The 141,052-nt window shown below is 46.5% G+C and overlaps 20 protein-coding genes across 20 annotated transcripts; 6 read left to right on the forward strand and 14 right to left on the reverse strand.

The window, feature by feature from the left end:
- Positions 1–26,419: 26,419 nt before the first annotated feature.
- On the reverse strand, positions 26,420–28,150 carry PtA15_4A559 (uncharacterized protein; the record flags this gene model as incomplete). The annotated part of the gene is made up of 9 exons (XM_053168455.1): positions 26,420–26,499; positions 26,570–26,669; positions 26,743–26,822; positions 26,938–27,069; positions 27,167–27,241; positions 27,331–27,389; positions 27,479–27,627; positions 27,726–28,021; positions 28,108–28,150. 9 exons carry the CDS (start codon positions 28,148–28,150, stop codon positions 26,420–26,422), a joined length of 1,014 nt encoding a protein of 337 aa, XP_053019663.1.
- Positions 28,151–34,630: 6,480 nt separating this feature from the next.
- On the forward strand, positions 34,631–35,890 carry PtA15_4A560 (uncharacterized protein; the record flags this gene model as incomplete). The annotated part of the gene is made up of 3 exons (XM_053168457.1): positions 34,631–34,754; positions 35,187–35,466; positions 35,671–35,890. The coding sequence occupies 3 exons, from the start codon at positions 34,631–34,633 to the stop codon at positions 35,888–35,890; spliced, it is 624 nt and encodes a 207-aa protein (XP_053019664.1).
- An 8,870-nt stretch (positions 35,891–44,760) lies between these two features.
- On the reverse strand, positions 44,761–45,807 carry PtA15_4A561 (uncharacterized protein; the record flags this gene model as incomplete). The annotated part of the gene is made up of 4 exons (XM_053168458.1): positions 44,761–44,801; positions 44,890–45,088; positions 45,263–45,598; positions 45,715–45,807. 4 exons carry the CDS (start codon positions 45,805–45,807, stop codon positions 44,761–44,763), a joined length of 669 nt encoding a protein of 222 aa, XP_053019665.1.
- A 500-nt stretch (positions 45,808–46,307) lies between these two features.
- PtA15_4A562 (uncharacterized protein) lies at positions 46,308–47,559 on the reverse strand (the record flags this gene model as incomplete). The annotated part of the gene is made up of 4 exons (XM_053168459.1): positions 46,308–47,088; positions 47,155–47,278; positions 47,368–47,389; positions 47,458–47,559. 4 exons carry the CDS (start codon positions 47,557–47,559, stop codon positions 46,308–46,310), a joined length of 1,029 nt encoding a protein of 342 aa, XP_053019666.1.
- Positions 47,560–48,140: 581 nt separating this feature from the next.
- On the reverse strand, positions 48,141–52,435 carry PtA15_4A563 (uncharacterized protein; the record flags this gene model as incomplete). Its single annotated transcript, XM_053168460.1, has 9 exons — positions 48,141–49,542; positions 49,618–50,027; positions 50,103–50,292; positions 50,370–51,502; positions 51,559–51,679; positions 51,757–51,914; positions 52,001–52,108; positions 52,171–52,274; positions 52,369–52,435. The coding sequence occupies 9 exons, from the start codon at positions 52,433–52,435 to the stop codon at positions 48,141–48,143; spliced, it is 3,693 nt and encodes a 1,230-aa protein (XP_053019667.1).
- Positions 52,436–55,913: 3,478 nt separating this feature from the next.
- On the reverse strand, positions 55,914–57,273 carry PtA15_4A564 (uncharacterized protein; the record flags this gene model as incomplete). The annotated part of the gene is made up of 2 exons (XM_053168461.1): positions 55,914–57,121; positions 57,204–57,273. The coding sequence occupies 2 exons, from the start codon at positions 57,271–57,273 to the stop codon at positions 55,914–55,916; spliced, it is 1,278 nt and encodes a 425-aa protein (XP_053019668.1).
- Positions 57,274–57,722: 449 nt separating this feature from the next.
- PtA15_4A565 (uncharacterized protein) lies at positions 57,723–59,493 on the reverse strand (the record flags this gene model as incomplete). Its single annotated transcript, XM_053168462.1, has 5 exons — positions 57,723–58,118; positions 58,200–58,563; positions 58,648–58,988; positions 59,079–59,319; positions 59,420–59,493. The coding sequence occupies 5 exons, from the start codon at positions 59,491–59,493 to the stop codon at positions 57,723–57,725; spliced, it is 1,416 nt and encodes a 471-aa protein (XP_053019669.1).
- A 235-nt stretch (positions 59,494–59,728) lies between these two features.
- On the forward strand, positions 59,729–62,467 carry PtA15_4A566 (uncharacterized protein; the record flags this gene model as incomplete). Its single annotated transcript, XM_053168463.1, has 10 exons — positions 59,729–60,007; positions 60,076–60,223; positions 60,338–61,068; positions 61,152–61,299; positions 61,385–61,500; positions 61,579–61,634; positions 61,702–61,856; positions 61,961–62,229; positions 62,314–62,358; positions 62,462–62,467. The coding sequence occupies 10 exons, from the start codon at positions 59,729–59,731 to the stop codon at positions 62,465–62,467; spliced, it is 1,953 nt and encodes a 650-aa protein (XP_053019670.1).
- Positions 62,468–71,511: 9,044 nt separating this feature from the next.
- Positions 71,512–72,454, forward strand: PtA15_4A567 (uncharacterized protein; the record flags this gene model as incomplete). Its single annotated transcript, XM_053168464.1, has 3 exons — positions 71,512–71,514; positions 71,665–71,867; positions 72,262–72,454. The coding sequence occupies 3 exons, from the start codon at positions 71,512–71,514 to the stop codon at positions 72,452–72,454; spliced, it is 399 nt and encodes a 132-aa protein (XP_053019671.1).
- Positions 72,455–78,513: 6,059 nt separating this feature from the next.
- Positions 78,514–78,873, reverse strand: PtA15_4A568 (uncharacterized protein; the record flags this gene model as incomplete). The annotated part of the gene is made up of 3 exons (XM_053168465.1): positions 78,514–78,539; positions 78,636–78,691; positions 78,800–78,873. 3 exons carry the CDS (start codon positions 78,871–78,873, stop codon positions 78,514–78,516), a joined length of 156 nt encoding a protein of 51 aa, XP_053019672.1.
- Positions 78,874–78,949: 76 nt separating this feature from the next.
- PtA15_4A569 (uncharacterized protein) lies at positions 78,950–79,282 on the reverse strand (the record flags this gene model as incomplete). Its single annotated transcript, XM_053168466.1, has 1 exon — positions 78,950–79,282. The coding sequence occupies one exon, from the start codon at positions 79,280–79,282 to the stop codon at positions 78,950–78,952; it is 333 nt and encodes a 110-aa protein (XP_053019673.1).
- A 7,835-nt stretch (positions 79,283–87,117) lies between these two features.
- On the reverse strand, positions 87,118–88,425 carry PtA15_4A570 (uncharacterized protein; the record flags this gene model as incomplete). Its single annotated transcript, XM_053168468.1, has 3 exons — positions 87,118–87,384; positions 87,468–87,587; positions 87,682–88,425. The coding sequence occupies 3 exons, from the start codon at positions 88,423–88,425 to the stop codon at positions 87,118–87,120; spliced, it is 1,131 nt and encodes a 376-aa protein (XP_053019674.1).
- Positions 88,426–94,488: 6,063 nt separating this feature from the next.
- PtA15_4A571 (uncharacterized protein) lies at positions 94,489–94,944 on the forward strand (the record flags this gene model as incomplete). The annotated part of the gene is made up of 1 exon (XM_053168469.1): positions 94,489–94,944. The coding sequence occupies one exon, from the start codon at positions 94,489–94,491 to the stop codon at positions 94,942–94,944; it is 456 nt and encodes a 151-aa protein (XP_053019675.1).
- A 7,326-nt stretch (positions 94,945–102,270) lies between these two features.
- On the reverse strand, positions 102,271–102,935 carry PtA15_4A572 (uncharacterized protein; the record flags this gene model as incomplete). Its single annotated transcript, XM_053168470.1, has 4 exons — positions 102,271–102,297; positions 102,368–102,397; positions 102,488–102,646; positions 102,891–102,935. 4 exons carry the CDS (start codon positions 102,933–102,935, stop codon positions 102,271–102,273), a joined length of 261 nt encoding a protein of 86 aa, XP_053019676.1.
- A 385-nt stretch (positions 102,936–103,320) lies between these two features.
- PtA15_4A573 (uncharacterized protein) lies at positions 103,321–104,242 on the forward strand (the record flags this gene model as incomplete). Its single annotated transcript, XM_053168471.1, has 2 exons — positions 103,321–103,570; positions 103,650–104,242. 2 exons carry the CDS (start codon positions 103,321–103,323, stop codon positions 104,240–104,242), a joined length of 843 nt encoding a protein of 280 aa, XP_053019677.1.
- Positions 104,243–105,159: 917 nt separating this feature from the next.
- PtA15_4A574 (uncharacterized protein) lies at positions 105,160–106,663 on the reverse strand (the record flags this gene model as incomplete). Its single annotated transcript, XM_053168472.1, has 3 exons — positions 105,160–105,708; positions 105,782–106,348; positions 106,421–106,663. 3 exons carry the CDS (start codon positions 106,661–106,663, stop codon positions 105,160–105,162), a joined length of 1,359 nt encoding a protein of 452 aa, XP_053019678.1.
- A 2,918-nt stretch (positions 106,664–109,581) lies between these two features.
- Positions 109,582–110,188, reverse strand: PtA15_4A575 (uncharacterized protein; the record flags this gene model as incomplete). Its single annotated transcript, XM_053168473.1, has 2 exons — positions 109,582–110,070; positions 110,147–110,188. The coding sequence occupies 2 exons, from the start codon at positions 110,186–110,188 to the stop codon at positions 109,582–109,584; spliced, it is 531 nt and encodes a 176-aa protein (XP_053019679.1).
- A 1,831-nt stretch (positions 110,189–112,019) lies between these two features.
- Positions 112,020–113,652, reverse strand: PtA15_4A576 (uncharacterized protein; the record flags this gene model as incomplete). The annotated part of the gene is made up of 2 exons (XM_053168474.1): positions 112,020–113,433; positions 113,504–113,652. 2 exons carry the CDS (start codon positions 113,650–113,652, stop codon positions 112,020–112,022), a joined length of 1,563 nt encoding a protein of 520 aa, XP_053019680.1.
- A 1,982-nt stretch (positions 113,653–115,634) lies between these two features.
- PtA15_4A577 (uncharacterized protein) lies at positions 115,635–117,471 on the reverse strand (the record flags this gene model as incomplete). Its single annotated transcript, XM_053168475.1, has 5 exons — positions 115,635–116,619; positions 116,768–116,944; positions 117,017–117,080; positions 117,181–117,285; positions 117,369–117,471. 5 exons carry the CDS (start codon positions 117,469–117,471, stop codon positions 115,635–115,637), a joined length of 1,434 nt encoding a protein of 477 aa, XP_053019681.1.
- A 2,736-nt stretch (positions 117,472–120,207) lies between these two features.
- Positions 120,208–121,511, forward strand: PtA15_4A578 (uncharacterized protein; the record flags this gene model as incomplete). Its single annotated transcript, XM_053168476.1, has 3 exons — positions 120,208–120,865; positions 120,988–121,069; positions 121,187–121,511. The coding sequence occupies 3 exons, from the start codon at positions 120,208–120,210 to the stop codon at positions 121,509–121,511; spliced, it is 1,065 nt and encodes a 354-aa protein (XP_053019682.1).
- Positions 121,512–141,052: the final 19,541 nt, after the last annotated feature.

Below are 141,052 nucleotides of genomic sequence, written 5' to 3' on the forward strand. Positions count from 1 at the left end.
CCAATAGTCCTATGTATCCAAAGTATCCATAGTCCAGTATCCAATCCAAAGAGTCCAGTATCCAAAAGAAGGTCCAATTTTCAATGAGGGGTGAATGTTTAAGAAGATCTAACTCTGCTGAAGGCAATATCCTTGAGACAGACACATATTAGACTAGATTCCATTCTGAAGAATACACTAATTTTCCTGCCTAACTGAGGCAAATGGAAGAATGCAATGATTGATGATGATTGATTGATGGGGTTGATAATTGTAATTTCTGAAGGTTGTGAATGATTTGAAGTTGAATGACTGAATTTCTGAGTATCTGAATATATATTGTAGAGTTCTGTGAAGAGAAGTTGAAGTCCAGAGAAGTTGATAAGTTGTCCAAAGAATATTCTTGCTCAAATTGAGTGGTTTCTGAGCTGCCATGTGTTGGAAGAAATTGATTATAATGGTGAATGAATGACTGTTTGAATTGATGGTTCAATAATTCTTAGAATACATGGTGAAGATGATGAGGAAATTCCAGTATTGAGGTGGTTGGATGTCCAGTAATTGCTATGGGATGGTAAGGAATAATGATGGATGATTAGATTGATTTTTGGAGGAGTGAATTATTGATGGATGAATCCTGGGGAATAAATCCCTCCTCCTCCCAGGAGGAATCATTGATAATGGTCTTTTATTTCAACATTTCTACGAAAAAAAACCTTGAATTTTGTCCAGATGAGGAATGGAACCTGGGTCCATGCGCGTGTGCTGTCGCAAGAGGGGTCCTGATGTCTGAGCAGGGGCTCCGTGCGGGAGGCACGCATGCGGACTGACAAAAAGAAAAGTAGGAAATGGTCGACCTGTATCTTCGGAACGGCTCGATGAAATTTCTTGAAACCGAGTTCATTCGAAAGATACGATTCTCTAGATTAAAATGGTATATACTAATTATTTTTAAGGGTTGAGTATCGATTGTGTAGGGCCGGTTAAAGATCCAAGCGAAATCCGCGGGCGCGCATAGTAGTAACACCGCGTAAATATAAGGCGATATGTTTTCGGGTATAACTTGGATTTCCGTCGATGAAAAGTTCTAATTCCGGGCTCATTAGAAAGGCAAGAAGGAGAGGATGAATAGACAACCGATCAATATTAAAGATTAATTCGGCCGATGGGCAGCCGTGAATGCTGAATGAAAACCGTAAATGAGTCCGTGGAAATACTAGGGGAACTTTGAGCGCGTATAACTTTTGAACCACTCGATAGGATGAGCTGGAACCGAGTTCAAATGAAAGGCAAGATCGGAAAGATCCATTCTGAAACCGGGAATATTAATTTTGTGACCGGCCGAGGGGTTGTTGAAGCCGTTCAGAGTATCAATATGATTTCCCGCGGTTTTCATCGTATAGAAGTTGAAAGAAAATGAATACATGATGAAATAATCTTAAGGTAACGCCAAGGAGCTGTCCGATTGGACTCCTGAAGCTGGCAATTCGACTGAAAAAGGTTATAGGCGAAAAGAACGACGTGAAAGCGATCCAAGAGCAATCCAAGAATTAATTAAACTGGGTCAAACACCAGAGTCAATATTAAAAAAATGAAAGAGAATCTGCGCCAAACGATTCTGAGCAGTGAAGGCGTCCATCGTGACGTCATAATATGAATAAGAAGTGGTATCTATAAGGCCCTGGTCGTCGGCCAACGGGACAATCCCGTTATTGCTCTACCTTATCCACAATGATTTCGTCCAGCGCTACGTCCACGCCTTCATCGCCACAAGAGATCCTTGAACCATCGTTAGAGTACTCGTCCAACACCTCTATTTCCTCATTGCAGCTTGATGAAGAAGCCGTAATTTGTCCCAGCCATGAGTTCCCGTTCTCGATTCGACGAGCGCATTCGTTTGTCAACAACGTCCCCGTATACAATGCTTTTGCAAGAGATAGCTTTAAACCAGAAGAAGTGGATGCTCTTCGCCATTATATCCAGCAAGGACTCCTCGCCTTCGCTCGTGAGGACCTCGACGACCCAGTAGCGGCTCGCAACGCCCGTCTCCGGTTATACAGCCGATTTCACGACGCCTTTACACATGTATGTCGAGTGGATTCTGTATGTATATAACGAAAAGGACTAGAAGAAGGATGATATAATACTAATACTTTAATCCCTGATTTGTTAGATGGATTCTCATTCTATAATTGATGCCATGGTAGCAGAGACTGAGGAAAGGAATGCCCTGGAGTTGTTAAGGGTGAGGGACCAAGTGGAAGAGGAGGAAGATGGTTGGAGGGTAGAAGCAGAAATGGAGAGGATAAGAGCTGAGGGTAAGTTCCATTTTTTATTCTTTATTGAGGATTTTTACTAATGTTATGCTTTAATTTTCTTTTGATGTCTTTTGAATTTTTATTTTTATTTTTATTTATTTTTATTTTTAGATAAGGAGAAGGGAAAAGAGAAGGAGGAAAGTGAAATGGAAGAGGGTGATGTAGTGTTAAAAGAAGAAGAGGTGAGCTTTTGATTTTTATATTTAGTTATTTTATTTGAGAGTGTTTTGAGACTGATTTATATATTTCTGATTTGTTTATAGATTTTATTTTATTTTGTTTTTATGTTATTTGTGTAAGAAGATGAGAAAGAGAAAAGAGAAGAGAAATGAATTGATTATTCCTTATTTATTATTTTTACCTAGAGTGGTATTCCTTGACATGAGCTGCAGCAAACCTTCTCGCTAATTCTGTGCCATCCAATTCTTCCAAGATGTAAGATCCTCCTGGGTTTTGAGCCTTGATTCTGTAAGGGCCATTCCATTTATTTTCAAAGAGCTTGCCAAACTGAGAGTCCAAAGATTTATTATACACTACTGCTAATTGACCTTTCTTTAGTGGCTGCCTTGATGTTTTCTTCTTGTTCCAATAGTCCACAGAGTTCTTCCTGGAATCCATAAGCTGCTGGTGTGCTTGCTGCAAGATGGTATCCCTGTTTTCAAGCTGCTGAGTCCTAGCCAATAAAAGATCCTGAGTTGATTCTACCTCTGACCAATCCACTCCAAAGAAGGTTTCCAATTCTAGGTCAATGGGTAAGATGGGGGGCTGTCCAAGAACTAGCTCATAAGGTGAGTAACCAGTTGATCTCTTGGTGGAAATTCTGTCTGCAAATAAAACTAAAGGTAAATAATTCCTCCACTTCTTGCCTTCTTTTCCACAGAGCTTGACCAAGGTATCCTTAATTGCCTGATGTCCTCTTTCTACCATACCATTTGCTTCAGGATAATAAGGGGTGGTGACTTTGATTTTGATTCCAGATTCCTGAAGGGATTTTTGAAATTGTTGTCCAAATTCAGAGCCTCCATCCACTGTGACTGACCAAGGGGCTCCATATCTGTAGATCCAGTTGTCCAAGAACCACTGAGAGATTTTCTTTGCCTGAATCTTTTCTAGTCCAACTGCCTCTACCCATCCAGAAAGGTCATCTCTTGCAATTACCAGGTACTTCCATTTGCCAGCTTTGATGTGAACTGTATCCAAACTGACTCTTCCAAAGATGGTTGCTGCTCCTGTAGGTTTCTTGGGTTCCATTGGCAATTTTGAACTCCTCTTCTGGCAAGCTTCACAAGACTGAACCCACTTGGTAACACCTCTCTTGAGACCTGGCCACCAAAATCTGAGTTTAATTCTTCTGTAGGTTTCAGCAATACCTCTGTGGCCTAAGGATTCATGAAGGGAATTGAGGATGGATTTCTGAGCTGAAGGAGAGGTGACTACTATCTGGGAGAATGGTTTGTTGATCCTGTGCAAGACTCCATTGGAAAGGAAAAAGTTGGCTGATTTGTGCAAAATTTGCTTGAATTCCAGGCTGCTGCATCCTGGAGGTTTGTTCATGGTTGAAAGGTATTCCTGGAGATGCTTCCAAATTCCTTGCTGCAAGTTACTTACCCCCTCCTCCAACTGAGCTGATGTCCCCAGAAGCAGGCCAAAAGAAGAATGTTTAGTTCCAAATCCAGGGTGAGGTTTGATCCAGGTTTCATCTTCATCAAAGCTAGGACAATCATCTTCATCAGAATCAGGGGGTCTTCTTGAAAGTCCATCAGGTAAGGTGAAAGTTTTTCCAGGAGTGTGAACAAGGTCATAGGAGAATAACTGAATAAATCCAATCCATCTGTTCATAGGGGCATTGGGAAGTGAAGGGTTGTTGATCATTCCAATAAGGCACTGGGCATCCACTCTAAGTTGAAAATGTTGACCCCACAGTTTGGTTTGAAGCTTCTTGAGGATCTTGGCAACACCACAGAGTTCTAATTTGGATTGTGAGTACTTTGATTCCCTGGGTGAAAAGACTACTGACTCATATAACACAGGCCTATCCATTCCATCAGAATCCTGTTGAGTAAGTACAGCACCTGCAGCAATAACACTGGAGTCCACTGAGAGTTTGATTAAGCCAGCATCAGGTCCATAGTCCAATTTCTTCAGGGTGATGTCAGTTCCAACAATCCTCTTGAGGTCTTCAAAGGCATCCTGGCAATCTTCAGTCCAATCCCAAGAGGAGTCTTTTCTGGTGAGTCTTCTGAGTGGAGCAGTGATGGTTGAGTAATTTTTGATGAACATTCTAACATATACACAGATACCTAGGAATCCTCTGACATCTGAAGGAGTGGTGGGAGTTGGCCAGGTTTCAATCTTGTTGAGCTTCTTGATGGATATCCTTCTTCCTTCCTTACAAACCACATGGCCAACCAGATCCAGGGCAGGTACACAGCAAGCAAATTTCTTCCCAGAGATAGTGAGTCCAGCTTCTTCAATCCTGAAAAGTATCCTCTCCAAAGTAATGGCATATTCATACATAAATCTTCTGATCTGGGGGTTTTCCTTTAGAGTTTCTTCATTGTAGTCAGAGGTTGGTCCTTTTATACCTCCATCATCCACAAAGATACCCATATGCTGAGGTAATTCATCCTGGAGTATCCACATCATTTGGGCCTGATATACTGCAACTGAATTGGTGGCTCCTTGGGGTAATCTGGTAAGTTGAAATCTTCCAAGGGGTGTTTCAAAGGTGGTTAAAGGTCTGGATTCTGGAGCTAATTCTCTTTCATCATATCCTCCCATGATATCACCTAGTCCATAGCAAGCCCTTCCAGTGAATGATTCAATGAGTTCCTCTGTCTTTGGTGGTAGTCCAGCGTCCTTAATGGTGACTTTGTTGAGTTTCTGAAGGTCATGTACAATTCTGAGCTTACCATCCTGCTTCTTTACACAAAATATAGGGCTGGAATAACTGGAAAAGGATTGTTCATAGAGGCCAGTGCTGAGTCTTTCCCTTACCAATTCTATAACCTGGTCTTTGATGGGTGCAGGGATTGGAATTGGTTTCTGTTGCCAAGGTTCATGGGGAATGACTGGAATGATATAAGGTTGTCCATAGGTGTGTTTAAGAAGGCCTCTTTCTGTTTCTACAAAAGCCAAAGCACCTTGTCTAATCACAATTACCCATACTAGTAGGAGATATTCTTGAGGAGAGAGCCATCCAGGAGGTCCAAAGTTGATGAGGTCCAGCCTTTCTTGGGTAATCTTGGAGGTAGGAATGAATGGTGGGGGAAAAGGGTTCAAAGGAGTGAGGTAAGGATCCCTGGAGAGTGGTGGCCTTGATAAGGGAGGGTTGAGAGATAATGGCATTGGTTGGTTTACTGGTTTTATTTTTTTTAGAGTTGATTTATACTTTGCTGAATGAGTGACTACAGTTTGTTGCTTTTGGTTATTTTCCAGGGTTGCAGTTGTAAGAGAGGGGAACTGAAAACCTGGTCTTAATCTAAAAAATTTACCAGTCCAGAATTGGAAGGTATGCTGGTTTCCCACTTCTGATTACTGGGGAGTATGATTGGAACCAAAAAAGTCTGACCAGCTGAATCCATGATTGAAAGTGCTTCTCCTCTGGCTCCATTGTAGTTGATGTTAGCTGAGACATCCATCAAGAAAGGCTTTCCAATAATCATCTGAACTGGTCCTTTGGCTACCCAGAAATGAACTGTCCTGACTACTTTCCCAATGGTTACCTCCACATCTTCAGCAATTCCAGGTATATCAGTAAGGTGACCTCCAATTCCTTTGAGCTTCATAGATTTAGCAGTGAGTACTAATCCAAGTTTATGTGCAAGAGTTTCAGGAATAATGTTGACCATAGAGCCAGTATCCAAGAGTGCTTGATGTTTCTCTCCTCCAATAGTGATGGTGATGTACCCAAGAGGACAGGAATAGTGAGTAGTGGGTGACTCCTGTGCTGGTTCTTCTTCATCCTCCATGTCTGTGAAGTTTGCTGATTTGACACCATCTAATGGGACTCTTCTGTTGGTGATCTTCTTCCTGATACAGTCAGTAACTCCTGGTGATATAGCAAAGATTTCTCCAAAGGCCAACTCCATCTTTCCTGCAGTCAACATCCTACTAGCCACTTCTTCTTCAATTCCTGGGTATTCCTTGGCCAAGGTCTTTTCCAAATAGGTCTTCTTAACTGGTTTGTCCTTAGGTGCAGTGGTTGAATCCTTGTCCTTATCCTGGAATCTGACTTGAGAGGAGCCTTTAGAAGCAGGGGATTTGGAAGCACTAAGAGTGGGGGGCTGGGCCATGTGAAGTAATTCCTCTGTATCCATGTCCATTAGGTCCTGTTTCTCCTTCCTGATCCTTTTGTCTGACTTGGCTGTTTCCTCCTCATCCTGATCCTTAGAATTGTTTCTGGTCCTCTTTCCAAGGTCTGCTTCATAACTATGGGCTTGATAATAGGCTGGGTCCTCCTCTAATTGGCCAAAAGAAGATGTGAGCTTAGTTTTAGAGTACTCTTCCACTGGGGTTCTGATTGGCCTGCTTGGAATCCATGGAATAACTGATTTGTCTGGAAGTTTGTAATCTCTTCCATCCTTGATAACAGCACCACTAGACATGTCCTGGGAAAGTTGAGAGCAGCTGTTGGTTCCATGGAATAACTGATTTGTCTGGAAGTTTGTAATCTCTTCCATCCTTGATAACAGCACCACTAGACATGTCCTGGGAAAGTTGAGAGCAGCTGTTGGTTCCATGGGTTTCCTGGTGACAATAATAACATTTGAATGGCCAGGTCCTAGCAGGTTTGTCCATGTGGGGAGGTAGTCCTTTGCCAGCAGTGAGAGATGCAAGTTGTTTGGTAAGGAGTTCCACTTGTTTGTCCAGAGAAGTAGAAGCAGTAGGGGCAGCTCCCTGAGTAGCAGGTGTGGGTTTGGAGGTCCTAGGTGAGTTGTCCAAAGTGAATTTCTCTTCTGCCCTCCATTCAGTCCTTCTGTTGACCACTGATCTTGAGTAAACTTCCTGGTGAATGTAGGTAAGAAGAGTTTCAGTGTCTGGCAAGATATCACCTCCATCCTTTGAGGCTAGCATTTGATTGTCCTTCATCAAGCTCCTAGTAACCCTTTGATCCAGATCCTTGTGAAGAGTTTCCAAAAGAAGGTGTCTAAATTCCTCCAGGCTGGTACTGTACCCCATTCTTACCAAGTAGTGAGTGATGGTTTCAAACTTGTTTCTGAATGTGTTGAAGGTTTCCAAGGTGCTGATTCCTCCATCCTGAGCTGATTTGTAGACTAGTTTCCTGAGATCCTCCCTGGTATATCTGACCAATGGCTGAGAGGTTCCAAATCTGGTGAGTAACTGTTTCTTCAGGGTTTCCCAATCCAAGTTTTCATGGTCTGACATGTCTTCCACTTCATCCTTAAGGTCCAACCCTTTGATAAAAGCAATGATTTGTCCAGCCATTTCCTTAGAGTTAGCACCATCATCTCTTCCAGCACTTTCATACCTTCTAATGAATTTCTCCACAGGCATGTTGGTTCCATCAAAGAAGAGCTCCTTGTCCATGGGTTTGATCTTTACTCCTCTGCTGACAGGATCCTGATACCTAGGCATAGCTGGTTCCTTATTTAAAAAGTGAGTGTTGGACCTGGTGGAGTGTGTTGAGTCGTCCCTTTGGCTCTGGAACCTGGGAAAGCGGGGTGGAGGTGCCTCTAAATCTTCTGAATCTTCTGAAGGCTGATTGGTATCTCTATATCCTATGTATCTAGGAATACCAGAAGTCTGAGGTCCAAATGGAGGTCTGTAAGAACTGGAGTTGACTTGTGGAGCAGAAGAAACCTGAGGATCTGGAGCATTGGAAGAAGCCTGTGGACCTGGACCAGTAGAAGAAGGTTGGTAACTTGGACCAGTAGGAGGAACCTGAGTCTGACCAGCATTGGAAGTGGTGGAGTCCTGAACTGCAGCATTACTGGATGGATCCACTGGAGGGTAAAGACTGGGAGCAACATTGGTGTTGGGGGATCCTTGGGCAGACATGATTGAAACAGGTAAGTTGAATCTAAACCTGAAGAGTGTTGAAGGTTGATAATGGAGATGCTGATAGTGTTATTGTTGTTTGAAGTTGATTCTAAAAGCAGGAGGTTGATTTATAAAGAAAGGAGTATGAGGATGTGTAGGTAAAAGTAGTATGTAGCTGATGGTAAGAGTGTTACTAGAGCTGAAGATATCTGAAGTATAGAAAGGCCACTGTTGGGACACCACTTGTGGAACTACTCAAGGGGGAGAATAGAGCTTGGAAGGGAAATGGATAGCAACACTAGTACTAATGTAAGCTATGCAAGGGTGCTGATGAGGCTGCCTTCCTGACTAATGCTGAGGGGATGAGAGTAACACTAAGAAAAAGAAGAAAAAGGTGTGGCTGATTTCTGCTTGATCTTAGGAGCTAGTACTATGAGCTTTAACTACTGACTACTGAGGGTAAGAGAGTTGGAGGAGTGATGAGAGAGGGGAATGCAATGGCAAGGTTTAATGGCAAGGGGTTGATGAGAATGGGCACTTATAATTTCTGTATCTAAAATTATCTATAACTTCTGCATAAGGTACAAGTGAGGGGGGAAAGACAGTTCTTATATGAAGGAAGGATGAGCACAGACAATAAGGAGTTCTGGCTATGAGAATGAAGGTTGTACAAATGAGGAAGAGTGATGTGAACATAGTAACAGTATGTAATGATGAGCAATGCTGAAAGGGGAATGCTGGTTATGGGAATAAAAGAATGTACTAATGGGGAAGAGTGATGAGAACATAGTAACTACTTGTAATGATGAGCACTACTGAAAGAGGTAAGCACAGATCCAATGATGTAATGTGTACAATAGGCATAGTACATAATGAGAAATGTATGTAAAGGGTTTAGTATGTGAGAATAAATATGTAAAAGGAATTTACTGTAATGATTCAAGTAGGTTACTAATGAAATGAGTATTGTAACTAATGAAGAATGTAGGTTGTCTGTAAGTCTTATATCCTTATATAACTACTGAACCATTGAAGATAAGGGGGTACTATGTATGAGTGACTATAGGTGAAATTTGGCGTAGAATCTGAATATGCAATAATAATGAAGTATTTGTGAAGGGTTATGGGTGAAATGGGAAATGTAATGATGAATGTATGTAAAGAAAAGCAATAAAACACTACTTATGGTTTGGAATGGAGCACCACACCAATCCAATAGAGCGGTCCGAGAGGAAGGGGGAGAGAGCTACTCAATACATAGTATTGGTGGCAGAACCCTCTCTCTTCCTCTCCAACCGATCTAGTTTTATTGGTCGGAGAGGAAGGGGAGAATTCTTCTCAGACTGATAATATCAGTCTAGGAGGATAGATGGACCAACATGTTGGGTTGGTCCAAGGTGAGAGATGGACCAATAAATATGTTGCATTGGTCCGAGATGAGAGAGAGACCGATACCCATGTTGCATTGGCCAAGGAGAGAGGCCCCGGTGTCTTGGTTGGAGGGGGCTCAGCAGAAGGAAAACACATATGAGAAACAGGGTCCAACCTGTTTCTGGAAATTGATTGTTTTGAACGAAAAACAAGTTTTAGTTTCCCCCAAAAACAGGTGCTGTGGTTGGTCTTAGGGCCTGTACCATAGCGGCTCAAAAAGCTGTTTTTCAGCCGGAAAACGACTTTCCTCACGGAAAACAGTTTCCCCTTGAAAACATGTACCACAGCACCTGTTTTGCTGCGGGCGTCTGGTCTTGCAAAGCAAGCCTCCAATAGCCCTTGGCAGGAGGGACTTGCGCGCTATCACCCCCTTTTGCAGAGCCTAGAATTTGAGTTTGGCTGGGTGTTTTTTCCAAACCATCACAGTTCCTTGCCCTCAAGACCTTATACCTTAAAAATTTGCTTGGCATAAAGCCTTGCTTCTTGCGCGTCATCCCACACAATCTGAGGTATGTTACATCACTTCTTCAAGTTTAAATAAATTATCAAAGTCAACCAAACCTTGAAGGTTACTGAAGTTGAGTAACAGAGAAGATCCGTGCTCACATACAGCTATTGTGTAAACGGTTGCGGTTTTCCGCCTTTTTTTTTGTTTTTTTTTTTCGCGCGCGAACTTTTTTTTGGCCCCCAATCCCTTTTTCCCCCCCGGCGCACAGACGCAGGCATCCCCCGGTCACCCACTGCCTTTGACCCTCCTGCCACGTCACATCCTCATCCGTAATTACCTACCGCCAGTGCCATGGAACACGAAGGTTTTTCATTTCATTTCATCTTTTCTTATTTTTATCCATGATAATGCCTGTTTGCTGATATTGTTCATTTGTTTAGATTATTCCAGTCAACTCAATCGCATGCAAACACTTGATGAAGTCAGTGCATGGTTGGACAAGTCTATGGCATCAACAGGTACTGCACCCGCACCAAGCTTGCAAGATGATGCTAATAGCAAGGATGGCGACGACGATAAAGGCGATGACAATGAAGAGGCCGAAGAGGAGTTCAAGGTCAACTTAGAGTACAAATTGTACGTTCTCAAACCCAAGCCGACCATGTGCAATACCCGTAACGCAAATAGACGCAAGGCAAATACGGTCGAACCCGAGGACAAGTACTCTAAACTGGTTTCAAAACCAGGTCAGCTTTTCTTCTATTGGAAGCCTTCGCACCCCAGTCTTGTCACTTTCAAACAAGCAGCAATTGCCGTGCTTTGTGCCAAGGAACCGGACGTTGTTGTTGGACACACAGAAGAACAAGAGCAAGAAGGCGAGCTCTCCTGGTATGCCATAATTCAACATGGCGGACAATTCGTTGAAAAGAACAAGACCGACTTGGATAACTCAGAAATTTTTGTGGATTTCCTTGAGATGGCTGATTGTAAGGGGGGAGCTAAAATCTATGTTGTGCAGAATGATCCTAAGCTTGTCGCGGAAGTGGGTACTACCCTTTTCTTTGATTTTGAACCTCCTGATTTGGCTGATTGTTTCTATCATATCAAAGGAACAAGGCATTGAGACTCTTATCTGACAGAAACAGAGGAAGTAATGAGGCATTGACCGAACCACAGCCCACCGCGGGCGCTAAGAAGAACTCCGAAATATTGAATAACATGTGGACCATCCAAGCGACTCACATGCCTTGCGAACAACTGACTGGATCCTTGGAGCTTCCAGTCATGATTGATCCCCAAAATACAAATCGTTTCATTGCACTCAGCCCCAATTGAATTGCCCTGTGGGCAAGAGCCATGATGAGTGTCAAGCAGTTCATCAGAAATGTGAACGTTGTTTAATCTGATGCCCTCTCCTCTCAGGCTCAAAATCCAGAGATCACCGAGCACAAACCACCCTCATCTCCGGCGTTTACGTTTCAAACAAAAGAGGAATTCAAAGCTTCTTCAGGTGCCTGCCACATATCAGACGGTGCTAGCCGCGGGTCAGACGACAGGGGACGCGAATCTAGTCCCGTTAATCGCCATCAAAATCATTGTCACCGGGAAGGTTCGCCGCCATCATCAAGAGGCCCCAGACACCAAAGAACCCCTCCGAACGTCTCGCCTCTGACAGCTGCTTATGCGGGAATGGGGATTGGTGGTTATATCCCACCACCAATGGTTTGGCCAAACTCGCCTTGGGCATGGCCGGGTGCCTCACCACAGACATTTCAACCGTACCCTGCCATGCCCCACATTGAGATGAACAGCTCGGTTCCCCCGGTTCCTCAACGTAACTTTTTGGCTCAAGCGAATGGTTCAAACCCGGCCCCTGCTTCCTTGCCGCCGGCCTCCGACGTAACTGTGGACATTGCCGACTACTTGACATTCTGTCACATCAATGTGAACTGCGAAAATGTCCAAAAAGCTCTAGCCGAATACGGGATCACCCACTATGCCAAGTTCGAAAACTTTGAGGCAAAGGAGTTTGAAGAACTCGGTGTGAAAAGAAGTCATGCTGTGAGCAGCATTAAGAAGTACGAACGTAGTCTCAAAAAGCGCCATTGATCTCTATCATTGAAGAAAGTCTGCTATCAATACATATCTAAACAACAATGAATAGTCTCTCTCACGAAATAGTCTGCTATCAATAACTTATCTTGTCTTGCTCAATCAAAATAACCTGGTTTTCTCTCTCATGAAGTCTGCTATTGATCTCTAAAATCTTGCTCAATCAAAAATGTCGAGTTTGCTCACTCAAAAATGGTGTGTTTGCTATAGCTTCCGCAATGAATGATCTCTTGAATTGTTTTCCAAACTCCGATTGAGATTGTTTTCCATACTCCAAGTGCAGTGAAATGAAATTACTAGTGAAACTGTCTCTATTGGAGATTTATGGGTGAGAAAATGTTGCTTTGCTTGATTGAAGGAGAAAGAAATCACAAAGGTTACAAGAAGAAGTGATAATTCATAGAATCTGATCACTATACAAGGTAACCCGAGCCAATGAAAAGCTTAAGGGTCAAAAAATCTGTGAAAACAAAACTAACAAAATTATCTAAAACATCGTAGTCCTCCTCACCACCCGTGAGTAAATCTTCGTTCCGTCTTAAGGTCAATTCGTAGACTGAGAAACCCTTCTCAATTGGGTTTAAGTCTGGTGAGTATGCCGGAAGATGTTGCAAGAGACACCCTCGTTCCTCAACAAGCTCTGCGATACGTCCGTTGTGATGGATTTGCGCGTTGTCCATGACAAGTACGCTCCGCGGTGCTGGAAAGGGGTTCATAGATGGAAGCTGCAAATGCTGGCATTAGAAACTGATGCAACACAAGGTAAATAAAAAGACACAACAGCTTACCAAGATGTGCTCAAGGAAAAACTCAAAATCAGACCGATTCACCGATTCCTCCTGGACCACGTGCGCAACTAACCCAGTCAAACTGATTGCTGGGATGACGTTATACTTGTGGGTGCTCCTCTTGCGCGGAACTTGGGTTGTTCTTTGACCTACAGGAGCCCAGCCTCTTGTTCTTGAAACCACCTCAAGTGAGACCCCTGATTCATCTGAAAAAGACCCGACGTCATTACACAGACAATGTGTTGGTGATACCAAAAAAAGAAATACATGCCTGTGAATACAAGATAGGACATCGGTATACAACTGATTTGAGAGGTTTAGTAAGCCCTTGCTTCTGGATCTTGGCGCGGGTTGAAAGTCCGGATTGTCTTTTTGGACATGTTCAAACGCTCATGGAGCGTTTTTGCAATTGTTTTCAAACAGACAATGACGCCGTTCTCTTCAAGTAACGCCTGCTGGATTTCGTCCAGATAAACTGTTGGCTTTTCAGCGACCATTTCGGAGATAAAAGTTAAATCCTCTTCTTTCAATTCAAAAGGTCGGCCTTGGGTTTCATAGGTAGAAGGATCGCAAACAACAGCCCTTGTCCTTTCGTACAAATTGGTCCATTGGCGCAGGGAATCTTTGCTGACTGATGCGGCTAATGACGAGCTGATCTCGGATAAGTTCTTTCCATTGTTTGCCGCTCTGACAACTGCGTACTTGAAGTCGGCTGAGTACTTGCGATAACCCATATCTGTAGAAACATGAAAATGTCAATATCAATTGGCTGAAGGATGTTTTGTGATTAATCAAGAGATACACTCACCAGAGAACAACTTGAGACCGTTAACTTCAATCGGTCCAACAATAAGCAGTTGGGATCGGGTGGGGTCAGCGGTTGGTGAGCTGAAATGTGTATGTATGTATGTCTGGGCACGGCAGGCTCGGGGGATGCATGCGTCTGTGCGCCGGGGGGGAAAAAAGGGATCGGGGGCAAAAAAAAAGTTCGCGCGCGAAAAAAAAAACAAAAAAAAGGCGGAAAACCGCAACCGTTTACACAATAGCTGTACTTATAAATATACTTTGGTTTCAACTTACAGTCAAGCCTCTGAGCCCTTGATCGCCGGCACAGGCCTGCAATCAAGACCGCATAGCCCTCTGGATGACCGGTAAAGACCGGTCATTGAGAGGGATATATACAATGCCCTGGATGACCAGTACAGACCGGTCATTGAATGGATATGTAGAACCTCTTGATGACCGGTCTGTGCCGGTCATCAAGGGGACTCGACACTCTCAATGGCCAGTACAGATCAGCCATTGAGAGTATACAACCCTCTCAATGACCGGTCTGTGCCGGTCATTGAGGGGACTTGACACACCCAATGACCGGGATTGACCGGTCATCAAAAGGACTTGACCCTCTCGATGACTGGTACTGTGCCGTTCATTGAGAGGGCTTTATCCTCTCAATGACCGGAACATACTGGTCATTGAGAGGGTCGAGTCCCCTTGATGACCGGTTGATTCCGGTCATCCTCAAGCTAGCTGCGTGTGAAACACACTATGTATTAAACAGAGAGTCCGTGCTCTCATTCTGTGATTAATTTCTGCAATTCTGGGTTGCAGACTCGGTAACAGGCTTGAGGTTTTTTTGTCTTGTTTAATTTTTCAGGACATACTGGTATCAGTACATAAAGGGAAAAAAATATAGGTCTCAGCCGTAGCATGTTGGGCAGACCTGGAGCAAAAAAAAAACAAAAAAAGGTTGTGGTATGAGAGATGTACAAAGGGGAAAGTAAAAAGAGGGGTGAAAATCCCATTCCCCGTGCGCCAGGATGGGGAGGTATGGTATAAGTCCCTCCTGCCAAGGGCTTTCGGAGGCTCGCTTCGCAAGTCCCACGCCCGCAGCATCGAGGGACTTTGTTAAGTTTGTTCTGTGGTACACGTTTCCAAGGGGAAACTGTTTTCCGTGAGGAAAGTCGTTTTCTGGCCAAAAAACAGCTTTTTGAGCCGCTATTCTACAGGCCCGTGTTTACAAGTTTTGTTTTCCTTAAAGCAAGGTCAAACTTACTGTTTCATGCACAAGTTCTCTTACACCACGGGGCGCATTCCTGGAAATGCGCTGCATCCTGCGGACGTTTCTGACTGAGAAATGTCCAGAGGATGTCCGTGGAGCATCCAGCGGACGCAAGGGGCAATGAGCATCACTCGGACGCTTCCGGAAGCGTCCAAGTGATGCTTTGTCCTTCAAACCATCGGGCGGACATCAAAAATTGCCGCCGTCCATTGGATACTCTCAAATTGAGAGTGTCCAATGGACATCTTGACAGTCCAAACACACTCAATCAGGTCATCTCTTGATGACCGGTCTGTGCCGGTCATTGAGGGAATCAGGTCTCGCCGGTCATTCAGAGGACTCAGGTCTCCTCTTGATGACCGGTCTGTGCCGGTCATCGAGGGGAATCAGGTCTCCTCTTGATGACCGGTCTCTACCGGTCATCGAGAGGGTCTCGCCGGTCATCAAGTGATGGACATGAGACAAAGCTGTCAACCGTCTCCGTTGAGAGTGTCTGGTGGACACCAAAACTGTCGTCCATCGGACACTCTGGCTATAGTGTCCGATGGATGTTTGGAAACAAGTCTCCAGTGTTCTTTGGTGGGTGTGTGGGCCACTTTAGCACTGTTGGCATGTCGTAGCTGGTAGCGACTGCCTTGTCGCTTCCATACCCCACCCACTCCTGCGTTTGATTCCGGGTCGGCTCCCCCACGCCCCTGCCCTCTGGTTGTTCGTTCGCACCCGACCCTTGGGCCACCCGCAGGCAAACACCCGCGATACAGTCAGGTCAGCCCAGGCTGGGCTATTATTTTGACCAAAAGGGCATGGTGGCTGACATCCCGCTGATGTTTGCTCACCATCCAGCGGATGCATGCAAGAGAAACGTCCGCCATCGCGCAATGCAAGTGGCATCCAGCGGACGTTTCCTGCCGCGCCAGAGCTGGACATCTGCGGACATGTCCCAATGCATGTCCGATCAACGTCCGCGACGGCCCGTGGTGTATCTTCGCGGCCATTGAGGTGTTGTGCTGGTAGCTTGCAAGAATGGATGATTCTATTACAAAGTATAGAATCTAGGCTAAATATTATGTACAATAGGTCTGTGACAGTTGTCGCAGTTGAGTTCTATCTTCATGTCACAACATCCCCCCCCTCAACAAGAAACTGGCAGTAGCTAACAAGTAGTGAGAAGAACTAAAAAATAAAGAAACAAAAAATTAACCAGAGAGAGAGCCTTGCACCGCATTTGCGCATCTTCCATACGCTAGTCTGCCGAGCGCCTTTGTCAATACATCCGCAATCTGATCTTTCCCGGGTATCCATTCAACGCAGGTCTTGTTCTCAAAGATTGCTTGATTTGTCACGTAGAAGTCGCGCTCAATGTGGTGGGTCCTTTTGTTTGACGCGTCCTCACATCCAATTTTGACCGCAGATTGATTATCGCAGAGAATCTTGACTTTGAAGTTAGCTCCAATGATGTCGAAAAGAAGATTTCGGATCCACAGTGCGTGTTGCGTTGCGTGTCCTAGCGCCATATACTCAGCTTGACATGTCGAGCTGGCCACCGTTGTTAAACGTCGAGAAACCCACATGATTGGCGCCCCATAAAGTTTCATGATAACGCCGTAAGATGATCTGGAATTGGGTCCTCCCCAGTTGGCGTCGACGTAGCATTCTACAGGAAGTTTATCTGTGCCACAAGGTTTGATGTGCAGCGCCGTTTCACGCGAGGAGGCCAGATAGCCTAGCAGATGTTTGAGGCCCTTCCAGTGAAGATTTGACGGTTTTGCTGAGAAGCGCGCCAAGTAGTTGACGCTGTAAGCAATGTCGGGTCTGGTTCCAACCGCCACATAGCTGAGACTGCCAATGGTGGAAAGGTAAACAGTCTTGTTAATTCCCTCATTTTCATCGTCTGTGTTGGCGGAGTATCCTTCTGGTAGCGGGTTGGTGTGTACCGTAGTTCCGTCCCAGTGATCTTCTAGGATTTTAGTGATCAGATTTGGTTGCGTCAGTTCAAAACCTTCCGGAGTCCTCTTGATTTTCACGCCAACCATGCTTGTCAAACCCTCTTCCCATTTGATCTCAAGTGTCCCCTTAAGTTGTTTCTCGAGTTGTTTGAGCACAGCGTCGGATGATCCAGTTACAATTCCATCATCAACATGAACCCATATGATAGACCGGTCTTGTTTGTTGGTGAGAGTGTACACACTAGAATCGTAGTAGCTAGACACGTAACCTAGATCCGCCAGAGTTTTACTGAGGTGTTTCCACCAACATCTTGCCGCTTGTTTCGTTCCGTACAGCGCACGTTGTAGGAGACAGGCTTCTCCTAGGTTGGTACCGAGTCCTTCTGGCGCTTGAACCCAAACCTCTTCGTTGATAGGTGCATGGAGGTACGCCGCGACGAAATCAAAATTGTAAATCGGCCATTGGTTCTTTGCCGCTAATGTCAGTAGCACACACATTGATGTGAAAGTGGCGGTGGGCGCAAATGTGTGGGCGAAGTCCGTCCCTTCTTTTTGGTTGAATCCTTTTGCAACGTAGCGTGCCTTGTACCGTGTTGTGCCGTCACCATTCACTTTTCTGGCAAACACCCAACGCGCTCCGAGTTTGCGGCGGTTGTTCAGCAGTTTTTTAACTAACCAGACTGATTTGCGACGGAGGTTTTCTAGTTCTGTGTCTACTGCTTTCTTCCAGTGTAAGGCATCCCGGGACTTCATCGCCGCTTTGAACGTCGAAGGTACAGATTCGCTATGGTCGGCACATTCTTGTTCACAATGATCAACGGCGGCTTCTTGTTCTGCAACTTTCATTTCCTCCTTGAAGTCATTAAGTTTCAGGGTGCTCAATTCCTTGAGTGCAGTCTCCTTCTTCTCATCTGGATGAATCCGCGTCTTGGGTTCCTTGAGATCTCCTTGCGTGGTCGACGTCGGAAGAGCATTGCGTCCAAAATCGGCCCAAGCTGATGAAACAAGCTTCTTGGTTGCAGGTAGCCAGAAAGTCCAGCCTTTGGATTCCGGCAGGTGTCCAACAACTAGACCTTCAACGGCACGATCATCCACCTTTTTTCGCTTTTCCGGGGCAACTAGGACATATGCTTGTGATCCAAAAACCCGGGTCCTGTCAAGCTGTGGTTTGTCGCCAAAAAAGCATTCGTAAGGTGTCTTTTCCTTGGTGACACGGTTAGGTATTCTGTTCAGAGTCCATGCCGACCACATGAACGCGTAGCCCCAGAAATCCCGACCCAGTTCGCTGTCGTAGAGCACGCTTCGGCCCATATCAGAGACGGTTCTGTTGTATCTCTCGGCTGCTCCGTTCTGGAAGTGGTGATAGGGTAGCGATTGTTCTGCGATAATCCCTTTGTCACTAAGGTACTTGCCAAAAACTTTTGAATCAAATTCTTCCCCGTTGTCTGATCTGAGGATTTTCAACTTTGAACCGGTTTGAGTTTCCCAACGAGTGATGGTTTCCATCAAAACAGCCGCCGCTTCAGCCTTTGTCTTGAGAATCTTTACTTCACTATAAGAGGTGAAAATGTCTCGTATGGTAAGCGCATACTTGCCTCCAGACATGGTGGCTGTGTCAAAAGGTCCCATTAAGTCAACACATACCACTGATAATTTGTCCAAAACTCTGTTCGTGGGTCCCAGCGCCGAGGATCTGGTCGCTTTGCAAATGGAACAAACTGGACATTTTATTGAGCCACTCGGCATGGTTGTGGGCAGACCATACCCAAGCTGGAGCTTCACAAGATGCCGTATTTTTCTTAGACTGGCGTGTCCAAAAAGTCGGTGCCAGAACAGAAGAGTCTTTTCATCTGCTGTCAAGTCTTCACTCAACCAGGTGAATTGGCTGTGCTCCACCAACTCAGGAGATTTGAAAAGGCTTGTTGCATTCATTTCAAGATTGACAGAAGGAAAACAACTAGTATTGGGAAAGTCAGGGTGGTCTGGGTGAGAAGGAGGAATACGCTTCGGACGGGCAAGTGGCCATGTGTTTTTGGTCGAGTCGAAATCGCTGTGTAGAAGAATGTGTCCGTTGCTAGCAATCAAGTCAATGGAGTCAAAATTCCCATTTATCTTGAAAACGCAACCTGCTTGTTTGAACGCGGCAATGGAAAGTAATGTTGAGCGGGATTGCTCACAATAATAGACCTTCTTAACAGCGATTATTGTTCCTTTCATCCCGGCAAATTTCAAAGTACCCGTACCTGTGATGTAGTCACAAGCGGTGTCAGTGGCAACTTTGACGGCTATTGGATGTTCTAGGGGCTTGAAATCAAATAGAGCGTACCTGTCGCCTGTGACATTATCGGATGTGCCGGAGTCCCAGATGACTTCCTGGCCGTCACGATGAATGCTCATTTCGCGGAGGTCAAAACAATGAGCGGATGGTTCAGCCGAGAGGTTCTCACTGTCAATGACATATTCAACTTCATCCTCTTCTTCAGCAAAAAGACTCGGATTGATTTGCCGTGTTTCCACCTGTTTGGGCGTGGTTGCTCCGGCTGATTTGGGCTGGGAGTGAGGATGGCGATATGGAGTTGACGGAGTTCCAGGAGTTTTTTGGTCCGGTTGGTGAGGCCTGATGTACGGGGTCCGGTCGAAGTTGTATGTCACAGAGCAGGGAGGAAAATTGGGAGGGAGCTGAGTCCGGTGTGGTGGCCCCTCTCGTGGCCAGCTATTCAGGAGCATCACCGCCGCCAGCAACATCAAGACCAAGACTCCACTCGCTTCTCACTCCTCAAGACTCATCAAGATCCTCAAGACCTTCAAGAATTCACCCTCTTTCCATCATCTTCCCACTTTCCACCTTCCCACTTTCCACCTTCCCACTTTCCACCTTCCCACTTTCAACTGGCTCCCTTCTCAAGATCTTCCCCTTTTCCCTTCCTTTTCCCTCTCCTCATCTTCCACCCCCTTCTCTTCCATACTCCTTCCCCTCTTTCACTTCCCCTGTCCCCTGCCATCTAACTCTTTCATTTTTCTTGGTCCTAACACAGCATGTGCTGTGGGTTTATTTCCTTGTTTTGTTTCTGGTTTCTGTCTCTTTCTGTTTGTTTTTGCCTCTCTTGAGTGTTTTCTGTCTCCTCTTTTCTTTCTTCCTTTCTTCTCTCTGGCTCTCTTCTTTCTGCTTCATCTCACTGTGCTTTTCTTGTTTCTTTGTGTTATGTTCTCTTTTCCTGCTTCTCTTGTTTGTTGTGAGTGTGTGCGCGTGTAGCGCGCGGAGGATGTGATGAAATGTATGTGACATGTCACCCGGAGTCCAAGTTCAGCTCGAACTTGGATGATGGGTGGCCATGGCATTCTGATCCCCAGAATACGGACCATCACTGAGCTTATAGATCCTATCTTCAGAGTTTCAACTTACGGGCTCCGCCCGCCGATCATCCTTCATCAGAGTTTTCCGGATCTTTTTCCTTCCTCTTCCTTAAGATCACATCTCCCTTCCCCTCAAACAAAACAACCGCCGCCGAGGATCCAAACCCCCGGCGAACTTCTCAAAACCACCCAAAACCCAATAGCTATCCCTGATCCCCCCCATTTTCAGCGCTCATCACCACGGACCACCCAGCCACGAGGGCAGCCTAAACAGCACCCATCCCCTCACACGACTGCCTCCGCTTGTACGGACAGGAGTCCCTCACCGGGGGGCAGTACTGCGGTTTACTGTATTGTTCTTTCGGCTTCTGGGGCACTCAGACGACATATGTCCTATTTGCTGACATATGTAGCACCGTGGCGGCTTGTTGATGGCCATAGCTGTCACTTCATCATGCTCTTGAGCTCCAGAGATGGCATCCGGAGAGGGTCCTGAAACGCTAGACATTGTGCGGCTAGCTAGGGTCATGTTCATCGACGAGGATTCCGCCCGTCCGGATGGTCCCGCTAGGTTGGCTTCAGCTCTGGCTGCGTCCCAGTATCGCAAAACTTCTATGGGGGCCGGGGCAGTCAAGTCATGGGTTTCCATGAAAAGATCAATCTTGCGATCAACAGAAGATCGGAGGGAATCCCGTAGGTTGCCCTGTAGGATGAGGCTGCGTATTGTATCCCAGGTTAAATCGATTCCTTGTTCCATGAAGGTTCTTGCACATTGATCAAAATCGGCAAGGACTTCCGCAGCGCTGGTGTAGTCCGAGAGAGAGATAGCCTTCAGTTTTTCCCACGCTTGAAGTTGTCGTGCGCGATTGACAATTCTAAACTTGGAGATTAGGTGAGCGTAGACATCCGCAGAGCTGGCGAGATTGAGAATATCAAACGATAAATCCGGGTGGACGGAAGATTGGATGATACCGAGGGCGATACGCTCATGGTAAGGAATGGTGATCTCGTGTTCTCCTGGGGTGTAGAAGTACGCGTTACGGAAACGCTTGGAGGCACAAGCGCTGAGAGCTTGTTCCCATCTTTGGATGTTTGATCCGTCCGGCTTCAAGATATCATCGGCAGCAAATTCTTTGATGGCGGCCGATATGATAGTGGAGATTTTGGAGTCCTCGTCCAAATCCCACCGTGCTTGTGTTCGGACTTCGTCCGCCTGACGCCTTAGCCGTTCATCCTCACGCCTGGCTTCGTCAGATTCGCGTTGGAGTCGCATTTCGGCTACCAGACTTGCAATGTCACCTTGGTCATGAGGGGTGTCCCGACCCGTCGTAGGAGCTGCCGCTGTTGATTGGCTAGTCGAGGCGGTGGCTAGATGTGGCGCAGGCTCGGTACACCTCCAGTTCGTGGCGGATGATCCAATTGTTCTGTTGGTGATCCTAGGTTGGGAAGTTGTCTCTTCTGGAAAGTCGTCCGAGATCTCAGCTTCCTTGCCTTTGCCAACATTGAAGTACGCCGAGGTTCTGGCACCAAGATTGTTGTTGGAGGGGCCGGTACCGTGACTGTTGTCGGAGGAAACTCGACCAATACGGCGTTGAAAAAAATCGGTCGATGGGATTTGAGGGCCAAGAACAGACTTGAGGGTTGGGTTGGCCGGAGTGACTCTCGTTGATTGGAGTCCAGGGATCGGACCAAGTCTGTTAGCGGATCGGGGGGTTGGGAAGCGTCCAGATGGTGGTTTGTTGTCGGACATGGTTTGTAGAATGGAAAGGGGAAAAGAAAGAAATACGTGGGGAAGAGTTGGGAAAAAAAAAGTTGGAGAAAGTTCAGAGTTTGTGGATGACTGGTCGATCCGAGTGTTTGATGGACAAAACTGACTCCTGCCGTCTTTTCAGTCAATATCGCAAGATTTTGAGTTTTGTCAAACCTAGTTCTGGCTGTGTGGTTATGGGTAATTAATCCAACCTAAACGCCTGCAGAGCGTTGGCCACACAGTACAGTCCTAAGAAATTCTAGCTCTAGTCTCGCTCAGACTCTTAAGCGGTTATTACGGAGTAGATTGACGTCGAAGAGGAGGTCGGATCGGAAAGACTGGAGATTGATTCGGAGAATAGGAGAATGTGGAGGTTGTTGATTGATATGAAAACGATGAAGAGAAAAAAAAGGAAAAATTGCTCGCCGGCGGACTACTGTTTCTCGTCCCAAAAGGACTACTGCTCGTCCAGAAGGGACTACTGGTGATGTACTCGTCGTTGTGCCGGTTACGTGTGATGATAAAAACAAAACGAGCTACTCTAGCGAGATAGGCTCATAACCTGTTGTGCTGGTAGCTCGCAAGAATGGATGATTCTATTACAAAGTATAGAATCTAGGCTAAATACTATGTACAATAGGTCTGTGACAGTTGTCGCAGTTGAGTTCTATCTTCATGTCACAACATGAGGTACACCACGGGTGAAGATTCAAAGTTTTCATCCAGAAAATCTACTGGATGGTACAAAAACCCAAAAACCAATTGGAATCATTCCGGTATGGTCGAAGGACCAAAAACCAATCCGAATGCTTCCAGTATGGTCAGAGGACCGGAACTATTCCAATTGCAATTTGGGTTAAACCCAAACCCAAAAAAAGCGTCCAAAATGGAACAAAGTCAAAATTGATTTGACTTCATTCCAGGAAACAGACCATTCCGGTTTTTTTCCTGGATTTTCCCCGGAATATTTTCAAATATGGCTGACCATGCCTCACAGAAGCATTTTCATATACATAAAACAACACCAACATCCCACAGTGTGTCTAGGGCAGTTGGCAAGGAGCTTGGGTGGGGTTGATCAGCAAGATGTTGCATGTTCAACCCCCCCTTTTGTCTACCTAACTTGCCCAAACCTTGTTTTGAGCCTTCCAAAACCTGCAACGGCCTGTAACAATTCCAAATTGCACACAAAAGCAACTTGAAAGTGCGTTGGAAATCCAAAATGATTACGGATTGCCTTGCAGTAGGGTTCCTGGAATTTTCCAGTGGAAACGCTGACCGTCTGGCGACGGTCCCCCCTTGCAGCCAAAATGATATTGGTTGGCAATTGAAATCATTTCGTTGGGCTTTGCCCGTGGTGTACAGCAATGTCAGAAAAGCTTGCGGCCAGCTTTTGGACCGCTGATTTCAGCCTCAAAGCCTGTATGGCTCCTGTACATCAGGAATGCCATCAGAAAAAAAAAACAGTTTCTTTGTTTTCCACTTTGGGGCCTTGAGGGCCCCACCATTGGATTCCTGGAGCGATTTTACTGCAATCCGGCCCTTCGCCGCCCCTTGCCTGGCCCGGCACCCATGTCAAGTGAAACCAGCTGCCCGAACGAGTTTTGTCTGCCTGTACAGTGAAGCTGTACAGGCCTGTGGCTGAAATGCAGAAGTCATTTCAGCCACAAAATTAGGCAAGCTTTTCTGACATTGCTGTATTCACACACGCAAGTGCCACACTTTGCGGAAGTGCGGGAGCTACATACACCACGGATGAAGATTTAAAGTTTCCATCCAGAAAATTTACTGGATGGCATGAAAACCCAAAAATCAATCAGATTCATTCTGGTATGGTCAAAGGACCAAAAAATGATTGGCATGCTTCCGGTATGGTCAATGGACTGGAATCATTCCAATTGCAATTTGGGTTAAACCCAAACCCAAAAAAAACCTTCCAAATTGGAACAAAGTCAAAATTGATTTGACTTCATTCCAGGAAACAGACCATTCTGGTTTTTTTCCTGGATTTTCCCTGGAATATTTTCAAATGTGGCTGACCACGCCTCACAGAAGGAGGCTGATATACATAAAACAATGCACACATCTCACAGTGCATCTAGTGCAGTTGGCAAGGAGCTTCAGTGGCATTGATCAGCAAGATGTTGCATGTTCAAACCCCTATTTTGTCTACCTAACTTGCCCAAATCTTATTTTGAGCCTTCCAAAGCCTGGGACGGCCGTAACCATTCCAAATTGCAAGCAAAAGCAATTCGGACAAGCATTGGGAATCCAAAATTCTTTTGGATTGCCTTCCAGTAGGGTGCCTGGAATTTTCCAGTGGAAACGCCGACCGTCTGGCAACGGTTTCCCCTTGCAGGCAGTTGGGCCAAACTCATTTTGGGTGCTGATTGAAATCATTCCGAAAAGCTTCACCTGTGGTGTATTTGTACAAAAAAAGTTTCCACCATGTTTTTTTTGTGTTTTTGTTGTTGAGATAAAAGGTTGAAATTTCTGTTTGAGCTCCTTGCCTCTCACAAAGTTAAAAATTGGGGCACAAACCTTTGTCCACCAACTGTAGCGCTGCCTTCAGTTGCACCTCTTGATTGGCCAAGAACTGGGCCCAAGACCATCATGACTATGTATCTCAAGCCACACAATGTAAGCATAAACTGCCCTGGGAATTTACAATGCGCCAGTCCTATATAAGCAATAATTGATTTATGCTTACTTCGCCAAGAAGCATACCTTGATGTAAGCATAGGATTTGTGTCCACCATCCTTATGCTTACATGGCGGGGTCACTGTATGTACTCAAACTCCAAGCCTCTCTTGCTTGCACACTATGTATCAAGACACAAATTGTGCCAGGACCCTGGAAACCCCCTATAGAAGTGGGTAACCAAAAATCTAAGATTTGGCTGAAATTCATACATTTTAACAAGGCATTCATACCGGTTTCATGCATAGCCTCAGGGCTCTGCCCAATAATCCATACAAATTTGGTGCCTACCCTTTTTTTTTGGCCCAGAAACCCCACAGCGGGCCTTTTTGCGCAGCCAGATTGCTGTCCTTTTCACTGCATAGCATCCTATAGGCAGCTGTAGCATTTTAAGCCAAAAAAAATGAAAAACAAATTGATTAAAAACCACAAAAGATCAATTGTGACTGTTTTAATTGTGAGCTCGTCTTCATTCCAAGAGGGGTGACCACAAGCTTTCTTCAAGTACTCAAGCACACTTCAATGACCAAAGACCACATCCATGCTTTTTTTATTCACAACATACCACATTCCCTCATCTTCTTCATCTTCAGGGATTATTGGAGGAGAGCTAAACTGCCAAAAGCTTAAGTCATTTTGTGTTCCGCAAGGTATCTGTGAATCTGATAGAGAGATTGAGAAGAATTTTTCAAACAGATCTGGAACAATAGTATTGACCAACATTTTTCCAAAGATGAATTAAACTTAGATGAGCTCTGATTTGCACTGATGAGCCCGGACATGTTTCTACCTTTTTGAGAATTAGCTTGAATTTCTGGGTATTCAAGAATCTAGATTAAACAGGATTAAGCCGGCTACTAGTTGTGGGCTCTCAAACCCCCTAGAACCCCTCCTCCTTGCCGGCGGGCAGTCGGAAAAAACAAATTGTCGGCTGGCCTTGGCTCGCTGCCGAGGGGGGGGGGGTTTGCCAGGGGGCTTTTCTGCTCAACCCTGAACTTTCATACAATCTTTGTTACCAACCCCCCAACCCCATGAGAAAAAAAGTACATTTTCCGTGCGTACCCTCATGCCAAAAAAAGGCCATTCATACATATTTGGTGAGTACCCTTTTTGGTTTTGGCCAAAAAATTCATACATTTTGGTTACCCACCTCTATAGGGGGTTTCCAGGAAACAAAGCTGTTCGATGCCAAGAACCAAGTCAAGCTTCTGGGAAGGTCGTCCGCTAAGAAATGGAGACCGCGCGGTACGTATACACCGGTCAAGGGAACAGTTCCCCTGATACACTCGACCGGCAAAGGCAGCTCGATCTCGCCGTGCATTTCGGGCTTCCGGCCCCTGAGATCGAAGTGAAATGGATAGATATGCAACATTCTCGTATTTTCATTTCTGGTTGCTATGTCGATCTCATTCATACATAAACATACTAAAACAAAGCCGGAAAGATGATGGAGTGCAACAAAACGACGAAATCTACACAAGTATAAATAATCAAAAGGGGTTGACAAATGCGATAGTTTCTTGTGACTCAAGCGCTTTGCGGATTCTTTGCACCTGTTCGAGCTGATTCGTAGTTATTAACGAACCAATTTACAGATTCTTCTAGGGCTAGGTGGGTATCACAGGCGTTAGATATACGAAAGACACAATGATGGAAGAGATGGAAGAGAGCGCTTACCGTATTCAAAAGGTGTGAACTTGAAATCAGGCAGCAACTGTCTCAGTTTCGAATTGCTCGCTGTTTTCTTATATTGCCCGTCTGGTTTGGTTTTATCAAACTAAAGGATTTTGGGTTTGGGGATTAGTTAGCTGGATATGTGCACGGGAGATAATGATGATGTTGTGATGAACCGAATAATCTCCTTCAAATCCTACTGCTTTCACAATGGCATCCGCAACCTGTTTGATTGAAACTTCGTCTTCTTCTCCCACTAGTGAAAAAGAGGCAAGAAAAACAGCAGCAAATTAGCATTAGATGTTCCTCTCCTCTTGTGTATTTCATCTTCGAGCGTTTAGATCTGAGGCTATGGTGAAATAATTACTGACCGGAAAGGATGATCGGCGCAATCTCGTTATATTCCCAAAGCTGCCAAACGAATAATTTAGCCAAATCATACGAATAAACAAATTGTCGCAACGGCTTTCCACTCCCGGCCACAATAAAAGGGGTTTTGTTTTCTGTGAGCCTCCCAGTAAAAGATTGTGATTGGTGAATGGGGAGGGCAAATGAAATGTAAGTGTGCACATTCATCAAGCAAGAAAAAGGTTTTCTGACTTTTTGCTAAAAAGCATTTATGCACCAATCCTGGAATGACGTGAGAGTTCTCCAAGTCGTAATTATCATGTGGACCTGAATAAAGTGGAAAGAGACGAGCAGCCCAGATAAGTTTTTCGACTGTAGAAACTAGAATGAATGTAAACTACCGAGTCGCAACTCACCAAATATGTTCGTAGGGATCGCGCTGGTAAAGTTGCAGCCAAACTCGGAATGGTAAGCACTGTCAATCAGAAGAAGAGCACAAAAGAGTTGGCTGAGGGTCCTGCTATTTAGAATTACGGTAATCCCCCGGAAGAGAATCCTACAGACTGGTTCTGGACATCGACCATCCGTTTGGCGTGCGCATATCCGAAATTGCTCGAGTGGGGTGGTCCCTCATGTACCATTTTCTCATTGATCGGATAAGCCACTTTATCGGGGAAAACACATGTTGACAAACATGAAATAACTTTCTGACACTACATCGCATACCGAATCCCACGCATCAACTTTTTGAGAATCATTACTATACTATGATGAAGTTTGGAGTAAATGTTTTAGCGGGATGATCACTAACGTTGTGTACTTTGGCAGCCCATAAGACGTTATCGTTAATCTTCATATTGTCACGTAAAAAGGTAGCATTATGTTTCATGTTGGCGAATAAACCGCCGACGAGAGCCGCCAGATGTATGACGTGGGTCGGCTTGTATTTTTCGAAAACTGCGAGTGCCTGACGAAGGTCTCTTAGATCGCCATCTTTCGAGCCGGACAGGAAAATCCATTTCTCGTCTTTCGTCCTCCGTCCAAACCGCGACCCTATGGGTTCTGTATCGATGACTTGCTTCAGAGCTGAGCCAACTAAACCACTACCTGTGGCCAAACGATTCCAAACCGAAAGAATGACGGTCAGGAAGAACAGTTAAGAATTGGGCTGCATCATCAGTCTGAGCTCTTACCACCCGTGACCAGTATGACCGCTGGAGATGCAGATGACGTCATGACCGAAGGAGAAGCTCTGGTTGGTTTGCTGGAGTCGGCCGATAATCACTTCAAACATTGTTGGATTTCCCGCGCGGAATATCCGGTAGCGGTCACGTGATATCCGGTAAATACCCGGAATATCTGGTCGGATTCTCGGATTGGGCTCCCCACTCTGACGCCCATCGGGCCCTTTTTTTTTTAAGTGAATTTTGGCCTATGGCATTGCATACTATGAGTAACATCTTTGTGAAAGTGACGAGACACAAACAATCTTCAAACACAACTACGTGAGACCGCTAGCGAGACGAAAAAATTAGGGTTGAGAGATTGAAAACAAGATTTAAGAGACACAAGACATAAAAGAAAAGGAAAAAGAAAAGTCACAAAGATTTAAGAATTCCAGTGATCAGAGAATTGATTAGTTTCAAGCAGGAATTGGGCCACTGCGTCTTCCGCTTTCCGATTCTTGAGGACTAAGTCGAACCGGTCAGCTTTGAAGTGAAGTTTTGATCTTCGTAGTCGTCGCCGCAATTCCGTCCAATGCTTTCTTGTGTGTTGACAAAAGTTCATGAAGTGAAGGACCGTCTCCCTAGCCCCGCAATTGGGACATAGAGGATCAAAAATTCTGTTAATACAAAATAAAAATCCTTTCAGCGCGCTATGACCTGATGCAAGTTGATTTATCAACGAGCTAAAAGCAATAGGTAATTTTGAAGGGATGGCTTTTGTTGGAGAGGGGACTGCCAACGTCAGTCACTGGACCTTCTTAAAATTGCTTCCAACACTAAGGGATGGCAAGGAGGGGGACTCCAGCGCTTCCTTAGCCAAATGATCCGCTAATTCATTGCCCACAATGTCTCTGTGGCCCGGGCACCAAACAAATGATATTTTCAATCCTTCAGGGAGCTCAGATAGAGCATGATCAATTTGCATAAACAGTGTTAGGGTGTGCGGTAGCCAAGAGTACAAACTTAACCTAGTACATTGTTGTAAGGTGTTGGTGTCTTGAAGCCACAAAAAGTTTCTTGGCCAGCCCAAGAGCCGCCAAGACCCCCCCTGTCCCACTCTCATGGTTTGAGACAATTGCCTTACTCCCTAGTGAGTACGTGCTAAAGCTATTGGCCTCAATGCAGACCGCCGCTCCCGCCCCTCCTTTCTCTGGGTGAAACGACCCATCACTGAAAACCAACAATGTCCCCGGATCCAAAGCAAGAGACAAAACTAAAGACTTAACAGAGGATATTGCCTTGTCTTTTGACAACCCAAGATTCAAGTATTCCAGCCCCCTTGATGGGGTTCTCCCAAACTCGAAAGAGAGAAAGATGGTCTCTGGATCCTTGGCCATCGCCTGATCCACCAAGTCCGCCGCCAAGCCATTTCGCGCCAAATCAGCAAATCTAGCAGTGGAATCGGCCCGCTTGATAGGATGAACGTTTGGACCGTGTTGTTAGCTTTGACTGTGATCAATTTCCTATAAAAGAAGAAGCTAGTCCTTATAGCCTCCTGTTGGAAACCTGGAGCTGTGGATCTCAATTGGATGAAAGTGTTCAACGTTGAGCAAAAAGTCCCCAACGTGAGTATGGCCGCCATTCTGTCCACTTTGGTAGCCAGGGCAGCTACCTTCCCTCTGTTCAGACCCGTGGCCCACAGCGCCGCTCCATAGGTCAACCTGGGAAAAGAACAGTTTTTATCAGCCTCACACGGTCCACCTCCCTGGAACCCCATCTAGTATTTCCAAAAATCCTTAGCTGATTCATTGTTCTGTGAGCTTTCTCCTCTAAAGCCTTAAAATTCCTGTTGAAGAGCATCTTCCTGTCCAGCCACACTCCAAGCCATTTGACTTCGGACATTGATGGTAGTCTTTGAGCACCAAAAAAAAACACCCCCTTGGGTGGTTTACCTTTGGTCAACCACAAGAACTGTGCCTTGGCCTGGTCAAAGATTGCTCTGTGGGTTTCACCCCATTGGAGAGAGCAAAGACCATCCTTGGCAAGCCTCTCCATAGTTGCTGCCGCTATCTGCACCGCTACCAAATGCACGAAATTGTCAACATAGCCAATTGACACTGTGTCCAGGGAAGTGGAAAAACATTGATTTAGCAAAGAATTATTGTATAATATGTAGAGTATCACTGATAAAGGGGAACCCTGTGGTAAGCCAATCTGGATAGGGAACGCCTCCAACGTGAAGTCATCAAGTCTTATGGTGGTCTACCTGTCTTTCAAAAAGTCTGCAATGATCAGTACCAGGTATGCGTAGGGCATTTCATTTGGAAAAGATAATGGACGAGCCTCTTTGGGTGCACCAAGGGATAGGCGGACTTCACGTCCAGAAAAAGCCCAGCCACCACTTTACCCTCTTGCCACTTGGATTTAACCCAGTGCTTGATTGCAAACAGAGCGTCCTCTGTCCCCAAGCCTTTCCTACCGCCAAAATGCCCTTCCACCAGGACTCCCGACTCCTCCGCCCATGCAGTGATCCGCCTGGCCACGATTGGCTCAAATAGCTTCCCCATGGTGCTGAGCAGAGCAATCAGTCAATACGCCAAGGGATTGGTGTGATCAGGCTTGCCATGCTTCCTGATGATAGCTGTTACAGCAACCTTCCAGATTGTTGGAAATTTGCTCTTCATTAGTATATTGTTATACAGGCTTGTTAGGTTTCCAGCAATGTAGTCGGAGAGAGACTTAAGAAGTTCATTAGCAATGCCGTCTATGCCCAGCGGCTTCTTTGGTCTGATTCACTGGATTGCCGAATGGATTTCTGCAACCGTCACCGGAGGGTAGCTGAAAAAACAATCCAAGAGATTAAAATGAGCGTCTTCCAAGTCAATAGGTACATTAGCGACTGAAGTCCCTCTGAAGAGAAGCTCAGCTTGTTTGTCCTTATTGTGGACAATAGAACCACCCGGGCCGCGGAGTGTTAGCACCTCTCCTCCTGCTGAATTGGTAGTGGAGCGCAGGACTCGGTACAAGTCGCCTTCCAAGGGATCCTGTAGCAACCTTCTCAAACTTCGCTGTTTGAGTGTTACAACCAAAGAGAGAAAATAATCATTCCATTGCCAATAACATTCACAAGTTTCAGGAGACCTAGCTAGTAGCATCCACCGCCTGGCTTGATTACGAGTACAAACCACCAGGTCAAGAGTCTTGCTGCACCACCAAGGCTTTGCCTTGGCTTGATCCAACCAAACCTTGCATCCAAGTTTCTCCTGAACAATCTTGAGGGATGCAGTCAGCTGTTTGGCCTGGGAATCCGCATCCAAGAGTGAATCATCTGAGGGAGGCAGGAACTCAGCTAATAATGGTTCCAATTGCCTTTCTTCTACCTTAGACCAGTCAGGGAGCTGCCAACAGTACCCGGGCTTTGGCCGCTCTAGGGATAACCAAATGTGGATTGCCTGATAACGGAGTGTGCTTTGGCACACTCCTAATAAGGGAGTGTGCTTTGGCACACTCCTAATAAGGGAGTGTGCTTTGGCACACTCCTAATAAGGGAGTGTGCTTTGGCACACTCCTAATAAGGGAGTGTGCTTTGGCACACTCCTAATAAGGGAGTGTGCTTTGGCACACTCCTAATAAGGGAGTGTGCTTTGGCACACTCCTAATAAGGGAGTGTGCTTTGGCACACTCCTAATAAGGGAGTGTGCTTTGGCACACTCCTAATAAGGGAGTGTGCTTTGGCACACTCCTAATAAGGGAGTGTGCTTTGGCACACTCCTAATAAGGGAGTGTGCTTTGGCACACTCCTAATAAGGGAGTGTGCTTTGGCACACTCCTAACAACGTAGTGTGCTTTGGCACACTCCTAATAAGGGAGTGTGCTTTGGCACACTCCTAATAACGGAGTGTGCTTTGGCACACTCCTAATAATGGAGTGTGCTTTGGCACACTCCTAATAACGGAGTGTGCTTTGGCACACTCCTAATAATGGAGTGTGCTTTGGCACACTCCTAATAACAGAGTGTGCTTTGGCACACTCCTAATAACAGAGTGTGCTTTGGCACACTCCTAATAACAGAGTGTGCTTTGGCACACTCCTAATAACAGAGTGTGCTTTGGCACACTCCTAATAACAGAGTGTGCTTTGGCACACTCCTAATAACAGAGTGTGCTTTGGCACACTCCTAATAACAGAGTGTGCTTTGGCACACTCCTAATAACAGAGTGTGCTTTGGCACACTCCTAATAACAGAGTGTGCTTTGGCACACTCCTAATAACAGAGTGTGCTTTGGCACACTCCTAATAACAGAGTGTGCTTTGGCACACTCCTAATAACAGAGTGTGCTTTGGCACACTCCTAATAACAGAGTGTGCTTTGGCACACTCCTAATAACAGAGTGTGCTTTGGCACACTCCTAATAACAGAGTGTGCTTTGGCACACTCCTAATAACAGAGTGTGCTTTGGCACACTCCTAATAACAGAGTGTGCTTTGGCACACTCCTAATAACAGAGTGTGCTTTGGCACACTCCTAATAACAGAGTGTGCTTTGGCACACTCCTAATAACAGAGTGTGCTTTGGCACACTCCTAATAACAGAGTGTGCTTTGGCACACTCCTAATAACAGAGTGTGCTTTGGCACACTCCTAATAACAGAGTGTGCTTTGGCACACTCCTAATAACGGAGTGTGCTTTGGCACACTCCTAGGTGCTTCAGGATATACCCGAGATTGCCTGCCATCAAAGAAAGTGGAGGCCGGGCATATCCACGTATCCTGGAGCTCAGTTGGGACTCCTTGGAGACGTTGAAAGGAGAAGTCGCAGATTGCAATCACATAGACCGGAGTCAGCTTAAAGTCCCACGTGGACTGAGCTCGCTCCCATTGATTCTTCTTGATATTGACTCCAAGATTGTTTTTGACATTTTCTTGAAAAAGGTTGGGAGGAACTTGACTGCCAGACCAGCCTTGTTTGTCAACAATCAGTCTTGACAAATGGTAGACCAGTCAATTGAGAAAATGCGGTTCTGGCGCAACTTGCATCTCCACATTCACCAATTTGTTGTTGTCTGTGACACAGAGAATGTTGTACCGTAGTAGTTGAATTCTGGCAAAAAAACCAACAGATTTGGTTGGCTCATACCCCACGTTTTGAACAGCGGAGGAGATAGGGCGTTTTGGAGTATTTTTGTTTGATGTGAAACGTGACAAGGATGGTGTGGGAGGCTGGGAGTATATAGGGTTGACTTGTGTTACCTGGTGCAGCCAAAGGTCTGGTAATATTGACCTCAGGAGAAAGATAAGAGCATCTCTGTGTGAGGGTTTTTTTTTGAAAAATTCAGAAGAACATGTATTAGTTTTTTTAAATAAATATTCAAAAAAAAAACATGCTCAGCTTACGGATCACCAAATAGCCGCTTAAAGGCTGCATCCGTAGTAACACACATAAAATTGTCAGTGTTCATGGCCTTGGGGTGTGTGGTGCGGCTGGGTTGCTCGCGGATGGTTGTGCTTGAGCTTGTTCATACATAGACCCAGCTAAGCTAAACGTGATCCGAACTTAGCACAAGTCCCTTGCCTGCCGGGGGGCGCAGCGCGAAGCGCCTCGCACAAAGTGCGACCTCCCGTCAGGGAGGGACTTGCATGGAATCCCTGATTCCTGGCGTGAGAGCCCCGCGTACAGCTCTTAGTTTTTGCAGGTGTCCAACTTTGTGCCCCCAAAAACCCCACTTCCCAAAAGAAATGATTCCCGCCCCGGATATCAAAGAAAGGCCTGCTTCCCCTCTTTAATTTGGCGGCAGTCACAGGCTGATAGCACTTGGTTCATGGCCTGGAGAGCAGTTTGAAAAGGGCCTCTTTTTGAGACGCATTCCTGCTGATGTAAGCAAGAATGCAGTATTCAACCGCCTTTCAATAGATTGAAACAGATTTTGATACAAAGCCACATGTATTTACAAAAAAACATTCTCTCAATATGGTCCGCTTTTCTCGGTGTTTGAAAACTTCAAACGCAAGGATCAAGCCTTATATTGGCAGCTACAAGGCCTAAATTGCATCAGAAGAAGCACACTCCCAAGCACTTCTTAAGTCCTGAGGGGCAGCCTCAGCGGGCTGACGGTTGAGTTACAAAAACGGAAAAAGTGAAAAAAAGCCTGATACAGGCTGATATTCCTGGGGCTCTCAGGCCAGATACAGGTTTTTGCAGCTAAGCCTCTCTGTGAGACAGAGACCCTGCGGGGCTGCCTCACTGCAGCCAGCATGATTGGCTGGGATGAAGTCATCCCAGTTTAACTGGGATGCACTCAACCAATTTAAAATGGGTTGATCTTGACCAATGAAATATAAACCCAAGGGGGGTACCTTGGATTTATATTTCATCAGTTGGGATCAACCAAGTTTAAATTGGTTGAGTTCATCCCAGTTTAACTGGGATAACCTTAACCCAGCTAATTATGCTGGCAGTGCTGGGAGGCTTTGTTAAGCTCGAACGTGATCCCCTTGTTTCAGGGGCCGGGGGACCGGGGACCCGGAGCGCCCACACCTATGTAGTACCAAGATGACTTTGGACCGCCCAGCTGATGCAAACCTCGACCAGCTCGCACCAGCAAGTCAAGTCATCAAACCAAACAACCAAGATGGCCACCCTCCTCCAGGCACTCCCAGCTCGAACCCTCCCAACCGTTGAAGATGACAGACCCGAAGTTGAGCAGCAACCGCCCTGAAGCGCTCATCAACCCGACAATTCAAATCCCACCGTATGGCGCCCGAATAGGCTAGAAACCTTGGCTACCTGACCAGTTGAGCTCCGATCTATCTGGGTTGCTTCCTGAACAACTCAGTCAAAAGTTTGCTAATCATCCTGATTCTTTTCTATGAACAAATTATCCACAAAAAACACATATTCGTTTCAGTGATGGGGGTGTCTATCCCGTGTACCACATCGCCCAGCATCCCTTGGAAATGGGACGGAAGAAAAATGTGGGTCAGCCTCGTCGTCTCTCACAATCAAGCTGATGAACTAACGAGTCATCACCAGACCTCAATTGGGAATACACCAGCGTTGACTGTCGATGGGGAAGGAAAGATTGATTATACATAGATTGCTAAGCTAGATCATCTGGACGACAGACATGTTCAAGCACAATTAAACGAACTAGCCCCACTTGCCCATCGAGTCGATCCGGATGACTCCGCTTGGGAGATGGAGCGAGGCTCGGCCAAGCAGGTTCAGGCAACCACCGACCGCACTCGGATGGCACTCGAGAAGCAAAACAACATTCGCATCAAGGCTGCCCAGCCAAAACATGTATCCGAGACCAGCAGGAACCTCAGCTTTGTCAGATACACCTCCAACGGCGAGGAGGGCAAGCAAAGAATCATCAAGATGGTCGAGTGCGTCAAGGACCCTCTTGAACCTCCGTGCTTCAATCATCAGAAGATCCCCCGTGGCCCCCCTAGTCCACCTGCACCCAAGCATGGTTGTAGCCATTGGGATGTACACTGCGCGTCAAATGCTCGGGGTCGATTGGGTAAGTGATCTATCATCAGACTGGACCAATCTTCCATCGATGATGAGCTGACGATGTGTTCTCACAGAACGACGCGTTCATCTAATAACTCGGGCTACGCCGAGGCGCAGCTGATCGCCCCGATGACCTTACTGATCGAGTTCCTATCAACGGCAGGCTTCGAAAACCGCTTCGCGTACAATAAGTATGCCAACCGGAAGTTCCACAGTGCGAGCGTATTTGCGCGAAACCAGGCTTTGAAGCGGGGCCACGAGGAGGCTGGTCATGAAATCCATGAAATCATTTGAGTCATTCCTGCCGGGGTTCTTTCACATGTTGCCATTTTGGGAGGTATGCGGGTCATTCATGACTATCACACAAGAACCCCCGGAGTCACGCACAAATATTACTGTTGTGAACATGGGGGCTGGAGGCGTATCTTTGCCCTTGGCTTGTTTGTAGATGCTCTTGACCTTGTTGCCCATCGAGCCATGTTGGCCTCAGTTCAAGTCTGGACCCGCGCTGCTGCGGACGCCGCCCATCATCTTTGAGGACTGGTTTTTGCCCGATTGGTTGTTGTTCTTGTTCACTGAACCCGCCAAAGAAAACAGTCAGGAGGAAAACGGGATGAGCCCGCCGCTTGAGCGACTGGAGGACTTACAATTATGGGCAGTAGCAGTTATGCCATGGCAGATGGGCTCAAGCAAAAGGTACCTCGCCATCATCCATGCCTATGTTCTACAGTGCTCTGAATCGGCGGGTGCTAAGGGTTTTTCAATCTAGCTGCAATGTCATAGAGATATTCCGGGGATACATCATGTGCGGATTGATCAGCCATTAGCGGCCTGGGTTACCTTGCAATTATCGGCAGGGTAGTAGCTTTGAGAGGGATGGGAGGCTTGCGATGGTTCGGGATGAGATTGATTGGTAGTGATTGTCGGCCCTCCGAGTCATCGTCCTGGCATTTTCTTACCAAACAATTGGTGGGATGACAATCAAGATTACGCCCCCGAGCTCTAACTTAACAAAGTCCCTCCTCTGCGGGGCTGGTGCTAGCTTAACAAAGCCACTCGAACAGAGGTCCGGGGGACCCGCGCGGAGCGCTCTCCGTGGGAGAGGCTTACTCGCTATCCCTCAATTTTGGCAGGAGCAGAAGGGATATTCAGTGCAAAAAATAAAAATACAGCCCTATAAATTGTAATAAAAAAAATAAAAGAAAACTGAATAGACAGTCTTGTAGCCTTGATAAATGCGCAAATTTTGACACCTGTTCCAGCCTCTCAATCCAAAGACTGCACTCCCTAGTGGCAAAAGTGCCCAGGAATCTGGTCAAGGCAGCAAAACAAAATTCCAAACCATGTCTTAAGTTTGGAAGATCCATGTGTGGATCCGCATTTGGCCAGAGGGAAGCACAGTGGTGATCTTAGCTTATGTACATACAATGTGTCAATTTACATACAACCTAGAAAGCATGCAGATTTTTTGGTCCACAGGATCTACAAGGAATACAGCCTTGTGAATCCTTGTGCAGATCCATTTCTTGAGAAGTCATTTTTCAAAAATTTATGAAAAATACATTGATGGTGATACAAAAATTCTGAGGAGACAGAATTGTAGAGGAGATGTCAAAGGGTCAGAAAGCTGTGGCTCAGACCTTTGGAGGTGCTGAGGGCGGAGCTATTAAAAAGTTAAAAAACCTTACAGCCATTTGGTACTTTCTGCTCCCCTATGAAGTTGGGGATAATATGCAAGTCCCTCCCTGCGGGAGGGGCCGCTTCGCGGCCAGCCACAGCGAGCCTCCCACCAGGGGGACTTGTGTTAAGTTAGGGGCTGGTGGGGAGCAGAGTGAACCCGACCGCAGGGAGGGACTTATTAGGACTAAAGTGGGGGTCGTGGCGCGTAGAGAATCTCGGAAAAGTGTGGTTCAGCTTACACAGGCCGTAGCTTACTCGTTTTGCAAGCTACACATGAGTTCCCAGGCATTGATAGATGCTCCGGCATCCCGGCTATCTTTCTGTCGACTCAGAATTTTAGCAGATCTGTTCAAACAAAAAAGAAGCAATGAAGAAGCCAGACAAAACTGGCCGTGCTCGGACCCCTGCGCTCAAGCACCGTGTGAGATGTGGGTGTTTCTGGCTTGCCTTGACTTGCTTCAAAAATCTACCAAAAATTGTCCAGTTGGTTGGGTGAGGGGAGGGCCAGCTCTAAAAATTGGCGCCATTGACGAGCTTCTAGATTCCGGTAGCTGGAATGGCCAGCATTGAAACTACACATAGTGCATCAAGCCCATCTGGACACATGCAAATTATTGGGGGTGAAAGGCCCAAGAGCGCTGGGAACTCACCCAAAGCCCGCTTGGCCCAACCCACAGCGCGCGTGGCACACCCGCAAGCCCCGCTTGGCACATCGCCAAGTTGGCGGGGTTTGGCACAAAGCCCCGCTGGGCCGAGGCCAAGCAAGGTGCCACGCCCGCCAACACTCCACTATTCCATGGTGAAGGGGCCATTGCACCCCTTCCTCACTGTCATATCTTTTCAAATCGCTGTGATAGGAGTATTCATTGCTAGCTTAGTCACATATATTTTTCTTGTTATTATTTAGATACATTTGGTATTTTTTGTCAGTTTTTAATACATAATAATAGTAGTAAAATGAGGGGAGCTATTTTAAGAAGGGGCGGCTAAGATGGGACCAGTGATTTCCTGGTATTCAGCGCATGCGCGGTAAAGCCACCAACAATGAGAAAAAAAATGGGTTGACTTTTCTGGGGTAATTGCTTTGTCAATTGCATTCTTGATCTTGGTAATTAGAGCCAATTGATTTGGTGTTTCCTTCAATTGGATGTAGGATTTGATCAAGTGAAAGCTGTACTTGATTGGATTGAGAAATGGCGAGTATTTTGGAAGAAATTCAATCTGAATGGATTTTGAGGTGCTGAGTGATTGTCAGGCCTTGTCAAAGTGTTTTCTTCAATAGATTGGGGCATTATCAATGATTAAAATTGAATTGGGTGCAAGCCTGGCACCAATGCTACCAAGGAAAAGGCAGAACTGATCCACACCTACCCCCTTAGCCTTGGTGTTGTCCGCGTTGAGGAGTTTGTGATAGATGAAACCCTCCTCCAACAGGGCACCTGCTTCGCCTTGGGTACAAGACTCAAGACAGCAGGTTGGCCTTGATTCAACACAAAAGTCAGCCAGAAAACAAAAAAGAAAGGAAGAGGAAACACCTACCGGAGGGAGAATATCCATGAGATTGGCCCGAGTGAAGATCAAATCCAGCCTCATTGACGTACACAACCTTCCGCCCAAGATCAAGCAAACGGCAATTCACAAAATTTGCCCGTTGCTGAGTAAGGTAGGTCTGATTCCACAACGCCGGTATGTTGGTAGCCTGTTTCCATGATATGTCCATATCATGGATCAGGTTGCTGATTACCTCAGTCAATATTTTGACATCAAACTTGTCCTTGAGGAACTTGGCAAGCTCTGGAAGTGTAGTTGATGATTGCTGATCAAGCTGCATGAGGATCTCGGTCTTCACCTTGTTGGTGAATTTGCTCGGTCGCTTGGCATGAGTCTTGACAAGGTTGGGATCCTTGGCTTTGATCTGTTGTATCCGCCGCCATGAGACGTTGAATGTATTGATTGCATCCATAATCTTCATACCCTTTCTGTTGAAGTTCTAATGTATGTTTCTTGGACCTCTGGTTTGACTATCACATTTGGCTTGCAATCTTTGTGGGTAAGTCAATTGTTTTTGTATGTTTGTTTTTCATCAATCTTTGACTTCACCCGTTTTATTGCTCCCTGTTGTGCCATCTTTTTGTTCAAACCTTGAAGCTCCTGAACAAGTTCCTTCGAGCGTTCCTGGTTTGCCTTGAGCTCCAGTTCTTTGGAGCTCATCACAGCAGAGGTGGACATCTACAAAAAAAGTGGTCAACAAGAAGAAGAAAAAACCTCATGTATTAGAAAAATGGAATCATCATATTAAGAAGTGAAGCTGCACTCACCGTGAATCTTGTTGCTCTTCTTGTTTTGTTGTTGAATGGGTGTGGTGGGTCTTTGAGGTGTAGTTGCCGGCACGGCTGCTGGTGATCTTATCGGCCCAGAGCTTGGGGCCGGCCAAGCAAGACTTGGGCATGTGCCAAGATCTGCCTCCCTCCCAACCTCCCCAACCAAGCCCCCTGGGCACCCCCCAAACCCCCGGTGGCACTCGGCCAAGCGGGACTGGGGCATGTGCCCAGACGCGCTTGAAGCACTATATGGTGTTGCAAGCCCGTCTTGGCACTCACCAAAGTTTGGCCAAAAAAAGGCCAAGCGTGCGTGGCCAACCCTAAAGCCCGCTTGGCCAATCCTCAAGCCCGCCTGGCACACTCCCAAACCCCGCTTGGCATATTGCAAAGTGGGCAGGGTTTGGCACAAAGCCCCACTGGGCCAATTTCAAGAAAGGGTGCCACACACGCCAAACGCTGCCATCAAGGAGAAAAGTTTCCCTCCTCAATGGTTGGTCTACAAACCAGTCATTGAGAAGGGAAGACTCCCTTCTTGATGATCAATACAAGTATTGACCACTTTGAAGGGAGTCTTTCCTCCCCGATGACCAGCCTACAGACCGGCCATCAAGAAGGAAAAGCTCCCTTGTTGATGTCCGATGTGTGATGTCAAGAAGGGAGAACGTTTCCCCTCCTCAAGGGTACGTTGTTCTTGCCTTTTGAGGCAGAGACAAGGGCCGGTGTCTGATGACCAGAGCTTGATCTTGGCTGTGTGCCAAACTCTGCCCAATCAACCCCGCTGGGCACATATCCAACCCCTGGAAGCACTTGGCCAAGTGGGAGTTGGGTATGTGCCCAGACGCGCTTGCAACACCATACAGGCTGCAAAATTCAAAGAATGCATTTCTGCCACTTTTTGGTGGGTGGCCTACACGCCACAACCCCCACAATAGGCCTAAGTCCCTCCCTTTGCCACAAGCCAAACTTGAGCTACCACCTGTGAGCCTGAGTCTCTATAGTGACAGCAGGACACAAGAAAGAAGAGGGGAATATTTGGATTTCTTTGGATAAATAAAATACAAATATGAGAGAGAAAGAGAGAAAGAGAAAGAAACTGAGCAGATTCAAGATTAAGCAGATTTTCAAGGTTATTCTGGTGGGAATGCACGTCCACTGGCAATGCTACCTCTTCAGAAGAGTGCTGCCAAGCTGAGCTAGAGAGTGCTACAGCCTCCTCTCACCAAAGAAACGTGGAGGGCTTCTGGATTAGACAAGTTTAATCCAGCCACAATTTTTTAGCTTCCTTCTGGATATTCAAGGTTCTTTAAAGGGAAACCTATGTGGTTTGTTTCTTGCAAAAACCACAGAAAAAGAATGATGTTAAGCAGGGGCAGCCCTGTGATCAAGGATAAGGCAAAGGCTAGCAGAAGAAGAGCAGATCAAGCAGACACAGAGTTGTACCTCTGAGATAAACAAGGTTCAGTGAAAGAGGTTACTTACTGTCAATATCCTAGGTGCCTGTGACGGTAGGTATACTGGGAGCGTGGTAATCTCTTTGGTGGTGATCCTGGGGTTATCTGGGGTGTGATTCTGGTGTGTTGAAGTCTGTGTATCCTCCTCAGGCAAGGGGAATCCTGAATACGAAAATTTTCACAGTTTTCTTATGTAATTTACATATGTAGATGTGGTTTGGCGCGCCTGGTAGCGCTGACACATCACAACTGCGCATGCGCGCTATAACTCAAGAACTCAGCGAAGGAGTAGAGCCACAAAGAATTGGTAAGTTGTAACTAGGATTAGAATTGCATGAGGAAACAGAATATGAAGTCAAAACAAGGATATCTCTTAATATGAAAAAGATATGAAGTAATTCATATGTAAAAAGTAGAAAAAGGCAGACTTTAGGTCAGCTGAGTTGACTCTAAGGCTGACATTACAGCTATATATATATGACACAGAAAATGAGTTTGAAAACCAAAGGGTTCATGGTTGAGATATACTTCCAGGACTGATTCAAAGAATCCAATCAATATTCCACCATTACAATCCTCTCATACACCAGTTGAACGTGCTGCATCTGAAATAACTCCAAATAGATCAATAAGGCTCACTGATAATGCTAAAAATGTGGATCAAAGGCTTTACAACCTCCCAACAGGTGACAAAATTGCTGCAACATGGGTTGAAGGTAAGTTTATCATCATTTTATTGAACTTTCCAGCGATTACTCATTCTTTTTTGAAATTTTTAATTAATTTCAAGTCAATGATCCTTTAACAACAAAGACAAGGGATGTCATCATCAAATACCATGATGAAAATCTATCAAGGATTTCTGAATTAGTTCAAAAATATGACCCTCTCCATTATGTACTGTTACATTCAAATGGGAACTTAGATAGAGACCTGCACTCAAGGAAGAAATGCCACTCGCCACCGCCATGAATTATTATGCATATTGTTTGGCTTGTCATCATGAAAACTACTCTCTATTAGATTGGCCTGGCCGTCTTTTTCAAAAATACTGTGTGGATCAATATATCAAAATTGAAACGGAAAGTTTTCTTAATATTATATTGAATCAAAAAGACTTTTGCGTAGAGAAATTCTATGGTGTTGTGGATGCTTATCAAAATGGTGTGCAGATGGGTCATGAAACAAGTACATGTGGATGCTCCCTCTTTAACCTTTTTACAATAAATAATTTAATGATTCCCCTTCTTATCTAGAGATGGCCTCTTGCACCCGGGTACCCACCGCGGGTGCGGGTACCCGCCTGAAATTTTGTAAATTGTCAACACCCGCACCCGCACCCGGCACCAGGCACCCGCAGGCGTGTGCTCAGCGGGTATACTGGGTACCTGCTAGCGGGTACTGGGTGCAGGGGTGGGTACCCGCTCTGATACGTGAGAAATCCCTCCCGGTCAGCAGTACATACACTCGCTGACCGGGAGGGATTCCCACAGTCAGCAAGCTCATTGATGACCAGGAGGGAGTCCTCCCAGTGATTGATTATATCAATGACCATTGATTATATCAATGACCGGGAGGGAGTCCTCCCAGCCATCAATTATATGGATGACCAGGAGGGAGTCCTCCCACCCATCAAGTAGATCAATGACTGGGAAGGAATCCTCCCGGTAATCAATATACTCGCTGACCCGGGGATTCCTCCCGGAGTCCCGGACCTCTAGTCAAAGAGGTGCACATACCTTTTCAACCAGAGGAATCCCTCTAACTGAGGAGGAATGTATGCCTCTTTGACTGGAGGGATCCCTCTGGCCAAGGAGGTTGTACACCACTTTGACAGGGTGGATCCCTCCGGTTGAGGAGGATGTACACACCTTTGACCGGGATCCCTTGAGTGTACACCTCCTCAGCCAGAGGGAACCCTCTGGTCACAGAGGTATATAAACCTCTCTGACCAAGGATCCCAGTCAAAGGGGTGTACGTACCTCCTTGACCGGAGGGATCCCTGCGGTCAAAGAGGTGCACAAGCTTTTTGACCGGAGGGACTCCTCTGGTTGAGGAGGTGTACACAACTCTGGGAAGAGGGATCGCTCCGCTTAAGGTGGTATGTACACCTCCCACCTCTTCAAACAAAGAGATCCCTCCGATCTATCTGGCCCACCAAGATGGGTGGGTACCCAGATGGGTACCCGTTTTTTTCCTGCCCAAAAACTGAACACCCGCATGAGGGTGCTGAGCGGGTTTTCTGGGTACCTGCTGGCAGGTGCCGGGTACCCAAGTGTCATCTCTATTCTTATCTGATGTCCTCAAACTACACAAGCTATGATTCTCTAGAGGATGATCCCCAAAACCTATAGTTGCAAGAGTACATCAATGGGTTGAACATTTCAGGTTTCTGTTGAGAGTGTAGTTTGCAATAATGGATACTTTTTGATAGAAGAGAGAAAAGTAGACTAAATAATCTATGTACAAAACCTGTGACAGGTGTGCAGTCTAGATTTCCCACCTCATATTCTGCAATTGAAATGTGGAGTGCCAATAATAATTCTCAGGAACCTTAAGTGGACAATGGGCCTTTGTAATTGAACCAGGTTGATTGTGGAAAACTTGGGTCCAAATGTGATTTACACAAGAGTCATATCAGCTAACAGACTTAATGATTTGGTGGCCATCCCTCACATTCCTTTCATATCTGATCCAGATGAGTCTGGACTGCCTTTTCAAGGTCATACACAAACAATTTCCTGTCAATCTGGCCTTCTCCCTCACAATCAATAAATCTCAAGGTCAGCCAATCGGCAATGTTGGTCTTGTACTTCATGAACCTGTGTTTAGTCATGGTCAGCTCTATGTTGCATTGTGAAGAAGCAAGTCAAGCCAAGCTACAAATTCAGTGATTCCACAGCCTGAAAGTGGCCAGCCTTCCTATGAAACTTCACAAATTGTTTAAAAGGAGGTTCTCTCACATTTTCAGAGTTTTTGATTCTCTCTCATCACCATTTTTCCAAAGATTTACTTTTTCAGTAACAAAATTTGTGTCTTTTCCCCCCAAAAAAATTGCCCTTATTTCACCCAGTTTTCACTTGAAATGTTGTTTTTCCACCCATTTTTCAGTTAAAAGTTGTTTTCTCTTTTGACTGAATGAATGCATAGTCACCCTGAAATTGCATCATCAAATGTTTGAAAATTTTATATCATTTCCTTTAATCTGTCCCATTCCCCTTTGGGCCTTTCACATCCTGTGACTTTCACACCCCCTGTAACCCCAAATTTGTGGGCTATGCCCTTGTAAAATCATAAACACTTTTGTGCAGGGGAGCTTGCAAGTGCAATTATGTAATTCCACCAAAAATAAAAATACAACTTGATGATTTATGCATGCATAAACCAACTTGGAACACCATCAAGATCATTTTCCTGAAAAACCACCTCAGTCTTAGCTGCTTTATTTACCTCCACAGACTCTTAAAGGCATATGATGCCACATAAACTCTATTACAATTCAACTAGTTGCTTGTTCTGAGAAGAAAAACGAAGGAAATGGCAAATCAATGTCAATTCTAACACAGAATCACGGATTCCATCTTGACCATAATGGAAGAAAAAGTATCTTGGCCAGTTTTGGGATCAAGTCTTTAAAAACACATTCCCAAATTGATTCAAGCTTCATGATTGATATTTGAACAAACCCGAATTACTGAGTGGTATTGATCTATCAATCCTTGCTTCCTAGGACAATGAATGTTGTAACATTTTCTGCCCAGATAATCACCAGATATTCAGAATAAATAAGTAAAGTAGTCAGTCGCGGATGACAATCAGAGAAAATGATAAGAACACGTACCTTGGCCAGCGTCTTGAATATTAAAATCCAAGACCTCAAGTTCAGGGAAGTACTCGACGCAGGAGGGGGAGCAGATAGCCAAGGACGAGCGGGAAGGGTCGTTGGCGACGAGAGTCGCAGCCTCTGCGGTCGAAGATGTGGGCACCGTTCGGGCGTGCGGGTAATGGAGAGCGATGTACTTTTGACATTGACCCAGAGCCTATTCAACATAGAGAGCGGTTAAAATCTGTCCTGACAGGATTGCGGGGAACGCTACCTCTTTCAGCTGTCCATTCTGCGCAAGAATCTCTCTGGATCCAGACGAGCACATGAAAGTCTTTTTCTTTTCTGTCGGAAATCTTGAACATGGGAAAAAACAACGGGAGAGGATTACCTGAGCGTGGCTATAGATTGTTCGGATCGGAGGATGGGATTCCGGAGACGGTGATGGGGAGGATTTGGCTGGTGTGGATGGTTTGCGGGCGATGAGACAGTGTTCGACCTTGAGCCTAATCCGTTGGTCGAGCGTTCGAGTATATCGAATCACTTGGGGCTCCGATAGGACCTCTCGCGTCTCCACGACCGGACCGAAGTAAGAATTCTCGATCGGAACGACCGCCCAGGATGCGCGAGTTCGGCTGGGGCTTGGAATAAGCGCATGAACGGCATCGTGGATTGTGGCGTACGGCACGAGAGAGTACTCCGGCCCGCTAAATCGTTTCCGCGTGACCTGGTGTTCATGTTTTGCACGTCCATGGATGCGTGGACCAAATAATCAATTCACCAAGCCTGGACTGAGCTGAGCGAGAGTGGCGCGTGTTGAGCAGAACGAGCATCCAGACAAACCTCGTGAGAATACGTTCCAATCGGACCCAGGTAGGCTACGCTAGCTCCCGATTGCGAGGTTGCCGTTGATCGGGGCAGGGTTACGACAGTCATTTCGGAAGAACTTGGACACGAAGTTGACGAAGGAACCCCGGCGGGACTAAACCTTTTTGGAGATCCCGCGCAAGATTATGCACCCGGCTTGCTCATTGAGTCCCGAGGTGAAACCAGCGAGGTTTCCGACGGGTAAGATGCCGTCCATCAACTCCGTGGTCAATCATTCATTGCGGGCCATATACAATTCCCCCCCGTCAACGAGGACAAATGAACGGCAGGATGGTGTATTAGTGCATGAACATGCCCAAGGCTGGAACCCCCCTCAAGCCTGTTGTGACGGTAAATGATTCTGCAAAAACTTAAGAACTCGTTCTACGCACTTCCACTTTGCGAATTTATATTCTGTCTGAAAGACAGCTAAGCCAATTAGGTATGTATGTACACATAACAGGGATAATACAGAGGGGTAGCAGAAATGGGGACATTCATTGAGATCAAGAATCAAGTTGGTTAAGACGAAGGGAAATAAAGCGCGGGTACTAAAAAAAGGGCAGAAATCAAGACGATCGCTTGATCTGCAGTCCTGAGGCCCCATGACCATTGGCACCGCTCCAAGTTCGTTCATCCTTCCTCCGTTTGCGGGCCTCATCTTCCGCAATGATTGATTCCAGGGCGCTCATTTTGCTCGGATTCGGCTTGCTTGTGGCCGATGAGTTTGAGGGCTTCTCGGTCGCTTTACTCGGCTGTGACTTGAGGGGATTAGTGGAAGGTCGTTTGAGTGGGTTGGGTTTTTTGAGCGGATTGGTTGATGGACCTTTCAGTGGATTTGTGGGTAATTTGCTCGTTGAGGCCGGCAGATTGGTTGTGCTTGTCGGTGTTGTCGAACTCGTTAGAGAAGAGGCTGCAGGTGTCGAGATACCGAAGCTGAGCTTGAGAGGTCCGTCGGCCTCTTCACGCTTCAAGACTCGTTCTTGGTCAGGGATCGTAGAAGGCTTAGACTCGTCTGTCTCGGCGGATGTCCCCATGCGCTCGGCTTGCTCCTGATTCGCCTTTTGGATCTGCTCCGCAATCAGCTTTCGCATCCGTTGTTCATCATCAAGCTGGGATCGTTCTTTGGCTTGATGAGCGGCTTGTCGAGATAGGGCTTGCGGCGAGTTGTCAATCCAGGCCATGTGTAAACCTTTCTCCGTCTCATCAACATGCAGCACTCCTTCCCTGCCCATCTGTTTGACAAACTCGGTCAAGGTCACCCATTGAGTAGCGTTCATGTGCAGATGATTCTTGTCCGCAATATACTCTTGATAGACCATATTCGCTAGTACTCGCTTTGTCCCCCATCTAGAAGCGGGGAGCAAGGATTAGTGTCTGTGTATGAAAGAAATAAAAACGAGGACAACAACATACCTTCTACTTAACAGAGCCAAAAAGTCTTTCTTGAAATTGTCACTATAATCGTTGATATATTTCCCAGCGTTTTCGCCCACGACCAGCATTTGACGAACATGTCCTTCACTCATAGTGTGACATTCTGTCGTTGTAAACCAAGAAAAGTTAAAGGAGAGTATCAGTTATCGCCTGACTAAGAAAAGAAGAGCAGGGTTTTGGGAAATGCTCAACTGAATCCGTTCTCATCTCTACACTGCCAACCAAAGAAAATATGAGCAAGAGTATCAAGACACGAGGAGACCATCTGCAGATGATACTAACTTGTTTTTCGCAAACTTGGCAGTACCAGCGTAATCGTTGTAAGCCTTTCGACTTCATAGCATTGGCTATGGCCTTGGGGGTTCCTTTTTCAGCTTTCGGCATGGTGGTTCGATGGGTCTTTAGTTGTCGGTTCGTTCGTTTAAGTTTCAATCTGGAACTTGAATTAAGAACTTCACTGGGCCCCGGCTGATACCCGATGTCGGGTGTCAAATCTATGTACCGCCCCGGTCGAAGGCGGATCCCCGACACAATTTCTCATAGAAATTTCATATTGCATATTTAAATACATGGTCCAAAATAATCCATGTACATGATGTTATTTTGGAAGGGATGACAATATGTATAAAAGATTTTGAAGCTGGAACAAATCTGCTTGAAATCTTGGGATTCCAATGGTACCAAGGGGCAGTGGCTTAGTTCCCTGTTAGACTTACAACATCTGGATTTTCTGTTCTTTTGGTATTCAGAATGATTCTAATTTGCCAGCTTATCTTGAGCTGCTAGCCTCGTTCACCGAAGTCCGTCATCGACAAGAACATCTGACCTCACCGGTTCTGCCCAGTAAAAAGAGAGGAAATTACGTTTATTCTTTTCTTGACAAAAGGAGTGGGGTACATTTCTACAAAACTTAGGACTGATATTTATGTATGTATATATATTTTTTTATCAGGTTCAATGAGAGATCAACAGCCTTTATAAATAGCAAGATGAGAAGATTCGACGATTGTTTGTTCTCCAGTCTCCAACTGAACCATCCAATCGGAGGCATCTCTACTGATGGTAGTAGCCCGATTAGTGCGATAGATTCCTTGTAAGATGACGACTGGATCACCAGGCGCACGGGGCGGAACGGGCTCGAGATATTCGACCGAGATCGGCGGGATCCGATTATTAGAACTCAAGGATTGGACGTTGTAGGTGTTTCTGAGCGTACCGGCGGGTCCAATCACCACAACATGTTCGTCATCGTTTCGAGATCCGTTGAACGGCTGGCCTTCTCGTGGACGAATGATCACGACTTCGATTCCAGGAACGGGCCAGTTCTCGGGCAAGCCCATGTGTGAGATCCCCATGAGTGCTGATGGATTTTGATTGACCAGCCCCCCTCCTGGCGTTGCGGCAGTGTAAGGTGTGGCGGCATTGGTGCCATGATTATAAGGCCCGGCCGGACTGGGTGCAGCAAAGTTCGGATTCGAGGAATATGGAGTAGGAACAGAGCCATATGCCGCTGGAGTGGGTGCAGAACCGTAAGCCGCTGGCGTAGGAGCGGAGCCGTATGCCGCAGGAGTAGGCGCTGAGTACGCCGCTGGGGTTGGTGCATTCCCATATCCTACAGGTGTGGGGGCGGCGCCGTATGCTGCAGGAGTTGGGGCCGCGCCATATGGCGTTATGCCTCCCGGGGTTGGTGCGTTGGGGGTAGGTGCTACATTCCCACCTCGCCCGCCATAAGCTGTAGGCGTTGGGGCAGCAGCAAAGGGAGTCACTCCCGTGGGATTTCCCCAACTGGACATCGAGCCTTCATCACGTCTCACAGATTGGTCGCCTCTGGTGAGATTGGATGGAGCGCCAGGAGTAGGAGCGGACCTATCGAGGTTTGGAGTGGGTGCTTGAGCTGGTGTACGCGCCCCCCAAGGATCATGAGGCGTGCCAACATCAGTTCGCTGAGCTGGAGTTGGGGCAGAACTGTTGTACGATTGGTCGGCTGCGTCCCACGTGTTAGTCGCTCCATAGCCGGACGCGACCACCGTCTTTGAGCCTGGATCCCACGCTCCTGAGGTGCTGTATGCTGGAGTCCGACCCCCATCCGAGTATGGGTTCGAAGTTCGGCTCCCATCGCTTGCGTAGGATGTGCGAGAGCCATCTGCGTAGGGATTCGAAGTTCGACTTCCATTGGCCCCCCAAGCTGGAGTCGCACCCCCGATACCACCGTGAACAGATTGGCCACCATATCGAACGGAATTGCTGCCCGTAGGTCCGTAAGAGGACCTGTTGCCGCCGCCTGATGAGCCGAATCCGCCAGGTCGGCTGGAGCTGCTGAAGTTTTCCCGAGCCAAATCTGCCAACGGGTGGACTTTACCATCGCGACTGCAGCACACGGATTGTCAAATCTGATCAATCAACAGCTAGATTAGGGGAGATGATTGTTTGGTATGAACTCACCCTTTCGCGCCAAGTTTCGTCTTTTCGATGGTGAGGGTTTTGTTGTTGGTGTGCAATTCTACTCTGGCGAGCAATCCGTTGATGTCCTTGATAATCCCTTGAAGACCCTTATTAGGACCTTTGATAATGTAGCATAACTTGCCAATATCTTCATCCCTCTTAAAACGTTGGCCTAAGCCGGCTGCGACCATTGCCCCCCCAACCGGAGGTCGGTTAGCCATTTCGGGATTCATTTTGGTCAAGTCCAATGCGCTTGTATCCTTCTTGGATCCTTTGGGGGCCACTGACACCAAGTTGCGAGCGTTTGTCACAAACACTCCACCGGTCTCGGGAGTGTCGTGACTGTGGAGAAAGGCGTACATCGATCGATAGATGTGCAGAACTCGACCTTGCCGCCCGTCCGTTCGTCCCTGAGAAAGAAACGAAAAAAAGGTTATTCGGGTTATTCAAGATTGAGAAAAATGACATTTGAGTGATTTACTCACCCCGACAGATTTCTCTTTCATTTGATCATTCACCGCAATCTCATACCCATCAGCGTCCGTGGCGATTGCATACTTGGAGTCCTTCTTGGCACTAATTTGATTTGGCTTGACACTACGAACATTACCGTTCTGGTCGATGACTTTGAAGGTGTTGCGCTCGATTTTAAAGATAGTTCCAGTTGTCTGCGGACTGCACAGAAATATGACTTTATCAGTACAATAGACCAGATAACTTAAAGAAACGAGTCTAAAAGTAAGTAGACGAACTCTAATTGGACCAAGTCATACAATTCGAATTGGCCAAACGTGTTGGCGCTGCTACCAACTTCAGCAGCCACGCGTAGATCTCTTGTGAATGCCTCCACCTCTTTACAACTCAGGTCACTTAGGAAGGTGACGATATCCTCCCGGACACGAATCACCAAACCAGTTTCATCGGTATTTTGACCAGCCATCACTTTAACGTGGTCCCCTGGTTTGAAGCTTTTGCGGAGTGAACTAGCCGGTATCTCGATCTCGGCGCCCTTCAGCTCAGGATGAGCTAGTGGATCAGGAGTGATTTTGACATTTTCCTTCTCGATCGAACCGACCGTTCCTTGAATACCTTTTTGATCACCTTCGAAAATCTCGATTTGGTCGCCGGGTTGTAAGACAGTCGTGGCGGCCTTCTTGGTCAGTTCGGCAATTTGAGCATAATTCAAACTTCGACTAGAATCAGTCTCGGAAGGATCACCAAGGAACTTGGCAATCTCGTCAATCCTAGGATTAACATCCACCACTTCCAATGCAGAGATCTTCAAATCTTTCTCGATGTATCCATCCTTGAATATATCGCCGTGAAAAGTGTATCCACCCTGGAATCGATTGGATTTAACGACATCACTATGCTTGTAAGCTTTTTTCACCTCTTCGGGATTAAATAGTTTTTGCGGTGGCCGAAAAGCGATCCCGCCGCTGGTCGTGCTACCTTTTTTTCGTTTCTTGCCATCCGAGCCAACTTTCCATTCATCTTCTTTAGGATTCAAGTCAATTCGAGGAACGAACTTCAGCCCAACTTCGTCGCCATTTTCGAGAACTTCGGTTACTTGGGCCAAGTCTCCACCATATTTTCCTCGTTTGATTCTCACCCATCCGCCTGGAACGACCGGTGTCTCACGCTTCTTGGTACGCAAGAGGTCGGGCATTTCGTCGACGGGGACCATGCGGAATTCGGTCTTGTAAACGCCTACAAAGCCTTGAATGGCCTCCCGAACGTCAAGTTCAAGACGAGCTTCGACATAGATATAACCTTTCAAAGAATCACGATAGAATGCAGATATGATTCTTAATTCTTGCGGGGTTTTGTAATGAACTTCACACTTTCGAAACAAAGCCGCCACGATTTCTTTTTCGCGTCCAGGCTAACGATTGTCGAAAGTCAGCGGCTTGCTAGTTGAATGAAATCTGAGTAGCTGACCTTGCATTTGACTGCCCATATGCTTGGATCTTGGTCACATGGCATCAACAAGTTTTTAGGGATGTGCTCGCCCAAGTCACGCGCTGCCGCTCGCGACTGCCGCCCATATCTTTCTCGGAAACTGTAATTTTAAGGAGGTGAAAAGGTTTAACGATCTTTTTTTATTTTTGCTTGCTCAGGCGAAGCATAAGAGCTAACTCTTGTGCAATTTGGCCGAGATCAGCATCCTCCCTGACCTGTCGAGTCATATCTAGTCCTCGGTGCCCAGCATCTATGTCATCTCCCGTGATATCTCGCAATAGATTTCTTCTGGAAGATCGATCAGACTCGGGAATTTCGTTTCGATCAATAAAATCCTATCATATTGGAGCGAGAAAACGAAATGTAGCAATGATCTGTCAATGGACGGTCTGGTCTGATTGGGAAGAGCTGCTTCACTCACATCCTCCGGTCCGCCCAGGCCGTCTTCTTCTTCTTCTTCCTCCTCCTCTTCATCGTCGACATCAGCCAGATCATCGATATATTTGTTTCGCGCTCTTTTTCGCCGTTTCTATCGGAAGTGCAGGTAAGCATTGCAGGACATTTAAGTAGTTGGTACTTGCGTTTTCGTACCCGGGGCTTGCCTCTACCATCTTCTTCCTGTGTTGAGACGTTTATCACATCAGTGTGGTTCCGTCCATCCTCATCGGAAAGTTTTAAAAACACAAAATTCTTGCCTAACCTCGTCTTCCTCTTCTTCCTCCTCGTCCTCTTCGTCTTCCTCTTCTTCCTCTTCTTCCTCTTCTTCTTCAAGGTCTGCTACCTTCGAACGTGCTTTATTGGGATCGGGCCCGCTAGTTCCGAATATGGCTTCTTCATCGTCTTGGAGGGTCGACATAATAGCTAGTGTAACGGGGGTGTGTTACGAAATGGTTGATCGAATCTAGAGATGTAAAGAATATGTACCAAGGTGGTGGTGGCTGTGGAATCGAGGGCGACGCCGCGCCAGGGGCGCCCAGCGCACATCGCATTCAGGCCGACAAGACCCGCGCCAAGTCGGGTATATCGGTCCCATCTCTTCCCGATGTGCACCGCGGCATCACTCAAACTTGACTATGTCCCCTCCTGGCCGCCAAGCACCCACTCCAAAGGGGAAGACTTATGGAACAGTGGAATTTTTTTCCCTCCCAGGTTTTTTAGATTTTGCAGAGAAACATTTAGGCCCCGTTTGCTAGCAATAGGACGGTTCACGTAGACAGCCTAGGCCCTTTTTATCAAATTTTAATGGTAAATTTGATAAAAAAAATCACAAGTCAGATTTAGTATTTCCAGGATAATCTGAACTTATTGCAAAAATTCCAAAATTTTAATTAAAAATGTGATACAAATGGCCACCCACAAAGTCCCCATGAACCCCCCTATATAGCATAATAATGTGAATTTTGCATGACATCCTGGGTGACCACCAAATTGCAATCAATTCCACCAAAAATTATTCAGGTCTAACAATAATTTTTATTCCAACATTTGCCACATATTACTGACAAACAGGGCCTTAATCTTCTAATAACTACAGTCTCAGAGAATCTGGCCTATCATTAAATTAGTAGGGGGTTTCAAAGTAGACCCGCACGTGCATGCAGGTCACTTTGCATAACCCAGTTTTGCGGGGAGACAGCAAGTTGACGTTCAACATTTGAGTTGAACACTAGCTTGCCTTGCCTTGCAACTGGCATGCGCGGGTCTACTTTGAATCCCGTGAGTATATACAAATTGCTGTGTATAAATCACTTGATGAGAGGACAGACCGGCCACCAGGTTGTGTATGCTCACTCAATGACTGGTGCAGGCGGTGACTGGCAGACCACACACCCCAGTGGCAGTGACATGTGGTGCCACAACAAGGTTTCACAGAGGCAGCAGGAAAGAGCAAAGGTCTTCCAGGACCCCAGTACTGGCAAGGGAAAAAAGGGATTTGTGCAAAAAGTTTTCCAGGTTGACCAATCCTGGGTGCAAGATCAGGAGATTCTTGCATTTGGGGGTGTTCAAACTAGAGCCCCCAGGTTGGTCTTTTTGGAAGTGATTTTTTTCCCTGTAAATTGGACCTGATAAAGGTTTAATTTCCTCATGCATTTCTGTTGAACATGAACTGCCAATTGAGGAATAAATTGCTAAAGCTCAGACTTGATTTTTAGGCTCTCACTGCCAACATAATTGGCTGGGTTGAAATTATCCCAGTTTAGCTGGGACACATACAGCCAATTTGAACTTGGTTGATCTCAACTGATGAAATATAAATCCAAGGTACCCCCCTTGGAATCATATTCCATGGGTTGAAATCAACCCATTTTAAATTGGTTGATTGCATCCCAGTTAAACTGGGATAAAGTCAACCCGGCCAATTATGCTGGCAGTGTCTGTGCTTGAGAGTGAGAAGCCTCCACAAAATATTCAACAAAATCAAAAAGATACCCTCAGGTTGCATGGTGAAATTAAATTGACATGCTGAGATTGAGAAAGATCCTTTTGTTTTGTCTCTGCAGTGTGGCATGGATGTTTGAACCAATATGATTGAACTTATTTGCATAGATTATATCAAGAGTATCATAAAGAGAGAGTAGAACTGAGAGGAGACATCAATAGATGAATGAAGGTCTTTGTAAGCTTCTAAAGCCATCTAGATGATGAAACAAAAAAATTAACCATTTAACTCAAGAGGTAAAGGAATTGGGGAAACTATTTGCAGGGGCAAAGCTGCCTTGGCCTCTAGTATTTGAACAAAATCTGGATAGATGTGTTAGATTAATCCTCCAATAGATTTTCTATAAGAAGAGGCCAGGGTAATCCAGCTATATAGTGTTCAAAGGCTAGTCAATCTCCACTCATCAAAGCAAATAAATCAAGATTTGAACACTGCAAGAAAAATTTATGCAACTGCTGTCAGTTGGCATGCAAGATGCACCAGGATAATGGCTGTTTGATCAAACTCCACCTAAGTACATCAAATTGATTCTTTGCACAGTGAATTTGCATTTAAGCTTTGTTGAAGTAACATATGGCAAAGGGTCAGCTAAACACCACCTGCTCCCTTTGAGTTTGCGCATGTCAACTGATGGCAGTTGCACAACTTTTTCTTGTAGTACTGAAAGCTTCTGATTCCTCTTATTATTTCTCCTCTCTTTATCTACACTCTTGTATTTTGATTCATTAGTACAACCTTTTTTCCAGATTCCTATTTACAAGAGAGCTACCTCTGACAATATATATAAAATTTTTCCAACAGAAAAATAAAAGCATGGTCACAAAGGATGCTGTGACAGTAGGTGAAGTGGTAAAGTTTTGGCTGTGAGAGGAATAATGAGACCATGCAGAGAGTATTTGAAGGAAGGACTTCCTGGAATTTGAACAGCATTGGTTGGCTCTTTTTTTGTGCCAATTGATCAAGAGAAAAATGGTCTGGGAACAATACCCCTGTTTGTCCACTGAGAGAGGGGGAGCACTGCAGGTTTGTTTTTCAGTAGGGCTTTTTGGTTTGTATAAGGGTACAGCTTTATGCACTCCAAAGACTTACTACATGCACTTCAAAAAAGGAGTGAACAGTTTTCTCAGTCTCTTGGCCTCAAGATAAGAGCCAAATAGGAACATTTTGCAGATGGATGAATCAATAGCAACACTGCCACCATTCCAATACTTGGAATGGCATTGGACCAAAATCCGGACCGGTATTTTGGATTAATACTGCCTGGCCAGGTTGGTACAACCAAAGGTTTTGATCCCTGGTGAATTGGCTGCCTTGGTTGGATATGTATGTTTTTTTGGGTGCTGATGGATTGGGATTTTGTTCCCATCTGCATAAATACAGGGGGGTATTCCATGATCCCCCTTTTATTGTTTTACAGTTAGGTTGCCCAAGGAGAGAATAATTTCTCCTGAGTCCTTGGGGATCAGATTGTACCAGTCCCTCAATCTGATCCACATTTCCAGTTCAGAAGGTATCAGTCTGACCAGACTGGCAAGCTGGTCTGTTCCACAATCCTGAGAAAGCTGTGGATCAAAAATAAGCCAGTCCACAGTATTGCTGGTAAAATCCCAGTATTGGAACAGTTGCAGTGTTGCTGATAGCTGAAAAATTCGAAATCACCAACCACAATAATTTGAAGCTTTGAACAATTGGCCATAGCTGCTTGATTTTTTTTCTCATTCAAAGCAAGTAGGAGAAGAGGTGGATGTGAAATAAACAAAGTATACCAGTGGAAAGCTGATTTATGAAGGTGGCTGTGTTGGTAATTATACAGGTTGATAAAAACTTTAGTTCTTGGCAGTCATACAACACTATTTAAGTCATGTTGCCCCCCCCCCCCCTATAAGATTCTAACTCAAATAGCTATGTGTTCAATTTCAAAGGATGATATAACACCCATTAAATGGCGACTTGCTGTATCCCAAGATTGTTTCAAGTCCGGGAGGAAAGATTTCAAGCAAGGCTCGGGAGAATCATGTTCAATTGGGTCCAGAAGGGGAATCAGAACCGAATCTAGAACGGCTAGGGTGGATTCGATGTCCTTTGGAAGGTCTTGGACCGAAGAATGAATGTGTTGATGGACAAAACGCAATTCTCGAGGTGCGCAACTTAGAAAGCGCAAGAGGACGGACAATCGCTGGAGACCGTCGATGAATTGAGGGCTTTGTTGTAGCCGCTCGATTATCTCAGAGTTCAGCTCTAGTGTTGTTGTACCCCACGTTGATATCACTTTCTTCAAGATCTCTTGCGAGGTTTTGTTGACCAAGATTCTTGCTAATTTCACAAGCGATATGGCTGACTTGGCCACTTTGACTGTCAATTCTCTTCCGGCGACTATCACGCTGCTCTCGTCGGGATCAGACTCCGGTGTCGATTGGATCGTGCGGCTGGTTCGGGAAGTGACCAACAGGAGATGATCAAGTGTCTCGGATGCTTCTATCCAAGCTTGGTCGATGACAGCCCAGTCGGGTGTTCGGCACCATGTGATCGTTCGCGCGATGAGCTTGTTGGAACGAGATATAGTTTCCTCGATTCTCTTCCTCAGATCGGATTCCTCCTCCAAAACCGGAAGATTTTCGCCATTGCTATTTGCGATAGCGCACCATCGGATGAAGCCTGTAAGTCGATCGGGGAATAACTGGGCATAGATATAGTGTCCTAGCAGCCGCTGGATTTTCTTTCGTAGATAAGAGCATCGAAAGACCTTCAAATTCTGTAGGCCATGATCATGTTTTTCGTCTGGTAGAGGTGATTCAAGAGTGAGGGAGACGACAGCCGATACAGTACTCTCTAAAGTTTTATCGAGATTTGATAAGATCTCCAGAGTTGGATTGGTGACTGGTGTTGGGTTCTTCGTGGGATCGATTAGGTCGAGTGAGTTTAGAAGCAAGGTGAGCTGGTCTTGGATTGAAGGGAGGAGGATCGAATGCAGCTTCTTCCAGATTTTAACTTTTGCGCCCATGTCCTCGATGGTCAGACTTGGATCTCTCTCCGCTGGCGTGAGATGGCCGGGCTCCAAGCTGTGTTTGTCGGTCAAACCCTGCAAAACACGGGCAACGGAGGCTGTATACATCGACGGACCCACCGATCAGTTGTGTATTTGAGTTGGTCCGGATGATGCTGTGGAATCGGGTGGTGGACTGACCAATCTCCTCTTCCCATTGAGCTCGTTGGTCGGTTTCCCTGTCGCCCGGCGTCTGCTCCGTCAGGTCCATCGTGGTTTGCGCGATGTTCTTGTCCTGGGCGGCCGCGTGCTAACTCAACGAAGTCGGCGCGACGCGTCTCCGCAGCACGCAAGTTCGATCATAAACCTCCTATCTCGGCACAGCTCCACGGGACCTTGCCTGGGTTTGGGTCCATTTCGGCCCGACCGGTGGACATGCAGGCGGACACCACAGGGCCCTGCGAATTGAGGGACTGTCATCGGTTTACGGAGACGGCCCGGTGGCTATGTAGACAATCTTGGGAGAACCAATGACACCTAGAAAAACTGAGAGGACTATGTCGGTAGCAGCCTGGGGTCCCGTAGATCAAACATCTTCTGTTTCATGTCCTGTATAGAGAAATACATGATCCCAGCGCTTGTTGGACAGTTGAAATTTGCTAAAAGAGCGCTACAAACATCAAAACCCCTAGAGAAAAGAGAGGAATGTAATTTAATGAATCAACAATCAGATTCAGATAAGAAGAAGGTATCCACAGTGTCTACACAGATCTGGTCCTCATTGACCACAGTTTCCCAAATCCAAGAATTGCAACGATCATGGCTACTGCAGCTGGGTTCAGGGGAGAAGATGTCGCGGAAAGCGCGGAGCCTGGCCGACGACTCGTAGCTCAAGAAGCCGTCGACCATGCTCACTTTCTCTTCCATCTCGCGTCTCTCTACTTCGATTTGATACCTCAGCTTGACCGCCTCTTCCGTATCTTGTCCTACTATAGCAGACAGCTTTTCCACAAGGGAGTCCAAAGTGTACCTCAGAGTCGGTAGATGAACTCTTAAATCTTGTTTGGGGAATGCGTGAAAATTCAGCTTTGAGAAATCCGGCAGTCGTTTGGCCTCCTATGAGGGCGGAGTCGAGCAAGAGCCGACAATCAGTTCTTGATCACGAAACTGATTGTAACTAAGAAAAGGCGACTGAACTGGCCAAGTAGTGGAATCGGGAGTTCCACGAATCTTGAAAATGCTCCCGGCCAGGCCAATGTCCCCGATGGAGCCGTCGAAAAGAGTTTTACGAACGACCGGGCAGATGAGATTGGCCTGTTGGGGAAGAGCAGCGCCCGATGGATCGCTGAGGTCGCCGCTAGAGTACCAGTCCATCGCTGTCCCTGTGCCCAAGCCTGTGTTATCTGGGGTTGAGGGGGCGGAGTCTAGCGGAACAAACTCGTCCTCTGAGCGTTCCATCGGCCTGTAAAACTCGGCAATCAGCGCGCCAAACGCCCAGATATCGAGCGCCAATGGCGAATACGAACGGCTTCCAAATAGCAGCTCCGGTGCTCTATAGGGCCTGCATTTGAGTAAACCAACCAAGAAAAGAAGGAAAATGTATCGTCAATCAATTTAAACTAGGGGCGGAGAAGGGCCTATTCACATGGTTCCGAGCTCGAATTCCAGCGAGTCGGATTCAGGGGCAGGATGGCCGGGCCAGACGGTTCCGAAGTCGATGAGCACGGCATGGCCCTGGTTAGTCAAGGCGATGTTTGACGGGTTGATGTCCCGATGAGCAAGCGATTGGTTGTGCAGAAAACTCAGCCCGGCGCCCACGTCGCGGACCACTCGTCGGGTAAGAACATCGAAGCCCGCGTAGGTCGACGGATGGAAGTGTTTTTTCTGTGCATTCAGAAGTTCGTACAAGCTGAGTGGGTAAAGCGGCAAAAACAGACAGTAATTGACGTGCTCAGGTGGTTCCCTGTATGCTAGTAGAGGTGCAACCTTTTTTTTTTTTTTGAACCAAAATTACTTGTTTTAGTAGGCATTTCCATGTAAACCATATCTCAAGTCTTGCTATTCAAACCAGCTCACGTTTGGGTGGTCTAGCCGGGATAAGGTTTTGATTTCCGTCAGAGTATCGTGAGGCGGGCGATTTAAATGAGGGGAGACAATTTTAATTGCAATCCAGTTAGCGTTGTCCTGATCGGGTTTTCTTGTAGGTGATGCTGGAACGAAGTTCGCCAGACGCCCGCATAGCTCGGAGTGTTGATGGGGGTCGAGTTGAGCTTTGTAAATTGAGGTCCAATGAGAGCTGGATCGATCGATGAACTTGCTATTCCGGTTGGATTTCCACGCGTGGACAGATGCGTTAGTCTCTTGTGTTCGTTTCCTTTGGGATTTTTTCGCGAGAAGTGAGTTTGGAGATGCTCAACGATTTCAACGGAACCCAAGTTGATGGGTCTGGTAGCTGCTGTCTGGTGGTTCCAGCGGATGATGAAGTGGTCATCGTGCTCCGACACGGCTTCGCAGGCCGGCGCGCTCTTGGGTTTGTCAAGCGGTTGGCTTGTGACAGGGCTGTCGGTTCCCGGGACAGGGGTGTGACAGCCCAACTGAGCTCTCCTCGGTTTGCAGAACTGGTCACAAAAACCTCACAACCAGCAACCACCACATAAATACATACAACATAAATTCAGCCAGCCGCTCGTAACGTGGAGGACAACTGCAAATATCGTCAGCTGAAAATGGACGGAATCTTGGCGGGATACGGATCGGACGAGGAAGTCACTGATCACAACACGACCACCACTACTACTACTGAACGCAAAGAAAGCCAGACGATGGATGAAAGTACGGTAGCACCAGGCTCGGAGCCTGACGATGAGATCGATAATATCAATGGCGACGTTTTTGGAATCAACGAATCACTCTCAAACAAGCCCAAGCCAGAACAAGCCGGCGAGCCATCAAATCCGCTCGATAAACAAATCATCACAACAGTCCCTCACGTCATCCCAGCCATTGTGAGCCTAGCCCGATCGTGTGATGACGTTTATTGATGGTGAAGCTGACCCCAAGTTTTTGCCTACAGGACCAATCATCCTCTACTTCCCTCATTCTCAGAACATCAGACACCGAAATGAATGTGAACGTCAAGTACTCAGATATGATCTTACCAAAACAAGGCCCCAAAAATCCGTTCACAAGCCGGAAGTTAGAAAAAATGAATACCCTAAATGGTAAGTCAACCCTGGAAAACTCAAATCATTCATTTGACCGGAGACGCGTTGTTTTTCTGACTATTCTTGTCGTTTTCGTTCAACAAAAAAAATAATCCCAAACCGAAAGTACAGGTCACATCGAAGAAGAATATATCAATGATGTCGACTTCAATCGACAACAACGAACGTTCCACGTGCTCAAGTATGCCAAGAACCCGTCAATAATTGCGTCGACCTCAGAAAATCCAGAACTCAATTTTGTAGGGGATGTACATGCGGCATTCAAGAACGGGGGGATGCTTGCCTCGGAGATGAAGTTGACAAAGGCGATGAAGAAGACGGTGAAGCGGAAACGGGAGGACAAAGGCGAGCTAGGGGTGTTTGACGAGGAGCAGGAGGAGGAGGAGGAGGAGGGAGAGGGAGAGGGGGAGCAGGGCCCACCGAAGCCACCGACCAAGTCGCGCGAATACAAAGGCCCGTGGGCGGGCTGGCACGACGAACATCTCGAACCTGTTGGGCCAGACGAAGAGGAGTACGAGGCTGCAAAGCGGGCCAGCACCTCGTCATCTGTCGTCAAGAAGCAGGCCACCGAAAAAGGCCAAGCCAAACGCGAAGTCGCTTACGGCGAAGAAAAATCCACCCTCCATGCCAAGAGCTTACATGATTACCAGGGGCGGACTTACATGCACGTGCCCACCGACCTCGACGTCGATCTGCTTTCGACCGATCCTCCCAGTGAATGCTTTCTCCCTAAACGTTGCATTCACACCTGGATGGGCCATACCAAGGCCGTCTCGGCCATCCGGCTCTTTCCAGAGAGTGGCCATTTGTTGCTGAGCGCGAGTATGGACTCTCGGGTCAAAGTAAGTTCTCCTCCTCCTTCAACCGTTTCTTACCAAGCTGACAATCCAAATCCATTTCTTTCCCTCTCGCCGTTCTTATACAGCTTTGGGATGTTTACCATGATGGAAAATGCCTGAGGACGTTCATGGGCCATTCTAAGGCTGTAAGAGATGTCACATTCTCAAACGATGGAAAACAGTTCCTTTCTGCCGGATACGACCGTCAAATTAAGTTATGGAACACTGAAACTGGTTCGAGCTGTTTTTTTTTGTTTCGCCGTCCATTCCTTTGTTCTTTTGAGCTGACCCGTCTTTTTTCACTGTGGGATTGGCGTAGGTCATTGTGTACAAGCATTCTCCAACGGCAAGATTCCTTACTGCGTTAAGTTGCATCCTGATAACGATAAGCAGCACATATTTCTAGCTGGAATGTCGGACAAAAAGATTGTCCAGGTAAGCAAATGAATAATAGTTCACAGAGAGTTGTTTTACAGAGTGATATGGACTGTTGGCCGGTTGCCTTATTTTCAGTACGATATGCGTTCAGGCGAGATAACGCAAGAGTATGACCAACACTTAGGACCAGTGTGAGTCATCTCCTTTTTTCTCCCTCCATCGACATGGCCAGGAACTGACCTTGGCGGTGCTCCACAGGAATACGATCACCTTTGTCGATGAAAATCGGAGGTTTGTGACTACATCTGACGACAAAACTATCCGGGCTTGGGACTTCGATATCCCCGTCGTGATCAAATACATCGCCGAACCTGCTATGCACAGTATGCCTGCTGTCACTCTTCATCCAAACAGTAAGTCGATGTTTTCACCAAAATCCACCCCCTAAAAGTTGATTGTTTTCGGGAATGCAATGTGACGAAATAAACCTTGATTTGTTTTTTTGTTGGCGAAAAAGATAAGTGGTTAGCGATGCAATCATTAGACAACCAAGTGTTGATCTATTCGGCGGATTCGTTCAAGCAGAATCGTAAGAAACGTTTTGCGGGCCACACGATTGCTGGTTATGCATGTGAAGTGGGCTTTTCGCCCGACGGGAAGTTCTTGAGCTCAGGCGATGGGTCTGGAAGTATGGTTTTCTGGGATTGGAAGTCTTGTCGGATCCTCAAACGCTTGAAATGTCACGATCAAGTGATCATCAGTCATTCTTGGCTGCCTCATGAAACCGTCTGTTTTTTCTTCCTTTCTGGCTCTCTTGACATCCATTTGTGGGTCTGAAACTGACCCGCCGAACGTTTTTTCTGTTCTTAGTCAAAGTTGGTCACTGCTAGTTGGGACGGTTTGATCAAACTTTGGGTAAGCAGACCATGATCCCTTCGCGGGACGCCCCAAAAAACATCCCTTTTTTCACGCGCAGACCGGAACTGACTGGATCTTCTTCGATCTGGCTGGAACTTAGGATTGAGGACGCTTTTCTGTGGTTGCTCAAACACATCTTGTCTCATACATTCCCATATTCAATGTGATTGATTGTAGTCGACCAAAAGAAAGCAGTGCTGAGAAATCATAGCGGAACATCATCAATGTCATAGAGTATTGCTTGTAATGTTAATGAGGTATTGGTTGCTGAATTGGTTGCTGAAGTCAGCAGGCAGACGGTGTAGGAGAGCCCAAACGGGGATTTCCTGCCCTGGTCGTGGGCACATGCCCTGTATTTATTGGTTTAAATAGCAACGGCCTCACAAAATTACTGCTTGAAAAATTGAAAAGATTACACAGTTGATTGCTAGATACATAGATTTGAAGGAAACTCAACCAAGCACCATGGCAACAGGTTGGAGTGATCACTGTTGGATCAAAATCAATGTGAAACCACATCAATTTTTGGATTATAGCAAAAGAAAGACAAGTTCTGTTAGGTGAACAAATGGTGCGGAGAAGTCATACAACATCTCTGAAAAGACCACATGATCAGTGATTTCCTTCCGTTCCGGGAATACAAAGTCAGTCAATCACAATCAACAATAAGCATCATGAAATTGCAAATGATGGACAAGAAGCCGGAAATATTTGGGGTCAAATAACCTGTAAGATCCAATTGTCAGTCACATATTTCTAACGCACATGCCAATTTTTTTTACAGATTCAAGCTGAAATTTCATTTGCAAGATGATGGAAAAAGCTCTTTGAGTTTTCCCATTTTTCAGACACTGGTGTGCTGTAACTGATGAAATATTGATGTATCAGTTCAACAACTGACATTCAACCAAAATATTCTATGCTTCATTCAACTAGTGCTGGCAAAATATTCTAGCCTTCATTCAAGTAGTGCTGGATCCTTTTCCAATCTTCTTTTCAATATACTCATAATTTGCAAAGAAGATTATCTTATTGATTATCTCAGCTGGAACATTCTTATATTCTTTGTTGGCTGATGATCTTTTTTCCAAACCTCTTCCAGTTTGTTCTGCCCAATATTTGAGCAGATGACAGGCCATTGACCACAACCCACGTGGATTTTCCAAGTATCTATCATAGAAAACATTGCTCTTGTACTTCAATAAATTATGTAAATCCTGTATGAACTCTTCTTTCTCAATGATTTCCTGATCTTCTTGGTCAATCTTCCTCCAGAAGTCCGCTAGAAAACGTAAAACACTTTCAATGAATTCTTCTGTTATTTCAACTTGTTCATCTTCCTTTCTAAATAACAAAACATACATTATGGACAAGACAGTCACTGTTTTGTTGAGTTTTTCTATAAATTCAATTATTACTGATATCTCAGTTGATCTGATGTGCTGATTAGCTGATCTCATACTTAATGTTAGTGATTTTTGAATTTCTTGGTTGAAAATGAGACATCTATCAAGACCAATTCTTTCATTTGAGATTCTCAGTATGATTTCAGAAATCAAATGTATTCTCTGGTCATATATAAGTCCATGTGGGTAAGAAATTTTTTTGTTGTATCTGGAATATCTGACAAAAATAGGAAATGGTTTATCTCTTGGAATGAAAAAAGGTCTAGCATTTTGTTTTGACTTTTGGCTTAATGTTTTATAATACTTCACTTGAAAGAGAAAATTCATGAGATTTTCAATTTGAGTTTGCCCAGAGTCTTTCTCCTCTTTGCCTCTTATTCCCTCTTGTGGGTCTACCTGCAGAAAGTTCCAGTCTTCAAAACTCAACATCATGTATTTTTCCTTGTTTATTACTAGTGCACCAATATTATTATTGCTTCCATTTGAATTCGCTTCCAAGTTTCCTCTTGGTTCTTTTCCCTTTGTTTGCAATCCAGCGGCATTTTGATGGTAATCTACTGCTGGACTCAGTATATTCTCATGATGCAAGACGTTCTGATTTTTTGATATGGGCTTCTGTCTTTTACTACTACAAGAAATGCACATCACCGTTGATTTGGGGTTTGCATCCAGACTGTCACTATCCCTCTTACAGGTACTAGATGGATGAATGATGGGCAGTGTCGAATCCGGCGTGAAAATTACGGGATCTGGGTCGACTTCCATTTTATGTAATCGATAGCCCACCCTGAAAGAACGCAAGGGTTCGGCTGGTGGTAAGGGAGAGAAAAGTACTGCTGAATCTTCGGGTGGTGGCTGGTTCAAATCGAGTCGACCAAAAGTCATTTCTTCTTCAGGGGGACTTGATTGGGCAAATAAAGCTTTTTCAGTGAGGTGAAAGAATGAGCTGAAGAGAAACTTAATGAACCCCCTCATCATCTTTTTGGTAGAATTGATCGGGTAGTGTTTCCGATTCTTAGACAATTTTGCGGTGTTTGTTGAAATGAATTGTGACTCATAGATGAAATGCACACCGCTGAGTGTTAGGGAAAGAAAAGATGCAAATTGCCAAAATCATCCTGCAAAGTCGGCTCGCTATCACCTGTGTCAACACATAACAAGAATACCTTATCATTTCTTTTCTGTTACTTCGAGTCAATGTTTTGACTGCGGTCAATTTTAATGGTACTGGCTCGTGTTATTTCCACTCTGCAGAGTGGAAATAACAAAATGTTACCATTGTCAGAGGGATTTGAAACATCTGGCGGGGATACTCAAGTCTCAGCCTACAACTGGGCTTGCAGCGTGTGAGCCCAGTCTAATGCTCTAACTTAACTGTGGCTGGCCGCGAAGCGGCCCCTCCCGCAGGGAGGGACTTTGCGCGTAATTATGGTATTCAAAATTGCATAAGATTTTTTTACATAAAATCATAAACTGCAATTTTGGCTGGGAGATGTCATTTTAAGTTTTATGCACGCTGGCATCTCCCAGCCAAAATGGGCTTTATGATTTTATGTAAACAGTGGCATATGCAATTTTGAATACCACTAGAGGCCAAAGCGGCTACGCCGCTGCAGGGTCTAAGCAGGTTTTGTTGAACTTAAAGTAGTTCTTTTGGTTCTTTCTCATTTTCCCGCCTTTAGTGTAGTTGTGCCGCAGTTGTTCCAAAACCTAGTTGATCTTATAAAACTCCGTTCTTATCATGTATTGGTTCTTTTCTCAATCAACTCATTTAGTTTCATCAAACAACTCTTCGCTAACTCTCATCACAACTGATCAGGTTCGTTACTCATTAAGGTTATCTTATCATGTATCCTTCCATCTTAACCAACTCTTATCTTGTTGTTCAGGTTAGTGATCGTTCGCGGTACTAAGTCGTACACTCGTGTAGTTACTTATATCACTACACCTTAAAGGTGTGCAAAAGCAATCAACTCATTTAGTTTCATCAAACAACTCTTCGCTAACTCTCATCACAACTGATCAGGTTAGTGATCGTTTGCGGTACTAAGTCGTACACTCGTGTAGTTACTTATATCACTACACCTTAAAGGTTAGTGATCGTTCGCGGTACTAAGTCGTACACTCGTGTAGTTACTTATATCACTACACCTTAAAGCTCCGAGTTCATTAGGTTTAAGCTCCCTGGTCGCTGCATGCCCCTTTCTTGCTGAATGGCCTCACCTCCACCAGATAACCAATCCAACTCATCATAATATTTTAAATCTCTTGATTTCAGGCAGGTTCATCAATCCTGGAGTTTGCTGCTTACAAAGTTAGGACTCCATAATTGATTATTCTTTCCAGTTCTTTTGGAGAATCGGGCATCCCATCCCCACTTGGAGTGTTTTTATTCCAAAAAAAAAAAAAAAAAGGAAGAAGAATAAAAAAGATAGCAGCTCTGTGATCCGTCAGGCGCAGGGAAAGTATGATGAAATGAGGCCACCTCAAGAAGAAATAATTTTAAACATCTTCATTGGATTCTTTCCAGTTCAAGGTTGGAGATACGTTGATCATGCTCTTCAAATCTGGATCATTCATAATGGTTTGAGGCTACATGTTTAACCAACTGATTTTTTTAGTCCCAAACATGTTAACATTCATTCAAAATTGTGGCTCCTGTTCAGCAATGTTCTTTTTTCTAAGGTGTGGCGAAGCATATAGTCAAGACAGACAACCAATTGCTCATCATACATTAAAAACATTGTGATCACCCGCGGCCAGAGGCAAGAAGTCCACACTCCAAACAGCCTCACAAAGAATTTCGCGAAGAGCGAAGAGCTAGTTAAACTGGGCTCACAATGGTGTAGTTGATGGTGGGACAGTAGGGCTTGGAGCAAGAGGGATGTAGAATCATTGGTTGGCAGGGCGAGCGGGTTGGATGGATCATGGAGGTCTGGGCGGGGGGCTGCAGAGCCAGTCGGTGATCTATCTGAGTGTGCTTGCAAGGGTCGTGGTCAATTGAGTTGAGTTGAAGGTGTGAGGGGCAAGCCAGAGTGGGCACAGGTCAGCGAGCCGAGCCGGGTCTGGGTCCGGCACAAGCACAAGCCATTCGGTCTCCTTGTCTCCAGCCTGGCGTTCTTGTTGTTCTTGAGCAAGCGGCGTTTTTGGACGTGATAGGAGGATCAGCCGCCAATGGCAATGAGGAGACAGAGGCATTGGGAGACAAGGATGGTGATCCTCTTCTGCCAACCGTTGTCTCCGGTTTTTGTTCTCCTCCGCCTACAATTCAAGCCGCCGGGATGGAGGTTGTTAGGCTATAGGAGGAAGGAAGAGCAGAGAAGAAAGTCAGACAGCCCGGGACCAGGATCCTCCAGTGCCGCCCAAACTTGAACAGCCAGCCCAGCTAGGGAATCATGACTTGATCAAGCTTGCGCACAAGAACGCCCGCGTATAGTTGCGTCTCTCCCATCCCCCCTTCATCTTGCATGCTGTAATTGCTGACAGGCGGGGCTGCAGCATGGCCTCCCGCAGCCTTGCAATGAGGTCCAATTCCTCTGAAGGTGATCACTTTGTTATAACGCTTGATAGCCGAGAGGGAAGAGGTTGAGGGATGTAAAGGCTCAGTCAAGCCTTTCACTGAGTACTACTATTCTCAGTGTAGTCCGTATACGAGACCGATATGTCTCGGAGAGAACCTAAATTCTAGGACCAACAATTATATTGCAAATGCTAGCTCAGTAGAAAGAGTCAGTCGTGGTTCTCTACTCTATGTACAATTGGGAATGGTGAAAGATAGAAATGAAAGGTGATGGAGCTTACCTAGCTCAGTAGAAAGAGTCAGTCGTGGTTCTCTACTGAGCTAGGAGGGGCGGGGAGTCGCGGACTAAGTGTGCGGCTCTGAGGTCGTCCTGTGATAGCGTTGTGACACCCGCGTGGAGCGCGGTGCTTACAGTCCTCCCTCCTATAATGTGCGAGAAGGTACAGGAGGGGTGGGGCTAGGGTGCCACAAAGCGGGGGGAGCGTCGAGGCAAATCTTGCGGAGTCGAATGGACGGATGGTGGCTGTGGGGAGGGCTGGGGGGGTGGATCATCTTCAGGAAGAGGCGGGTCTGGTTCTTCAGCTGCGTCCCCAATTGGAAGGACACGTGGTTTGAGCTTGGATACGTGAAAGGTTGGGTGACGTCGGTCGCTTTCTGGTAGGGCAAGTTCGACGCTCTGGCCATTGTTGAACACCTTCAGAACGCGGTAAGGACCCTCAAAGCGCTCTTTGAGTTTGTCCACGCCGCCCTGATGACGGCCGCGCCAATCGGCCGAGTCCAGGAACACCCAAGAACCGGGGAGAATCTGAGGCCGGTCCCGGCGGCGTCGATTATGCTGAATTGCTTGTCTGACCCGGGCAGTCCATAGTCCGTCCTTAGCGTCCGCCCACGCTCCTTCTTGGGTCTTGAGCCACTTGTCGAGTGCGGGGCGGAATCTATTGGCCCGTCGGAGGAGGGGAAGAGTCGGGGTCAGCGGCCAAAGAATAACTCGAACGGGCTGTAGCCCGTGGACACATTGACCGCCGAGTTGATGGCAAATTCCACCGCAGGCAGTGATTCTAGCCATTTGCTTTGCCGTTTAGCGGTGAACGTACAAAGAATCTGGCCAACAGTCTTGTTGGTGCGTTCACTCCGCCCGTCTGCTTGTGGGTGGAAAGCCGAGGTCATGTGAAACTGTATATGTAGTTTGTCCATGAGGGCTTTCCAGAACCGGGAAGTCCATGTCTTGTCACGGTTGCTGATGATTGTCCGTGGCGCTCCAAAAATAGCAACCCAGCCGCTGAAGAACCAAGTCGCCGTTTTCTCCGCCGTGTCTGTCTGCAGGACCGGAATTATGCGCGTGTATCCTGACAGCCGGCAGGTGCACGTCAGGATCATGTCAAAATGGGATGATTGGCGCAAGGGTCCTACGAAATCAATGGCTATTTCAGACAGCGGCGTCGATGGGAAGGCGGGAGTCTGCATCTTGCCGGTTGGCGCAGTGGTTGGCGCCTTAGTGCGTTGGCAGACGTCACAGCCCTTGACGAAGTTGAGTGTGTCTTTGGAAATTCCGGGCCAGAAGAAATCGCGCCGCAGCTCGACAACGGTCTTGAGGTACCCAAGGTGTCCGAGGCGCAGGTGGGCTTCTTTTATAAGGTTCATTCGCAAGGGAGTGTCGGCCGGGATGACGAGGCGGTGGTCGATGAAAAGCAGCCCATTGAGCTCGGTGTAGTCTTCGCGAAGGGGGAGGGCCTCCTTCAGTGCCTTGCAGAAACCGTCCGATTCATAGCCAAGCCGAACGCGGTCTTGAATTGCTGGGGAGAGAGAAGATCCGAGTTCTGTGAGTGCTGCTACGCAAGCGATATCGCCGGCGTCAATTTGTAACTCCTCGGTGTCCTTCCTTGACAGAGCATCCACAACCAAATTTTCCTCTCCACGGATGTACTCGAAGCGAAGATCGAAGTCGGCTAGAAGCTCTGTCCAGCGTGCTTGTCGGCGGCTAAGGTTTTGTTGTTTCAAGAAATGGATGAGCGAGTGGTGGTCCGTCAACACATTGACTTTCATCCCGAGGAGCAGCATTTTCCATTTCTGGAGGGCATGCACCACGGCCAAGAGCTCCTGTTCATGCACCGGGTAGTTGCGTTCCGCAGCTGTCATCTGATGGGACTCGTACGCAATTGGTGATGCGCCCTTCCACTCCTTGCCTTGGAAGAGCGCGGCGCCGAGGCCAGTCCCGCTGGCGTCAGTGAACAGCCATAACAGATCGTCGGACTCGTAATCCACGTTTTTCAAGCACAGGAGCGAGGTCATGATCCGTTTGATGTTGTTGAAGGCCTCGTCTTCTGCTTTTCCCCAGTTGAACTCTTTGGGATCGCGTTTACTGCTGGTAAGGGGGGTCAGCGTGCCTACATATTGTTGTAGCCCCCAGATGAACTTTTTCATCCATTGTACTGTTCCAAGGAATTTCTTGACCCCTTTTGAGGACCGTGGTGTTGGCCAGTCCTGCACAGCTGTGATTTTACTGTCGTCCGGTTGAATGCCGTCAGCCGAAATCCAATGTCCCAAGAACTTAATCTTGTGTTGAAAAAGTTTGGTCTTTTTGGGACTGCAATATAACTTTGCAGCTTGGATCCGATCCAAGACCCGGCGGACGTGCTGTTTGTGCTCGTCGAAAGAGTTCGAGAATATGACGATGTTGTCCAAGTAGACGACGCAGATGTCACCGATGAGTTCCCCAAGCGCCTCCTCAAGCCGGGCCTGGTGTGTAGCCGGTGCATTGGTGAGACCCATTGGCATGACGCGCCACTCGTACAGTCCCCACGGAGTCTTCACCGCAGTCAACGGTATGTCAGCCTCGCGCATCCGAGTCTGGAAGAAAGCGTTGGTTTGATCGAGGATCGAAAACACCTTACCAGTTGCTACCAGGCGGACCAGTTCATCTACGTTTGGGAGGGGCGACCGGTCTTTGACTGTCAGGTTATTAAGTTTCCTGTAGTCACAGACCCAACGGGGAAGAGCTTCCGGGTCCTTCTTTGGGATGATAAGACTGGGAGACGCGTATTGACTAGTAGATCTGCGAAGGCGTCCTGCTGCGACGTGTTGGTCGAGAAGTTTCTGCCAGGCAGCGAGGTACTTTTGAGGGTATGAGTACTGCTTTTCGTTTATGGAGGCGTTTGGGTTGGTGAGGATAATTCGATGGCGGACTCTAGAGCTTTCGTCCTGCATGATATCAGGGAAGGGTCCGTCGGGGAAGAAGGTGTGCGTCTCGCTGTCTTCGGGGACTGCAGGGATATCGGTGGGGAATAGATCTCGGAATTCATTCAACATCATCTGTTCCGCACGTTCCCGCGATTCACTCGAGTCTGATATCCCAGCTACGTGGGTCGTTCTCGTGTCTAGTGCTCGGTAGTCGTGGATTGTGATTGCTGGCGAGCGACAAGAGATGCATCGGTCAGGGAAGGAGAACGATACTTGGGCCTGTTGGAGAAAAGGAGTCCCAAGGATCGCGTCGAGGCCACCGTTGATTGGTCCAAGGTGGAAAGGAGTGTCGTGAATCTTGGCTCCCGAGGTGGGGTTGACAATTGTCGCATGTGTGTAAAATTGTAGCAACAGAGGTGTGGGCGACTTGTTGTCCATTGCAAGACCGATTTTTATAGGTCTCATCAGTTGAAGTCGCTCGAGGCCCGCGGATACGACCGTTTGAGGCGAGATGAGGTTTAATTTGGATCCTGTGTCCAACATAGCCTTGATCAGGGAGTTGCCCAGTCGAATTTGAAAGATCAAGCGATCCGGGCGCGAGGAAATTGAGGGTTTCATGGTGGAAACCAGAGGAGAAATGAGTTCGGAAGAAGAGTTCGTCGGGAGTTCTGCGTAGCACGTTGTTGGTACGAGAAAAAAAAAGTGTAAAGGCTCAGTCAAGCCTTTCACTGAGTACTACTATTCTCAGTGTAGTCCGTATACGAGACCGATATGTCTCGGAGAGAACCTAAATTCTAGGACCAACAATTATATTGCAAATGCTAGCTCAGTAGAAAGAGTCAGTCGTGGTTCTCTACTCTATGTACAATTGGGAATGGTGAAAGATAGAAATGAAAGGTGATGGAGCTTACCTAGCTCAGTAGAAAGAGTCAGTCGTGGTTCTCTACTGAGCTAGGAGGGGCGGGGAGTCGCGGACTAAGTGTGCGGCTCTGAGGTCGTCCTGTGATAGCGTTGTGACACCCGCGTGGAGCGCGGTGCTCACAAGGGATGGTATGTAGTAGTGTTTGACCAGGGGCACATTTGGGAGCTTGAAGCCCCTCTAAATCCCAAACCCACACAGCCCATCCTCTTACACATGACCACAACCTCACTACCCTTGGAAAACATCATTGATTGAAACTTTTTTTCTCCACTCTTCAGGGCTTCTCTCATGAGCAACGGCCCGGTTCACGTATCCATTCCAAAGGCCCACTTTTTTCAACCCACTGCAGTGCCTGGTGTCTCCATAAATCCAGTCCGCCGGCAAAATCTGAAACGGATATCAAGCTGCACAGCCTGCCGTCGGTATTGCTCTCCCTGGCGCGAGCCCCTCCGGCAATGGATGTTTCTTCTTCAGATCAATCGTGAGTGCCTTATGTGACAAAGACCTCCTCCAAAAAAAGACCCTTCAGATTACAGAATCTGAATCACCATGTACTGAAACTATTTCCGTCCTTGAATATATCCAGGGGCGCTTCAAACAACAAGTAAAACTCTCCAAAACTAACGGAAAGCGCGGACAAAGGCGGAAAATGGCACACATGTCCTCGGTTTAATGCCTCAGTCATCCCGCCAGCCTCTGGAGCCCAACCAGTACGACATTCGCCTCATAGTAAAAGCGGGATTGTATGGTAAAATCAAGATTAGAAACGTCTCCTCAGTCACGCTCCGTACATTTCACCTCCCGGACTAGGCCATTTGAATCGATAATGAAGAGTAGAGCAGAAACACGACATGCAGTATAATACTGATACGGAGGGAAGAGGCAATCCTGAAGATCAAGGCTGAACTCGCCTCAGCAGCCGCCAGCGGGGCCACGCTGCCGTTTGCCAAGTTCCTCGAGTTTGACCTTGCCAAGATGGCGGCGGGAAGAGGCCCTGGCCAATTGTTGAGTAAGGCGGTGCAGGGCGTCGTCAGGCTCGCAAGTGGCAGGGTTCGCCGGGGCGCCTAGGGTGTGGATGTGGCAACAGGGTGCCTCGTCCTACTGAGGCGTGGAGATTGTAGTGAAGGAAGGCTGGAGGGCGGACAGCCATGGCTGCGGATTGGAAATAGTGGGACAGTGGGCGGTGGCATGGAGTGATGGCTAGAGGGGTGTTACAACTGGTGCGGGGTATCGTTGAGGCTGAATGCGGGTATATATAGAGCAGAAAGAAGAGGGGAGAAACCCTAGGGGTATCGGTTTTGTCCTAACCCCTCCCTGGAGCGCCCTAATCACTTGATTAGGCCCTCCTTGCAAAACAAAACCAACCGGCCCCTATTTGCTTGTTGCTGCGGCATGGCTGGAGGGTTGTCCATAGGACTTCTGAAGTCTTTGGGGACATTTCAACAGACTGCGGGTGTATTTAGTGTATGTAGGGGCCTCTGAAAAAAAATTGTAATAGAAGTACGCCAAAACTTAGATCTAAGTTTCCACAATTGTGTGGATTTAGGAAACTTGGATAAATGTCGAAATTTTGGCTGGGCAAGAAATCACAAATGGCTGGAGGGAAAATATTAAGCCTCAGCCAGCCTCCCCCTCAGGTCCTGTGGACCTGCCCCAGAGCCCAAAGATACTTCTGGACCTCAGCTTTCATTTGGCACCAGTCTCATCTCCTCAATCCAAACCATTTGCACTGCACTAATCTTTTAAAAATAAAAACATGAAGAAATGTAAACTAAGGATGCGCAACCATCATGCCTGGTGGATCCTGGATCTGCAAAACCGCAGATCCTACACATCTAGTGTTACATTTTGTTGCAGATAGGAAATTCAATTGTGCATATTATCAGAAAATCCAAAAATGGATCTTCAGAGCAATGTAATATCCTTCAAAACGGATTCCTTCAATCAGTTTTGCCGCTTTTTGCTCAAACTTTTGGGTGAGGGTGCGCATCAGCACTCCCAATGAAACTGTCTATTCAGTTTTTTGTACATATTTTGCTGATTTTTAAATAATTATTTAGTGATTTTGGGGTTGAATATCCTTCCTTTCCCTGCCAGACTTCAGACTTTAGGTGTAAGCCTCTCCTGCGGAGAGCCCTCCAGGCGGGGTCACCTGGACCCTCCTTTTGAGAGGCTTAGTTAAGCTAGGGCATGCTTGTACTGAAGACAGCAGCATTGAGCAATAATCCAAGCAGACAATGTGTGCCAGGCGGATCTGCATGTTGCGGCACCTTGTCCACTTGTGGGACAGGAGCAGGAACCAAGTCTGTGCCACATGTATTATTGAGGAATCAATCTCAACTTCCCATTAGCTATGTGGGGGCTCATGGTGAGCTTTCTGGGAATTCAAAGGCCCATGGGCTATTTAGTGGCCCAGGGTGATACTTCTAGACCACCAAAAGCCCATGTTGATATTTTGGGCCCATCAAAAGCCCCAGCAGCTCACAGGGCAGGGGAAAACTCCTTTAATACTGACCCAATGTGCATTTGGGGCAGGCCCATCTCAGGCCTGCTCAAGCCTGCTCCAGGCCCACCAGGCCCATGAAAAAAAACCATCCCAAAACATTGTCCAATGATATTTGCTCAGTTTGGGACATTTTATTTTTTTTGCTCAGCATGCTCAGTTTGTTCCCCTGAGTGAAATTTTGGTTTTATTTTTTTCATGTTGACTTTTTTTTTGGGCAAAATTGTTTGTAGTGGGACAAGGGTGCAGGAGTGTCCAGGTGCTCACTCCAAACCAGCATGGAGTGCAGGGATGTGCACTCCAAAAACGACCTGGTTTTGCAGTGAACCACATCCCACTCCAAAAATATTGGAGTGGTCAGACTCAGAGGTTCATGCCTTTTTTGCTGTGCACATAGGAAATTATTGGTGTGCCTAAAGCCTGACCCTATTGAAAAAGGATGGTAAATAAGAAGACTCACAAAATTTGCTTTTATTGAGGAACAGCATGAACAGGATTCCCAGAAATTGGAGTCAATTTGGACCACAAAATCAATTTTTGAAGAATGGATTATTCACCAATCTTCAACCAACCACAAATCAATAAATGACACAAGGCCATGGCTCCCTATTCCCTACCTACACAATCAAATTTGTATGGATTCAAACAACCAGGCCCCCTATTGAAGTTAGCCCATACACAAATTTTTCAAGGAATCCCTTTCACCTAGAAACCCCACCCAAAGGCTAAAAAAACAGTAGATACATACATTTTTGTAATTTCACCTATTCTTGTCTCTTAGTCTTACTTCTGCATCAATCCCCTTCCTTCTATACCATTTCTCTTTGATCATTTTTGCTCCCTGTTGGATCTACTCTCAAATTGCCTGAATATCCACCATTTATAGTCTGATCATGTTAAAAATTACAAAGTCTGCTCACCAGTACCTGGTTCCATTGGGAAACTGTCTATGCAAACACATCCAAGCCCTTGTCCCCACAGCGGTTGGGGGGAACTCATTTGGCCTGGGAGAGATGCATAGAATTGAGATCTCTTGCATAGAGAGAGGATTCCAAATAAGCATGAAATTTGGCCTGAGAGATTCTGCAAGCTTTGGTGGCGGAAAATGTCAGCTCTACCAGAAGATCACAGTTTTCAACTAGTTTCTTTTTTGGTCTTCATGAGGCAAAGCTTGTATTATTCTGAATCAAACTTTGTATTCAGAATTTGGGGAATCCATCCCCCTCATAACTAAAAAAAATACAAAATTTGAGATGCTTGGACACTTACTGGCAAAGCAAGGATGTCAATGATGTACCTCTTTGGAGACTCCCGGCTCAAAACCCAGTCTTGAGGGTGGGCAAGTGTCACATACTGTAACCTAACAGAGAGGTTAGGTTACAACAGAGGGTACCCAACACTCTCTAGCAGGATGATAACACATTTATGCTGAGATGCATTGTAGAGACTGTAAAATGAAGATGTGTCTGGTGAGAGTTGAACTCACAACCACAGATATCCTGAGACACATACTGGAGTGTTGCCTTTACCAAGTAGGACTACGGGCAATTAGGTGACGCTCCTGCGCGGAACATCAGCTAACCCAAGCCCCTTTGTGTTAGGTGACGCTGTGTCCCATAGTGTCACCTCTTTGCCTGTAGTGTAGGCTACAGATGCTTGTGGCTGCCATCTGGGCAGTTGGTTGGTAGTAGTCATGGGTCAATCCAACATCCCGCCATACTGTGGTGATACATCATGGTAGCAGACTAACAGACAACTCAACATACATAGCTATCCACTGCTTTCCCCTGTTGTCTCACAATGAGTGTGCCCTTAATATTTCTTTATCTCAAAATTTTGGCCAATATTCCAAAGCTCTCAAGTGGCTGAGCACCAATAATTCATGAATCTCCCATTTTGAATGGGAGATGATTTGCATTGGGTTCAGACTCACTCCAAAAAAACCGGCTCAACTCAAACTGTGCACAGGTTAAACACACAATACTGTGATATAACCCATTTTCTGGCTCAATCTTAAGCCCACTCTGTGTAGTCACTGTGCAATGTGCATTTTAGTGAAACTGAAATATTCAAATATGAATGGACAGAATTGGATCACTACAAAATGAAAAAGAGCCAAAATTGCTTCAATTTCAAATTTCAATTTCATATTCCAATAGCTTGCACAAGCCATTGGGAGGTTAGGAAAATAAGAAAAATGAAGTCTAATAGTTAATTGATTTTTTCTGCTGAGGAATTTGCTCTATTTTTTACTTGCCCCAGTTATGTTCAGATTCAGTTTTTCATTCTTATTCCTTCAAATAACTCAATTTGTGATGTGATTTCAAGATATTGGAAGAATATGTAAATTGAAATAAAAACTAACTGAATTTCTGGCTCACTTTATTCCCATCCTCCTAGTAATATCATCATAATTTGAAAAGAATATTATCCTGTTGACTATCTCAACTATGACCCTGTGATAATTGCTTGCTCTTTTAAATTTCAAAGATCTTCCAGTTTTTTCTAACCAAATTTTGAGAACACTCCAGGAAATTGCAGCCAAACCAGCTGGATCATTAATACCTGAAGAATGTGGGGAAAAAGCTTTGAATTTCAAGAAATCATGCAATTGGATGGAAAATTTCTTTTTGGTTATTAGTTCTGGATCTTGTTCAATCTTTCTCCAGAAATCTCCAAGGAAATCTGAGATACTTTCAATCATCTTTTTTTTCTCAACAACTATCCCTTCCTTATTTTCTGTGAATACTGAAGAATAGATTAAGGCAAACACTGGCACACACTTGTTCACTTTTTCTATATAATCCATTATTCGTGATATTGTAACCAATTTCTTTCTTCTTTGAGGTAGCCTATGTTGATTCCAGATTTCAGACTCCAGATTGGGTTCCAATGTTTTTTTCATCTCATCTTCAAATACTGGACATCTACTAAGACCAATCTTTTCATTTGCAATTTTATAAACAACTTCTAAAATGAATTTGCTTCTCTGACGGGAATTTGGTCCTGGTGGAAAAGCAAGGTCCGGGTCATGCTGTACAAACCCCTGAAGAAATGATCCATGCTTTTTTCTGGGAAGACAAAATATTTCTATGGTCTTTCCAGATTTTTGGTCCCATGTTTCATCATATTTCAATTTGTAGAAAAAATCAAAGAGCTTTTTGGCTGGAGTTTTCTCAGATGACTTCAGGTTGCCAGTAGTTTTTTCTGGTGGGTCTTGCTTGACAGCCACATAATCCCAGTTGCGAACATCCAACATTTCAATAATTCCTGGATCAATATCCAGTGCGTGTATGTTGTGTGTCTTTGTATTAAATGTTTTATGTGATCCAGAAGGAGCTTGATGGTAATTTTCAAAAATCTGAAGGGGCACAACTTGATTCTTGGACAGGGTCTTTTGGCTACTCATTTTTGAACTGGACTTCTCCTCTGCAACTTTTTTCCGATCGGGGGATCTTGCTAACCTCTTTGGAAATTCCATTGGGCCTTTCCACTTGCATAACCAGTCATTATCTGTAGGCTCCGCATCCAAGTTATTAATTTTGCGCTTGTGGGAGCTAGCTGAATGACTTGTGGGGAATGAATCCTGTGTGGCTATCATGGGGAATGGTTCTGATTGTTTCTGCGGCAGGCTCCAATCTGCCTCGGTGAGATGCAAGGGTCCTGTTGGTGGCAGCAATTCCAGAGTTAAATGTTCCTCGGGTGGTGGCTCGTTCAAATCAATTCCAAGCATCAGTGTTGTTTTACCTTGAGTTAAGCTTGGGGTAAGTGAGACTCGGTTGATCAAAAAGAACATGGCGGACAAAAAGCACCTCATGTTGTCCTATATATAAAGCGTTGAATGTACTATGCTAGATGAAGATTCCTGTGCAATTTTGATGTACTTGGCAAAAAGACAGTGTGCCTCAAGTGAAATGCTGGTATCGAGTTCAACAATTCAAATCATGCTCACCTCGGTGTGCAAAGAACGCCGGAACCCACCAACAACCCTGAAAATAAGAGCCTCGGGACTGCGGTTAATCACAGCTTGGATGGTCAAGTTGCGACAAGTCTTCAGTTACGTTGTACTCCTTGACGCAGCACGCCTCATGATTGTGTTCTGAAGCGACAAGCCTCAAGACTGTATCCGGCCGGACTTAACAAAGTATCCTGTCCGGGTCCATCTGGACTGTTGCCAAGATGCTTTCTCAAAAATGCACGATCACAAATTACTTATTTGTTTGATCTCACCAATTGGCAAATCCTACGCACAGCAAGGAGTTTTTCTGTTACGCGTAGTTTGTCATGTGGAATGAGATGGAGTGTTTGGTGATTGGCTGAGTAGAAAAAAGGACATCAGAAAACCCAATCTAGACAGGAAACGATAATCTGGGAAAAAAGCTGGATAACAAGACAAGAAGATCATTTAGTGGCAGGAACAAATATGAAGGGGACACAGCCAGAAGTTCAGAAATCTCTCTGGCATCACCTGGTCTGATACCAGGTTGTTTTTATCGCAAGATAATTAGCATGAAGTACTAGAATTACAACCACCAAAATTAGTAAATGCAATTATAAGAAAAATATTAAAGCAGCATCATCGTTGTGGTCACCTATTTTGATCAATTTTTTTCTGCTTGTTATGTTATTCATCGCAGTTGAAATTCCTCCCTGTGATGCGTAAAGGAGGACAAAGGTGAGCAGTTTTTCATGGGTGAGTTTGCCCAAGCGACCATTGATCTCTGCCAGTTGAGTGCGCTGCCATACCATCTCTGCCTTCTCCCTGTCCACCGAGCTGCCTGTCGAGCTTCCCGGCGAGGTCCCTGCCGGGTCGGAGCGGGCAAATAGACGCCGAGTCGGCCGAGCCTGCCGCATTCTGAGATCACCAGTAGTATACCGCCTGCCGCACGCTCTCCACAAGCCCCGCGTACTTGGCCGGCTCGTCGTCCACCGCCTGATAGCGTGTTGCGTTGATGATGGTGTGCGCGACCGGTCGGTTCTGCATGTTGGTCTTGAGGCGCCAGACTCCGCTGCCCAGAAATTGCTTTGTTGCCTCTTCACTTTCTCCTTCCTGAAGATAACTATAAACAGCGATAGACAAGGAAATGGAGATGGTGGTCGCAGAGAGGGTTGAAGGAGAGCAAGAGCTCTTTCTGGGCCGATAGGGGCTTGTTGAGCTTCATGTAGTCCTGGAAAATCAGTTGAAGATAGGCGAGCGAGATCGGCCGGCCAGGCCCAGAGAACGCCTTGTTGTTGAACCTGGCAAGCAGTGAATCATGGAGCTCATTGATGAGGATCCAGTCGCTGAAGTGACAGTCGGATGTTGTTGATGAACATTGCTGGAACCCATCGGAGGGCGGCCATCTGGTGTCACCAAACTCGTCGTAGGGCGTCACGCCGCCACCGGGGGTCATCGCGTCGTCTGCATGCCAGTCGACCAGGTTTGAGAGTGGTAGTTCCACCCAGAAGGGTGGGAAACTTCCCACTTCTCTGAAGGGAGAATACCTCCTTGGGTTAAAGGCGAGCAGGAGGGCGGCCGCTTAGTTATGGGGACAGGAATGTCCTGTCGAACAAGACGGCTGGTCAGTTAATTTCCCCGCAAACAACAGGAGAAATATGAGAAGATAACTTACCAAGCAACTTGAGCGCGGGCGTAACAGGCTTGTTGGAGGAAGACAAGTCTTCTGTGGGAGAGCGAGAGTGATGCTATTGCTTGGCATTCATTTTGGCGAGTTTGGGGTGGCTCACGGTCGGGCAGAGAGGGGCAAATGCGCAACCCGCATCATAAGAGCAGGACCAATGGGGATGCACTCAGCTTAGTGACGATGCTGATTTCTACTTTTTTCACGTTGATCACTGATAAACCCTGTGCCACCCGGGCCCCAGGGTTTGCCTAAGCCTGGATCCAAAGTTCAAGACTTACGAACTCCAACAATTTGAGGTCCAAGTGATACATTTTGGCGGCACAAGCGATCAGCGGCGCTTAACTTGACACAAGCGGAGAGTTGATCTCGAGTGACTGATCGTAAAAATCGCCCACCGACTACCTTTCAATTGGCCGCACTCATCGCTGTTCTGTTGGGCACTGTCGAGTGAGAACCTCCTCCTCTGAAATCCGAGTTGATCTTCGTTCCCTGGGATAGGTTGGCGGGGTGGGTGGTGAGGGAGAAAGAGGGCGGGTAATGACGGTGCAGAAGCCGACAAACATGCTGAGGAGGGCAAATTTGAGCCGGCTATGTACTTCAGATGATGACCTTCTTGGCCGACTTGTGCGGGTTTAGGTCGCGCATGAAGGTCTCAATCAGCTTGGCTTGGATTGATTCTTTCTTGGCCATCTGTCCCTTGACATCCTCGACTGCCCCACGCCGTCGTCCAAGAGCTTGGAGAGCCCGGTTGTGGAGTGACGGCGAGCTGACGTCTAAAATAATCCAATGATTGGATGATTTCCTGTTGAGATCCCCAGAAGTGATCTAGAGCCCAAAAGGATAATTTGCCCTGCAAAAATCTAGACTTTTTGGGTCTAAACCAACATCTGTGGTGGTTACAGACTTCATGGATCTTCCATTAAATCAAGAGGCTTGGAAAAATGGAGGACTTCCCTTCGATTTACACGGCCGTGTAAAGTCAGATTTGGCACTTGTAAAGCCAGATTTTTACACCCTGGTTTTACACGCACTTTTCAGCGGCTAGATCAAACCAGAACATCCCTCTTGATGGCCAGTACACAACCCACCCGATAGCTGGTCTGTACCGGCCGTCCAGAGTACACAACCCTCTCGATGCCCGGTACAGACCGATCGTCGAGGGGACTCAACCCTCTCGATGCCCGGTATAGACCGGCCATCGAGAGTACGCAACACCCTAGATGCCCGGTCGAGACCGGCCATCGAGAGTACACAACCCTCTCGATGGCCGGTATAGACCGGTCATCGCGAGGACATAGCCCACTCGATGACCGGCCTGTACCTCGAGAGGACACATCCCTCTCGATGGCCGGTACAGACCGGCCATTGAGAGAGAGGGCACCACCCTCTGGCAGATCTGTGCCGGTCATCGAGAGGACACAACCTTCTCGATGGCCGGTACAGACCGGTCATCGAGGGGGTACATCTGTACCGGCCATCGAGAGGCTTGAGTCCTCTCGATGACCGGCGTTGTGTCCTCTTGATGTCCTACCCACCGGTCATCGAGAGGCATGTGTCCTCTCGATGACTGGTAGAAGGGACACATCTGTACCGGGCATCGAGAGGACACTGTACCCTCTCAATGACCGGTCCGTACCGGGCATCGAGAGGGGTCTGTACTCTCGATGACCGGTCTGTACCGGCCATCGAGAGGGATGTGTCCTCTCGAGGGACAGGCCGGTCATCGAGTGATCGATGAGGCCATCGAGAGGGTTGTGTACTCTCGATGACCGGTCTCGACCGGGCATCTAGAGGGTTGCGTACTCTCGATGGCCGGTCTATACCGGGCATCGAGAGGGTTGAATCCTCTCGATGGCCGGTCTATACCGGGTATCTAGAGGGTTGTAAATCTGGCAGGTATTCTGGCATCTCAAGCCTGCGGAAAAGCTTCTAAAGCTAAAAATTACAAGGTGAGTCAGATCTGGCTTTACAAGTGCCAGATCTGACTTTACACGGCCGTGTGAATCAAAGGGAAGTCCTCCAATGACTCCCAAATTTTGGCTGATCACTTCAAAAATTTGGTTAATGTCCTGCAGACTGTATTTTGACTGCCTCATGATGTCTCACAGAGCCCTCTTTTGGGTTGAACAGTTTTTGGGAGTGGCTCACCAAATTATGGTGGCTGTTTGGGAGTTGTTGAGCTTATTTCTCCCCTTTTTTATTTATTAGGGGGTATCAGATATAAGAAATCCACAATTAGAAACCAGTTAATTAGCCAAAAATAAAATTCTTCACCAGTGGATCCCAAAATGGGGTAGGTGAAGGACCAGCATCTGATAAAATGAAGGGTTTTTTCAAACCATTCAATCACATAATGGTGGATTTGGTCATATTTGATACCCCCTCACTGCAAAAAAAACTGTGTCAAATGTGAGCAGTTGACATGCGGCAACTCTGAGGAAGCTTGTGGTGTTACACCAGCCTTACTCAAGGTTTGACTCAACCCAAGCTTCAATGCACAGTCACTGTGCACCTTGCACAGTGACTGTGCCAACAAAGGCACTTCTGCATTCATGTGGAGTTACAATGGCAGCTTGGCTTGAGTATCCTGCATGCCAACTGCAAGCAGTTGACCAAGTTATTTTTGCAGTACCTATTAGTATTACTGAACAGTTGACGTACATGGCACATGGGAGTTAGACCTACGTCCATGATACATGTATCCATCAGGCGGCAGAGCCGCGGCACTGCTTGGAGGGGGAGGTGGCGCAGCCTCCACCCGCCCTCTCCCTTCTGGGATGGCCCATTGTCACAGCCTCACGTATAGGGAACTGTATCGGAGGGTTTCACCCTTCTCCGCCAAACTAGTCCCCTTTGGGCTAGGGAGACACAACTTCCTTGCCGCACCGCTGGGTCCCCTCAAGAACCAAGCGTGGCGGCCGACTTGTGGGTGGCCCGGGAAGTCTATAAAAGCAGCAGCCCCGGGAGGCTGAGGACGCTTTCCCCAGCAACATCTAGTTTTGCAATCCAGCCTCCTTCTGCTTTGAACTTCCTGGGCCTTGAGTTTCTTCAGGTCCACCCGCCCACCCCTGCGGAATAGCCCTTTCCGTAGGAGGTTCTGTACGGACCCCCCTTCTTCCCTGTGCATTCCTCTGCTCTGTTTCTGCTTGGGGGGCTCTTTGATCCCCACTTGGTCTGATGGGGTCTTTTGGAACCATCTTTGGATGGTGCCACACCCAAAGACACCCCCGGCCCCGGGTGGTAGCCCCCCCCCCCCCAGCCCACACAGCGCCTAGACCAAGCCCCCTGCTGAAGGTGGGGCGTGCGGTCTAGGCTAGGGGACGCAACACTGACTAAGCCCTGGGCTAGCAGCAGTGCACTCCCCAAATCTGTTCAGATTTAGAGCAGCATGAGAATGGACCCAGGGTTTGCAAGTAACCCAGCCAAAACACACTTATAATGTAGGGGTCTAGTTCATCAATTGGAGTACGTACCTCTCAATTACCAAAAATCCCGTCCATAGAAGGGAGTATGCTTCACCCAATGGTCAGTGTGTACTCAGGGTGTAAATGTGCTGGGTAAAAAACAGTGCCCAAACCCAACCAAGCTTAACAAAGCCTCCCAGTGAGGCAGCTCTGCAGGTTCTCTGTCTCACAGAGAGGCTTACCTGCAAAAACCTGTATCTGGCCTGAGAGCCCCAGGAATATCAGCCTGTATCAGGCTTTTTTTTCACTTTTTACTTTTTTTTAAATCAACCATCAGCCCGCTGAGACTGCCCCTCTGGACTTAAGAAGTGCTCAGGAGTGCGCTTCTTCTGATGCAATTTAGGCCTTGTAGCTGCCGATATAAGGCCTGATCCTTGCATTTGAAGTTTTCGAACACCAAGAAAAGCGGACCATATTGAGAGAGAATTCTTTTGTAAATACATGTGGCTTTGTATCAAAAGCTGTTTCAATCTATTGAAATTCAGTCAAATACTGCATTCCTCCTTACATCAGCAGGAATTTGTCTCAAAAAGAGGCCTTTTTCAAACTGCTCTCCAGGCCATGTACCAAGTGCTATCATCCTGTGACTGCCGCCAAATTGAAGAGGAGAAGCAGGCCTTTCTTTGGTATCCGGGGCGGGAATCAATTCTTTTGGGAAGTTGGGTTTTTGGGGGCACAAATTTGGCCACCTGCAAAAACTAAGAGCTGTAGGCGGGGCTCTCACGCCAGGAATCAGGGATTCCATGCAAGTCCCTCCCTGATGGGAGGTCGCACTTCGGGCGAGGTGCTCCGCGCCGCGCCCCCCGGCAGGCGAGGGACTTGTGTTAAGTTCAAAACCCAACCCAACCTTTAATTTGGGTCAAGTTGGGTTGGGAAAGATTGGGGAATATGCTGCCTGAACCCAACCCAATGCTGTTGGTTTGACTGTGGGGGAGACAACCCAAGTAGAAAAGAGGCTTCCCAAACCCAATCCAGAAATTTTACAGGTTGGGTTGTGTTGGGTTTGGGACATGTGAATTTCTTTCAAAATGTTCCCAAACCCAACCCACAACTCGACAGGTCTTGGTTTGGTTTTGGGTTTGCCCAACCTGTTTACACCCTGGGTGTGTACTGCTCTTGCTGATTGTTCATTGGGACTTGGGAGTGTGATATGACAAAAATAAAACAATTGGTAACACTGTTGCCCGCCTGGAGGGGCCCAGTGCAGTGCTGGGTGCCTGTTTTTGGCCAAACATGTGCGCAAACCGGCGGTGCAACTGGTACCCGGGTCAAAAAGCCAAATTCTCTACCTCAGAAGAAGTCAAACAAAAGTTAAAACTGGCAGACAGATAAATTCATGGTAACACTTCTCCTGCAGTTATTAGTGAGTTGAGCATGATGATAGCCTTAGTTTTGGTTGAAATTGAACTGAAATAAGATCTTTTGATCAATAAAATTATGGTATGGCAGTCTTGGGAGAGTGCGCCAGATTCCCTCCTAGTGTTTGAGAAAATATGGGAAGAATAAGACTAAAAATGACAATATCACTTCACTCAATTTATCAATTGTTATCCAAGTTTATATTCCCATACTCCTGGTAATATCATTATAATTTGAAAAGAATATTATCCTGTTTACTATCTCAACTATGACCTTGTGGTAATTCTTGGCTGATTTAAATTTCAAAGATCTTCCAGTTTTTTGCAACCAAATTAAAAGAATACTCCAGGAGTTGGAAGACAATTCACGTGGATCATCAAGATCAGAAGATAAGGGAGAAGCTTTGAATTTGACAAATTGTTGTAATTTTTTTGCAAATTGCTTTTTTTCATCTAGTTCTGTTTCTTGTCCAATCTCTCTCCAGAAATCTCCCAAAAAAATTGAGATACTTTCAATTATATTTATTTTCTCAATTCCTATGCCTTCTTTGTGTTCTGTAAATATTGAAACAAATATTAAACCAAAAACAGTCACACACTTGTTGACTTTTTCTATATATTCAATTATTCTGGAGATTGAAACAAAATGACTGGATCTTTGAGGAAGCCTATGTTGATTTGAGATTTCAGATTCCAGATTAAGTTCCAGTATGTTTTTTATCTCATTTTCAAAGGCCAGACAGCTACTAAGACCAATCTTTTCATTTGCAATTCTGTATACCATTTCTAAAATGAACTTGCTTCTCTGGCCGAAATTTGTTTCTGGTGGGAAAGTAAGGTCCTGCTTACATCGTGAAAATCCCTTCAGAAAAGATTGATGTTTTGCCTTGGGAAGAAAAAATCTTTCCATGGCTTGTTTACATTTTTGATCCCATCTTTTGCCATATTTTATTTCATAGAAAAATTCAAAGAGCTTTGTGGCTGATTGTTTTCCAGATGACACAAGGTTTCCAGTGGTCTTTCCTGGCGGGTCTTCCTTAACAATCAAATAATCCCAGTTGGAGAGATCCAACATTTTGATAATTCCTGGATAAATTTCAAGTGCATGTATGTTTTTTGCCTGTGTATCAAATTTTTTATGTGATCCAGAAGGATCTTGGTGGTAATTTTCCACACTACTTTCCAAGATATCAGGAGGTGCAACTTGATTTTTGGACAGGCTCTTTGACCTAATCACATTTGAACTGGAATTCCCCTTTGAAGTTTTTTTCCAAGTGTTTGGAATGCCACTAGCCAACCTTTTTGGTCCTTTCCATCCGCATAAGCAATTAATATTCATAGGCTTCACGTCCACATCGTCAATTTTGCGCTTGCAGGAGCTAGCTGAATGACTGATGGGTAATGAACCCTGTGTGAAAATCACCGGCAATGGTTTTATTTTTTTCTGTTCTAGGTTGTAATCTGCTTTGATAAGATGCAGGGGTTCTGTTGAGGGAAAAAAATACTGATTTGAATAATCCTTGGGTGGAGACATGTTCAAATCAATTCCAAATATTGGTTTTCTTTCATCATGAGTCAGGCTTGGGTTAAGTGCAACTGGGTGGATCAAAAATAAAATGGCATAAAAAAAGCACCCCATGCTAGAGATGTCTGTGTGTTTGCCAGGTGTTTAACAATACTTGCCAAAAAGGAAGTCTACCACTAATGAAAGATTTTTTTCAATCTCAATAATTAAAATTATTTTATAACTTGGTGGGAAAAAACACTGGAAACTACAGCCTCCAGACTCTGCTGTGGATTGATCAATTTGTGACAAGTTTTCATTGATTTAATTGTTGATGCAACATGCCTCATGAGTGTGTCTGAACAGACTTCAAGAAACTTGATTGAAATCCTTGTTGAAACCTGGTCTCATCACCAAGCCTTGGTTGACCAGAGCAGGTCATCTGCATTAAATTCCCTGTTTGATTCTAGGGGGAGGGGGGAGGGCAATGCAACAAGTGTTTACCATTCTGGCCAGTGAGGCCAGTGAGAGTGGTTTAGTTAAGCTGCTGTCTGACAAGACAAACCAAAGATAAAATGGTTGTGTAAAATAATAGTATCACAGCCCCTGATGTTGATTGCTTGATGCTGCATGAAAATAACCAATCTCAATCACTATCACAATTTTCTTGTTTGACTTCACTTTTTGTTCAATCATGTGCACAGGCTCAGCGCAGAGTTTTTAGGTGTTGCTGTTGTTTCTGTGGACTGGTGATTGGTATTCAACGGAGTTTACTATATGCATGTAGTCATTTCACTTTGCATAAATAGTCTCACATTGTCCGCAGTCTGTTTGAGTTGTAACCCTAGTTGCTTGTTTATACACCACTACATAGATCATTGTAATGGTTTCACATCTGGATTCATTTCATCATGTTTGCTGACATCCCTCAACATCAATTTTAGGTCCATTTTCATCTTCTCACTCATGTTTTCTTATTCTCATCTTGCCTGCCCATCTTTGTTAGGTTTGTCCTCTATGTGTCCGTAGTTACCACATATGTAGGTTGTGTCTAATATTTCACTTCATCCTCCCAGGTTGGTCCTCTGAGTGTCCGTAGTCACTGCGCAACAGCTTGTGTATAATGCTTCACTTCATCATCCAAGACTACTCAGACTTATAATTGGCTGAATAGAAAAAATGTCACCAGGAAATAATCAACTGGGAAATAAAAGCTAGATAAGAAGACAAGAAGATTGCTTAGCGAAGGAACAAATATGGAGGGAAACAGGGAGGGGGCTATTCATCAGGACTGATTTCAGTGACCGAACTACCGCCAAAATCCTGGCTTGTATCTGAATCATTCTGTCGGACTTCCAAGACTTTCCACCAACAGTCTGCATTAGCCTCAGTCTTCCATACATTCATGATTTCGTTGGCAATTAACTCGAAATTATGGGTTGCTAGACAGAGGATCGTAGGTCCAGCACCCGAAAGACAAATCCCTAATAATCCTGGATATTTCTCCGGCGTCAACTCTTGTGTCAATCGCGGTAATGCGGGGATCTGATGTTCACCAATTCAAAGAAAATTAGAAAGTTAATGTTTTGCAGATTTTCAGCGAGTGGGGCAAATCTGATTATCTTAACTAATGTTTTCCGGTATGGTTGGTGGATTTTGTCTTGCATGGCCTGGTAGATAAGCTTTGCATCTGGGGGTGATCGGCCAAGTGCAGTCGTCAAAACGGCCAATCTTTGAAAGTTGAAGACCTGTATATTTGGCGTGCGCAATTGTCAGGTTCATCATCTGTCCCGCTAGGAAATGTGGAGTGGAGAAGATGAATACACGATGATCCGAACGTACGATGTCTTTGCGGGAGTAAGATTCCTTGAGAACGTCTCGGGCCTTACTGGTCGAGACTTCGAATTCTGGCACGACCATCAGACACTTGATCTCTTTTGCCCAGTTCAGTCGAATATAATGCCCGATTCCTTCGGGTGCTCTGGGGGGAGAGCGGCCCCAATCTTCGCCGGCGTCAGGAGGGTATTCAGGGAGTACCTCCGAAAGAGGTATTGATGCCGCCTCAAGATCGGCGGGGGACAACTCGGAGAGATACGAGGCGACGAAGCCGCCGAGCAGAGCCGCGGCGACGTTATCCGGATGACGCTCGACCATGAGCGCATAATCTAATTTACGACCGGTGGGCAGGTTCAGATCGCCAAGTGCGTTGGCCAGTTCGACTCCAGCGACGACAGCTGCACCGGAGGAGCCCAAGCCACGCCCAAAGGGGATCTCATTATTGATCTTTATCGTCAGTCCGAACGGGAAGGTCGAAATCGAATGTGAACGAAGTACGTAAAGGGCCACCCGAGTGATCAGGTTGTGGTATGGGTCAGTTGGCGCGTCGCTGGCTCCAAAACCTCCTTCGTAGACGAGCTTAGGGACCCGTAGCGTTTGGTCAGTCGAGTGAGGGTCCAAAGAAACTTCGAGAGTCAAGTATAACGACAAAGCAAGTCCGAGGACGTCGAAGCCAGGGCCAATGTTAGCCGAGGTGCAGGGTACCTTGATGAGCCAAGATCGTTTCGATTGAATAGCCTCCGATGACATTCTTGGCGTTCTTCTCGACTTGGAGCACTTCAACCCGTAACCAGATTGCCGGACACCTCTTTTGTGCTAGGCCCTGGGGGGTCCCAAATTTTGAGGCTCGTTTACCGAGCTCCCCGGGGGTTAGGAAGGGGTCGGGGGGAGGGGATGAATGGGCTGGACCCCGTACCCGTCGGGGATGCGGATATTGTTCCCCCGCGGATGTACTCAGGGGGTTCAAAAGGACCCCGGAAGGGGTCTTTCAAGCCGCCTCATGTAGGCTCCAGCCAAACTTTAAAAAAAGATACGTGTACACAAGGAGTTATTGAATTTATCTCTCCTGCCATCACCACTTTTGCTTTTTAAACACCTGTACAGCATTGATATGGGCTTAAAGGTGTCACTACACATGTTTTTGTTGACACATTGAGCCAGGGTAGCTGTAGGCAGGGGCTGTAACGTTTGGATACGTACATCAGGCAGCTTGAAACCCGCCTTCCGGGGTCCTGTTCAGGTTTAAAGTAGACCCGCGCATGCAACTTGCAAGGCAAGGTAAGCCGGTGTTCAACTCAAATGTTGAACATCAACTTGCAGTTCCCCTGCAAAATTGGGTTATGCAAAGTGACCTGCATGCACACGCGGGTCTACTTTGAAACCCCTACTTAACCAGAAACTATGGGTATACCCGCGGGTACTTGGTCTATCCAGCGTATTTCTGGAACTGTGCGACTTTTACTCAGCAGATTACCAAGCGCCATCCAACGCACCATTTAGAACCTAGAATTCCAGCCTACTGTTCCCCGGTTGGAAACAGGTAGGGTTCCCTATGCCCGTTGGCTGAGGACTGAGGGGTTAGCGGACATAAGCCACAGATAGTTCAACCCCAGTCCTTGCCGTTGTCAATTTTGGTTGCGGCAACACTGCAAAAAAAACTTGGTCGACTGCTTGCAGTTGACATGCAGGATACTCAAGCCAAGCTACCATTGTAACTCCACCTGAATGTGCAAGTGCCTTTGTTGGGACAGTCACTGTGCAAGGTGCACAGTGACTGTGCATTGAAGCTTTGGTTGAGTCAAACCTTGGGTAAGGCTGGTGTAACACCATAAGCTTCCTCAGAGTTACTGCATGTCAACTGCTCACAGCTGACACAGTTTTTTTTTGCAGTGCAAGGGCAGGTCTATTTATACCTTGCATGGGTATGTGCTGTGGCTTAGCTGTGTGTTCAATATGTGCATGTTTCATGACATCCATGTAGCTGTCTTCTCATTAACTTTCCTGCAATTACATATCAGGAGCCGGGATTATAAACACAATTTGCTTATGTATGTCAGTCAACAACAATGTATTATTTGTGAGTGGATATCTTCTTAGGAAAGCTGAAGTGGGGAAAGTGTAATCAGTCTAATTCTTTTCCCCTTTAAATGATTGTTTCAGAAGAGCAGGCATCTTAAATTCAAACTTTTAGCTCCAAATCTGTGAGCCTGAGTCTCTTATGTGACAACAGGACACAAGGAATTTGGGGTGAATTCTTATGATATTTCAAGATAAGAAATCTAACAAGAATAAGAGAGAGAGAAATGAAGATCTGTGAGATGATATTCTGATTTTTAATGATAACTGGTGGGTACTAACTTCTACTAGCTATGCAGCAACCTTAAGGGTTGGCAGACAAGCTGTGCTAGAGATGCGACAGCCTCTTCTCACAATGAAACATGGAAGGACTCTGAATTAGACAAGTCTAATCAGCCACAATTTTTTAGACTATGTCAATGATATTCAAGGTTCTTTGAAAGGAAGCCTATGGGGTTTTTTTCTTACAAAAACCACAGAAAAAGAAGGATATAAAATCAGGGGGATCCTTGGGATAAAAGGTCTAGATATATGGTGTTGCAAGCCCGTCTGGGAACTCATCACAAGTTTGGCCAAAAAAAGGCCAAGTGCGTGTGGCCAACCCAAAAGCCCGCTTGGCCAATCTTCAAGCCCGCCTGGAACACTCCCAACCCCCGCTTGGCACATTTCAAAGTGTGTGGGGTTTGGCACACAGCCCCGCTGGGCCGATTTCAAGCAAGGGTGTCATGCATGCCAAAAGCTGTGCAGGCCATCAAGGAGAGAAGTTTCCCTCCTCAATGTTTGGTCTACAAACCAGTCATTGAGAAGGGAAGACTCCATTCTTGATTATTGATACAAGTCCACCCACAAAGAAGGAAGTCTTTCCTCCCCAATGACCAGCCTATAGACCAGCCATTGAGAAGGAAAAGCTCCCTTGTCGATGTCTGATGTGCAATATTGAGAGAATGTCTCCCCTCCTTGAGGGCACATTTTTCTTGCCTTCTGAGGCAGATACAGCTAATCCATACAAGCTTGCGGAAATACATTGTTTTTTTTGTTTTTTTGCGCGCGCCCAATTTTTTTTTCACTCCCAAAAAACTTTTCCCCGCCCCCGTACTGAGTGAGCAGCCCCCGGCTGAATAGCCCAGTGCCGATTGGAAATCAGTAATCTTCTCTCAACGGCGGTTTTGGACACGTGGCAACTGCACTGATCACTGAGGGTACGCAATTTTTCATCTTCTCATTTTCAAGAAGACATTTTTCTTTGTCAATCAAGCTAATCAATCCATTTTTTCTTTTTAGGTATCACAAGGCACAGATGGGTTTTGTTAAATACTCTGCCGAGATAAAATATGCTGCAGTCCAATCCTCGCTTGATGGCAAGACACTGGACAATATCAACGCAGCATTAGCAGCCACGATCAGCCCCGACTCCCTTCACCGCTGGACCAAACTGTATGAGAGGACGCGGGCAGTTGTTTGTGATCCTGCAACCTACCGCAGCAGAGGTTGGCCATTTGACTTGAATGACGAGGACCTGCAGTTTATCCGCGATATGGTGTTTGATAAGCCAACTGTTTATATTGACGAGATTCAGAAGGCGTTGCTCGAAAACCATGGTATAAATTTTTGCTTGCAAACTATTTCCAACACCCTCCACCACCGGTTACACATGTCAAAAAAAAGTATTCAAAAAGTTAATCCAAAACAGGATTTGCAAGAACGGGCTTGCTATATTGCTCGTGTTGGCTGTATACCTGCGTCAAACCTAGTTTTTACGGGTAAGCCTGAATCATATTATATCTGCTTGTTCTTGGCCTGCCTGACATTCTCAATTCAGACGAGTCGGGTGTTTCTCTTGAGGTTGTTGCAAGAACAAGAGGATGGGCACCAATCGGAGAGCGAACTCAAAGGGTCCCGCGCGAGCGAAGTACACACTCATATAATGTCATTCCCGCAATATCTTCGACAGGCTTGGTGGCTCACATGGTCCAGGAAGAATCGGTGGACCAATTCAACTTTGAATACTTCTTGGAAAATGTTCTGGTGAGTTTTGTCTCCACTTGTAAGCATAGCAGATAAGGTTAGTGACACCTCAACCTGGCAGATACCGGCGATGAATCCATTTCCAGGCCCAAGGAGTGTGCTTGTCATGGACAATGCACAAATCCATCATAACGGGAGAATTTCCAAGATCGTCAAGCAGAAGGGGTGTCTCATTCTCTATCTACCAGCGTATTCGCCTGACATCAACCCAATCAAGAAAGGTTTCAGCGTCTTCAAGTCTACTCTCAAGAAAAACGAAGATTTACTTACGGGGGGAGAAGATGATTACAACATCATTGATGGTTTTGTGCAGCTTGTATTTAAAACTGAGTTGATTTGCAAGCTCTTTCGTGGTTCAGGCTATTGTGTTTATTAAAATGTCCCTTTTCTTATCACTATCCTTTCCTCCTTTTGTCTACATTTCTTAGCGGCAATTAAAAATGAGTTGTAAAGAATAGTGCTTCAATTTCATTCTTTTCCTGGCAGGCAAAAACCAATCCGATTATGAGAGATACTCAAGGAAAGAATTGCATAGAGGCAATATTTCATTTATTTCAACAAGTCGGACTTAGCAGATAAGTATTTGGAGATAGCCAAAAACACAATTTTTACGAGGCAGACGAGGCTACTTAGCAGATAAATATTCAGAGATACCAGAAAACACCATTTTTAACAAGGCAGACAAGACCTTTAGATAGCAAAAAATATCATTTTCACGAGCTGGCAGACAAGACTTTTTAGATAGCAGAAAATTTTGTTTTTACCAGCCGGATAGAGCACAGATGTTTGGAGTGTCATGTTGGGAAAAAACCAATCAGGATGTTAGGGAAAAACATCCAAGAAAGCAAGAATCAGTCAACTTGTTATAGAGGCCGTAAATCATTCAACTTCCTCGGCGCTTGATTAGATGTTGCTGAAACGTTTTGACGCTAGTAGCAAGGCACCTTGCGTGCCCCTTTTTCATCCCAGAATCGACGAGCTCGTCTGCAGAGAAGTTCTTGAAGGTGGTGTAGTGGGTAATACTGAGTTTGTCAAGAGCCTTAGAGACAGCCTCGCACTGCGGATCCACGTGGCAAAACTGAAGGTATTCTTCCAAAGTGGCACTGTCATCAGATGGGCATGGGGATGATTGTGGCGCTGGGGAGGATCGTGGAGGAGCTGGCAGATTGTTTGACGAAGGAGCAGGAAAATTGGCCAATTGTGCACCGGCCGGGGGATTAGGATGCATGGGAATGTGATGGTAAATCGGGTAAGACGATGCACCATAGGCCCATGGTGGGGGTGGTGCCCAGTTCATCAGAGTGGCAGCATAGGGAACGGCAGGCATTGAGTGGGTGTTTCCCATTAGCAAGGGGGTGGACGATCCAGTCAGAGGTGTATGCGGAGGAATATGTCAATTTGGGGCTGAAGCGTCTGATCGGATGGGTGATACACTAATGCGTCCTTCTGGTGAATAAGACCTCTCATCGGCCGAGTCTTCCCGGCTAGAAGACCTTGCATTGGTCAAGTTCACTTGACTAGAAGATCTTGCTGGTTTTGCTGGAATCAATCCCTTTGACTGAGAATGGTACTCCTCTTTCGTCATAAATGCAAAAGCTGGCGACGGCGGAGGTTTCACAAAAGATACTTCTTTGTTTGTAATCTGCAAACAATAGCAATTTCAGAAACAAACTAATTAAGCATGAGCAATCTGTCACTCACCATACTTCGAGCCCAAAGACCCAGCCGGTCATTTGTCAGAGGAATAAAACGATTTGGATCCAAGGGATCAACCATTGCTGGAAGCTCGTCTGATCCAGTCAATTGTTTGCATGGCATGTGGGTTGCCCTTAGCGTCAGTATGTTGTCCATGATTTGGCCAGCAACTGCGCCTCCAGCCAACGGCTCCGGATCATCTGATTTGTCAACAGCTCCTTGAGTCTCCTTCAAGGCTTGCAACGCTTGTTTTTTCTAGATTTTTTGACCAAGAAGCAGCGATCAGCTGTTTTTCTGACATCAGAAACATAAAGAGACACACCTGAGCAGCAATTTTTGGATCGCGTTGGACCATTTTGACAATGATCTTCCAACCTTTGCAAGGAACGGCAGCTTCCTCCAGGAACCGAGAAAAGATCTTCGTGCCGTCCAGGATTGTTTTATTTTTCTCAAGAAAGATCCCGCCATGTGGAATTATCGCATACCAAGTGATTTTGCCTTTGTCCTCTTTCTCTTGGGCAAGCACCCCCACCTCTTTCTCATCCAACAACCCAATCAAATCAATCGCTAGTTTTTTGAAAGCACTAAGGTTAGAATTAGCCACATCCCAGTCAATAGTGATTTTTGTTTTACTGTTGGCAGAAGACCATTTGTTAAATTTATCCTCTTCTATCACGTTGGCCTTTCGCTTGTTCCAACGGTGAAACCAATACAAGACAGATATTGGTATCAAGCTGTATCTTATTTTGATACTGCCCGATATTCTGTATTGGTATCGTATTGCTAGGCCGATGCAATACTATACATAATCTGGCTTGTGTATTGGGTGCCCGATCTGATACACAGATTTTTCCGGGTGTACCGGGCGGACCAATAAAATCCAGCCAACGTATCCATACAAATCGGGGTGTATTTGGTATCACCTTACTATTACTACATAGATACATGTCGTGATTACCAACCAACCCATGTAAACGGCAACCAGCGCCGCCACTCTTCCCTTCATCACCCGGAAAAATGGCAAGAACGTCTGCATCACCTCATCACACCCCATCTCGACCAGCCTCCCGTCACTCTACTCGAATCATAACCCCCATCCGTTCCAATTCAAACTATGTTCGGTCCAACGTCAAATCCCGCAAATCAATCTTGGTACCGCCTACTCCTACCCAAAATGCCAGTCGAGATTGCAATATTCAGATTGACAGTCAAGATCCCGATATTCAGATCGACCCGGCTGGCCAAAGTCAAACTCAGAGCACCCAGTCCCGACAATCTCAACTACAACCCAGCAAAAAGACTTCAACCAAACAAAAGCAGAAACCACCAACCAAGCGGAAGCGAAGCAAGAAAACTGTCAACAGCAATGAAGAATCGGACTCAGACGAATCTGGTGATAATCCGATTGATCACGTTCAGGACTCAGATGCCGAGAATTCAAAAGCTCAATATCAAGAAATCGACTCAATTTGATGACATACTCGACTACTACAAGGCCCCGTTCCATGCAAAGGACAACGATCAGGTACGTTTCTATGTTTAACTCACATGTAATCACATTGAAATCCTTGATCTCATATGTTCATTTTTTTCTAGGGCGAAAAGCTCATGTTCAAATGTCGTTGGTGTGCAAAAGTCTTCAAGAAGAGCGCTGGGACAAAATCTAACCTTATCAAAAATTGTGATGGAAACATTGACTGAATACCTTGCTCTTCACGGTTGGAAGCTATTGAAAAAGGGGCAAAGTTGCCATTAACCGCAAAAGATGCTGAGAGAGGAAGCATAAAATCTTATCTCAAGAAAACTACGTTCAATGCTCGAGTTTTCAACCAGCTACTTGTGATGTGGCTGATTCGATCTGCGCTGCCTTGGAATTGGATTGAAGACTTTCTTCTATCGATTGCGTTTAATTACGCCCGACACAGGGTCCACATCTATTCTCGAGTTTGGGCTGCAACCGAGGCACATAGACTCTATTTAAATCTTCAAAGCAAAGTAGTATCAACATTACAAGTAACTTTTCTCCTTGTTTTTCTGCTAATCTATGTTCCGACCTTTTGAGAAACCCTACTAATCTCAACACAAACAACCCCAGAGACTCAGTTCAAAATTCTCGTTAATCCATGATGTATGGACTACTAAAGGCAATCATCACGCCTTTTTGGGAATCTTGGTTGCTTATATCACCGAAGAGTGGAACTTTACAATTTCCCACCTCGGTCTCAAGTACATTGCGTCAAATCACAAAGGGAAGCTTTTGGCGATACCATTCGCTAATATTCTAACCAAGTTTCATCTTGAAGATAAGATAAGTCACATCTTTTATGTCTTTCATTTCATAAGCTGAACTAACGTAGAATCGGTTTTTTTGTGGTATTACATATTAGCCCAAACGACTGACTCCGGTTCAAATAACTTTACTATGGCCCGCGCGGTCGATCGACTCATCATCAAGAAGACTGGCGTCAATCCCAATCTATCCAAAAGCCATATACGATGCATATGCCACAAAATTGCCCTCATCCTTAATGAGGGGCTCAAGGCCATTCAACTTTCAACTAGAGGTTTAGTTCAACAGGACGATGATACTGATACCCTTGGATTCACCCCTGGTCTTACTCCGATCATTGAAGAGTCCGAAGAGATCGAACCAAGGGACGATTTCGTTCCTGAGGATGTTATATTGGAGGAGGACAACAAACAAGAAGTTCACTCAGACACCAAAAAGATTGGAGACAGTAGCGAGGACGAAGATCTTCCAGAAGAGCCCAAAAACAGCAAGAACAAGGTTGATGTGATCTTAAAAAAGGTCACAATTTTTCTTATTTCTGCTAACGTACAGTGAAGCCTTTAATGAGCAAGCTATTGACCAGTTTTACTATCTTCAGGTTGATTTTGTTATTCAGCGAATTACATGCTTGGAAGCCAAACGATCCGAATACAACACATGGTGCAAGAGGCTTGACTATAATGGACCTAGCTTGATTGCAGGGTATGGAATTCGGTGGAACATCAAGTTCCAAAGCCGCGACTGTGGCTACCAAGCTCGCAAGATTATTCGTAAACTCCTTGAGAATGAACGGGACCGACAAGAGCGCGAAGGAGGAAAGAATTACTACAACAAGATGGAGATTTCTCAAGAGGAGTGGGATATTGTTAAAAAGCTGAACAATATGCTTGGTGTAAGTCTACATCTCTCCTTCCCAGGCATAATTCTTCCTCATCAGATGATTCTGTCTAGGAATTTTATTTCTTGACCAAGAAGATGGAAGGGGATCACTCCTCAGCCTGCTTAATGATTTCTGAATATCGGTACATCAAGGCCTACATCAAAGAGAAAATGAAAACAATCGCGCCAAACGAGAACGAGTTCCGAAAAATGCTTCAAGCGATGTCAGCCAAAACCGAAAAATACCTTAACAAGGCGCTCGCATGTGATTCAATCCTTATTGCGACTGCACTGAATCCCAGTTTCCGCCTTTCAATCTTCAAGATGTCGTTTCGAACCCATTACACATACACTCTTGACTTATTGAACGAACTCTTTCGAAATCGGAAAGCTCAATTTGATGCCACTGCAGGTACAAAGGAACCAACCCCACCTGAACAAAATTTCAACCAAGAAAACAAACGTGCTGTAGCCGAAGCCGACTACTTCCCTGATGCGGTCGACAGTGCCCCTTTGGATGAGAAGCTGACTGTTTACTTGGAGGGTAAGTATAAGTTACCCACTTCTGAAGCAGGCGAGTGCTTGAAATGGTGGAAGGTGAATTTTATTTCAATCTCCGCTTCAAATTTATATTGTGAATGGTTTCTGATGATTATTCCACTCTAGGACCACTGCCGCGAGTTCCCAATATTGGCCCTCTTGGCCCGGGACTACCTTTCTTGCTCGGCAACCTCTGCAAGTGTTGAGAGGTGTTTCTCGGCTGCAGCTGATACATGTGGCGGCGATCGAGGCAGTCTGGCAGCCAAAACAATCGAGCAATGTGTGAGCTCACACCAATGGTTGGTCCAGGGAGTCAAGCCGGATGGTTCATTTGAGACGGCTCAAAATATCATTACCCAGGCCACCACGGAGAAGGCTCACAAGGAAAGAAAAATAGCCTCGGCGCACTAACTCAACCTTTCTTTATGTTTTACTGGTACTCTTTCCATTTTATTGTCATAACAGCTCAAACTTACAATGCACTTGTTGTAAGACGCAAGAATATACATCAGAAGTAGTAGCCAAGAGTGGCTAGGGATAAGATGAGTGCCTGAGAGTGGTTGAAAGTGTTATGATAGGTTTTATAAAATGTTTTAAAAAAATCCCACTGATACAGTATCAATACTGTATCAGTATTCCAACAAATCCACAAAAGATTGATACAAGGTATCAGATCTTCGATACGATATGTTTTTATTGTCTCAAATGAGTAAATACGATACAGCTTTCTGAGTACTGCTGTATCAATTTTCAAATACAATACGCGGTATCGACCGATACAGGTATTGTATTGGATTTTTTCACCGTTGCTTGTTCAATCCACGAGTAGATGTTGGTTTTGGTTTTTTAGCTGGGGTATAAAGCCGATATTCTAATGATATCTTTGCTTTTTTGTTGTTGGATTCAGAGTCCGCGTTGGATCTGGAGTCTGAGTTGGAATTGGATTCTTTGTTGCCGTTATGATTTGAAGTCCTCCTCGTGGAATTCTTGCCTGGGCTGCTCAAAGGCAGAGTCTTGCTAGGATCAAAGTCTTCAATATTGCTCATGGTTGGAGTTGACTGACTTTACTCTTCCCTCCCAAAAGAAAAAACATGGGTTCAAAAAAGGGAAAAAGAAAAACAGCATTGAAGAACAAAAATCATAGCCAAAAATATGTACCCTCAGTAACCAGTGCAGTCGCCACGTTTCCAAAACTGCCGTTGAGAGAAGATTGCCGATTTCCAATCGGCGCTGGGCGATTCAGCTGGGGGCTGCTCACTCAGTACGGGGGCGGGGAAAAGTTTTTCGGGAGTGAAAAAAAATTTGGGCGCGCGCAAAAAAACAAAAAAAACAATGTATTTCTGCAAGCTTGTATGGATTAGCTGTACAAGGATGGGGTCTGATGACTGTGCAGTCTGCATGCCAAGTCACAGATCCCATTGACCCAGATCTTGATCTCAGCCAAGTGGGACTTGGCTGTGTGGCAAGCTCTTCCCCCTTCACAACCTGCCCAATCAAGCCCTCTGGGCACATACCCAACCCCTGGAGGCACTTGGTCAAGAGGGAGTTGGGTATGTGCCCAGACGCGCTTGCAAGACCATATTATGGCCTGTGATCAAAAGAGAATAGCAAAAGTAAACAGGGAGGGAAAAAAGTCAAGAGACAGAGAGGTTTAACTCTGATACACTTAAGGGTCAGTGAAAAAGGGTACTAACTATCAATATCCTTTGTGCCTGTGACAAAATGTACGCTGGGAGTATAGTGGCCTTTGGTTGGTGATCCTGGGTTATCTGGGTGTGGTTCTGGTTGTATGGAGTCTTTGTATCCTCTAGCTGAATGGGGAATCCTGAATTTTAAAATTTTTACAGCTTGATTAATTAATTAGATATGTACAAGTGGTTGGAGTGCCTGGTAGCGCTTACACATCACTGCTGCGCATGCGCAACACAACTCAAGAAATCTATGAAGGAGTAGAGCTATTTCAAAGATGACACTAGGGTTGAAATTACATGAGAAAACAGAATCTGAAGCCAAAAAAAAGTTAAACCTTAAGGCAAAAAATTACAGGTTAATTGAAATATAAGAAAGTAGAAAAGGCAGACTTTAGGCCAGCCACACCAGCTCTAAGGCTGAAAACTCCCCCCTTGCCATCAGTTATTCTGTCCTTTTCTCAGAAAATTTAAGTGAGTGTTCAAATCTGTTGATGATTATTTACCAATATAATATGTATGTTTATAGCACTGATCAACCATGCCATGTTTTTTTTTGTGATGTCATCTTTTTTGACTCTGTCCAGCCATTTTTTGAGATTTATCCTCTCAGCAAGTGATTTCACAGGATTCTCTTTCATCAAGCCACAACCTACTTGATTGCCTCCCCATTTTTTTTCCTTCTGTATTTATGAGCAACTCTTAGGATCTACTTTCCACACCTGCCCTTGGCTCAAGCACTCCTGGCCTGCAAGTAGTTTTTTTCTGCTATCAAACCAGATTCCAAATGTGTTATTTCATATTGTAATTATTCATATGATTCATTTGCCTTTCAACTGAAAGGGGTCCCCAATCTTTCTTAGGTTTAGGGGACAGGGAACCAAGACGCTGGGATTATCTTTCCCCACACCACTGGCCTGTAAGTTATTTTTCTTTTCAAAAGATTTTTGTGGATTTCTGAATATGCACTTCATTCTGATATGCCTCAGTATGCCTCTCTTTCTTTTGAACAAAAAAAAACTCCTGAAACCGTTTTTTAGGCTTGGGGATGGGCAACCAAGACCCAGGGATTATACTCCCCCCCCCCTTGGCTCAAGCACCCTGAGCCCGTGAGTTCTTTTTTATGCTCTCAGATAAGAATTAGAATTTGTAGTACGTGGCTGACATCATTATTCCTTCTTTTGTTTCAATCAAATCCCCAACCTTTTTCAGGCTGGGGGGATGGGCAACCAAGACCCTGGATTAGAGATGATCACTTTGAACCCGCTGCAGTGAGCCGCTATCTGCTGTTGGATACCCGCACTGCCAGCATATTTGGCTGGGTTGAAGGCATCCCAGTTTAACTGGGATAACCTCAACCCAGCCAATTATGCTGGCAGTGCCGCCAATGTCAGCAGGTATCCACCAGCGGATGTGGATGTCTAGCAGATACCCGGGTATCTAAAGGGTTATACGCTCATCCTAGGGCCTATGTGGTCCGCAGCTGTGCAAAAAACAATCTTTGAACTGTTTGCCTGCCTGCCCTTAGCCCTCCACCACCTCCGTCACTCACCTCTGACACTGAGTCCTGCAACCCAATTGCGGTAGTCCGTGCAGCAGCCTCTTCTGTGGTTAATTTATCCCGGATACTTTTACCACATTGGTTCTTTGGACCCAATGTCTGCATTGAGTCTTGGGATGCAATTGTGGTAGTCCCCGCAGCAGCCTCCTCTGTGGTTACATATATAGTAATGAATTCTATATTTTATGTCTTAAGTGGGTTTTGAGGGGCGGGTATCTGCTTTTGGATGGGGATGTCTGGAAATGACTAGAAAATGTCATGGGTATCCAAACAATTGCAGGTAGCCGGATACAAATTGACCATCTCTAAGTGCTTAATTTCTTCCAATGATGATTCCAACATGGTTGGATGGTGGATGAAGAAAACACAGCTGGAGGGGATATTGAGGCTGGCAGTGTGGAAACAATGGCAATTGTTGAAAGGCCTGAGGCTGCCAGAAAGTGTGGAAAAATATTGTGTGCATTGTGAGGCTGTTGGACAGTGCAGGAAAAGATTGAATTTGTTGAAAGGCCTGAGGCTGCCTGAGGATTTTGTGGATGTCACAACATTTGGCCTGGTATGCTTGGGAATGAGCCTGATTATAATGGTGCACTTGGTGCGGGTTGCATTTAACCTTGTGTTGAGCTACCCCAGCTGAGCCTCCTGAGGACAGCAGAGCCAGTTTGATGAGCAGACAAGGTTTGCAGATTAAGGATAATATCATTGTACAGGAGTCTAGATGAAAAAAAAAAAAAAAAAAAAAAAAAACATAGAAAAATAGAAAAGGAAAAGAAAAGAAACTACATACCTGAGGACAGCAGACATAGTGTGGTGAGCAGACAGGGTTTGTGGAACAATGTGTTGTGGGGGACGCAAGATGAAAGGAACTAAGTTCATGTTTGACAAACCTGTAACACTTTGTGAGTGAGAAATAAAGAGTTCTGATTCACTGAGGATGAAACTCCAGCACCAATCTAGTGTAGACTAAATTGAAGATTGGCTGTGTTTGGTTGAAGCATACAATGGACTATATGTAAGCATATGTGTAGCTCAACAGGATCAATGGTGGGCCACTACGCTAAACTATCCATAGCGCGCGCTATCCGCTAGGTTAGTGTTTTGTAGTTCCTGACACAGTGCCGTTAGCGTTAGCGCCCGCTACAGGCCGCTACGCTACACTAACAAGCACTAACAGCGCTATCAGCATTTTTAGCAGTTGAATAGCGCTGCTAGCCCTGATAGCAGCAATAGAGGCCCTGTAGTTTCAAGGGGTGCCTGTTAGCAGTAGCGGGCAATCACTGTCCACCAACAGAAAAACCCGTCATTTGTAGTTTGGATCTGCTACACTGCGCTGAACTACGGACTAAATGTAGCGTAGCAGCCCAACGTTGACAGGATGAGGTGAGCTTCCTTCCACTCAGGTATACTACATAAAGGCTGTGAGATGTATGTGACATGAGAAGGAAATGTGAAAAGCATAGAAAAACAAGAAACACCTGAGTGAAACTCAACACCTTGAGTCTGAGCCGGTGCAAGCATTTGCGGTGGAGGACCAGGCAAGGATTGGCTGGGAAACTTTAAAAAACAAAAACGGCACTCAATCCTAGCTGTTGTGGAAACACAATACACAATATAACTCAATTAAGGTAAGCAGGGTAAGAAAATTTGTCAAGTCAGGTGGGTTGATGAAAAAGGGGTAGATATTGTTCTGCTCTCTTTGATGGGCATGATCATTCACAAAGAATAATGATTTGAACTGGTTCCCACTGATTTCCTTGTTGACTATGCTCTGTTCATGTTGTTTCGTTGTGGGGAGTGGGATTGGAAAGGAAGAAAGTCTTGGCACAGTCCTGACCCGTAGATCATCCGCCCAATTGTTCGATGCAGTACTATAGGAGAAGAAAAGAATTTTAGGGATTATTTTTGTCAGTTATGAGAAGGAAGATCCAGGTGACTGACATCCAAGACTTCTTCGTTCTCCAGATTTAACTAAACCGAATGAACATGTCGACAGATCAGAGGATTGAACAAGCCAAGCGATATTGTTAGCATTAAGCGGGTGTGAAATGAAAAACCCACGTCAGCCGGAGTGGTTTCGTTGGCGATAAGGTTTTGACCATCATACTGCAGCCGAAATGAGCCCAGCGCCGCGCCCTTCTGGGCTGAAACCGCGTTAAAGATTTTTTGAAATGTTGTTGTTGTCTTGACTCTCAATATCAATGGCTCATCGCCATCAGGCTGTAGTTATTGAAGAGACGTTTCGGGGAATCAATGACCAGAAAAATAACACCAGCTCATGTACTGTCGCTCGGTGAGATTAATGTGTACTGACAACTGGGGTCGAGGTATTTTGATTCGGTTTTTGGATTTGCGATATACAATCGGTGTTGCGTTTGGTTGTGTGTTCGGTCAATTAAAATATCATGAGTAATATACATGTGTGAATAATTTTTGGGATGAAGTTTTGAAGACGAGAGCTTACACTGAATCTTGAGGGTAATTTTTGTTGACTTTTCGGGTTTGACATCTGGTGCGGGTGAGTTGGACATGCTTTTTCTTGAGCGATCTGGGTCCGATATCGCTGATGGCTGGCCGGGATCTTTTGGCTATCTTCTGAAGTCTTTCGTCGTTCGTTTTTTTTGAATGGAGGGAGATCCGAGGATGAAACAAAGGTTGAGATCTTGAGTGACACAGTCGCGTGGACACCAGACGGCAGACCTACGAGGGTCCTCGCGTGGCGCCCGCGCACCGGGCGCACGCAGTCGGACCCGAAACCACACATAATTTGAAACCCTGTTTGGCAGGCTGGAACTCTCAACTTCAGTCAAGAAAAGTCAAGCTACACGTTTGAATATTTACATATTTATACGCGAGAGAAAGTCCGAGGAGAAAACGCCAAGAAAAAATCAAAGATGGCAAGAATTTCAAGAAAATGCGACAATTGCAGGGCACGAGAAGTTGAATGTGTCCCGAGTTCTACGAATGGATTCGCGTGCGAGCGCTGTCGACTTGGGAGATTGATATGCGAGTCTCGGGATTCGACTCTTTTTGAACCAATTCAGACGACTCTCAGGATGGCTCGGCATCAGCTACAAACAAGGCCGCGAAGGCTGCAATCGGACAACCGAACTTGCAATAATCAGGCATCAACTGGTCCATATAGTGAGTAAATATACTGCTGATCTTCACTAATCAAAAATCAGCAAGGACGTTTTTACTGAATACGTGTTCTGAGCTGTAGTTTCACCTCGCTTTAGCTTTCGTGATTTGGAGCCACCACTACCACCTTATGAAGAGCCCAAGCCCACAGCTTCAGTCGAAGGCCCTTTTTCGAGCAGACGAGCGGAGACTCGAACAGATGAACGTGTAGGGCAGAGTACCGAAGAAGAAGGAGCGGTGCTAAGAGATGAGGAGACAAGTCGACAAACATCGGAAGAAGAGGTTCGAGGAAGCAAAGATGTTGTTTCGGGCCCGGAAATAGATCATGCTGCTGTGCGATGTAAAACACAGCTCAGTGTGTTGCAGTTGGATCGGACTATCGAATCCGATGCTCGGAAATTGACTGAAGATGTCGGCGAAGGAGGTTCGACTTCGATTTCCGGACGAGAAAGCAGATTCAAAATAGAGTGGGGTGATTGTGCACCGAGGACGACAAGGAGGACTCGGGCCTTGAAGATTGAAGAGAGGTTTGAAGCTTATCACCAGAGCCAGATGGCAACTTTGAAGAAAATTGGAGCGTTGATGGACGAAGAGGTTTTCGAAGAATTTAAGTACTCAGTGGAGGAGTGGACCGAGGAGTTGAAGAATTTAGAGAAAAATCTGAAAGAATATTAGAGTCCTTGATTTTCTTTTCTTGCTTCACAATCCTTTTTTCTTCAAGATCATATTGGTACAATTGTGCTCTTTGTATGCCAGACTCAGATTTCCTAATGGATTGCGTTGAACTAGCACCAAACGGCTTTGAATGCGACCCAGCTACTTGAGGAGAGAGCCCTCAATGGATTCCTCAATAGAGGATTCAATCCTAAGCAGTCCATTCCTGCCTCTCTAGATCTTATTGTTATTTCCTTTTAAACAAAGGAAATCAACGCTTCATACGGTCTCATAAAACTAATCTCAGGGGAACGATTGCTCTTCCTGTTAATCCTTTGCGAGCCAGCACTTTCCATATGCATGTAGACGCCAGGCCTGGTGTTGCAGGGAAGGAAACCCACAAAGGGCAGGTTCACGGAACCAGCATATTGCAAGAACAACCGTGGTAAAAACAACGACTGGTGGAAGAGCCTATTCCCACAGGGTAGTGGTTTCGAGGATATTAAAGTGTTATTGCGTTTTTCTGTCAAGAAGTGGGGAGGAGGGCGGAAGAAGGGTCATCAAGAACAGACTGAGAAAAAGGGGCCACCAACTAAAGCGCCAAGAAAACAAAAACAAACTGAAATCAAGGATCAAACAACAACCAATCGAAAAATCAATGGCAATATGAGTATGTCAAAAAAACAAAGCGATTACTAAAGATATAAGGGCAAACAAAACAAAAGCGGAGGCAAGATCCATGGGATTTCATAAAAGACCCCTTCACCGGAGAGGATTGGGTACGTGGCGCATAACATTATTTCCTACACACACTCGGGCGGATCCGTTCTCGTTTGGGAGGATGAAAGCAAAGAAAAGGAAAGAATGAATGTTGTACAGTTCGGCGCTTCTTCGTAGACGTCCGTGATTGATAAGAAGAAGTGAAGGGTCGGCGAGTATCACAAGTTCCTCGTCATCCGGACAGAGGAGACATTGTTGATGTCCGTCGACCAGCCATCAGAGTGTACATTCTTCTTAGGACAGGTGAGTTGGGGCGAGCACATCAACGAGCTGTCACGAGAGTCGTCCTCAGCAGAAGCACTCGAAGGGGAGGAATCGGAGTGGCACTCCACTGAAGGGTAAGAGGAGATGGAGCTGGTTGGGCTCGAGTTGAGTGACAAGGACGACAAAGAGCCTGGGGTGAGCTGGGAGTGGCGGCTGGAGCTGGCGGCGGAGGAGATCGAGGTGGTCGAGCTGGAGGACGACAGCTTGCTGACGGGTGTCGGTTGGGATGGGTGGTGCAAGTGAGCCGGAAGCTTGGCGGATGTCTCTGGGCCGCCGAAGCGGTGGCCCTGACTGTACCACTCCTTGACGATCGTCGAAGCCCGCGAAAAGTGTGCGTGGGCGTATTTCTTCATGACTACAGCCGAGATCGCAGACATGTGCTCGCCAAGATGCGAGTCAAGCAGTTGCGCAACAGCCAAGACGCCTTCGGTCTCATCGGAGGCCTATAGAATCGGGTCAAGCGGTTAATGATCTGTCACAGACTCAAAAAGCCGGAGAAAGAAAGGGAACACTCACCCTGCGAGGCTTTCCGAGAATGTAGCGGCTGAGTAACAACGCTCCACCAGCAATGTCAGCGGATTTCAAGCCAACGTAGGAGCGGTGAAAGAGGGTGAGCTCCATCATGAACCGAGCAAGGTGACCGGTAGAGGCGGCCTCGAGGTCGCCGACTTGTTGGCGATGGGCGCCGATGGAGAAGAGTCTGAGCCAAGCCTCAGCGGTGGGGTGGCCGAGTTGCCAGCCAATGGTACTGAGCACATGGCCCTCCATCTGGAGGAAGCTCGATTCCTCGTAGGCCCCGCAGCACATAGTGCCGAGTTCCTGGACTGAGGGCACTCGTTCCTTGGCGTCTTCGTACTTGGCCGCGATCCAGAGGGCGGCACATCCAACGAGCTGGTAGTGCTTCTTGAACACCACCCGCTTGGATACGTACCGGTCAATCACATTGACGGCAAGGTAAAGTGTTTCCGGTCGCAGTCGGTACTGGAGGTGGATCTCAATTAAGAAATCGATGAGGTATGGTCGCATGTACCATTGCAGCTCCGGCTGGAGGTCAATAGTTTCAACAACTGGCCTGGTTTGAGTCTGTCAAAACAGCATACAGGTGATAGCATCAGAATATTGAGCGGTGTCCAATGAGAACATTAGAAAACTTACATCCATCTCGTGCATGTATTCGACTACTTCTTCCTGGTATTCTAGCTCGAAGAGCGTCTGCATCTCTCGCTCGAGAATTTGGTGGCGAGTCTTAGGGGTGACGGGAACAAACTGCCCGGAGGGGACTATTGAGGCGTTCCTCTTCTTCGTGGGGGCATCCCGGTCGTCGCAGTTAGGGGAAGGTCGTTTCTTGGAGGCCTGACTGACGTTTGAAGGGCGGGCGGAGGTGGACATCGAAGGCATATCGATTGATGAAGTTGGTTGGTTGGGGTAAAGAAAAAATTTATCTGGACTGTTTTATAACACGAGGGCGGTAGATGGCAGGGGAAAGTGTAGATGGGAGCAAGGTGATGTCAGTTAAGGAGAGTCTTTTGAGTATCACTCAGGTCTGATAGGTGTTTTGAGGTAAGACGGCGAGAAAGCTATAGTCCATAATAGGCCTGGGTAGACAGGCATGTAGATATATATAGACATGTGTGTGTGTTTATGTTTGACAGTGTATGTGTGTATGCAAGGGTGTGGAAGGAAAAGGAGAGAAGCCAAAGCTGAGGCGAGACGAGACGAGGAAGGAATGAGGCGCGGAGGAAGTTGAGACAAAGTGTTTACGACATAGAGTTGTTGTAAAAGCCAGGCTTCAGTGCTGATAGCCGATTGGGCATTGCAGCACATATACAGCTGACATACAGGCTGAGTGTGACGAGTGATCTTCAGAAACAGACGACGTTGGAAGAGCAAAACGTACACTAGTCTCGACTAGATGGCTGTGAAGAAAGTCGCTGAGGTCGTTCAAACAAGGATGCCGACCGCTACAAGGGGTGGTGGATACGGTACAGCTGATGTAGCTGGGGAGGCGGCGTAGGTAGCAGGAACTGGACTGGAGACAAGAATTCGGCACGGCCGAAAAGATATATATACGTGTATTAGTATTATGTACGGGCGAGGAAGCAAAACCACCGTGGGTTATGGAGGTCGAAAATGATGGGCAAGGTGATGTAAATCGTGGCAGGGATAGCAGGGAGGGAAGGGGAGGGTGGATGAAGGATGTAGATTTATATATTTATCAGGGTAGAGTGAGCACGCCGAGGGAGGAAGGCAGGACACCGACGAGAAGTGAGCCGAGTCAACCCGGCGTTCTCGAGCAGTGCGAAATCAATAGACGCACGCAGGAACGAGGGCGGTCTCATGAGATGGGAGAAAATGAGTAGATCAGACAGGCAACAGGAGCCATACAAGTCATGAGCCAGAAGCAACTCTCCGGATGGCCAGGGAACGTAGAGGAAACTGGTTGGACTGTGCGATGAGATATGTTGGATGGGCTGAGAGCCGTGTACAATCCATACATACATAATCCAACTCATCCGGCCTTAGGGGGTGATCACTCAAGGGTGAACTCTGAAGGCACAAGTCCGATTCACAGGAATATGCGAGTTTTGGGTTTGCAGACGCGGACTCGGAGGCTGCCGTAGGATGACAGACAAGAGAAGAAGGCTAAAGACGCAGGCATGGTTGCCGAGGAGGACTTGCGAGGTCGGAAACGAGAGCAGCGATGCATGTTGTAGACTTCAGTAGAAGAAAGCTCGTTCTACGCGTGAGTATAATGTTCAGCATATTGGAACTCCTTGAACCGAATTGAAATATCAGGGATGGCATGCATCCTGCCCATCAGGCAGGTAGCCCAGCAAGTGTATGGCTTGGGGCCGGCGTAAGAAAGCCTATTCCATGCATTGGGAATGACGCTGGCGAATGTGCACACGGGAGCGGAGGATCCAGGTAATGATGAGAAGAAGTTGCAAGACAGCCGTGCCGAAGGCCGACAGGTAGCAGCTATGTAAGGCATGTGCTCCAGCGTGTGAGGGGCGCAATAAAGATGGTGTTTCTGGTACGAGAAAAACGAAATGTAACCCAGAGAAAAATACCTACGCTAGATCGTCCGAAAGATTCAAATGAGCGAGGGAACAAAATGAGTGGGGCGAGTTGGCGATCACGGTAGCAAGAAACTGTGTGAGATAGTCGATGGTGCAGGCCTATTTGTATTGAGGTTGGAGCAAGAATCAGCAATGGAGATCGGGCAGGACGAGGGCGTATGTCTTGGGATTTAGATTTCTGCGGGGGATTTCCAAAGAAACAAATCCAGCTGATAGACCCACCGGAGGGGACCTTAGTCTTTCTGGTTGGGTCGAAGATTGGTGTGATTCGCGTAGGTGTGGAGGAGTGTGGCCAGAGTTGCGAAGGTGAAGTCAGGTCGCGAGATGAACCGGAAGGGTTGCCGCAATAAATAGTGTGGAGGAGATTGACATGGAAGGAGATTGTACGAGGGGAGGGGCGTCAGTGGATGAGTTTTTGTATTGTTGTTGTTATGCTTTTTTTGGGGGGTTTGAAAGTGGGATCAAGCATGTGCGAATTTGCAATGTTAAACTAGATGATTTGAGGGTGGAAGGCGGGACTGACCTGGTCCAGAGCTTATTGGATTTGTGGAAAGTCGGGGGCTGGCGGCCGGTTTGTGCGAATTCTGCGGAATGATATATACCCGAAGGGGGGCTGTCAGATAACAGCTGATCTTGGGCACTTATGAGGCAAGAAGACCGGGGAGGCGTGGAAGGCGAGCGAGGGATGTGAGACAGCGGCTCACGTGTGCTTGTTAAAGAGCACAGCAGCGATCGCGGGACAAGAACCGATCGAGCGGAGTAACAGGCAGGAAGCGCTTCGGGATGGAGAAAAGGAATGGATGTCGACTGATGTAAAAATTACTGGCGAAAACAAAAGACAAACGACAGAAGAAAAACAATTAAGGAAGGTTTGACAGAGAGTGAAGTTGGCTGATGATGATGATGATGATGATGATGAATAGGGACAGAAGAAGAAGTTCGGAGCTGGGAGGTAGTTTATATTTATGTTGTGGTGCTGGCAGTCGGCGCGGTCCGTGGCATGGATGAGGAGCGTCAAGCCTTGCACTGTCGATGGCCGCCGATCAGAAAAAAACAGTCGAGAAGACACGCATCATTCAATAGACAGCAGGGGATTGGCAGCCTCCCGTGCAACGCAGTTGTAGACGTTTGGATTTCTAGGCTTGTTCGGTGCCTGCAAGCTTGCTAGTCGACCTGCGTGGGCATCAAAGAGCAGGATCAAGCCTGCTCAGGTCTCGTAAGTAGTACCTTGTACTCCTAAGTAGTACCTGCTGGTCGACACGGAGTAACAGCCATCAAGCAGGAGGGCCCATACAGGTCATAGCAGGTCTCGAAGCCCTGTTCATTCCAGACAACTTCCATGCTTGTTAGACCGCGTGTCTCGCCCTTCACCCCGCCCCCCTCCGACCCGGCCAAAATCTGGGGAACCCTGTCGACGTCACATTGCCAGTTTTGTTTCCACACCGTCGGGGAGGTCGAGCGATTGACGCACGTCCCCGTGGCGCGCCGTCGCCAAACCGCCGGCAAGAGGTTTAACCCGCCCGCCTGTTGCCATCTCACCGTCGGCATGGCTGTCGAAAGCCGGGTGCATGCGACATGGGGGCCGCGGGCTGCAAAAAAGCCCCCCACCGGAATTTCAAGCCGGAGGCCATTGCCATGGATGAGCATCAGTGCCCTCGTCTGTTGTTTTGGGGCATGCCCGTTGCCTAACAAGTTGTCGTCAGGATAGACACACACAGCCTTGATCTGTAAAGATGTCTGGGAGGAAGTAATCGTCAAATTTAGAGAAAGGCTTTACGTGTTGGTATCCCCGGCCGCTTACCAGGTCGTCACTCCTATCCGACAACGAGGATGATACACACATGCTTGAATACTACAGTCTCAAGTTGAAACACTTTCTTCGAACACTAAACTAGAGCTGACTAGAAAATTCATAGCCCACAATCAAGCAGGGTAAATCTGTTTGGGGAGCCGAAGAAGACGAGATGTATACACCTTTATTTACTTCCCTCAGCAGGGGAGATACTCTTCACAAACATGTTTTTCAATGGATCTGATGGTGTTTGGAGGATGTGTTGTCTTGATAATGGCTCGGCCTGGCTCGGCTCACGGAGCCCAAACTGCCTCGATCTCGATTCTCGACGAATAATGTAATGACACACACAAACGTTCATCTTGGCAGTATGATGAGGAGCAACTCACGTGAACATTTCTGCTACATTGTATTTACATATTTACTTCTGGTCGTGCAAGTTCGGCGCAGCTTGGATCCATGCGATCACCTCGAGCATGTGTTACATCTTTTATTAGACACTTCGGGTCCAGGCTTTTAATCTGAGCTAACAATGGTGCGCATATTGATGTATTATCAGGCTGGTTTGTTGTCCGGATTAAAAAATCGTACATCATTCACATCTATCTATGTGCTTCGAGATCGCTTGGGTCAAACCAACCGCTTGATCGATTGCCGGATCTAAATAATTATCCTAAACTGTGCCATCTATACAATCATCTGATTTTGGCGGCTGATTCTGAAATGATGACATCTCCGCCATCAGATGTTTGATTTACATAACCAAGTTCCAATCCGACCAATATATGGTGCAAAATCTTACCCCTGTTCTCTCCGACAACGATTTTGCCCGGTCGGAAAAGGGCGCTTTATCACACCTTGCTGGGTGGCGCAGTTGGGCCTCGTGATGTTGACAGATTGATGACTTTCCTTGGCACTAAAATGCCTGCTGAAATCTGGAGGTGCGGGGGTAAGTCCCACCGGGTCTTTGAGGCTCTATCTTTCCGCCCCCGGCCAGCAAGGTTACCTTGCCCTCCGGGAGTAATACCGGCAAGCCAAAAAGGCTGTACAATCTTGCTGACTGGAAGCAATCCCTGCCGGCAAAAAGGTTGTGCCACCGTGTCGCAGGGCTACTGGCCCTCCTAACTTAACTAAGTGCCTCTATTGGAGGGGGGCCTCTGAATCCGGGACTTAGTTGAGTGAGAGGCCCTTGCGCCGCGGGCACAGCTCTTTTTTTAGCTGCTCCGTCCTCCACTGAGGAACCTGTCTCTCGATTGCGGGCAACAAAAAACTCGGCATGTGGGAAAATGTTGGATTTGAAAAATACCTCATGCGCGGAGTGTTTAAAAAGTGGCACTGGGCCGACCCCCACAATGCGCGACACACTTTTCCCAGTGTGCGAAATATCTCCGAATTTTATTTCTACTTTGTCCAGAGAGACTTTTGCTTTTACAAGGCCTGGGGGTGTGATTGATATTAATGAGTTGTGCCTATATCTGGCTTGGCAGAAGGGCAAAGAGCGCAGGAAATAGCACATATTGAACTTATTAAACCCTAGTGAGAACAGAAGGGAGGAACTTGCAAGAGAAAGGAGGATGACACGCTAAAGGCAAGAGGTGATCTTGACAGTAGGGTACAAGATGCAGGCCTCAGACGAAGCAAAATGCCTAGGTCCCAGAGTTTTGGACTCATGAAGGTGCCTTTGCAGCAGGAAAATTACGCCATTTTTTTCTTTTCAAAAAGTGGGAAATTTATATAGGAGTTTACTAAGCGTTGTTCGAGTACCTACCGAGGATGACGAAATTTCAGCTTGTTAAACAGGAAGACACGAAGAAGCTTGAACGAAGATAGGTGACAGGATGGCGAACCAACCAGAATGCTTATAAGCGATGGGTCGATCCATCTACCAGCCAAAGAACCGCGCTCGCCGGCCCTTTTCTGAAGGCTCTTCCGCCAGTTGAGACTGTGTTTCAGCCCATTCGTCCACCTGGCCTTCGGAATCAGAGCTTCCCGAGTCGGTGTACTCATCGCCCCGCAAGAATTCAGTTCGGCCAAGATGTTGCTCCCCCCTGGCGGCAATGTCGGCTTCGACTGGAACCGATTTCCTCCGGGCGTAGTGTGTCCTTGAATGCTGGGATTCCAGACTCTGCTCATTCGAAGCGTTCTCCATGCTAAGGAATTCGTTCGAGTCGATCGATGATCGGTCCTCCTGGTCGTCGTCCTCCTTGGTGGGCTTGAACGAAACTCTTTGGTATGGTGAGGAACCAAATGGTTTGTTGGCTTTTCCAAGTACGCCAGGCCGGGAATAGGGCAGTACACCGCTGCGAGGCCCCTCTTGAGCCAACGGAAGATTATCACCACGTCCGCTGTTTTGGCTTCTCATCCAAGCATAACGACCCAAGGCGCCCGAGGTGAATCTGTTGTTCGAGCTCCCTCCCTTGATTGCTACCGGCGTGGGTTGAGAGATTTGTGGATTATTTGAAGTCGGCATTGCGTACATCCCGGGCTTGAGATGAGGCCCGAAAGGCCTTCGGTTCATTGCTGTACGTGCGACAGCTGGAGAGTTGAGAATTGGCTGTAGGGTTGGCGGCTCGGCAGGATAGTTGTTTGGGATAGTAGTTTGTGGCGGGACACTGTCCGGCTCTTTGTTTTTGTTGTAAGAGCTCTGCGAATTGTGGCTGGAGTCGTGGGGAAGCAACGTCGTAGATGAAGATGAGGAGGCCATCCGGGTGATCGACTGCGCATCGTCACGGGGTTGTTCTTCTAGGATTGGGGCGGTCGAAGAAGTGTGACTAACATCGGAGCATCGTGGCGCAATTAGTGTTTCTGAAGTGGTGTTGAAGGTTACTCGACGGCTTTGTTTGAGGGTGCTACCGCTTTGATTGTTCATCATCATCATCATCCTTTCTTGCTGCTCCTGGAGTATTCCTGCCGACACAGGTCGAAAGCGATCGAGGTATCTGATCATGCACCACGTTAGGACTTGGACAAACGATATCGTAGCGAGACCCAATGGCAAGTCCATCAAAAGACTGCTGAAGGAAAACTTCGTCTTGTTTTGATTTTGCTCGCCCACAAACGGCGTGATCGACGCCAGAAAGCCGCCCACCAAGGCCGTACTGCACATCATGACTGACTCCATGAGAATATAAATCATGAGGATCCGGTAGAAAGATCTTTCCCTTATCTTTGATTCGATTAGTTGATAAAAGAAGTGGTCGATGTGCAGCTGAGGATATATGCTTTCTAGGGTTAGCCACACCGCAAACGTAATCACCATTGTTAAGGTGGCGCCCAGTGACGAGACAAATACGGCCCTGGAGCAAATGAGTAAGGTCAGTTTCTGTACTTCATCTAAAATTCCCCGTGACTCAAAGAGAGACTTACCTAGCTACTCCAATTGCTAGCGGCTTCTTGGCAGTAAAGCTGAACAACAGGGCATCGCCCATGGGAATTGCAGCTATCGTTGAAGCGTAAGCCACGAGGAGAAGATTTTGCCACACGGCTTGAGCATGATCGGAGGCGAGCCCTAGCATTTTAGTAAGCGATATCGGTTCCAGTCTATCCACCAAAAAAGCACTTTTTGGGACTCTTTCGTTTCGAGTTTCCTTTTTTTTTAAGAAAAAATATGGCTTGGAGTGTTCTTGGACACTAGGGCGTTGTCGACTGAGCTGAGGACATGAAGACAGCGAGGTGTGTTGTTTCAATGTGGAAGGTAGGGATAACAGAGTGGCGAGTGACGAGACTGGCGTGCTCAGACTGATAGGAATCACAACAAGACGAGGAGTTCAATAGATTTCAGTTTGGACATACGAACAACCTTGTGCTTTTGCTTTTTGCTCCTCCTTCCTTTTTTCTGACTGCCGGCTACCTTGTGACGAAGAAAGGAAGGCATATAAAGGGCAGTTGCAAGTTCAAGTGCGGAAAGTGGGAAGTAGGCAAGTTGCGTGATAGAGGATTTCCCCCTCATGAGCGCCAATTCACCTGGACTGGGGGGCGGTCGTATGCTTCAAACTTGCTTGGGATCCTCCAGCTTGTCATACAGGCTTCGATGAGAACCTTGTGTGAAAGGCATCAAATGGAATTCTGGCTTGAGCAGATAGCATTCACAACAAGGACGACAGCAGGGACTACCGGACAGTTGTGATTCCTCATCGACGAAATGTTACGGCTAGCTGGGGTCCAACTCAATCCAACCTTGTTATTCATGGTATCTCGGGAAGGATCGACAATACCTCGTGGCAAGGGTCGTTCAGTGCCGCCCAGGTAAATAACGTGTCCCAGCACGCCATAGCAGCATTCTATTTCAAGCATCATTACGCCTGGCAATTTACCGCCTCTCTTATGCGTTCTGCGGTCAATCCCTCGTAGGCTCAGCCGGCAAGAGAGTTGTGGGATGATGAGGGTAATGATGGTTCTTTCCGAGTGGCATTTATGTGCCACTATTGCCTGCTCACGACACCAGTGAGGAACAGGTCGCGCGGAAACGTCAGTTCGTCTCATCACTGGACTTGCTTTTTCAACATTAATGAAAAATATTGCTGGCAGCAACAAGCATTTGTCGCGCGTGGAAAGCGTGAAAGTTTTCGAGATCGCAGTGCCAGAAGTCGGAGAACTTTCCGGCGTCAGAGGATCCCGACGGGTCACTTCACCCCAATCATCTAGTTTCCAGAGGTATTTGCACACAACAGAATCTCGCAGAGTTCGCTCGCCCAAACCACGCAATTGTACCGCGGGGCACCTTGGACCAAAATGTTAAAGTTGAAGGGAGGGCTAAACCTTACTTGCTGGTGCAAATCAATTGGGATCGAGTTTTCACCCGCAAGCAAGGTTTAGAGTGGAGGACTTCCCGGGCGATCTGGGACCCCCGCAGATGCCGGTTTAGACCCGAAAAGGCTAGATTTTCGCTGGGAAATCAAGCTTTTTGGGCTCTGGATCACTTCTGGGAGACCCACAGATCTTGACGGGAAAAGTCATCCAGTGTCCTACTAAATCAAGACTTTTGGGCCACGGGAAGCCTTCCATTGACTTTATCTCGTGAAAGCTGGCTTGAGCAGGATTTAGCACAAGAGAGTTCATTACATAGATTGAGTAACTAAGGGGTGCATAGTTTGAGGGCTTGACAAAATTAATACTAAGAACACTATAATTCAAAATGCCACCTGAACCGCCCACCATACCCTATTCGAGGGCACCAGGTATTGTTCAATGGAACGGGGTGGCGATGAGTTCAGGTCAGGTCAAAAAGTTCAGACCATGCAGAACAATACTCAGACGGAGAAGTCAAACAAACATCTCGAGTGTACTGATGTCAAGCGAAATTTCTTATATTGTGATGAAGTTTCAGTCATATGTAAAGATTTATGTATGGACAGAAAGGGAAGAAAGAAAACCGTTTAATTGGTTGTGTTTTCTTGATGTATCCAGGCAGGCCATGCAGATTTTTCTAGATCACTTTCGAAAGACAAGGGATATTTTCTTTTCTTTCCTTTACAAAGCTAAACGGAGGGTTGAAAGATCAGAACAGTCGAGATACCAAGCCAGTGCCGACAGTTTTACCACCCTCTCGAATAGTGAAACGAGATCCGGGTTCGATGGCGACTTCGTGGACCAATTCGCAAACCATTTCGACGTTATCACCCGGGAAGACTTGTTTCTCGTGGCGGTCTTTGACTTCTTCTGGGAAGGTCAAGCTGACGGTGACGTCACTGGTCCGTAGGAACAATTGGGGTCGGTAGTTGTTCATGAAGGGTGTGTAGCGACCTCCTTCATCCTTCGTCAAGACATAGATACTTGCAAGGAACTTCGTGACTGCTTTGATCGACCCAGGCGCCGCGAGGACCATTCCTCTCTTGATCTGTTCACGCTTGAGACCTCGTAAAAGGGCACCCATGTTGTCACCCGCTTCACCTCGCTCCAGCTCTTTCTTGAACATCTCGATTCCCGTCAAGGCCACCTTTTGGTTCATTCCCAGACCGATTAGTTCTAATTCGGTACCCTTGGTCACTGTTCCTCGTTCGACTCGGCCGGTAACAACAGTGCCTCTTCCGGGGATTGAGAAGACGTCCTCGACCGGCATCAGGAATGGTTTGTCTAAGTCTCGAACCGGCTGGTCCAACCACTCGTCGGTAGCTTTCATCAATTGCTTGATACTTTCCACTCCGATCTCTGGGTTTTTACCTTCGAGCGCACACAGAGCTGAGCCCTTGATGATCGGCGTCTGCTCGCCATCGAATCCGTAACTTGTTAGAAGGTCCCGCATCTCCATCTCGACAAGCTCCAACATCTCCGGGTCATCGATTTGGTCGACTTTGTTGACATAGACAACCAGCTTTTGGATCCCCACTTGTCGTGCGAGTAGGAGATGTTCTCGGGTTTGAGGCATCTGTCCATCTGTAGCCGAGACCAGGAGAATCGCGCCATCCATCTGAGCCGCACCAGTGATCATGTTCTTGATGTAATCTGCGTGACCTGGACAGTCAACGTGAGCATAATGTCGATTTCTAAGATCGAACAATAAACGTAAGAGACATATCAGACAGTCGATTCAAAGAAGCCAAACTCTGTGGGGTTAATTGACGCAGTGGTTTGTGTGATGATCAAGGCGTACAGAACGGCATGCAGAAACAAAAGGGGTAGATTCTGACATACTCAGTCTCGTATTCGACATGGGCAGTAGAGATTGTAATTCCTCGGGCTTTTTCTTCCGGTGCTTTGTCGATTTGCGAATAATCAAGGAACTTGTTGTTTGAGTTCAGAGCCGCTAGGGATTTAGTGATAGCTGCTGTCAATGTTGTTTTTCCGTGATCGACGTGTCCGATGGTCCCACTGTTTTTTATTCACCTTAATATCAGTGACTGCGAGACAAACATCAATGTGGTCAACCAGAGAGAAGCTTACATGTTCATGTGTGGTTTGTTTCTAGTGAATTTCTTGGATGCTTCTGCTGCGTATGAACGAATGGCTGATGTTGTTGATGAAAGAGAATGTGAATATAAAATTCCAACCAGTTGTATTATGTTTTTTTTTTTTAGATTTATCAATTTTTTTATTTGAGGACCCACCAACGGAATGAATAGGGATAATTGATCTAGGGTTTCTTGGCGAACGGCACCTTGACTGGACACACGATAGACCGGAGCTGGTTGAGGAGATGTTCCGGCATTGGACTGTGAAAATGAGACCAATGTTCCGATGATCAGTCAAGTAATCTGCTTGGCTCATCTCGCAGGAAGAAGGAATGTCGACTTACCACCGAGTCGAGATGATGAGAGCACGCTGGATGTTCTGCTGCCGGGTAGGACTGCCTTGTTAGCAATCCCCTTGAGTATCGTATTTCGGCAGATGGAAGACATCGTTCAGTTCGGGTATGTATGTGGCAGTCTCCCCTTGGTTCGTGGTTATCTGTAGCGCGGTGTGTTTGTGGCTCGGCTTGTTCCGCCATCTGTTCAAACTTTTTCTTCGATCGACCCCGCCCTCGCTACATGCATCCTCTTGAACCGCACGCGGGTGGTTCCACTCCACATATATGCTCATGGCGGGGCACCCCTGGAAGTGGGACTTCGAATAAATCTGAAATTCCAGATTTCGCAGGGGAATCTGGAATCTGGAACTCTGGATCCCTCCGGGGAGCTTCGGGGACCGAGATTTCACTGCGAAATCTAAAATCTGTCGGCTCAGATCTGGATTTCCAGATCGACGGGACCTCCAGTGGAGGACTTCCCGTCAACTTTGAATAAATCTGGAATTCCAGATTTCGCAGGGGAATCTGGAATCTGGAACTCTGGATCCCTTCGGGGAGCTTCGGGGACCGAGATTTCCCTGCGAAATCTGAAATCTGGCGGCTCAGATCTGGATTTCCAGATTGACGGGAAGTCCTCCAGTGTTGATTTCTTGGAAGGAGGATCAGGGTGAGATCTCCACATCACACCAATCACGAACTTAACACAAGTCCCTCCCTCACGCCTAAGCTCGGGGGGGGGGGGGGGGGGGGGGGGGCGAAGGGCTCGCCTCCTGAAGGGAGGGACTTGCACCTAAAGTCGGCTTACGAGGGGGAGAGCTACCAGCCAAATGGCTGGGGAGTGATCTCATCCCACTATATCCCCCATTAGCCTTTGGATAACCATCTGGCCCTTGGCACCATTAGAAGCGCAAGGCTCCAAAGATTCTTAGCACAGCTTGAAATTCCAGAATAGCTCCATCCCCTCCCAGTAATCTTTGTGTAAAAAATGCCATTGTAAACAATCCAACCCTTTCAGGACTGGATATCCAAATGGATAGATCTGGTGCTAGTTACATACATAAGTATCACACAGTCTTGCACTCAAAACACAGTTAAAAAATCAGATACTATGTATTTACCCAGCTCAATGTCTCAACAAACCGTGAGAGGGTCTGTGAACCAATGATCCGAATGGTTACTGGTCTGTCAATCTGTACTTGGCAAAATCCAAGCATTGGCTGAATGCAACCCGCAAGCAACTGCTCATTTCAAGTCAAATCGCTCCAGAAAGGCAGTAGAAGATGCCTGAGAAGCAAGGCTAAAAATCTGTCTATTTGGAAGCACTTTCAACAATAATGGTTTTATTCAAGGAGCTTTTGAGTCTAAAAATTGCAAAAATTACATGAATTTCTCAAAGTGCTCAGGCCACGCGGCCAACTTTGGGCGTAAACCTCTCCTACGGAGAGTCCCTTTGGGACCCCCGTTTGCGAGGCTTTGTTAAGCTCACACCAATCACCGGGTGCAAAAGTGTGACATGAATGTGGATCAGGTTACCCTGTCCTGCAGGTGTTACATGACATCCAGCACCTGTTAAATTACAGGTCAATTTGTACAAAAGCTGCCTGACCTGTCACATGCAGAGTGACTGTGCACTGGATTTCACAGAGTTGTCATTCTCATGACAGCTACATGACTTGAAGTCATGCATTTCTGACAGGTCATGGCACACACAAGTCTGTCATGACTTGTGACAGGACTGTGTAACCTGTAGCTTAGGCCCCGTTTGGCAGGGCGCAGCGTGATATGTGGTAATAAACCACAGCGTAAACCTTATTTGGATTATTACTGGGCTTTGGTTATCATTGGGGTCAGGGAGGGGAAGAGGAATTGAAAGGGAGGTCAACTGTGAAGGAGGCCTCAACAATGGAGGTGCTTTTGTACTTCCGGGTGCCATGGAGTTGGACTGCTTTGATCAAGGCCAAGGGGGAGCAATTATTAGCGGGATTCAAAGTAGACCCGCGCATGCCACTCAAGGCAAGGCAAGCCAGCGTTCAACTCAAATGTTGAACGTCGACTTGCAGTTTCCCTGCAAAACTGGGTTATGCAAAGTGACCCATGCACGCGCGGGTCTGCTTTTATGGTATTCAAAATTGCATAAGATTTTTTTACATAAAATCATAAACTGCAATTTTGGCTGGGAGATGTCACTTTAAGTTTTATGCACATTGACATCTCCCAGCCAAAATGGGCTTTATGATTTTATGTAAACAGTGGCATATGCAATTTTGAATACCATATTTGAAACCCCCTATTACAGTGAAAATTTCCCTTTTGGCGGGGGGAATAATGGAGCGTGAACTCCAGTCCTCAAGTTTGTGACGCTCTATGGGATGCCAAACAGGGACAGGGGGTAACATAATATCCCCTGTCCCCCCAAAAATAATCTGCAAGATTATTTATTACGCTCCCACATTTTTGGGGCCAGCCAAATGGAGCCAACATATTTTTGCACGTGATGAATCAGTTGGTGGTCTCAAAAGCGAATCCCACCGCGTACGTCCAACCAGCTGGGCCTTGGAACAGATAACAAGTATACTTGGCAATACTTGACACTAATGACCAGCAAAAGTTGACGGAATCAAGTTAAATATCTCCCATCAGCTAATAATTCTTTCAGCAGAGTGATGTCTTTTGGTCCAGTTGTATTAATTGATGAGAAAAATGGAAGCAAATAAAAATTGAATCCGAAGTAGAAGATCCGCTGAGAGTTTTACTGGTCTGTGCCCGTTTGGATTACTTGGCCAGCCAAATTACCAAAGCTCAACTAGAACGAGCACCACAAAGGGATTCTGTATGGAAACGTTCAATTATGTCTCCACAAGCACACAAGCAAATAATCATCCTCAGTCATAATGTCAGTTTCCAACTTTCTAATCATCATCACAGTCCAATGACGTCTGAATACCGTGGCACCGATTATAGTCATCCAGTGGCACTTAGACACGAGCCGTACAAGTCAGCTAGGAGCGAGGCAATGGAGAAGCCGGTCCTCGCGTGTTCGAGCGAGCGACACATTTCCAAGCCCACGAGTTCCGACTGCCGCCAAGTGTGCTCGCTTTTGGCAGGAGTGCACGGGGGAATGCCGGCCCGGCCGGAGCGATTGATGGGGGCCACAGAGAAGGGCGACCGAGGGTCTTCCAGGACGCTTGCGACGGAGTGCGGGGAAGTCGGCGAAGTGCTCGACGGCTTGGTCCGGACAATACTCAGTCAGCACACCTCCCAGTCTAACTCGATTCGCTCGAAGCAGGCCCTCGACGAGCACTTCGGAACGGGCAACTACCACGCCATCCGGCTCGCCTCCGTTTCTGCTATCACCGCCATCCTTCAAAACGCCCGTGTCGGTCTCGCTGCTAAGAAATCTAGCACTATCCATGCTCTCCTTAACCACATCTATCTCAACCTTAACCCCGAATTGAGCCTCGAATTTCTTCGCTGCCTCTCCGATTCCGAGGCCATGGAAATCTTGAGTTGCGTGCATGAAGTGTCCTGATCATCGTCGTCCCTTCTGTGATCTTTGCACCTATCGATCATCATGAAGACCGTGTCCTTTCTATTCTAACCATCCGCTATTCCCTCTCTGTCTGAATAGCTTCGTTCAAGGGCGTCGGGGCTAAGACTGCAAGTTGTGTGATGTTGTTCTGTCTCGGCAGGAACTTCTTCCCGGTTGACACGTCTGTGATTTCCGCTCAATGTGTTTAATAAATCTACTCAAAGTTTTGAAAGCCGACTCAAAGTTTACAACTGTTCTCTGAAATCTCTTGTTTTGATTTCCATTTGAAAATACCCAGACATGTGTTTCGGATCACCAAAGCCTTGGGCTGGCTGCCTCCCTCCGCAACCAGAGAGAGCGCCTTCAAACATCTCGACCAGGCTGTCCCTGACCAGCTCAAGTACGCTTTGCACATCCTCCTTTTCCAACACGCCCAAAAATGTCTTGTCTGTAAACATATTGCCTCTAAGCCCCCTCAACCCATTCTTACTTCAATTGGTGATGCCAAGCCAATCATCACCAAAAGGAGGCCCATAAAGCAATCTGTTGGGCCAATCATTAATTGTCCGTTGACTGAATTGTTCACAAAAGTTCAAGTTGCAGCAGCACAAAGAAAGTGTTAGAATTCCATCCTTTTTCTTACTCATCTCAAGTTCCTGATCCCTTATTGCTTTTTAGCTCTTTGTCATTTGCTGTTTTTTTAGTCAAAATAACCCTGAAATCTCTGACTTATCAACTCTCTAGCATTTCATGTCATACTAACAACATGGGAGTTTCCTCAGCACTTGTGTGCAAGTGCCATCTCTGAACTCAGTCATAGATTTGGTTGGATCTCAGTTAGATGCTGGTTGGAAGGCAATTTCATGTCTGCCACAAATTAAGATGATAAGAACTGGAATCATACCAAATGTGTTGTGCCATGTCTGTGTAAAATGTATGCCATACCTATGCTGAAAACCAGGCCAATTTAAGGATAAGTTTTAATTGATCCTCACGCTTGACCAAAGTTCCTCATATTTCAATTATCATGATTTTTTACCTCTTTGGAAACCCATACCCAGTAGGTTTCTCTGAAACAATTTTTGTATTTATTTTCAGGGCACACACCAAAAAGCTGCCAGTTATTTTCAAGTTGTTTGTATTACACATGTTTAAAACTTTGGATGGAGTGTAGTGATACTGTGGGAGGTAGAACTGGTCCCTAGTACCCATTGGTGGGTACACGGGCGGGTACCCGTGGATGTGCGCAGGTGTCTGCCGGGTGTCCAGTCTGGGTCCAAATTAGAGAATCTGCCGTCGGACCCGGGGCAGGTACCCGGCACCTGTTGGGGGGTACCTCTTGCACCCGCCTCACACCCGCATGAAGGTGCCAGGTGCGGTGCCGGGTGCCCGTTTTTTTGAAAAAAGCGGTGCAGTACCCGGGTACCTCCCCAGGTACCGCCCCAGCTCACCCAGATGGGGCGGGGGCTGGGTAGGGGCTCCTGCCCCACACCCCATCGGGGCTCCCGAGTTGTGCAACCACCAGCTTGATATCCCAGCTGGGGTCTTGATCATATCCCCTCCTCCAAAAACACCCAGCCACAATGCCTCAATCTTGCCACCGGACCAGAACTCAATCACATCATACCTCTCCGCCCCCAGATGATGCCGGAAGTCAAGAACCTACCCAAGAAAATGAATCAAGCACTCAGCCCAGAACATTGACTGACGATCATGTCAGAATCTGAGCTTTTCAGTCCGCTCACTTTCTATCTTCCCTGTTCCTGTTCCTGTTCCTGTTCCTGTTCCTGTTCCTGTTCCTGTTCCTGTTCCTGTTCCTGTTCCAGTACCTGTTCCAATTCCCTGTTCCTGTTCCTGTTCCAGTACCTGTTCCAGTTCCCTGTTACTGTCTCAGTCCCAGTACCCGTTCCCTGTTCCTGTCCCAGTCCCAGTACCCGTTCCCTGTTCCTGTTCCTGTCCTCTGTCCCAGTTCCTGTTCTGTCCCTGTCACTGACTTCTTACAGATGTTAGTTTAGTTTGTCTTGTATGTTACATGCTGTTAGGCCCCCTCTGGATCTTGTGCAGGGGGCTCTCTAGTTGTGTATACGTGTCCGCTCCTCGAGTATGAAATAACAGCATTGAGTCTGAGCCAAAACAACTCTAGCCCCACCTGAGCCACCAACCTTCAGCAAAGCTCCTCTTTCAACCCCTCCTCCTCGCCTCTCAATCCCTCAGTCCTCAAGTGAAACTTTAACAGATCAGGAGCTATGTGAGTCTCATTGTTGTTTTCTTTGTTGCCGTCCTTGTTCTGACCACACATTTGTATAGTGAGAGCTCAAAAAATTGCTCAAGTTGGCTCCAGTACAAGCTATCAATCATACCACCCACCGGAGCTTTCCAATCAAAAAGACAAGCATGGGAGGCGCATGATTGCTTACCCTTGCAAATTGTAGATCATATTTTCTCAAATCTCCTCGTTACGTTAGCTGACATTGATATATGTACCTAGATGTGGCACCAAGATAAATCAACCAACCTCTGACTCATCTTGTAGTAATCTGGTCAAACATGTATCCATCTGCTCCCGCAAACACATTGATTCAAAGACTCAAAGTTTGGCTTCATTTGGAATAACGGGAACTGGGGATGTGCTCTAAAGATGTCACCTGATACGCGAGTACTTGCCACGGGTGCGAGTACTTGCCAAAAAAAACCCAAAATCTGGGCACCCGCACCCACACCCGCACCCGCGCAGCGGCAGGGGGCAGGTACGCGCGTACTTGTTACGAGTACTCGCGAGTACTTGCTCTTTTTGCAGCTCAGAATCATCGCTCTCTTGCATTGCCGTGATTACATATCTTAGAGAAATAAATAGAAAAAAGGAAAAAAAAAACAACAAGCACATCATTTTCTCCCTGCTCTCCCTTTACCTTTTTGCTTAGTCTTGTTCGCCTTATTTACCTTCCATCTATGTAATACCCCGGGTTTTATTTTCCCATTCTTCGAATAAAAAGCGACCGTCATACCTTTTGTGACTGACGCGGCACCGAGCCGGTGCCTTTTAAGGGAAACATAATCCCTCCCAAAGCTGAATGATCGTTCGACATCCACGGTCGTTGCTACAAACATAAGTGTCAGCAAATCAAACTGGCCATCTGTGCTAGGAGACCAACAACTTACCCGGACAGCTTAAGACATCGAGGGCCATACGTAGCAGACCCCCGTGAGTATTCCCTGCACGCCGTTGTCGCATCCACCATTTGAGGGGATTCACCGGCTGACCGTCATCAGTCAAAGTCAAGCCGCCAGCTAGCCACATGTGAATCGGATCGGTTGATGTGTTCCCTCCTCGCGCTTCGGAGGCTCCAATCAAACCTGCAAGAACCCCTTTCTGGGGCTTTATTCCACCAATTATCATAAGTTAGCTTGCATTCGATCGGATGAAGTAGATCAGAAACATCCCATTCACTCACCTTAGGACATATGATAATTGGTTGTGATGTCGATGGCTGAGATGTAGGTTTGTAGTGAGTTTCCCACATCTCACGGGTGAGCCTTATGGATTCTTCAATCCATTCTGGTTGCCATTGAGCAAGTTTGAAATATTTGTCTTTAAAAGACGGATGTAGGACTTAAGATAAAGAAATACCATCAGTACAATATAAAATCATTGGTAGAGATTGAAAGCATACCCATAGCGACCCGGTATAATGGTGAGCAGTCGGTCAGCGTGTAGTATTTATTTGTTAGCTTAAATCCAGCCCGACACGCGTTCCTCAAGGCAGGGGGGTAATTGTGACGCTTCTCCGAGATTGCAGAAGAGAGATGGCTGGTGATCTGGTCGATGAAGACAACGATGTCGGCAATCCGAGCGGAACCACGAATTGAGACCTGCAGGGTAATGTCGTAGAAAGGTTCAAGAACCTCAGCAAGGTCGTGTGCTAAGCTGAGATCCTCCTGGTTAATATGATATTGTAAAGCGGGACCGTGGCGTTTATCTTTTTGCCACTGAAGGCTTCAATTGGAATATAAAACTATCAGCCTATCAGGACTGATCGTTGATGTTGTGAGTGGAAAAAAAAAGCTCACATTGCTGCCAAGCATCGCAGAATGCTTTTTAATTGCTCCAGAGTTGAATTCCACCGGGTCCGAACGTCGCGCCCAACGTTATGCGGCCTTGAACACTCAACCTCCTCACAGATCTCCTTGAAGAGAGCCTTTGAGTTCAGTGACTTATTTAACTTTCTGGAAATCGCTCGGAACTGTTTTTAAATTAAAATGATTCAAGTCGGTAAGCAATCGGTTGACTGTTTAATCAGTTGGAGACAGCTTCTTACCTTGGCTAAGGTCACCTTGGAAGATTTGGAAGTGTATTGATCATCTTCCCCCTCATCGCTGAACTCATTCAGATCATCATCCTCGAGTTCAATTTCATCCTCACGAATGAGATCGGCGGCCAAGATATTTTCCCTGGAGTCGTTTTCAATCTCATCATCTTGATCATCTCCTGATTCACTCCCGGTAAACCTAAGCATAAACGTTGTATCAGCCTTAAAATGAATGAGAAAAATCAAAACGATCACAATCAGAAGATTTCTTACATTTGAATCTGCTCATCTGGATCATCTAGGTCTTCATCTTCCTCGTCGTCGTAGTCACAAATGTCGTCTTCAGTGTCTAGGTCCAGATTAAGCGAGGCAGACATTCTGGGTTGTTTTTTGTGGCTGCCAAAGGGTCGTAAGATCGCCTGAACGATCAAGTTGAGTATGTGAGCAAAGCATCGGATCCACTGGCCTTCACCTTTGAACCTAGGCCACTTGAAAGATTTGATGGCTTCAATCATGGTCTGGTTGTTTGAAGCGTTATCGGTGACGATCCCATGTATCTATCCAACATAATATCTTCTGATCAGGACACCAAAAAAGGAAGAAAAAGAGAAATAAGTCACAGTAAAAAGCATACCTTTTCCGTTATCCCAAATTTCTCAACGATGCGCTGAACAGTTTCAGCTAAATACGAACCGGTATGGCTTCTTTGAAGCTTGACGAAGTCGAGAGGCATCGCCTCCAAGAGATATCCACTGGGCGTATCTTCTTCCACGAGGCGGTATATGACCGTTCCTAAGACATCATAGCCATTTGGGGACTGCCAGGCGTCTAGCCCCAGGTACATTGCCCCCTTGTGATCCTAGAATAAGAATAAAGGTCAGATCGATGAGGTTTAATTTACATGAATTCTAGATAGATGACAAAAACTGACCTTGAGCGATTTAATCATTTCCTGCTGCACAGCTGTATATAGACGGGCTATATCATTTGAGACGGTTCTCCGTGGCGGTAAATTCTTGATAATGACCGGGTGCAACATTGCTCGATGAGCCGCATCTCCAAGAGCTGAAAACGGTCGGGCCGCTTCGGCGCACCAGATCGCACACAGCTGAGGTACCTGGAGGTCAATTGCAATCAGAACAATTGTCAACTTGCTGCTATTATGGGGAGGAGAAATAAATGACTTACTTCTCGGGGATCAATCTCGCCGGTCCCGGATATCCCCATCGACAAAAGTTTCTGATTATCGGATGCCTCGCGTTCTTTTTTGGCGCAGCTGGCTACATGTTTAGCTAGATTCGATGGGGAAGTGTCAGATACTGGGCGGTGGATTTTGTTCCCACAGCTAAAACGACAAACAAAAGAGAAATTAGATACAGGCTGCAAGACGATCAAAAAAAACGTAAACGACTTATGTTTTACAACGGTAGACAATCATCCTCCGGCCTTTTTTGTCAAGCAAATCCGAAAGATGTGGTGATTCGAAAGCTGCATAGCAAGCGCTAAGACGATTCGCATGAAGTCTCCGAGCCTTTTCTGGAATTTCACAAAGTGAAAGTCAGTCAGTTTGGTTAAGTAAATGAGTGAGCTAGAAATGACTTACTCAGCTCTTGCTCATCTGTCAGCTGTTGAACCTTTGAGTTCTGAGTGCTTTCCGGAGCTTCTGAGTTGGAGAGAACATTGTCGCTTTCGTCGGAATTGTTGGGTACATTGACAATCAATCGGCTTTTTGTCTTTTGTGAAGCAGAAATATTCGGATCTTTGGTGGGGATGGATATAGAAGATGTTGGTGATCCACTTGGCCTGTGACGCTTCTTACCTCTCGCCATGGTGGCGGCCGATGGGTGTGGTGAGGTGGTGGTGAGGAGGTTGATGGAGATGGATATGTCACGGGGACAGGTATGGACTGGGGACGGGTATGGACTTGTAAATGTTTATAAGTATGGTATTATGCATAATAATATGCTTGTATCTAACTGTCAACCTACACATCTGGACGCTCTCAACTTCGCAAGTATTGGCAAGTACTTGTTGCAAGTACTTGCTGTTTTTTTCCCACCAAAAGTGGACACCCGCACCTGCACCCGGCACTCGTTTCCAAGTACTTGTTTCTAAAACCAAGTACTCGCCAACAAGTAGCGGGTACCTGCAAACGAGTACTTGATGACATCTTTAATGTGCTCCCAAGTGAGGTAAGTTAACACCCCTTTTTTCCCTTTCAGATTTGAGATCAGTGAATTTAAATCAATGAAAACTACATTATTCTAGGTGCCTCAGCTATGCGCCATTTGGTGCGCAGAAGCTGTGATGCCTTTTTCTGCGCTCATCAATTCCAGCCACAAAGCAATCCTCCACCCAACAATTCTCAAAAACTTACCAACTCCAACGGCGGTCTCAAAGGACATCCACCATCTGTACTCCGCTATACAAAATGAATACCAAGATTCTTTGAAAGATCACCATGGTGAATTATATCTTGGCGTGGACGCATGGCAGTTGCCAAATGGATTTGACATCTTGGGTGTTGTCATATATTGACTAGTAGAAAGCGAGACAACGGATATAACTCTAGAGGCTATGCCACTCGAATTCATATGTCTTTCTAAAAGGCATACTGGTGATTATTTGGCTGATACAGTCTGCTTGGTTGTTGAGAAGTTTCAAGTTCAAGATAAGATATGTGGTATTGTGAGCAACAATGCAAAGAATAACGAGGTGATGGTACGCGAGCTCAAGAAGTTCAAGTGGCCCCAATTGGTAGGCAAGCCGCAATGGATCCGTTGTTTTGCCCACATTCTCAACTTAATTGTCCAGGCAATCCTCCGCCCATTCGGAAGTCAAAAGAAGAAATCTGCAAGATTGATGTCCAATACTATATCAATGTCTGGTACCGATAAGTTTGATTTGGATGAGTCGGGGACGACCCTGAATTACTCTGCAAGGAAGATATTGAAAACGCGAGCAAAGAAGACGATGCCGATTGCTACACATCTGCATCTTGCAAGCTGACTTTGGCCAAAGTAAGCTTATTTTTTCTCTGTTACTTTGTCATTGATTCATTTTATCAAAACTGACTCAACTCTTGATTTTGATGCAGTTTTGAGCAATTGCTACTAAATTGCGGTTCTCTCCCAATTCCAAGGCACATTTTGTGAAGATATGTCAGGAGAAAGGGTGTGAAACCCCACATAACATTGAAAGAGACATACGTACCCAATGGAACTCAACAAGTGCGCAAATCAGCAGCATTATCAGGTGCCATACCACTGTGTAAGTTCTCTTCCTACTAGGGGGTGACATTGCTTAAACTGACACAATTGTTTGTTTGTTTCAATTGATCAAAGGTTTGAGTGGCAGCGCAATAAAAACTACAGTATAGACCGCAAGCATCAATTGGACAAATCGGACATGACGTTGGCTCTCCATTTGGCTGACGTCCTGAACCTTTTTCATGAAATTACACTTCAACTATCAACAGCAGGCTTGGCTTGCCTATCCAACGTAGTCATATTCATTGACCAAATTACGGAGCACTTATCAACCATTATCAGCAAGCGCAAATATGCGCCAGCATTGAGGAATGCCTGCCAAGCAGGATTGATGATAACCAACAAATACTACAGCTTGACCAACACCTCACCTCTCTACCGGATAGCAATATGTTTGTTTATTTCTTTTTAATCTGATTTCACAATCTTTGCTTACACTTTGATATTGTTTAGTTCTCCACCTGTCTCTTAAAGATGAGTAATTCAAGTTAGCAAAATGGGAACCTGAACGGATAGCTGAGGCAATTTGCCTGGGCCGTGACATGAGGGTATTGCATTACAAGCCACGACCAATCACTTGTTCCCCTTCTGAAAAAAGTTCTAGCTCAAAGGTCAGTTATTTCCGCCGATCCGGACCTGCTTACCTTGGCTGATTGGATTTCATTCATCTTTGCGCAGCCCATTACTTGTATGCTTGCCAGCCTTGGTAGTGCTGCTGCTGCTCGAGGGGGAGATCACTCATCTGACCCATTAGACATGTGGCTTGACAGAGGACTTTTACTCAATGGTAACAACCCTTTCAACCCTCTCAAATGGTGGATTCAACAGAAACGTGCTGGTAACACTCACAGGGGCCTTGTGCACATGACTCTAGATGTTCTAGGATGCCCAGGTCAGTTGAATATCCTCATCAAGATTGACTTGACTGTATCTGACATACATCTTTTATTACACTCTGTAGCAACTTCTGTTGATGTTGAACAAGCTTTTAGCTTTGGTTGGGATTACATTTCAGCAAAAAGTCACCGACTTTTGCCTCAGTCAATAAGTAGAGGTATGACGGTTGCCTTCTACTCGAAGAACAAAAAGATCAAACAAGGTACCTTGACAAAATGGAAACTGGATCTCAAGGACAAGAAGAAGTCCCAGGCGAAGTCTAAAAGGCAAATTGTTGTAGTGGATGATGAGTCGTCCTGATGGGTAAATGTATGTGTAACTAGTTGAAGTAGTAAACATACCTATATAGTACTTAGTTTAAATGGCATGGGGATTGGTCTGAAGCGCAAAAATAGGTGCAAGTACCGCCGGTACACCTCTGGCACCCGCCTGGCGGTGCCGGATGCGGTGCCGGGTGCTTGTTTTTTTGAAAAAAGCGGTGTGGTACCCGGGTACCTCTCGGACCCGGGTCCGCCGGCAGATTCTCTAGTAGTCCAAATTCAGGCAGGTACCTGCGCACAAATCACCATTTTGCACAGCTCTGCTTGCGCCTAGTGCCCATTGGCGGGTACTAGGTACCTGCGGGCAGGTACCCATGGGAGTACGCAGGTAACTGCGAGTGGGTGCAGGTGTCCATTCTGGGTCAAAATTCAGGCAGGTGCCCACACCCGCCATGGGTACCCAGGTGCAAAGTGTCAGCTCTAGTGGGAGGTCTGATTTTGCTGTGGTACTACGGTTTGACTTTGGCGCTGTGGGGCCAACTGTCACAAAACCATGTAACCTGTGCGGGTTTCTGTGACACATTGTGTCACACAAACGTACGCGTGCACGTTTGTGTGACACATAGACCATCACCCAGCCATATCATGCCAAGATGAGTGCACCGCCGTCCCAGGGGCAAACTAGCTGAATCCTTTAACAATTGTATCTGATTTTCATCCATCAGTACAGAAATCCTGTTGAGGAGATTTTCTGAATTCATTCACAAACCCTAGTTAATCTGAGGCTCACCTGGACTTGTCCCAGAATTCTAACTCCCTTGGGACAAAATTTAGCAGCTGAAGAATGTGTCACACAAATTTACACATGTGCGCTGGTGTGTCACATTTTTCATCACTGAGCCAAGTGATTTCAACCTGAGTGCTCATGCAGAGCCAGGGGCTTAGGTGGACCCTTCAAAAATTGTTTATAACATTCAGCCATATGTACACAAATGATTTTGGGGATATTTTCTAAATTCATACACAACTTCTGAGTAAGATGAGGTTTTTTCCGCTGGAATTTTACCTGAACTTCAAATATTTTGTGAAAAAATTCAGTAACTAAGAATGTGTCACACAAACTGACAGGTGTATCTTTTTGTGTACCACTAACATATCTCAAGCTTTTTGGGATTTATGATAAACACATGATAGAATGAAATATATAGATCTGGCACTTTGCACCCGGGTACCCGCAGCGGGTGCAGGTACCTTCATGCATTTTGTGGACACCTGAACCTGCTGGCTGTTACCTGTGTACTTCCACAAGGAACCACTCACAGGTACCTAGTCCCTGCCAATGGGCACTAGGGGCAAGCAGAGCTGTGCAGAATGGTGATTTTTGCGCAGGTACCTGCCTGAATTTGGACCCAGATTGAGCACCTGCACCCGCACCCAGCGGATACCTGCGCACTTCCACAGGTACTCTCCCGCAGGTGCCAAGTACCCACCAACATATGATAGGGTCCATCTCTAGAAATATCTGATTCCTGTGGTAAATACCTTGTTTCTGCCAAGTATTTGATATTACTTTGCAAGGTAGTTGAAAAGAGTGCCGGGGCACTATTCAGAGTGCCGGGGCACTATTCATAGTGCCAGAGGCACTATTCAGAGTGCCGGGGCACTATTCATAGTGCCAGAGGCACTATTCAGAGTGCCGGGGCACTATTCATAGTGCCAGAGGCACTATTCAGAGTGCCGGGGCACTATTCATAGTGCCAGAGGCACTATTCAGAGTGCCGGGGCACTATTCATAGTGCCAGAGGCACTATTCAGAGTGCCGGGGCACTATTCATAGTGCCAGAGGCACTATTCAGAGTGCCGGGGCACTATTCATAGTGCCAGAGGCACTATTCAGAGTGCCGGGGCACTATTCATAGTGCCAGAGGCACTATTCAGAGTGCCGGGGCACTATTCATAGTGCCAGAGGCACTATTCAGAGTGCCGGGGCACTATTCATAGTGCCAGAGGCACTATTCAGAGTGCCGGGGCACTATTCATAGTGCCAGAGGCACTATTCAGAGTGCCGGGGCACTATTCATAGTGCCAGAGGCACTATTCAGAGTGCCGGGGCACTATTCAGAGTGCCGGGGCACTATTCATAGTGCCAGAGGCACTATTCAGAGTGCCGGGGCACTATTCATAGTGCCAGAGGCACTATTCAGAGTGCCGGGGCACTATTCATAGTGCCAGAGGCACTATTCAGAGTGCCGGGGCACTATTCATAGTGCCAGAGGCACTATTCAGAGTGCCGGGGCACTATTCATAGTGCCAGAGGCACTATTCAGAGTGCCGGGGCACTATTCATAGTGCCAGAGGCACTATTCAGAGTGCCGGGGCACTATTCATAGTGCCAGAGGCACTATTCAGAGTGCCGGGGCACTATTCATAGTGCCAGAGGCACTATTCAGAGTGCCGGGGCACTATTCATAGTGCCAGAGGCACTATTCAGAGTGCCGGGGCACTATTCATAGTGCCAGAGGCACTATTCAGAGTGCCGGGGCACTATTCATAGTGCCAGAGGCACTATTCAGAGTGCCGGGGCACTATTCATAGTGCCAGAGGCACTATTCATAGTGCCAGAGGCACTATTCAGAGTGCCGGGGCACTATTCATAGTGCCAGAGGCACTATTCAGAGTGCCGGGGCACTATTCATAGTGCCAGAGGCACTATTCAGAGTGCCGGGGCACTATTCATAGTGCCAGAGGCACTATTCAGAGTGCCGGGGCACTATTCAGAGTGCCGGGGCACTATTCATAGTGCCAGAGGCACTATTCAGAGTGCCGGGGCACTATTCATAGTGCCAGAGGCACTATTCAGAGTGCCGGGGCACTATTCATAGTGCCAGAGGCACTATTCAGAGTGCCGGGGCACTATTCATAGTGCCAGAGGCACTATTCAGAGTGCCGGGGCACTATTCATAGTGCCAGAGGCACTATTCAGAGTGCCGGGGCACTATTCATAGTGCCAGAGGCACTATTCAGAGTGCCGGGGCACTATTCATAGTGCCAGAGGCACTATTCAGAGTGCCGGGGCACTATTCATAGTGCCAGAGGCACTATTCAGAGTGCCGGGGCACTATTCATAGTGCCAGAGGCACTATTCAGAGTGCCGGGGCACTATTCATAGTGCCAGAGGCACTATTCAGAGTGCCGGGGCACTATTCATAGTGCCAGAGGCACTATTCAGAGTGCCGGGGCACTATTCAGAGTGCCGGGGCACTATTCATAGTGCCAGAGGCACTATTCAGAGTGCCGGGGCACTATTCATAGTGCCAGAGGCACTATTCAGAGTGCCGGGGCACTATTCATAGTGCCAGAGGCACTATTCAGAGTGCCGGGGCACTATTCATAGTGCCAGAGGCACTATTCAGAGTGCCGGGGCACTATTCATAGTGCCAGAGGCACTATTCAGAGTGCCGGGGCACTATTCATAGTGCCAGAGGCACTATTCAGAGTGCCGGGGCACTATTCATAGTGCCAGAGGCACTATTCAGAGTGCCGGGGCACTATTCATAGTGCCAGAGGCACTATTCAGAGTGCCGGGGCACTATTCATAGTGCCAGAGGCACTATTCAGAGTGCCGGGGCACTATTCATAGTGCCAGAGGCACTATTCAGAGTGCCGGGGCACTATTCATAGTGCCAGAGGCACTATTCAGAGTGCCGGGGCACTATTCATAGTGCCAGAGGCACTATTCAGAGTGCCGGGGCACTATTCATAGTGCCAGAGGCACTATTCAGAGTGCCGGGGCACTATTCATAGTGCCAGAGGCACTATTCAGAGTGCCGGGGCACTATTCATAGTGCCAGAGGCACTATTCAGAGTGCCGGGGCACTATTCATAGTGCCAGAGGCACTATTCAGAGTGCCGGGGCACTATTCATAGTGCCAGAGGCACTATTCAGAGTGCCGGGGCACTATTCATAGTGCCAGAGGCACTATTCAGAGTGCCGGGGCACTATTCATAGTGCCAGAGGCACTATTCAGAGTGCCGGGGCACTATTCATAGTGCCAGAGGCACTATTCAGAGTGCCGGGGCACTATTCATAGTGCCAGAGGCACTATTCAGAGTGCCGGGGCACTATTCATAGTGCCAGAGGCACTATTCAGAGTGCCGGGGCACTATTCATAGTGCCAGAGGCACTATTCAGAGTGCCGGGGCACTATTCATAGTGCCAGAGGCACTATTCAGAGTGCCGGGGCACTATTCATAGTGCCAGAGGCACTATTCAGAGTGCCGGGGCACTATTCATAGTGCCAGAGGCACTATTCAGAGTGCCGGGGCACTATTCATAGTGCCAGAGGCACTATTCAGAGTGCCGGGGCACTATTCATAGTGCCAGAGGCACTATTCAGAGTGCCGGGGCACTATTCATAGTGCCAGAGGCACTATTCAGAGTGCCGGGGCACTATTCATAGTGCCAGAGGCACTATTCAGAGTGCCGGGGCACTATTCATAGTGCCAGAGGCACTATTCAGAGTGCCGGGGCACTATTCATAGTGCCAGAGGCACTATTCAGAGTGCCGGGGCACTATTCATAGTGCCAGAGGCACTATTCAGAGTGCCGGGGCACTATTCATAGTGCCAGAGGCACTATTCAGAGTGCCGGGGCACTATTCATAGTGCCAGAGGCACTATTCAGAGTGCCGGGGCACTATTCATAGTGCCAGAGGCACTATTCAGAGTGCCGGGGCACTATTCATAGTGCCAGAGGCACTATTCAGAGTGCCGGGGCACTATTCATAGTGCCAGAGGCACTATTCAGAGTGCCGGGGCACTATTCATAGTGCCAGAGGCACTATTCAGAGTGCCGGGGCACTATTCATAGTGCCAGAGGCACTATTCAGAGTGCCGGGGCACTATTCATAGTGCCAGAGGCACTATTCAGAGTGCCGGGGCACTATTCATAGTGCCAGAGGCACTATTCAGAGTGCCGGGGCACTATTCATAGTGCCAGAGGCACTATTCAGAGTGCCGGGGCACTATTCATAGTGCCAGAGGCACTATTGTGGGTACTTGGCACCTGCGGGAGAGTACCTGTGGAAGTGCGCAGGTATCCGCTGGGTGCGGGTGCAGGTGCTCAGTCTGGGTCTAAATTCAGGCAGGTACCTGCACAAAAATCACCATTCTGTACAGCTCTGCTTGCCCCTAGTGCCCATTGGTGGGGACTAGGTACCTGTGGGTGGGTCCTTGTGCAAGTACACAGGTAACAGCCAGAAGGTTCAGGTGTCCATTCTGGGTCAAAATTCATGAAGGTACCTGCACCCGCTGCGGGTACCCGGGTGCAAAGTGCCAGCTCTATATATTTCATTCTATCATGTGTTTATCATAAATCCCAAAAAGCTTGAGATAAAATAGTTCCAGTAAGAACTAGAGTAAAGTTGGAGCTGGTTTTCAATTGAATTCAACTTCTTTCCAAAGTGCCTTCAGCTCAATTGAGCATAAGTTAAACATAAATTCATCACAAATTCAGCATAAATTGAGGCTCAAGTTCCAGGATATATCTAACAGGGTTCTTAAACAATATTGTGTGATGGCACTTGCACACAAGTGCCAAGCAAACTCCCATGGTGTAATTATCTTCTCAAAAACTTACAGTCTTTTTCCTAGTCTATATAAAAAACAGTGGGCTGTAATGTTACCTGTAATTGGGAACATAACTGTAACATAACCATTAAAGTTACATTATCTGTTAATCATGGATATCTTAATTTTAGTTATTACTAGAGGCCAAGGCGGCTACGTTGCTGTAAGTTTGGAACCCAGAACCAAAGCATTCCTCCCCTCTTTCAAAGTAACCCATCGTCTTTTAGCTTCAGTTTTTTGACAAACCTGCTCCAACCAACACCTGTGAGAATTAATGGGAACATAATTTCTTTGACTAAGCAGGTGGTGTAGTTTCTAGGACCTCTCCCTTTCAGAATCACAGATGGGAGAGATAAAACATGAAGTGCTCACATCTCAACTATGGTCTATCATATCTTGAGATCTTCAGTGCAGAAATTCTCCATGTGCTCATATTCTGTTTTCTCAAGAAAGATCATAACACACACTTGAATTCCAAAATCCCACTTTCTTAAATCCACAGAATTCTAGATCTGTAGATCTAAGTTTTGGGGTGTTTTTTTCTCACAAAAAGGGGCAAAACTTACCCCTTAATCTCACTTGGCACGTTGAATATCCCCGAAGACCCAAAGGCCCTATGGATGACCCTCCAGCTGTGCCGGAGCAACGAGCAAAAGTGGGCCGGTTGGTAAGCTGTCCAGGGAGGGCCTAACCAAGCAGCTAGGGGGCGGACAAAACCGAATCCCCTGCGGATCAATGGTCCCACTTCCCTCCCCTTATATACCCACCAGCACCACCGCACCACACCTCTCGCCACACCACGCCTCGCCAACCCGTAACTGCCACGGGGACGCTACTCATACCACGCCCGCCCATTGCCCTGGCGAAACACCACCCAAGACCGCCCCACGCCACGCCTTGCTCGGTGCCCGGCGCGAGGGCCAAGCCCTACCTCCGCCCGGGCTCGTCCACTCCCTTCGCCGGACACACCTCGCGCGAGTTCTTCCGGCACGAGCCTGCCCAGTTTCCAGCAGGGGGGTATGAGCAGATCGACTGGTCTGCGGGAGGAGGGGCCGTCTCCCTGCAGAAATCAGCAGGCGCGTATGGCGGGGGGATGGTGTATGGCTCGGCGTATGGCGGGAGCGCGACGCTGGACTGCCAGCCGCTGGTCTATCCGCCCAGCCACTCGTCCTTCAACCCCTACCACAGCTTCGCCAGTCTAGTGGAACCGACCCCTGCGTACCCGCTGCTGGCCGAGCAGCAGCCCGCCCTGGGCGAGTTCCGGAGCTTCTCGATGCCGCCGACCGAGCAGCAAGCCTACCAGCATGCGACTAATGGACGACAAAGGGGAGGACAACAACCTGAAGCAGCGAGTAGCTGTGAGTAACCGCGAACAGTCAATGAGACTGGTGAAGATGAGCACACCTGAAGCAGCGAGTAGCTGTGAGTAACCGCGAACAGTCAATGAGACTGGTGAAGATGAGCACACCTGAGACCGGAGGATGGAAGGTGTGGAGAGGTTTGAATTGAGCAATTGTGAGATGAAAAACAATAACGAAGATGATGAATACATGAACCAACCTGAAGCAGCGAGTAGCTGTGAGTAACCGCGAACAGTCGATGAGACTGGTGAAGATGAGCACACCTAAAACAATGATGAAGAAAACAATATGGAAACCAGATGATGAGTGAAGAAATAGCCAAAGAAAACAAGAAATACACTGCATACCTGAGACCGGAGGATGGAAGGTGTGGAGAGGTTTGAATTGAGCAATTGTGAGATGAAAAACAATAACGAAGATGATGAATACATGAACCAACCTGAAGCAGCGAGTAGCTGTGAGTAACCGCGAACAGTCGATGAGACTGGTGAAGATGAGCACACCTAAAACAATGATGAAGAAAACAATATGGAAACCAGATGATGAGTGAAGAAATAGCCAAAGAAAACAAGAAATACACTGCATACCTGAGACCGGAGGATGGAAGGTGTGGAGAGGTTTGAATTGAGCAATTGTGAGATGAAAAACAATAACGAAGATGATAAGGAACAACAGAGAGAAACTAAGTTGATATATATAGTCTACGTTAGGGTTTGTGGGTCTCATCATTGAGATTCAAACCTAAGTCATCAACGGTCCGCAGTACAGTGCATGAGAGGCCGTCCGGCTTACTTAAGCCTCAATAGCGACCAACTTCGCGCCCTCCGCCGCGGGTGCCAGCCGAGCGGCCAGCCAGCAGCAGTACACCGAGACGGACGGCTATGGCCAGCCGGCCTGGCAGACCGGCCTCCACGCGTCCGCTTCCGAGCCCAGCGTGCTCTTCCCCGCTTCTTCCGACGCCGACGGCGCGGGCCCGCTCGGCTGGCCCAGCAGCACCAGATGGCAGCCCAGTTAGAAAACAAAGTGCTACTGCTTGCCCCCCGCCGAGCTCGCCCGGGAGCCCTCCGGCGTCCGTCGCCGCAAGACCATGTGCAGGGTTGGCCAGGCCCGCCGCGCCGCCAAGCCCCAAGCAATTGTCTCAAATAATAACGCAGAAATACTCTCAGGCTGTATGGTCTTGCAAGACTTACTATTTTCCAAGTGATAAAGATACTTTGATATGGTCTCTGACATTTTGTGTTGATCTGTCTCTGAAGTTTTGTGTGGATTTCTGAATCCAAAACATGAATTCAATTGAGATGAGAAGTGTGGTTTAAATTATCTTAAAAGAATCATACTTTGCAATTAATGAAAGTTCAGAAATCCAGTATTATTGGCTGAGGCAACACTCTTGACATAAAAATTGAAAGTGTGATTTTGGAGGGTGCAATTGTTTGGGATGAATCCTTGAACTGAAGGCATGTAATTTTCTCAGGGTACCAGCCTTTTGTTGAGGAAACTGTTTGGGGTAGGTTTTCATGTGAAGTTGTTTCCCCTGCAGCGGCGTAGCCGCCTTGGCCTCTAGTCATCAATTAAATTAGAGGATTGAAGTTACAACTCTTCTTTGCTGTGTGAACAATCTCAAGTATATATTATTGGTTTAGAGATTCACCCCTAGCTATGGGACCTCTCAGTAATTACTTTCATTATTCACTGTCTCCACAAATTGTTTTATTTGACCAATGGGCACACATCTTTACCTACTTGGTGAGGATGAATCTTAATCTGCCCAGGAAAATTCATCCTGGGGCCAAGTGTCTTGCATCCACATTAGAGAATAACAATTTGGACCCGGGTACCGGGTACGTTTTCTCCCCAAAGCAGGGACCAAATATTGCACCTGGCACCGCCTGGAGGGTACCAGCGGTACTTGGGGCGGGCACTGGCGGTAATTTGTGGCTTTTTCTCACGTACTTGGCGTATGGGACTGGGACACCACATCCCCAAAAGCTAGCTTGCCAAGAGGTATGTCTCTTGGCGAGCTGGTCAAAGTCCAGCTCGCCTAGATGAATACACACCTCTCGGAGGACTGGGCTTTGACCAGCTCACCGGGAAGAACACCCTTCGCGAGATGCTGTAAAAATTCAGCTCGCCAGTAGGTGTGTATTTCTCTCGGCGAGCTGGACAAAGTCCGGCTCGCTGGGTGGGATGTATTAGGCACGGGCTCCATCCCCTGCCACATTGGGAGGCACGTGAGCGGGTACCTCAGGCAGGACCCGGGTACCCCCCCACTTTTCACAAAAAAACAGGCACCCGGCACCACACGGCGGGTGTACGGCGGGCGCCGGCAGTGCCGGGTACCTAGAAACGGGTGTTGGAATTTTGTTGAATTCCTCTTACTTTCACCTCTAAAACTTGTTTCATATCATTCCCAAGCATTGCCAGAATCTTTTTTAGTACAGAATTTATCACACCATGTAGTCTAGAACCGTGAGTAGTAGATAACATTTTGTAATACGCGTAGCAAGCATAGTCTCTGAGATAGTATACTTGAAACTTGTTATGTGTTATCCTATTTTTGTTTTTTCTTCTAACCAAATGTTGGCCACTTGTTGTTAGTCTATTTAAACCTAGCATGCAACAAGAAATTTCAAGATCATCGGTTCTCCTCCATTTCTCCGCGCCATTTCCTGAACCGCATCCGGTGAGATCTCCTACTCACTTACCCTTTTCTGTTGTTCTCTAAATGACCCATCTCTTGCCTTTTCCTTTGATTCTGATCCTCAAAACTTTATATTCTAATAACGGGTCCAAACTGTTATTCCTTAATCCACATGAAGATGAATCTTATTAAGCAACTGAGCAAGAATTATCAAGGAGCCACTCTCCTTGCCAAGTGCTTAGAAAAACTCATCAAGTTGCATTCAGTTTGCATGCATGCTTTTTCTTTTTGTTTTCTTTTTGTCCTTTTTTTCAAAAAGTGTGATATGACATCAAGTTCACAGAAAGATTTCCAAAAACAAACGGGGAGCAGTTGAACAAAGAGGGGGAAGAGGAAAAGGAAGGGGGAGGACAAATACCAATCCTCAAGCATCTGATAATTACTGAGGAGATTTGTGAGGTTGGAGATGTCAAATTTCTCAATGGTGGCAAGGGTGATGAAGCTGATCAGGAGGAGGGAAAAGGTACAAATGCAAAGAATAAAGCAAGTGTCAGTGCCCAGGGGAAATCTCAAGACAGAAACTACTGAGATAAAGCAGTTTGAGAGGGCTGGAAAAGATTGCAATCAAGCTGATCCTCCAAGTTGGGAGGAGGTTGATTATTTCCAAGGGAAGGGTGGCAAAGATGAGGGAGGAAGCGTATATGTAGCTGAACAGACTGAGTATTAAAAAATTGTTAATCATGCTGAGAACCTCAACAATGGCCCGTCAAGCTTGACTGTGAGCCAAGACCATGGAGAAAACCAGTCAGAAACTGTGACATAGCAGTGTTTGGTGGGGGCGTTGCAGGGTTGGTTGGCGTAGGGAAGAGAAGGAGAGTTCTGCAACCAATCATCAATCTTGGGTTGAGTTTATTGGTGGTGACGGGGAACTCAAGGCAAAGGAAGAGTTGGAGGGAGGGGGAAATTCAATATCTCAGCCGCCATCTAATTGAGCAATCCAAATTCCAGAATCCCAACACCTCAAATGGTCCAGCATACAATGGCCATCTTTTATTTTAGTTTGGCGTAAAGCATATGAAGCAAAGACTACAATTGGAATAACGGGTATTTCAGAGAAGGTAGCTTGTGGTTGTGATGGCTGGGAAGAACTTCAAACTGGTCTGCCTGAAGTCAATTGATTTATTGGCAAACAATTTGAGGCCCTTTCTAAACCTCTGTTTGACAAAGTCAAAGAACATTGTCAGCCTTTGAATGCTCCTGGCTGGTCTCCAGATTTTGTCAAGGATCCTGAAGCTTTTACTTTTCACTTATCCTATACCCTCAACAATTTTTCAAACAACTGCCACACCAATCAAGACTCATCCCCCTACTGCTACACATTTTTCACATGACTCCCAATTGACAAATCTACTGGTGACTTAATCAAAGGCAAGCTAGACAGGCACAGTGGCGAATTTTCATTTCATAAAAATGGATTTGGTCTTGATTTTTCAGGTTTTCAAGGTGTTGTTGAGTGTACATGGAAAGCTTCACACTATGCTCATCTACTCTCCCTTCCACTACTCTCATTTCTTCTTCACATACTTGACTTGGTTACTCCTTCCAGCTCCCTGCCAAAACCCAAAGATTTTTGCAACTGATCAAAGATGAGTACTGCAAAAAAAAAATGAAGACTGGGTTCCTTTAAAGCTGAACTACTTCATGATTCACTTGCATATCCTAAAAAATCCAAAAGAAAAAATATTGAAGATTCACTTGTCAAGCTGGAAAAAAAAGGAAAAAAAAATCATTCAGAGCTCAT

Source organism: Puccinia triticina, chromosome 4A (genome assembly GCF_026914185.1).
Source record: "Puccinia triticina chromosome 4A, complete sequence".
Lineage (NCBI taxonomy): Eukaryota > Fungi > Basidiomycota > Pucciniomycetes > Pucciniales > Pucciniaceae > Puccinia > Puccinia triticina.